Source organism: Neolamprologus multifasciatus, chromosome 4, assembly GCF_963576455.1.
Source record: "Neolamprologus multifasciatus chromosome 4, fNeoMul1.2, whole genome shotgun sequence".
Classification (NCBI taxonomy): Eukaryota; Metazoa; Chordata; class Actinopteri; order Cichliformes; family Cichlidae; genus Neolamprologus; species Neolamprologus multifasciatus.
This window is the reverse complement of record NC_140442.1, coordinates 23,255,697-23,378,571: the sequence shown is the minus strand read 5'-3', so window position 1 is coordinate 23,378,571 and position 122,875 is coordinate 23,255,697. Positions and strand designations below refer to the sequence as shown.

General features: G+C 42.2%; 7 protein-coding genes across 12 annotated transcripts; 3 read left to right on the top strand and 4 right to left on the bottom strand.

Annotated features, from left to right (window-relative positions):
* Positions 1–9,261: 9,261 nt before the first annotated feature.
* pmm1 (phosphomannomutase 1) lies at positions 9,262–21,291 on the top strand. The gene is made up of 8 exons (XM_085156097.1): positions 9,262–9,689; positions 10,645–10,762; positions 11,602–11,678; positions 11,880–11,971; positions 12,213–12,312; positions 13,834–13,909; positions 15,757–15,872; positions 17,113–21,291. Exons 1-8 carry the CDS (start codon positions 9,606–9,608, stop codon positions 17,233–17,235), a joined length of 786 nt encoding a protein of 261 aa, XP_085012223.1. The 5' UTR covers positions 9,262–9,605; the 3' UTR covers positions 17,236–21,291.
* Positions 21,156–29,231, bottom strand: csdc2b (cold shock domain containing C2, RNA binding b). Its single transcript, XM_085156101.1, has 4 exons — positions 28,632–29,231; positions 26,803–27,155; positions 25,818–25,940; positions 21,156–23,506 (listed from the first exon to the last, which is right to left on the bottom strand). Exons 2-4 carry the CDS (start codon positions 26,982–26,984, stop codon positions 23,344–23,346), a joined length of 468 nt encoding a protein of 155 aa, XP_085012227.1. The 5' UTR covers positions 26,985–27,155; positions 28,632–29,231; the 3' UTR covers positions 21,156–23,343.
* A 102-nt stretch (positions 29,232–29,333) lies between these two features.
* Positions 29,334–36,340, bottom strand: polr3h (polymerase (RNA) III (DNA directed) polypeptide H). Its single transcript, XM_085156098.1, has 6 exons — positions 36,102–36,340; positions 34,941–35,037; positions 34,668–34,754; positions 33,640–33,703; positions 33,277–33,511; positions 29,334–29,888 (listed from the first exon to the last, which is right to left on the bottom strand). The coding sequence occupies exons 1-6, from the start codon at positions 36,210–36,212 to the stop codon at positions 29,838–29,840; spliced, it is 645 nt and encodes a 214-aa protein (XP_085012224.1). The 5' UTR covers positions 36,213–36,340; the 3' UTR covers positions 29,334–29,837.
* An 8,683-nt stretch (positions 36,341–45,023) lies between these two features.
* Positions 45,024–54,333, bottom strand: smcr8a (Smith-Magenis syndrome chromosome region, candidate 8a). The gene is made up of 3 exons (XM_085156080.1): positions 53,732–54,333; positions 50,722–52,479; positions 45,024–48,148 (listed from the first exon to the last, which is right to left on the bottom strand). Exons 1-3 carry the CDS (start codon positions 54,331–54,333, stop codon positions 47,692–47,694), a joined length of 2,817 nt encoding a protein of 938 aa, XP_085012206.1. The 3' UTR covers positions 45,024–47,691.
* Positions 54,334–54,825: 492 nt separating this feature from the next.
* Positions 54,826–74,777, top strand: top3a (DNA topoisomerase III alpha). 2 transcript variants are annotated; one of them, XM_085156079.1, is made up of 19 exons: positions 54,826–54,940; positions 57,250–57,309; positions 57,399–57,472; positions 57,564–57,639; positions 57,792–57,900; positions 58,017–58,160; positions 58,262–58,432; positions 58,531–58,631; positions 60,179–60,253; positions 60,379–60,461; positions 60,731–60,941; positions 61,084–61,269; positions 61,434–61,563; positions 62,333–62,446; positions 62,586–62,751; positions 62,875–63,021; positions 63,662–63,784; positions 70,632–71,380; positions 73,821–74,777. In XM_085156079.1, the coding sequence occupies exons 2-19, from the start codon at positions 57,259–57,261 to the stop codon at positions 73,982–73,984; spliced, it is 2,874 nt and encodes a 957-aa protein (XP_085012205.1). In that variant the 5' UTR covers positions 54,826–54,940; positions 57,250–57,258; the 3' UTR covers positions 73,985–74,777. The 2 variants fall into 2 exon arrangements, with proteins under 2 accessions (XP_085012205.1, XP_085012204.1); XM_085156078.1 differs by lacking the exon at positions 54,826–54,940 and adding an exon at positions 55,447–56,004.
* Positions 74,778–79,325: 4,548 nt separating this feature from the next.
* Positions 79,326–91,051, top strand: cbx7a (chromobox homolog 7a). 2 transcript variants are annotated; one of them, XM_085156095.1, is made up of 6 exons: positions 79,326–79,684; positions 80,782–80,825; positions 80,957–81,022; positions 81,131–81,197; positions 82,895–83,195; positions 83,289–91,051. In XM_085156095.1, the coding sequence occupies exons 1-6, from the start codon at positions 79,616–79,618 to the stop codon at positions 83,813–83,815; spliced, it is 1,074 nt and encodes a 357-aa protein (XP_085012221.1). In that variant the 5' UTR covers positions 79,326–79,615; the 3' UTR covers positions 83,816–91,051. The 2 variants fall into 2 exon arrangements, with proteins under 2 accessions (XP_085012221.1, XP_085012222.1); XM_085156096.1 differs by having other exon boundaries at positions 79,666–79,684; positions 80,922–81,022.
* On the bottom strand, positions 90,146–122,532 carry ep300b (EP300 lysine acetyltransferase b). 4 transcript variants are annotated; one of them, XM_085156071.1, is made up of 30 exons: positions 120,349–122,532; positions 118,171–118,760; positions 116,963–117,142; positions 114,664–114,973; positions 114,112–114,225; positions 113,720–113,962; positions 112,764–112,869; positions 112,539–112,667; positions 112,286–112,403; positions 111,986–112,169; positions 111,695–111,772; positions 110,992–111,071; positions 110,703–110,855; positions 110,097–110,597; positions 109,625–109,864; positions 109,351–109,531; positions 108,655–108,806; positions 106,557–106,796; positions 105,652–105,740; positions 104,461–104,571; positions 103,104–103,160; positions 102,876–102,953; positions 102,319–102,386; positions 99,137–99,287; positions 97,546–97,806; positions 97,272–97,437; positions 96,875–97,042; positions 96,630–96,791; positions 94,751–95,032; positions 90,146–94,618 (listed from the first exon to the last, which is right to left on the bottom strand). In XM_085156071.1, exons 1-30 carry the CDS (start codon positions 120,440–120,442, stop codon positions 91,547–91,549), a joined length of 8,358 nt encoding a protein of 2,785 aa, XP_085012197.1. In that variant the 5' UTR covers positions 120,443–122,532; the 3' UTR covers positions 90,146–91,546. The 4 variants fall into 4 exon arrangements, with proteins under 4 accessions (XP_085012197.1, XP_085012198.1, XP_085012199.1 ...); XM_085156072.1 differs by having other exon boundaries at positions 104,461–104,541; positions 120,349–122,531; XM_085156073.1 differs by having other exon boundaries at positions 108,688–108,806; positions 120,349–122,531.
* Positions 122,533–122,875: the final 343 nt, after the last annotated feature.

Below are 122,875 nucleotides of genomic sequence, written 5' to 3'. Positions count from 1 at the left end.
GATAAATTCCAATCCAAGTTTTATTGAAGACTTCTAATGATATTCTAATGCACTCAGATAAAGGTGAACATTACATTTTAGTCCTGCTCGACTTATCGGCATCCGTTGATACCATTAATCATGCTCTCTTATTAACAGACTACAAAACTGTGTTGGCATCACTGTACTGCTTTCAGGTGGGGGGTTTTCATACTTATCGAACAGACACTTTAGAACTCATATTAATCAATGTATGCCCTCATCTGCACTGCTCGTATGTGGAGTCCCCCAGGGCTCAATCCTTGGACATGTTCTATTTTATATATATATATATATATATATATATATATTACCCCTGGGAAATCTAATTAATGTTTTTAACTGAATCTTCTACCACTGCTATGCAGATAGCACACAGTTATACTTTTCTGTCAAGCCCAACAACCTCAACAGCTTATCCTGCCTAATGAATGTTTCTCTACCATTACTATTTGGATGTATTCTAATTTCCTCCTTCTCCATTCAGGTAAAACTGAGGCTCTAGTGCTCAGCCCAGACAGTTTCGCTAAGAAGGGGAGTCGCTACATCAGTCACCTCACCAATAACATCAAATCATCTGCTAAAACCCTGGGTATCATTTTTGACTAGCACCTAACTTTGAAACTCATATCTCAAAGGTTAGCCACTCTTGTTTCCTTCATCTCAGAATTATTGCAAAAGTTAAACCTTTACAGTCAGTCACTCATATTGAACACTTCAGTTTTTTCCCACTTGTCACTTTACACATGTGTCTCTCAGTTCTCTATAGTTCATCTTCAATCAATTCAGAACGAGCAAGCAGGGGTTTACATATTACACCTATCCTTGCTTCTCTTCACTGACTTCCAGTGAAATTCAGGATTCACTTTAAAATTCTGTTATTGACATATAAGGCTCTCTATGGACAGGCCCCTGCTTATTTTGCAAAGCTTCTAACACCTTATCAAAGCAGCCACCCTCTCTGATCATCTACTCAGGGTCTTTTAACTGACGCTTGCTCTGATTTTATAACCAGAGTTGACGTCAGCTGACTCTTTTATTTGTTTTTGCAACGGCTGAAAACTCATTTTTATATGTTAGCATTTCATATTGTGAAAAATGCTGCAAATCAAACTGAGGCAGCCCAACTGTGTTATTTAAAGGTTAGTGCAGGATAAACAGGTTAGTTTGCTGTACTGTGATAGATTTAAAGTAAGGAACAGTGTGTGACTGGTGCACAGTGGCTGTGGTGTCATGGTCAGAGTTAGGTTATATCAAGTGTAGCAGAGATTCATATGAATTTTAGCTGATGATGCAGAGATTCATTCACTGAATTCCACCTTCATACCATGTTTATAACATCTAGAAAAAAGACAGCACAAACAGTGTACTGTCAGTGTAGAGGATGGAAATCAGCCAGGATAATTCATGAAACATCTGCTGACATCTTGTTGAATTAAGTTGTGTACATCCACAAAGAGCTGCTCATAGCCTGTACACTAAAAAAATCTACCAGAGCTCCCAATAGGAATTATTGTGAGTTATGATTTTTTTCCTCAGAACGAGCAACTACAAGGTCCAATTAGCTTTGCACAAAAATAGAAACATCCCCCAAAGAGCTACTTTTCACTTTCTTGCTTTGAGTACATTTCAGAGTCTGAACTTTTTTAACTTTTACTTGAGTAAAGAAGTTGAATCAATACCTCAACTTTTACTGGATTATTCTCATAAGCACAGAACATCCATACTTTTCCCAACTCTGATGTTTTGCAACCATGCGTACATGAATGTGTGTATGTTGGAATGAATGTCTGTCAGTATGGCTGATTATGTTTCTGTTTATGTGTCGGTACATTTTAACATGTGCACTTATCTTCATTGTGTGGTTTTTATTTGAACTGTAAAGCATTTCATTTTTTTTCTCTGTGTTTTAAAAAGTCCTATATAAATAAAGTTCTTCTTATTATTATTACTTATTGAACATCCCCTCGATGTCCTTGTTAGACTTTCTAGCAAGAAAGAAACTTGCAGTGTTGACTTAAACTCATAATCTTGCACTCTGAGACCCATTCAAAGTGCAACAAATGAGACAGAATTTAGATGTGAAAAAGTGTTGTTTAGGGTTTTTTTGTTTGTTTGTTTGTTTTAAAGCTGTTTTCAGTACAACTAGTGTGTATATGACAAGATGTTTTTTGACTGTCTGATCACAGGTTAGGGGTCATTGTTTAAAAAGAACAAAACAAAGAGATGCGTTAAAATATTGCATTAAAAGAGGCAGATGCAGTGTTGCAGTGAGTTTACCTGATGACTAGGGATGCAACGATACCAATTTTTTCAAACCGATACGATACCGATACTTGATCTGAGTACTTGCCGATACAGAGTACAAAAACCGATACTTCTACCACACACACACAAATACAATTAATTGGAAGACAGGTTTTATTATATTCCCTGCCGATAAAAAAATAAAATCTAAAAATGACCACAAAAAAATTTCAAGTGAAAAATAAGCACTTCTGTTAAATTATTGCAGAGTCTCCACATTGTAATTTTACAAAATATCACTGAACTATTGGCACTGTCTCGAGCTTTCAGAATAATAAATAAACACTTCTGTTTGGAATAAAATAAATACAAATTAGGTTTGCAAATAAAATAAACTTTTAAATTATTGCAGAGTGTCCATATTGTAAACAAACAAACAAAATAACAAAAGTATTTGGCATTGATGAACAAACTCCTCATCAGCCCGTGGATCATCAGTCCACTGACATCGCACACACACTGCTTGTCTTTACCTCTTCAGAAAGTTTTGGCACCATTATCTCCCTGATGTATGGGTGGCTGGGAATTTCATATCACAGCTCGAGTATGCTTAGAAGACGGTGCAATCCTATGTTTTCCATGACCTGCATTGGCTGGTCATCCAGAGTGATAAAATGAGTCAGAGCCTCTGTTATTTTAACTGCCCGTGGATTTTCTCTTGACATTTTTCATCGCTTTTCCAAAACCTGAGTTAAAGTTGGCTGTTCCGGTCCACACTGCTGACATTTTGTTTAGCCTAGCTACAGCAACCTCCAGTTTCTCTTTTTTATCTGGAGTCGCCAGTCTCACTCGTCTAACCCTGTGCCTGTTTAGCGCGGGATGTCCCCCTAGTGGCCAATCTAAAAAACTACAAAAGAAATGACAAGCCACCCTCTGATTAATAAAATAAGTTGGTATCGGTTCATGGTATCCGTTAACTTTTACGAGTATGAGTACACACACATTTTACAGTATCGGCCCCGATACCAGTATCGGTATCGGTGCATCCCTACTGATGACTTTCAGCTGGAAGACTGGTTTGGATCTTTGTGTATCCAAAAGTGAGCACTGACCTTTCTTTACTGTATAAAACTCATCTGGTGTGTGGGGATTATACCTTAAATTTAATATTGCGAAGTCTTTTGATTTATTGACATTAACCAGATGTGAATCTGAACATTTCATCATGCAAATCTTACATTTTTGACGGATGCATTTGTTTTTTCATAGTTGGTTTCATAGTATTCCAAAGTATTTCATGTGTCGCTTCATTATCTTTCCATCCTCTGTACGCATTTACCAAATAAGCAACCCCCAAAGACGCCCACCGCTGCAGTCCCAAATCTATTCCTAAATCTTCCTTGAGGCAGACTCATTCTCTTTGCTTCAAGACAGATTTACTTGTTTCTGTGCACGTGAATATAAATGGCATCCTGTAAAAATAAAGTCTTTCACACAGCTGTGTGCTGTGTTTACATACCATTAACATTAGGCATTAATAATGCCTAACCCTGTTTACACACAACCAACAAACATATAATTTCTTCCTGTACATCACGCAGCCTCCTGTCCGGCTGCCACCTTGCAGGGTTGTAAACATCTTAAGCAAACACACACATATGACGGCGTAATTGCACAGTCGGCACAGGGCCACACAGTCATTAGTCCCATTGCGGTTCCATTTGAAGAGGCTTTCTATATGTTTTTACTCAGAGTTTTATCAACCACAGGAAATTATAACATGTTAGAAGGAACACGTCTCTTTGTTTTATTATCTCACCTTGGCTGTTTAATGGTGGTCAGAAAGCATTAAAAGTGTATATTATTGTTAGTCAGAGAAAGATTTAAATCTTCAGCATGGGCTTAGTGCAACAAGACAACTCTGGATTTAGGATTGGGTTTCCTCTTCTCGTGGTATCTGATGGTAACAATTAATCTTAGTTTACAAAAGTACCAACCTTTAAACAAAGGTAAAGGCTATAAAACGCCTGTCAGCTCGGGCTGGAGATTACAGAAATTTGTGTCAGAGTAAGATAAACAAGTATCTTAAAATTTCAGTAGCTAATTATTAGTCTGTTTATGATTAGTCAATAATTGCCCAATGCCCCCCTTCTCATACACCATATTAACCATATCGACTGGCAGCATACTAATAAATCTGGAGCCTATAACTAGCAAGTTCAATTTGGTGGCACAGTGTTTTTTTCCACAGAATTTTATCGCTCATATTGAAATTCAGGTTCATGTGCAGTTATGGTTATGGTTATTGTGAAAGATAAAACAGGCAAGTAGTTTATGGTTCCACTATTAAACCTGGGACTTGTTGCAAAACTGGACATTTCATCACATGCTATTAAGAAAAACTAGGATAGTTCAGTTCAGTTTAGGCACTGCAAAAGCATTACAATATTGATAATTGATGACAACAAATCTCACACAGCTTCATTTTGGTCTGTGTTATATAGTAAAAGAAATAAACCAATACACCGATACGGGAGATAGTGGTGAGTGGGGTTAAATGAGGGTAATTTTGTTCTACATTTGGGTAACCATGTAAATTTTGTATATAGATCTACTGTATTTGTGGAACTGCCCTGAACTGGTTCAAGACTTATCTGACTATTATCTCTTTTTCCAATACCACTGCCAACTACTATTCTCACTGCCTTCCTTATCAGTGGTGTGCCTCAAGGTTTTAGTTTGGGTCCATTTCTGTTTTCAGTGTTTAAAACTTGTGTCTCACAAAGTTTCTTCAAACCTAATGAAAATAAAACTGAGCACAACTTAGACACTCACATTATTTACACTCTTATGACACATACATATAGGGCCTCTGGGTGGGCACACAGAACTGTCTGTGCACCCGTTTTGACTCCATGTTGGGCAAGTGTGCGTGTATTTGTATATGTGTACATGAGGGTGGAAATGCATGCTTGTGTCTGTGTGCCTGTTTTTCTATGTTTATGTGTCAGCTCAGGTCTTAGACTCCAACTCTCAAGGAACATCTCAGGCTCCCATAGGTGCGGGGGCCTATTTTCCCCCACCACACTCCCTGATGCCCTCACCTGTGAGTGAATTGGTGCGTTCTCTGTGTCCGGTACTGGGAGCTCAGGTGTGTAGTGACTCACTCCCCGGGGCTGCTTGGCAGGGCCTGGCCCACCGGGCCCAACAGAGCCTGCAGGCTCGTGCCTTATGGGTGCCTTATGAACACAAGCGCACTCACACACAGGTGTACAAACAGGTGCTCACAAATAGTTCATCTTGTTTGAAAAGAGCAGCATGACGGCTGCTGGATGTGACAGTCATGCTGGACACTCTGTGCATTTGGTGAATGTATTTGCATTTGTGCTTGTGTTTAGTTTAGAATATGACTGCATTAAAGCTTTGTAAATATACTGCATTTTAACACAGGTAATCTGTGATATTCTGTTCTGACTGCTACTATCGCTCTGTCTTTCTGCCCTCTTGTGGCTGCTGTGCTTCAATGACGACGATAAGTTGTGGAGAAGATGTAAATATTCTGGAGTTTGCATGTCAAAATACACTTTAAAAGACGACCCACGAATAAGGTTGCAAATACCCTGTATTTACATGCAATTTGCAGGCAACAAGTCAGGTTTTTGCAGGAAACAATGAAACAAGTACACTGTAAGCAGAAATGGGCAGTAACGCGTTACAAGTAACAAGTTACTATAATCTGATTCAATTTTTTTCAAGTAACGAGTAAAGTAAGGGATCATTCACACAAAAAAAGAGGTGGAGAGACTGACAATTCTGGTGAAATGACATGAAAAAGCTGAAAATTGTCCTGAAAAGAGCAGAAGAGGCTGAAAATTGTGCTAAAAAGAGGTGAAAACGCTGAAAATTGTACTGAAAAGAGGTGAATCAGCAGAATGTTTTTGCTGAAAAGAGGTTAAGAAGCAGAACTTTGCGCTGAAAACAGGTGAATTAGTAGACGTTCTGCTAAAAAAGAGGTAAAGAAGCTGAAGTTTGTGCTGAAAACATCTGAAGAAGCTTGAATTTGTGCTGAAAGGTAGTGAAAAAGTTAAAATTATGCTGAAAAGAGCTGAAGAAACTGAAAAGAGGTAAAGAAGCTTAAATTTGTGCTGAAATTAGCTGAAGAATCTGGAATTTGTGTTGAAAAGAGTTGAAAAGATTGAACTGTTAACTGAAAAAAATGTTGCCATGAGCGGGACTCGAACCCCACCCTCCTGCCCTGAGAACGGCTGCTCATCTCACTCAGCTAAAACATGGCTCAGCCCAGCAAGCAGGCATTAGCAGAAAGAGCAGAACAGTTTAAAGTTTGAAAATTGGCTGAAAACTGAGAGAGTAGTTAAGCGGCAAAGAAAGCAGCAACTTGAAGAATAATAAAGAATAAAGAGAAACATTAACTCTTTGCAGCATCCACACAATACTGGATTATGCAGAAAATTGGACTGAAAGGTCTATTGCTTTATTACGTATGTTTTTAAAAGTAACTAAGTAATAAAGTAACTAATTGCGGCCAGGGGTTATAGTCAGGGGGCTTTTTCCAGTAAGTCAGGCAGGAGATCATTTCTGGTCACTCGGGGTCGCAGGTTTTGAGCGAGGGTGGTGGTCATAACCCCCAAACAGCTGTTTCACAAACATCAGGTTAAACTGGACCTCCTCCACTCTCTCACTGGTCAAAGCAAGAGCCTGCCTTTCTGAAATTGCTTTACTAATCAGTGTTTTTTCCAAAAAGCTAGGACCACCTCTATTTTAAATTGCTTTATTGGTGGATCGGGGAGGACCCCCAGTTTGGGGGTCACACTGTTGAGTCAGAGAGATTGCCATTTTATCCACACTGGCTGGTGTGTGAAGATGCATTTTACTTTTCTCTGGGATGCTTGTTCCTATATGACCGTCTCCCGCTGAGGGGGTGTGTTTGTAAGTCTTTGATTCTGATTTTCCTTGTTTGGATTACACAAACGCAAATAAAATGTAATAAAGCTTTCCATCAGGCACGCAGCCTCTTACTTCTCCATCTTCACTATTACAAAAACACCGGTTTAACTAAGAATAACTTAAATTCAACTATCCAACCGATATATAAATAGTGGAGCCAATTTGCCAATATATCAGTACTCCCACTTACAACAGCAGAAAAATGAATATTTATAAAGTAAAGAGAAGGTCAGAGAAATGCCCTACAACACGGGTGTCAAACATAAGGCCAGATTTCAGTCTGGCAAAGACTTCAATCCTGCTCGTTAGCGCTCCATAGCGCTGGAAAATTTTTGGACTTCTAACTGTATTTTCATAGGTTTTACAGCTTTTGCTACATTTATCTTACATCAAAGTAATTAAGTAATAGAAAACAATCAAATGACAGAAAATTTATTATTTTTCTGTGAATTAATAAAAATCTTCTTATTTATACTTACAGCCCAGTCTGGGCAATGAGCTCCCAGAATCTTATTCTGCATTTTTACACATGTAGAGAACAGCTTAATCCCCCAGAGTCATGCTGACTGATTTCTTTCTTTGCTGGAGCAGCATTTCTTCATCATATAGAAAGACGGAGATGTGCAGTTCAAATTAGGCTTCTTTTTCTATTATGAAGATATCTCAGGGATTAAATGTGTACATTAACAGAAATTTTACTAGTGGTGCTTTGTGTGTGTTTGGCACGATATAAATGATCTGAACTGAACTGATTTGGTCTGGCTTGCTTAAGATCAAAGTGGACCACAATGTAAAATGAGACTAATGTCCCTGTCCTGCAACTATGCTATGACGGATGTTGCATAGTTTGCCCACCAGAGGGCACTCTGCAACTTCCCATTTGGAAAAGGGTATTTGGAAGACCACAAACAACCAGCTGTCCAGAGCATGAATTAATTTAACATTTTAGACACATCCCCCAATACATCATTTTAAATATAAGAACTGGCTTTATAGTAGGATGAAAATACTGAACTCACAGTGACCAATTTGTCTTTTACAGAGGAAAAACTGCAAAATGAGGCTATTATGAAAATATTTAAAGACATAACTGCAACAAATGCAACAAACCTGCCCATAATCAGGAGACCAGGACCAAATCAAAACCAGGGTTTAAGGGTTTAAGCCTGAGGACATGAATATAAAGAAAATGCTATTTGCTATTATAGGGTTATAAGAACAGAATTAACACATTTTTAATACAATATTAATTATTGTATTACTACATGGTCACAGTCTGGCTTCAGTCTCTATATAGAACACTGAAAATGTTTTAGAAAATTTTACAAAAGTACAGCTTACTTAACTTTGAAAATCTTGTTACATACATTCTTCACTGATTAGGTGCTTTAAATATGTAGCCATGAACTACAGATGAAATTTCGTTTAAACTAACCTATGCCTAATTTTCAGAAATGTTTATTAATGTACATTATTCCTGGTAAAAATAAATAAATAAATAATAATAATTAGAAAATAGAATGCAAAGATCTAATATGGAAAGCCTTAAATTTCTATTCCAAAGATAAATTTTAAATGCATGTTAATACAGGATGAGACGAAACAGGAAGAGCTATAGCTCCATTGTGAAAAAGTCCCTGGATCATAATTCTGACTCACTGCAAAAACACAAAACTCTGGAGGAATTTGAGAATTAATTCATCTGGATCTATTTTAGAAATACTGTGGCTTACTTTTCTAGAAAAACCTGCATCATATGATATCCTGCTGAGTCTTGCCATTAGCAGACACGCTGGGCTTCCGCAGTTGCAGTCAGCCCTGTTATTCAGACTCTTCTCATTCATAAACAAAGCTTTACTCAGTGTCAAACATACAACACCCTCCTTATTCCAACCACTCCTAGCTCCTGCTCATCGCTTGTAGGTGAAAGGCCATCGGCCGTTGACTGGCGAGTAAATTAACCTTCCCCGCCTCCTGACGTCACGCATGCCCCCTGGCTGTGATTGGCTGGTGATTTAATGAGCGCTGCAGAACAGAAACATCAAAATCCAACACGTACGACACGCAGCGTGTGCTGAAGTGCGAGCAGAGCTGCTTCACTGAGCCGAGCGGACCCAAAACAAACCAGCAGGACTGCGGCTCAGAAGAAAGATACGGGAGAGAAGAGCCTCGCACTGAGAGAGATAATCATCCTTATTTATAAAGCTGGAAGCTCATTTTATATTTTATTTTGTTGGTTTTTGCACTGCAGCTGATAGCGGATGCATTTTTTCTCCATTATGTAAATTTTTATGCGCCTCTTTACACGAGAGTGGACCTTGCAGTAGCATTTCTGCTGAAAATTTCTAGATAAGAACAGTGAGGGAGCAGAAGACATGGAGAAAGCACGGGGCTTCTCTCCGGACAGAAACGTCCTCTGCCTGTTTGATGTGGACGGCACTCTGACGCCACCGAGAGAGGTGAGCTCGCTTCCCATCGATAATCTTATTATTATTGTTATTAGTTATGATCAGATTTCATGACAGCTCTCTCCTCTTCTGCCCTCATCATTGACCTCTGATGAGAGGTACCATACTGTAGAGAGAACATCAGAGAACATACGGGTCTGCGGGGATGCACATGGGTGTATATCTTCAATGTTATATTAATGGTGCCCCATGGCGATCACAGGGCTGTGATGTGAATAGTTGCATCTCGGAGAAAAAGACCCCCCCCCCCCCCCCCCCCCCCAAAAAAAAAAAAAAAGAAAAAAAGTGCAGGGCGACACTGTGCACTTTAAGATGCAATAAACTCATGACTGTCAACCAGAAGGTTTCACTCCAATGTGTTTTTTACAATTTAATTACAAAGTTTTTAACCTTTCACAAAATCAACTGTGCATCATAAAGTCCTTCTATCATAAGGTACTGAAGGCAGGCTTCGCCATGCAGCTGCAAGGCCTCTCAGTAAGGTACACATGTTGCTGTGCAGAATATCTGGTAATGCATTGCTCAGCTGGCTTATTGCAGGAAATTTAAAAGAACCATTTTTGTTACCAGTTATGTAAGGTTTAATAGGGCCTTTGATTTTTGTATCTGGAGCGTTTGATTTATGCACACTCTCTTGTTCTTTTGTCTTTGACTTTCTATGCTCAGTTTCATGCAGGATCACTGGTGTGTGTGTGTGTGTGTGTGTGCGTGTGTGCAGGACGCATCCGGATATTGCATAATGTGGTTCCTTGGAGTGCAGTTCGGGGAGTTATCCTCCTTACATTGGGAAACTTTAAATCTGCTCCAAATAAATGACACTACACCTCTTTGCAAGATAGAGAGCTTGTTGTTGATGACGATATGTGTGTGTGTGTGTGTGTGTTTAGGTGTGTTTGTGTCATTAAAACATAAAGTGATAATTAAAGTGTGTTTTTCCTGTTTGTAGAAAATCGACCCGGAGCTGGATGAGTTCTTCCAGACTCTGCGTAAGAAGGTGAAGATCGGCATCGTGGGAGGGTCGGACTACTCGAAGATTGCAGAGCAGCTTGGGGAGAGTGATGATGGTGAGTAGATCTCTTCCTGTCTCAGCCACAGACGCTTGTGATTCAGCAAGCTCCATCACCCAACATGCCCTGACACAGGCTGCAGGGAGTAGAGCTGAGGTTATGATAAATTCTGGAAATAATTTTGTATTTAAGCTGCAAATTAAACTAAAGCAAGCATCCTTCTAAAAGCGAGACCTGCTAACAGCGCAAGCTGGTTCGGCCAGTCATTAACTTCATGTGTGTTGCATGTTTGTTCACTTCACTTTATGATCTTGTGATTCCCCAAACCAGCAGCCAAAGCACACATTGTAACACGGGCATTGCACCAGCAGCCTCTCAGCTGAGTTCACGCCCAGCTGCAGCAGGCAGGCTGATAACCTGTCTGTCAGTCAATATGAGGTTACCGCTGGAATGCAGCTGCATTGTGCCTAAAAAGAGCTCGGCAGTTTCATTTACCCTGCCAAGTGTGCCAAAGGTGAACCTTCACTTACTTTGTGTTACAATGTCACAGGTAATATTAACGTTGCGTATTTGAAATTTGATACAGCTAACATGTTTTTATGCAGTTCTGCATGCTTTTGTTTTACTGGCTTTTGCCTCTGTTAAAGTTATAAAAACAGCTTTAACACAGGCTCAGCTACAGAGCTTCCTCATCATTGTCTTAGCGCAGAGTGAGTGTGAAAGTCAGGAGGATTAAACTCGTCTAGCCAGCGTTACATACGCTTTAATCTGCTGTTGGGTAAATATAGCAGGTATGTCTTCAGATTAGCGAAGGAGCTGCTCCAAATTTAGTATGTAGGTTAAAGAGAAATAGATGAGCACATTTAGGTACGTTTGACCCGTCTCTTTTCTTGCAGTGATACACAAGTTTGATTATGTGTTTGCTGAAAATGGGACAGTGCAGTACAAAGATGGGAAACTCCTCTCAAAACATGTAAGTGCTCCTATACTCAGATACACGTTTTTATGTCCTGATTCAAAAAATAACAATAACAAGAATACAAGTAGAATTGTAATGAAAGGAAGATTGCACAAAAGCATAAAGAAAGTAATTTGCTGTCATAAACCATGTTGTAAAACTTAGTTTTACTCCATTTGTTTACCCTGGTCTTTTCGTGTATTTTACTCCCTGCAGGCCATTCAAAACCAGATCGGGGAGGAGCTGCTGCAGGACCTGATCAACTTCTGCCTCAGTTACATGGGACTCATCAAACTGCCAAAGAAAAGGTGAGATGGTAAAAAGAGCTCACAAGAATTAGGCTTCAAGCTATTTTAACCTAAGGCAGAAAGACAAACCTGAATTCCAGCTTTGCAGGAATGTGAGGTATTTTAGCAAAGACCTGAGGCACTGAAGCAAGAGAACACAATTGTGTTGTGATTTCTCATCAAATATGAAGCTATAGCAATATGTTTAAAGTTTTTTTTCACAAGTCAAGAATTATGTCCTGACAATGCCTTTCTGCCGCAGGGGTACATTTATTGAGTTCAGGAACGGAATGATCAACATCTCCCCCATCGGTCGGAGCTGCACGCCAGAGGAGCGAATTGAATTTTCTGAAATCGACAAGGTAAACTGCATTGGCAGAAGTACTTTATTCAGAAGCAAACACCAGTGTATTTATTTATTGTCCCTGCAGGCATTTTAGAAGCAGCAAAACTTCTGCAGTGCAGTTAAGCTGCCATTTCTTTGCTACACAAAAAGGGGAAAAAAGCAATAAAACATTGTAAAAAAAACCATCTGAATAACATCTGACTTCCGGGACAAAGTCCTTTTGACAGACGAGACCAAGATTAAGATGTTTGGCCAAAACCAAACACAGCATATCAGCACGAACACCTTAGACCAACCATTAAACACTAGCGGCGGTGGAAAAAATCGATAAAGCATAGCATTATGATAATTTGTGTGGCAATATTGTACTGATAAAGATACAAGGACAGGTAAATATTTATATTTTATAAATGAAATGAAGCCATTCTGGGAATACCTGTGAACAAGACTGAATACTGTGAACATGCACTGCTTTCTAGAGATAACATTAACCGAGCAAACTCGCATTAAATCGGCTGAACTGAAAACTCATCCAACACTGAACATGCTTACCTTGACAAAGCTCTCTGCTAATTCAGATCAACATAAGGGATCAGTATTTCTGCATGAGTAAAAATAGGACAGCAACCTCCTTAAGTCTAAAAAACAATCTCTGGCTGTCTGCTGATCCTTCTACCAAGCACAGTGATAATTAAGCTTTGATTTACACTCACAGGACTTAGACTCAGATATTGAGTTCACCATTAACTCCTCTGTATACCAAAGTATTCTAGACTCAAATGCGAAGCCATCTGTTTAAAAGCTAAAGCTTGGTCCAAATTGGGTCATGCAACAGAGCAACGATCCCAAGCACATCAGCAAATCTACAACAGAACGTCTGAAAAAGAAAAGAATGAAGGTGTTGCAATCAAAGGCCAGACTTCAATTTGATTAAAATGCTGTGGTGGGACTCTAAGAGAGCTGTGCATAAACAAATATCCACAAATCGCAATGAACTGAATCAATGTTGCAAAAACGAGTCGGACTGAATTCCTCCACAGCTCTTCGAGTTATTGCTGCTAAAAGTGTTTCTACAATCTACTGACTCATGGGGTGCACTAAGTTTTTCACACACTGCATTTGATTTAGCTTTAGATTTAAATAATTTTAGAAGCTGGAGGACCAGATGATTGATTTTATTATGTCCTGACACATGAACCTTAAAATTAAACATCAAATATCAGTCACTGAGAGTTACAGCAAGTCGTGTTACTGTCTCGGTTACAAAGACAAAGGACGTTAAACAATGGCGAGCTTTCAGGACCGCTTAACAAGCTGCCCATTGATGGCTCACAGAGACAGGCGATGTGGAGGAAGTCGAAGGTTAACTCTTCAGTTACCTGCTAACATTTAAATTACTGTATTCTCTGCTGTATTCATAGAGAAAATGACATGGCTACTGCAGCGGTTTCTGTGAACTTGACAAACTTTTACATTGCAAAAGCACTTTTACTTTGTTTTTGCCATCGAGCTAACAGGGTTGTCATTCCCTCCACAGAGAGAGAAGATCAGAGAGAAATTTGTTGCTGCTCTGAAAAAGGAGTTTGCTGGAAAAGGACTACGGTTTACTAAAGGTGAGAAAGCATCTTCACACCCACTGATAAATATAATAAAGCTCTCTCTAAATCTTCATGCAAGAAAGCTGACATTACTGGGACACACCTCTTGAAGCAATGATTAAAATAGTATGCAACTGATACTTTATCACTCTGATTGTAATTTATTTGTCTTGGTAATCATTTCAGTTATCATCAAAACATCAGCTATTATTTCATACCTGAAGCAGCCAAATCAGTTCACCATCATCAGCCTAACACTGGTTCTTTCAGGCTTTGAACTATTTTAAGCGACTCACTCTTCTGGTTTGTCAGACCAGTAAGACCGCCTTTGTTTTTATGTTTTCATGTTCAGTTAAGTCAGTATTCAGCTCAATACCATGTAGTTTAATGACAAACCACATCTATCTGCCTGCTGTGTCTTATCTCAGTTTACAAAGAGGCCCCTCTGTCTCCCACCTGTATGCAGTGTCTTGGACCTTGTGCTATTGATCCGAGGCCTTGGTTAACTATTACACGCACTCGCTGTTGCTGTGAATCAAGTACTTGATGTTTGCTTACGTGCTCCGTGAGGTGTGAACTTCAGCTGGTGATGCATGAAGGCTGCCCACATGCGAGACAGCTGGCCTTGTTTACCCACGGCAAACCTGCTTGTGAACATCCTCGGCATGTAGCAGCAAAAGAAGGGATTAGATCTTACTTCTCCAGATAAATGAATAGCAAGATACTGAGCATATAGTTGTATTCTCTTTTGTTTAAAGCAGCTGTGTGTGTTTTATTAATGACACCTAAAGAAACAGGTCAGTCAATCCAGAGGATGTGCAGCGGTGGTGATTTATTATTGTTTTGCTCAGAGTTTATCTTCTTGCGAATGGCTGCTGATATTAGCTGATCTCTGCGATAGGAGTTATATAACTGAGTGACACTCTATCCATTCTGCATTGAGAGTACAGAATGTAAGGGACACTCTGCACACAAACCTTTGACACGAGGTAAACGACACCCTGTGTTTTCTTCAATTAAATCGTGCCTGTGGTTTAAAGAGGAAGGTGATTAAGAGGTGGATGTATAACTATTTAGCTGAAGCAGTTGAGTAAGTTTTGATAAAGGTCAGATGTGTACATCTGTGCAGTGTCAGCAGTCACCTGGGGGCAGTTGATGAGGGTGAAGCATGCATGTCGAGGGGGGTGGGTTGATTACAGATGTGACTGAAGAACTGCCGTGTTTAAAGTCTGAGGTTGAAGGTGTTTAGGACAGAGGGTGTGTGAGGGAAGTAGCGCTCTGATTGGTTGGAAGCTTCTCGGCTTTTGTTGTTGTTTTTGAGCTCTAAAGGCTTTAACTGAAAGACAAGACGGCACAAAAATGTAAGGTATGATGGGGGAAGGATGAGAGAAAGAGGTCCTGCTAAAGGCCTCCGAGCGAGATGTTTGACCCACATTTCACAGTTTAAATGTCACCGGGGTCATTCAAGTCAGCACAGAGCAACGACAGAGCTTCTTCTGTTACATTTAGAGTTAAAAAAAAAAAACTGCAACATAAATCACCTGCAGCCATGATAATATCTCTGCTCCCTTTTCTGTGACTCTTTAAACACAGAAAAGTGCTCAGCGCTGTTTCGACAAAGATTAACGTACACAAGTGTGTTTTGGGGACACATTCCTTTTCCCAGTATGGTGTTTCCTCTGCCAACAAAGTTCCTAGAAAAACACTGCTGTATGTTGTCAGTAAGAAGCTAAAAGTTAATTTTTTTTTACTTTATAATACAAGCTATTCTTTGAAGCTATCATTTGCGAAACACACAGTGTACATTTAAAGTCTGAGTCATTATAATGACAGCCATGTTTCTTGTCATTATCTCCTCTTAGGTGGCCTCATCAGCTTTGACATTTTCCCAGAGGGCTGGGACAAGAGACTCTGTTTAGAGGTGCTGGAGAGGGAAGGCTTGGATGCCATCTACTTTTTTGGGAATGAGACCTCAGATGTAAGTTCAGTCATAAACGGTTAAAAAGCTGGAATGTTCTGGAGACTACAACACCCCAACTGTATGTGATTGTGAAATAGCTCATTGATTGGCCAGTCAGGCTTTCATTTTTCACATTTTGTGCTTTGGCATGTTGAAGACAATTGTGAAAAACTCTTCACATGGTCACAACTCATCAGCCACAGTGTAACCACTCTCTAAGTAAGGCCCTGTTGTACCTCTTGTTTTCCTATGATGACCATAATTTATAAAATGAATGTTTATTCTATTAAAAGTAACTTGAAACTATCACTTGCTAGGGAAGTGTTTATGATTTCTATCCAGTCTGACTTTTTTTAGCTAACAGAGAAGTCCTCCCCCTTCTGGCCATTAGAAAGAATGCTGGTCTAAAGGTTTAAATCTGACTTGCTTTCACTTTTATATAAGATGTTTAATTGGCACCAAGCAGTTTTGCAGTTTCAGTAAGCCTGTTTATGTTTTTCCTAGATGTTTTCATTTATGAGCAATTGCATATCTAGAAGAAGTGCAGAAATTTGACAAAGTGACTTCCTGGATTAATAGCATTAGATTCTACATGTACTGGACACTTCATTAGGTACAGGTCAGAATGGGGAAGAAGTGACTTTGAACGTGCCGTCGTTGTTGATGTCAGATGGCCTAATGTGAGCGTTTACACAGAAAAATAGAAAATATCAAGCGGGCTACAGAAGCAGAAGATTTGTTATAAACAGCATGAAATCCATCCTGCCTTATGACAGTGGTTCAAGCTGCTGGTGATGTAATGGTGTGTGTACCAACTGAGCATCATTTAAACACATCAGCCTATCTGACTATGTTCATCCCTCGTACCATCTGACAAATTTTCAGCAACTGTTTGATGCTATCATGTTAATTTGGACCAAAATCTGTCTTTGAATCAGTTTGATAAGTTTTGATCAAAATTCATTTTTACCATATTTGACAGAAATAACGCAAGGCGTATAACTTAGTTTTCTCTATGAGAATGTAAAAGGGTTTAGATGTGAAGAGAAACAACTGCACTTCTGAGAAACCCTGGAAAGACTCCTGCTTGTTAAGTGTCCAGTCAGTTGTTTTGCAATCTCAGTCCAAAGGTCCCAGAATAATCAGGCCTCAGCCAAATGAAGATTTATCTGTTTTTTATGGTTTGTTTTGCTCAGAGAGAACAAAACAAGCCAAACCAGGCGGCACTAATCTAATGGTTTTTCTTTTCTCTCTGCAGGGAGGAAATGACTATGAAATTTTCAACGACCCACGGACCATCGGCTTCACAGTCTACTCTCCAGAGGACACAGCTCGGCTCTGTCGGGAGCTTTTTTTTGACGCTTTACCACATGAGTCCTGATGTCCCGAACTGCCCCCTTTCTCCTCGAGCCCCGTCTGAACACGAGTCTGTGGCCGTCTGCTGGCGAGCCCAGGCTGTTTTAAACTGATGAAAGGTACCAATACCGATCTCTCCATGTTTTTAATATTTCTACTAAATTTAAATGGACTGAAGCGGGGTGAATGAGTTACACCTGTTCGGAAAGTCGCAGTTTTTTTGTTTTGTTTTTTAAAAGAAGGGACGTTGACGAGGGAAGTGTTACATGTGCAGAGGACTGTGCCCGGAGATGTGCTCTGACCGGAGAGTCGCGTTACTGTGACGTGTTATCACGTTCACGTTGAGAGATTGTAACACTTGATGCAGTTTTTTAAAAATGTAAGACTCCAGATTGATGATTTGCACTAATGCTGACATAATTTTTGCCAATAATTGGTATTGTTTTTTAACTCTGCTGATGGAGGCGAGCAGTGTGAGATACTGACATTAAACGGGTGATTTTATGAGATTTTTTATGAAAACGAGATCGTAATTAAGGGCCTTTTTTAGATCTCAAGTCGAGGATACAGAGGAATCATTCCAGATGTTTTTAATGTCTGAACTGTACGTGTTTGACTGTTTTACCATGTGATCACAGGAACATTGGATTTTTGTTTTAACTTCTTTAACAGAAAGAAGCTTGCTGCCATTTCTCATTCTGCTTCTCAAAGCTTTATAAATCACATCCAAGGAAAGGCTCTAAAGATTCTGACTCTGTGAATTTACTGTAATCAGTGAATTAAGCTACTGTCACTCTATACTTATGTGGCTCAATATGGAAACTTTTTCTTACAAGCTGTGCTTTTGCCTGCATGTGATACGCGTGACTGCATCTGCTGATGGTTTTCCAGTTGTACGACATCATCAACAGCTGCTTAAAGTGGAACATTCAGGCTCATTTCCAGCTGCTTATATTTATTCTTTGACTCATGCTGATCAAACTAGTCTTTATTTATCCTACATTGAGCCTTTCTGCAGATCGTCCTCTGTCTGAAACAAGCCACTTTAGCTCCTCTCCTCTTATGCAAGCTTTCTTCTGATTGGCTGCTTGTCCTAAACCAAAGGTTTGAGAACAACAGAAGAGAGTTGGGTACTGAGGATATCAGTAGATGGAGCCGATATTGGAAAAAATTCAGTGAAACTAAGGTTTTAGAGCAGTTTGAAGCATGAGGTGTTCATTCATGTACAAGCATAATAGGTCCTCTTTAACCTCCTAGGACCTGGCGTCCACATATGTGGACTTCACATTTTGGGTTATTTAGACCAAAATACTAAATTTTGCTCTACAAGGGCCTGATATCCACTTAAGGTTCAAGGTTCAAGGTTCTTTATTTGTCACATGTTATACATACAAGTATAACACACAGTGAAATGTAGCTTGACACGCTCCTCAACATGTGCAAAAATGGTGGTGGTGGGGGGGGGGGGGGGGTAGAGGAAGAACATTATATATATATATATAGAGAGAGAGAGAGAGAGAGAGAGTATATACATTGGGTGAATGTGCAGTAGTAGCAGCAAGCAGGTGAATTCTGTACATTAATATGAATAGACATCTGACTATTTTACAGAATAGACAATATAAACATATTTAAAATTAAAGAAATTTGGAATGTACATTGTGCCTGGGTTTAGTGTTTGGAAGAGAGTCCTGTCTCAGTCAATTATAGATGATGTGAGAGGGCGGGTGTGTGTGTTTAGGGCCCGGATGGCTTGGGGATAGAAGCTCCTCTTGAGTCTCTCTGTCCTTGCCCGGATGATGCGGAACCTTCTGCCGGATTGCAGAAGTTGGAACAGTTTGTTGCCAGGATGGGACGGGTCCTTCAGTATCTGCTCTGCTCTAGTCCGGCATCTCCTGGTGTAGGTGTCATGGGAGAGCAATCCTGCAGCAGCATTCTGCTGTACGGATCACTCTCTGGAGAGCTTTTTGGTCCTTCACACAGCTGTTCCCAAACATCGATATCATGTTCTGTGTGAGGATGCTCTCCACAGCGCCTCTATAGAAAATCCTGAGGATCTTTGGAGAGACCCTGAACTTCCTGAGTTGTCGTAGGTGATACAGGCGCTGCCTAGCCTTTTTGGTCTGGACCTGAATGTGGGCAAACCATGTCAGGTCTGAGGAGATGTGGACACCAAGATACTTGAAGGACTGCACCCTCTCCACTGGAGCTCCATTGACGATAATGGGCTTGTAGTCTCTGTGCTGACTCCTTCTGAAGTCCACCACCAGCTCCTTGGTCTTGCCGACGTTCAGCTGGAGGTGGTTGTCCTTACTTACGAGGACATTATACTGCTACTGTTCTATCAAAATTTTAAACGAATATCCTCATATGTGGCTCTTATTTTTCTTAAAAACAAAAATAAGGTAAAACAAAAAAATCTGGTAATTCTTTGTTTTTACATTCATCGGGCCCCAATCTGCCCAAATATCAAAGAGAAATTAAAAATGCATACTGTGGAAGAGTTCGGGTCTTAGGAGGTTAAAGTGTTTCAAAAATGCCTTTTAATGATGTTTAAAATGTGTTGGCATCATTTTTCAGTCACATCTGTTATTGGTTTGAAAAAAATCATCGTACTTCATGGATCATTGATGCGAATATGTGGATTTTAGTAAGTCATATATGGAACATATCTGTTTCTGACTGTAAGCACTCCTTCAACCTGAAAGACTACAGGGGTTGTGTAGTCTGACATGCACATCTGGATATGAGCCTGTAAACTGACTGTAAGATTGGTAACATATGGATGAAAATGAACTGTATTAAATGTTTATTCATTTTCTGTTCAGTGTGATATGTTGTCTAAGGACCTGAATGTGTTTTCCAGTAAATCTTTATTGAAAATAAAAGTGTGCAGGAATCACTTGTCTACTTATTTCTCCAGTCAGAGCTCAGCTCTCTGTTGGTGTTGTTGTTTTTCTCAGCTATTTTACATGTGAAGCACTTCAGGCTGACAAAAACTTTCTCTGTAATCTTGTCACGATTCCTTTCCTGGGTGTGCTCACACTGCAGGGACAAAAAGTCCAGCTTCACCTCTCTGTGGTTGAATTTGAGACTGAATCCAGAAACAAAGCCAGATTGGGACAGTGGCTCTTCAGTAAACAGCCTTTTACCTGTCTTTCTCCACCCAGTCACTAGATGGCCTCTGACTTAGAGCTGCAAGATTGTCATTTTATTCATGCTTTTTGTTGCAGCTCTTTTTCTCGCTTCCTCCTTCTTTGTTGTCAACTTCTTTGACTGTTGTCAGCTGATTATGGTGTGATAAGCCCCTATTCCTGCACATGATCCACATCCTGCCTTCCACCCTGACCACCACGCTTTCCTCCCACTGACTGGACATGTTCAAGTTGTCCTATCCACCAATCAAGCTGCAAACATCATCACTGCACTGGCTGACCGTCCACTACGACCCTGAACTGAATGGTGGATGAATGGATGGATTATAATATCAGGCTGTACTTGTTAATACTTTGTTTTATATTGAATATATCTCAAACAAACCTTAATAATTTCTTTTCTAATTAAAAACCCATTAAACCATTGAATATTATATTTCATGTAACTAACTGTGCATGAAATAGTTACCATAGAGGCTTGTTACTCATACAGCACATACTCGTATTTAAAATGGTCTCAAAGAGAACTTCTATTGTTTTAGAAGCAAAATTAATCAGTCTCTAATAAACTGTTTAAGGAAAAAATCACCTTTTTCCTTGTTCACTTATGTAATTTTTTTATCAGTGCTTATTTCTTATACATATTAACAGCTTAACAGTTTAAAACGACTCTCCAGCAGCTACATCCACAGAAAACAGCCATTTCCTCTGCAAGCCGTCTACCACACAAGCTGCCTGAGTTGCAGTGGTCAAGCATTTTTCAAAACAGACACACCTTCCAAGAGTCAAGTGAATCATAACCTGCTTTAATGTTCTTTCAAGGCTCAGTAGAAGTGATGACTAGGATTACCACAACGGTGGCTCGTCTACAGAAAGACAAAAACACCAATTAATGAAGTAAAATTTCACAATGAAAAAACAAAAAATTCAGGCAGTGACACTGACAGAAAGACAGAGACTCAGTGGAACGCATAAAATGATTTACAGTACAGTTTTCAACCTGAAGAACAACAATATGACAATATGCACTATTGGCACCCAGCTCTGCAACTCTGCAGTCAAGTTGGTTGCAGCCCGTTCTCGTTCTCATGGCGTCTAATACTCCCGTTTTGGTAAAGCCACCGGTGTCTCCCAATTACACACACAGTGGCCTTTTAGGTTTAGACATTAGGTGTGTTACAAAAACCCTTTGGGATCACATTTTTCCCCATATTTCAGGATTTATTTTTCACATTTTTGCATTTGTTAGTTAGTACAGTGAAAGGAAAGTGGTGAAATAATTAGCCCTCGCAGCAAAAAAAAATTTCTGGCACAACTTCACCTGCTTCCAAGGTGCATGGAGAGGATAAAAGAATTCACAAAGCAGGAACTCCAGCAACACTTGAGGGAAGATGAACAACTTTAATAATAGACCGACGCGTTTCGGCTTGTGGCCTTCATCAGGCCCTTCATGATGAAGGCCACAAGCCGAAACGCGTCGGTCTATTATTAAAGTTGTTCATCTTCCCTCAAGTGTTGCTGGAGTTCCTGCTTTGTGAAATAATTAGGCCTGAAAACTAAAATCATCCAGCAAAAACCAAGTAAACCACATTTCAAAGTGTTAAGCTCTCAAACAGGAAGTAAACAAACGAATCCTGGCTAACTATCTTCTGAGTTGCAGCACCACCATCCCTGCAACCTCCTCATGTGGACTTTAAAAGAGGACCATTAACTTGCAGTGTGCACAGATGCCACAGGCAGTGTGTTGAGGTCCAGACATCAAAGGACATCTTATGCATAATTTGGCAACACAAGCCGCATCTGAGAGAACAGCAGGATTTGACGCTCTGGGATGAGAACGCATTGGCAGTTCACAATCACAATGACTCAGTAAATCACACACATATATATTTCTATGAATAGAAAACAAAATGTACACACAAGTAATCCATGGCTCCAGATCCTTTGACGAAAGGATTTTTTTTAAAAACAAACTAAGACAAATGTCTCGAGTACCGCTGCAGTTTTCGTATTGAAAGTTTCTTAAGTGCAACTTTTAACTGCATTATTGAAAAACAAAGCCTGCGGTCTGACATACAGACGCACAAACAAACCAACAAGCGAACGATAAAATGAAGTGACCACAAACGAGACAATACAGTAAAAGGTGGTTATTCTTAAAGGAAACGCTTGCAATAACCTGTATATATTTCATATTTTTGAAATGTTAATGTTTGATCTTGTCTGCCTCGGTCTCCCATCACAACAGACAACATTTAAAAGTTTACTCTAACATTGACAATAACACAGAAGAACATTTCCCTCTCAGTTGTGTGTCTTAAAATGGTGATCTGAAACAAAAAGGAGGTCCTGTCATGGGTGCAAATATGGAAGTAGCTACTGTAAGATTTGTAGGGCTTTTTTTTGTGGGTTTTTAATGCTAAACCAGTTTTAACTTCTTTAGATCTTTTCAGACTTAATACTCTTAATATTTTTTTTAATATTTTAACACATTGAATATGAAGTTCCTACTCATCTGTTCAAAGTTGGACATGTGAGTGTGTTGTGATAAGTGATCTGACCCAGACATGTGATCCCTGAAACTTTGGTGAGCTGCTATCAGGGGAAGTAAAACCAAATCTAGCCTGTTGTTCAACTTTCTCTCCTCAGTTTACTCCTCACTTATGTCCGTTTTCAGAATAATATAACAGCATGATGTCTTTTCTATTTTTTCATCCTTTACAGACCCATCCTTTCAAAGCTCTCACAGGTCAGTTTACAATCCCAAACAAAATTCATGACAGCAGTGGACACTTTTGAACAGGACATGTCAGCTCTGTAGGGTAGACACAACAACTTCATTATTGACTCTTATTAACACCGGGCATGTTTTCTGTGAAAGGAAAACTTTTAAAAAAAAAAGTGTCAGTCCCAGAGCACCTCTTTCAGCGCACACCAAATCCAGTCCAGTGCAGCCCAACAGGCCCACAGCTCTCTCCCTACGAGCTGATGATCTGCCCAGACCAGGTCTCATGTTTCGTTCCTGGCTTGAGGTGTGTGATCTTCACCTCCACCGCCTGCACCTTCAGGTTTTTGGGTGGGACCCGGCATACTTTGTATGTGACTTCATCTCCCTCGACTGGGACGTATTCCCCCTCGATGCTGAAACGTAGAAAATTCAAGACATTGAAACAGAATTAGAGCGTTTTGCTTTGCAATGAGGATAAAAGCTGACAGGAACACAGAGTGAGGGAAATAATTATTTGATCCACGCCGGAATTTGTACGTTTGCTTACTTACAAAAAACAAAGTCTCTAATTTATATGGTAGATTCAATGGAAAATTAAGCAACAAAATGAATCCAGAAAAAAAGAAGAGATTACATGAAAGTTATCAAATGATTTGCATGTCATTGAGTAATAATGAGTATTTGATCCTCAAGCAAAACATGACCTAACATGTGGTGGGGAAATCTTTGTTGGTTAGCACAGCGGTAGGACGTTTATTATAGTCGGTCACCAGGTTTGCACACATCTCATGAGGGATTTGCTACTTCTCTTTACAGAAACTCTAAATCTTTTAGTTTTCTTTGCTGCTGCTTGGCAACTTAAATCACCAGCTTCCTCCACAGATTTTCTATAAGACTGAAGTCTGGAGACTAGTTTGGCCACTCCACTGTTTCGTCTTTAGCCTCTCCTTTGTTGGTATGTTTTGGGTCAGTGTCATGTTAGAAGACCCACCCACGACCCATCAGTGTTCTGCCTGAGGGAGAGAGGATCTTGTCCAAGATTTTGCAGTACATTGCCACATCTATTAGTTCCTGAACGAACTGAACCTGTCCTGTACCCTTAGCAGAAAAATAGCCTCAAAGCATAATGTCTCCACCTTTGTGCTTGGCTTTGGGGATGGTGTTCTTTGACTTATACTCAGTATTTCTCTTTGTCCATGCGGGTCAAGTTCAAGACCCAACATGGGTCCAAAACTTGACCCACCATGGAGCTAGATTTTGGTTTCACCTAACCATAATCCTTTCTCCTAGTCCTTCTCTGAGTTATTTAGATGTTCACTGTAAAACTTAAGTACATGTGCCTTCTTGAGCAGAGGGACTTGCAAGATTTCAGTCCATTGCAGCGTGTTCTTGGTTACTGTGGTCCACGCTGCCATAAGGCAAGATCATGCATGAAGCTCCAGATCGAGGGCGACTGATATTATATTTCTTCCATTTCCCAATAATCATGTAGACAGGTGTCTCCTTCTGACCAAGGTCTTGTAGTCTATTCCATTCTTTTGCAGGTCTACTGTCTCGTCCCTGATGTCCCTTGGTGGGCCTTTGGTTTTGAGTATCATAGTGGAGAGGTTGGAATGGGAGAAACTGTCAACAGATGTGCTACATGTGCATAATGAGTTTGGATCATAAACATCTGTAACTGATTGATTGTAAGCTGTGTGCCACATAGGTACACAGCCAATCTGTGAGAGCCAGAATTCTTGCAGGTTTGTAGTGGATCAAAGACTTATTTCACACAATCACATGCAAATCATTTTTGTGTAAGTTAGGAAATTCAAAAATCAGCAGGGGGTCACATGATTATTTCCTAGCTGTACAGGAGGCGCCATCAACAATTAACAATCCGCCTATGTAAAAACTACAACAGAAAATCTGTTTTTAACTTTTTCGCGTTATTCACACAACATGTGAGAACCTGTTTGAAAATCACGACCATTTGAAGCCTCTTCTATTTTAACTATTCTGTCTAAATTTCCTCCACACTGCACAATGAACCAAAGAAGCAGCGACTTACAGGGATAGGCTGACATTTGGGAAAATACCAAAACCATTCACATGATTAAAGTGTGGAGCTAGAGCACGCAGAGGAGAAGAAAACAGCTTTTCTCCCTCCATTCAGAGCCTAACATCGATCTCTCGTCTCCTCTGAGCCCTACCAAGTAACTTAAAAAGATTTAAAACAGTGGCTGTTGTTTTTACATTTATGTGCACTGACAGAGAAAGCTACATGCCTCCTCCTTCCACTCTCACAAACAGACATGAGAGTAGTAAAACGCTTCATCTAAGCAACTCAATCCTCTCCAAAATGTAAGACTGCTCTCTTTAAAGGAATTGTTCCCTTTACACAATAAGGTCCCGACATCCGTTCATAGAAAGAAAATTGGAAGACAGCTCCAGGGTAACAGTATCATCCTGCATAATCAGTTTGAGTCTTTACTAACATTTGCCGCATTGCTTGTCAAAAAATAATTTTAAAAAATCACTACAGATGAGCTTTTCCTGGATTCAGAGTAAGAGAAGTAATAAAGTGAGAGAGAAAAATGCTTTCGATTTGAAAATAAGTACAGAGATGTTTGCTCAGTTCTTCCTGTCCTTCCTGTACAGTTGACACTGCAGATCCGCTATTTTTTATTCAGCTAGCACAACATATTAGTCTGCTGTGCGTTCAGCTTTGTTTCCACTCACTCTGAGATGTGAACAAAGATGTCTTCACCACTGTGGGAAGGTTGGATGAAACCGTGACCTTGTGACCTGGAGAAGTTCTTACATACTCCTTTAAAAACTGGACCTGAGTGAGCGCGCACAGTGCTGTGGACAGAAAGAGGAAGACAATGAAATCGCTTACATCAACAATAAAATAGGCTTTTTATAGTCCAAAAGCTGTTCTGTTCCTCCAGCGGAGATCAAACAAACAAGACAAAAAGCAGTTTGGAACAATGCTTATGCGATACATTTAATGGGTCACACTCTTTCAGCCTGACAAATGGAGGCGTGGGATAACAGAGAGAAGCATTTAACAAGGAGGTGAGAAAAGCAGATGAAGTGCTGATGAAATCTGCTCCCACACACACTGCCTCACAACGTCACGGCGCAACGACAGCAGAGACGAGAGCATCTGCTGAGGCATAATCGTCCCACGATGTGTGAGTCCTTGACACATTCTGAGTAACAATACTGCAATTTAAAATTACTCTGTAGTAGGTAAAAGTACTCAGCAACCTGGGGTAACCTGTCGGTCAGTGTTGGATCAGATAGTTTAATGTTGCTGCTGTATTGAGTCAAGGTGGAACTACATTAAACTATTTTATATACCTTTAATTAGCAGAGTGTTATGTTTTATCACTTTATCATGTGTTTTCTATCTAAAACCTCACCAACGAGCAGCTTAACCAGCAATTAACTTCTTTATGACCCTTCGAAAATCGATTACACTTAACACTAAACTTAATGCCTAACTTAAGCATACTTAAGTTAAAGCATACTTAAGTTTAAGCAGTATCTTAATTGCCTCTTGGGGATAAATAAAGTCACTCTGATTCTGATTATTCTCTTAAATGTAAGCCAAGCATTTTTATTTTTTAAAGTAAGAGATGGAAACATTGAAGTAAGATGCAAGTGCATGAGAACTTTTCATCTCTCACTGCTTTGTAAATAATCTAATGATACGTACGCAGAGTATGTGCGGGTGCGTTTGGTCGGCAGTGGGCTGGGCAGTTCTCGCGGCAGGGGCTGCTCCCTTCCTTCCTCCCACACCCTGCTCCTCTCGCTCAAGAAGGGAAAGGACAGGGTGACAGAGCTGCTGGGGGAACGCAGAGGGGTCCCAGAGGGCGATGTGAGACTGGGGTCCGCCATGTCAGATGTGATAAAGAAGAGGACGATTTAGGGGTGGGGGGATGTTGTAGATGTAGCTGCTGACACTGCTGTCTGTCTTCCTGTGTATCTGTTAGCCCGCCTCAGTTTGGGAAACAGGTCTGGGGGAAATTCAGGTCAGCGCTGTTGCCTCAGGTCTGTTAAGACGACTAGCTGTGAGGAAACAGAGAGCAAGAGAGACCAGGGAGATCAAGGAGCTGTCATATTTTGGCCTGATGGTTGAAGCCAAAAATCACAAACAATTCAAAGAACCAGATCCAAATGTATGTCTTCATAGATAGATCGCTGAAGGAGAAGAGTTATTGTGCAAGCAAGTAGTGTAAATTGCGTTACTTAATAATACATACACTATAAATCTGCAGCCCTCTATGCACATATTGATTCACAAAGCTGGGAGATTTGTCACTGATAGATTAATAAGATGAGCAATGCAACTGGATGCCAACATCTCACATTTTTAAATCCTTAGCAGAGGTCCTATAGTGCAGATGTATAAGACACATGATGACACAGTTAAAGCTCAGTTCTTCCTTTCAGGTTAAGAAGAGTCACTAAAAGCATTATTTAGCTGTTTCTGTGTTTGGATAAGTGCATAAACTCATTTTGGGATTGTCTCTTTGCAAATATCGATTACATTCAACTTACAGCTACCTGAATTCCACTTCCAATCAATGTATCAGTGTACCAGTATCAGCTGCAAAAGCAGCCTATCTATCTATCTATTTTACTCAACTAAAACTAACAACATGGTCCTGAAAACTAACATCATAGCCTATATTTCATATAAGCTGGGTAGAATATGTGTGTGTGTGTGTGTGTGTGTGTGTGTGTGTGTGTGTGTGTGTGTGTGTGTGTTTCTTTACGCCCACTCATCTGATGATGCAGGCACGCTACGTGACGTCAAAACAGCTGCAGAAGTCCGCGAAGTGCGCGTTCGTGACGTCAGTGTAATCCCAGAGGACTAACATAATAGAAGGCCCACTTATACTAGCACCTGATGTGGCAGTCTGCATGCAAATTAATTAATTAAATTCAATTTAAAGAAAAGCAGCCCTCTGCGTGAATGATCGGTGACTTTTAAGGTGTTTATCACAGAGGGGGGAAATAAATGAAGCGACAGTTTTCACTTTTACCCACATGCAACAGCTGGAGAACATCTGAATGACAAAATGAATCAAGCAAAAATAATTTAGATGGAAAGGCCTGACTGATTGCGGAGTCTGTCCTCAGAGAATCCACTATTATACACTTTACAACCGGATAAACTGTCGTTTCCTTTGTTTTCGTTTTTCATAGCATCAAGAAACATTTTCCTCTACTCACGCCTGCAAGTGTGCAATTTCTGCGAAAAAAATAAGCGGATAAAGCGCTGTGTGCTCTGTGTAAGTTGGAACAAAAGCAGGCTGAAAAGTGGCTTCGTCAACAGTCAGAGAGACGACGGAAGGCGACCGATCCTCCACACAATCAGGAAAACACACATCAAGCCTGTCTTTTTCTGATCCAGCTCTGACTGTCAATCAGGCGTGCAAAGAATACAGTACGTCCCGATCCGAGCACAAAGACACACTGACACACACACCCTCTCTGCTGGCACTTACACACGTATGCATTCCCAGAAATGATACTTACTGCATCTGTTCCGTAAGTAGGCTGAGGACGGTCAGGGAGTGAGTGCGTGTGTTTTAAGTCAGTGCGTATTATATAACGAGTAATTAAATAGATAAGCCAAATCCGCGCAGATCGACGGAAAACCCTGATGTGACGAAGAGAGAGGCGGGGGGAGTGGGGGCTGCTGGTGAGTCTGCGCAGCTGGCGGAGATTCCGATGCCGTGATGTGACTTGTGTGGGAGAGAAAATGACTTCCCTCATTCCTTGACTTCCATGCCAGCCTCGCGTGGTGAAGGCTGGTTTCACCGTGTATGTCGTTTATGCTCTGCTACTGACGGCTTTGCATTTATAGATTTATACTGATGACTGCTGACAGGGTCAGGATGCAAAAATGAGCTCGTGTTCACATTATTTAGTACCCTACATAACGCTACTTATTCACATGCTGACTTAGTTCATATGTAACATTTCTGCTGCTCCCTTTCCAGTGCAGACTGTCCTTGTTTCACAACATCAACCACGCAGTTGTCACATGAAACAGCCCACTGATTGCACAATAAACACGTCTGTGTGTGTAGACTGACATTAAGTGTGCAGAGGGCAGATCTGACTGTCCTTCACTGCCCATTACTGCCCATTACACTGAAGGATTTAAAGGCTGCTCACTAATCCTTTCTGATATACTTTCTATAATCACACAGAATGAAAAATCCACAGAGCAGCTAGCTCTCATTTTGACTTTTATTGTGGAAAAAAAAACAGGAAGGGGTGGGGGGTTAGCACACACTGTGGATGTGTGCAGCAGATCCTGCAGGTGGAGGTATGTCAAATAAAAATAACATCTTTTACAACATGCAATGTTGGTGACATATTCTGTTTGATTTTGCCGCTGGATGCAGTTTATACATACAGTAGGGTCACACTTATTTCTCCCGCCTGCCTGAAAGATGTTAACTTAATTACATTAAATGGTAAATAATATTCTTGCATAAAGTCAGTGCTTCCATACAAACTGTCTCGTCCCTTTTAAATTACCCCACGTTCTGCATGTGACACAGAAAGGACTGCTGCTCAAAAGGCACCGAGGAAGAACTGGTTCTCCATCACACGGACACCGCATGGGTGGAAACAGGCACCAAAACAGTGGGGTTCAGCGACCTTTGCCGAGGCTCCCTCGTGCCTCAGATCAGCTATGATGTTTGAACTGCTAGCGTTAAAGACTCAGTGCTAGCTGTTCCACCATGACAGCAGCCCGAGCCCTGGCTCACAGATGGTGCCCTGAAACAAGAAGTGGAAAAGGTCAGGATGGATGTGATCCTTGACTTTTAGAAGAGTTCAAGCCACTGCACATCCACAAGGCTGTGTAGGTCTCTTGTTTCAGGAAAACGTATACATACCGGTCACATCATACTCAAATTCTTGGTGTAGTAGACACAGAGAGAATCAATGCTGGCTACTATGCTTTCACATAAAGCTGAAGAGCTGAAAAGAGCAACTTGTCACTATGGAAGAATTCTGATTTTACAGATGCCACTCACATTATCTATTCTGCGTACAGGTCTTGTTCGTTATCAATTTTCTCCAGTTTTAAGCATCAATTAAATTTCTAAATGATCTCCGGGTCTGAACACAACACAGAAACAGCAGAAAAAAAGGCTTCCAAAAAATGACATTATTTTGCAATTCAGCATTTAAAAAGTTATCTATAAATAAGCTTGTACCTGATTTTGTATGCATGAGTAAAGAGAGACAAAACTAATTAGAGCTTGATAGATTTTTTTAACATGCACACACATAACATTTTAATAGTGACCCATTTTTAGATGGGAATGTAATGATATTTGTCTCGCATCAGTGCTGCACCTTCCTCTTACTTCTTTGTACACTAATGTAAATGTCCTGTATCAGTCAGGTTAGGTAAAGATAGCAAAGTCTATGGTCTTCTACTGCACTGCAAACAGCACGCCTGTCAGGAGTTCATAGGAAATATCTACTTTAATCAAGTGTTTTAGCTTGATATCTCTAGATGTCCAAGCCCCCAGCATCATTTTCATGAGACCGAACAGCACGACCATAAGAAACGAGGTCTAGCTCCAAAGGTGCTCCCCCCCAGAAAAGCTAGAGAACAAAACTGCTATTGCCTTCTTGTTTGTTTTTCTTAGCTTGTGACACTGACACAACACATCCCACCGCCTAACACAGAGGGATGCAAAAGTCTTGATCACTTTAGTTACACAGTGGTAATTACTTCTTTCACTAGAGCGATGAAAAGGATGGTTTTAAAAAAAACTTTCTTGTGTCCATTTAGAGACAGTTTGGTAAGAAAAACCTGGTTGACTCCATCAGCCATACAGATGAAGGCAACGCCTTAATTACCACACGGTTACTGTTAGCACCATAATTTGTTGGGCACTTTTTTGTCGTTTTTGCCTCTCAACATCCCTGCAGTGGATTTTATATCGATCAGTCATAATGCAAGCTTTAATTCAAGGGGTTAAAGGAAAGCATTGCATTAAGTGTTACCAGTGTCGGGAAGGTTACTATTAAAATGTACTCCACTACAGATTACAGAATACATGCCCCAAAATGTATTCTGTAACGTATTCCGTTACATTACTCAATGAGAGAAACGTATTCTGAATACTTTGGATTACTTAATATATTATCAAGCTTTTTACAACTAATGAATGTACTATTCCTGTTTCTCTGGTTTATTACTATTAATGAAGGCTACTCGCCAAACCAATAGCAACTAGATTTTAAAATCTTAATATAAATGAGTAACAGTAGGGTGGACATTAGGTAAGGCTGCACTTTCTGCAGCGATCTCGTATAAAAACTATTCCGCACATATATAAAACAGGATCAAACCGTAGTAAAGGGACCTCTGGCTAATACGTTGGGTTCTGTGTCGGGCTCGTAGCCAAAAACTAGCTTTACTTTGTTGTCTGGGTCAACTTTGCTAGCAAGAGACAGAGAGAGGCGTTGAAAGGCTGCTCCAACAGAACTTATTGTTTTTGGAGGAAAACAGGAACACAGTGTACAGTCGAGTCTTAATAGCTTACTTACAACTGGACTACACTGCCCATGAGGCTACATTCTTTAGGGCTATGCCTGTAACACTCTGCCTGTTGCCCTCATATTAAAAGATTTTTTGAACAATAATTTTAAAAAATATTTCTTCACGTCATAATGCAGGCTGCATGTAGAGGTGACCTGGGCCGCGAGATTGAGACACAGGCATTAGAGCCTCTTAATGTGTGTTTTTTTGGGTTTCCACCAGCGTGGAATTACCAAAAATAGAGAGCGCACAGCCTAACATATGAAACAGGAAAAGACCGCCGTGTAATCCACTGATTTCAACAAAGTAACTTAATTCTAAATACCACCTTTTAAAATGGTAACTGTAACAAAATACAGTTACTCATATTTTGTATTTTCAATACGTAACGCCGGTACATGTATTCCGATACTCCAGACATTTCCGGAGACATTTCCGATACTCCGTCATGTACAAAGGCTCGGAATTAACTGATCAATAACAACTGGTTAATTGTCATTTAAAGATAGAGATAGTTTTTAATAAGTGGATGAAAACACTTTGTAGTCAGTGACTGTGAAGTCTTGAAAGACCCGTGGTCATCGCCAAATGCTCCGTCTCCTCCTTTGAGATGCTCTACCTCATTCGGTAGCTGCTTGTTTGTGTTGTATTTGTGGGTGTCGGGTGACTGACTCAGCCACCGAAGAACCTCCCGTTTCTTGAGTTAAATTTACAGTTTAATTCGGGTCAGTTTTGCGGCATTTGTCTGAATATCAACAGGGCCCTGTCTGAATATCAACATATCAAAAATGGGTAACGTCATCAATAAACACTAGTAAACCAGTTTCACAGGTATGTCTATATGTATATATGCTATAACATTTCCACTGCAACACTTCCATGTTTGACAGGCAATGCGGTATTATGTGGCTTATCACTCCTTCATACTTTCCTCTATCTGTCAGTCAAGTTCGTCTTGTTTTCTCTTTGTTGCTCTTTTAGATGTTTTCAGGTGAGATCTAATCTTACCTTCTTATCCTTGAGTGTAACCAGCAGTTTGCACTTTGCTATAAACTCGCTGTATTTCCATTAATGAAAGGGTCTCTAGCTTGTACACTTTGGCACTCCTCAAAAGTGTTTCCGACTCGGTTAGATGTTGTGAAGTTGTTTTTCTTAATTCCATCGTCACACACTTTAGTTGTCTTCTGTGGTCTTTTCAGGCCTTTTAAGGTTGCTACGCTGGTCAGTTCTTCACCAGCTTGCTGATTTGCCTCCTACTGAGGTTTCTGCTGTGCTTCTCTGACATGTTTTTATGTGGGATTTTCAGCTTAATGACTGCTTCTTTCACTGCTGCTGACATCTCTTTTGGCCTCATATACAAATTACAGTAAAAAGCAACACAAATGTGAGGCCACAAAACCGGTTTTCCAATTCCCGTCAGAAAATGTTGGCTGTGTATAAATTTCTTAAACAACCAATACAATTTTTTTTGTGAAACGCTTTGAATTAAAAGCTGAAAGTCTGCAATTTCAGTCACATCTTGACTTTTGATTTAAAACCAATTGCATTAGTGAAACACAGTTTTATGATGTTTATTGAAGACGATAAGAAAGTGTATTTTCTTACAATCAGCGTATATGGTGCCTCTTTCTTCTCCCCGCCGTCTTCTTTCGGTGGTGCCGTTGACTGTCCCGGTTGTGCCGCCGTGTCAGAGGCGGCAGTGGCCGGGCCTGTTGGTGACGTATCCACAAAGACTTCATCTGTCACCCTGAAACGGATCTCCTCTCCTTGGTCCATGTAGAGGTCATGGGCACCCTCATCTGTCTCATACTCCCAAAGCCAAACTTGCTCGGCTTCATCACTGAAGTGGCAACTAAGGAAGGCTTCACCTAAGCTAAGAAAATAACCTAAACATCATTTTGATTATAATAACAGGGATTTGTGAACAAAACTGCACTTTATGTAATTCACAGAAACATGTCAGGATACAATTTTGCAGGCTGCTGAAGTGACTCTGGTGGGATGAGAATGTCATCAAAGAAGCCCATCGTCACTGTGAAGCAGAGAAGTGCTTTAGAAAGGTAGTTTTATATTGTCTGCCGCAGATGAAAGTAGGGACACAGGAAGTTTTTTAAGCAGACTTTAAAGAAAAGCTTCACGATCTACGATCAGCTTTAAATACCTTGTAGAAAATATTTTAATCAAAATTCATATATAATGATGATTTTTTATATACAGTATTTACAAAGACTGCGCAATGAGAAGACTGCACATAAGATGAAGTGAGAACTAAAGTGCGACCGACCCGCTTGCATATGAACTTCTTTCTAAAGGCACAAAAATAGGGAGGAGAATATTTAAATCAAGCGTCCAAACTGATTTACTAAAATTCACAACACACGGTGCTAATTGTTCCAATATTTAAAGCCAAAAGAAATCCTGGGATCGTTGTGGTAACACTCCAGTAACTGCAACTGAAAGCTGTTTGGTATGTAGACTTGAAACAGGGTCTTGTGCGGTAAGTTTGACAACACTGTAGATGAGCTCATCCATGATTTTGAACGATGCGGTGGGACTGATTTTGTATTCTCCTGTTTCTATGATTTTTTTTGATACAGTGTTTGACATTTTGTAGGTTCCTGCTGTGCCTTCCATACTGTCTTAACCATAATGGAAAGTTATTTGGAGGGTACCAATAAAGCATACATGAGGGTGGCACCTTCTGGCACTGGAGACACTGACAAGTTATTTATATTTTTTAAGCAAAAGTTTCCAAAATGTTGATTTGTAGACAGTCTCTGCATTACTGCACAGTTAATAGCTTAAATACTGGTTAAAAAAAACTTCTAAAGATGTCACCCTGAACTCTGGGAAATTTTGATGGTTGGTTTCGAGGCTAATATCAGTCAGCAAGGAGAACGCTTGTTTGTTGCCGCCCTAACCTTCCTCTGAGGGTGTGGAGAATAAACGTGCAGACACATGTGTTAAAATGGCGCCATGCAGATGTCAAAAATTACCGTAAACTCCCTCCTGACTGCAGTACTTGATCTTGCCGATGAGGATCTCATCAAGGAAGGGGTGAAAAACAACATACCTGAAATGAACTGACACAAAGACCAGAGAAGGTAAGGAGGAGTTATCACTCACCACCATCTACCTTGTTTGTGCACTAACAGTAGAAAAAGGTGAGTTTTGCTTTAATGTCTAAGGTATTACAAGCAGTATATGACTGACTCAGTATACAGTATATGACTGACTCAACTACAGCTATTTGATGATGATTGTCATACCTTTGGTGTGAGAGGCTCCATCTCCTGGGAATATATAGGAGTCCTCGAGTTTTGTGATGTCGTACAAGCAGATGCAGAGTCCCACGTTATAGACCACCTAATGGAAGCACAGCACTACACAATTTAACACACAAACTTCTGCTAAAAGGACAATATATGTTCAGTATTTTAGCTGCCAAATACTGGTATTATGTGCTTGCTAATAAATGCTTTCTTGTCCATAAATCAGGACTCTGCTATATGCCTAATATAAATACAGTAGCAACATATTTTTAAGGAAGAATATTAAATGTCTTTTTTTTAGCCAAAAAGACAAAGTAAAGAATATTTTTCAGAGGTGTTTTTAAACTTTTTAAAGACATGTAAATATTTACATTTCTCACTGAATCATTTCCATTCCTCATTATGGGTTAGAGTATAAACTGATGGTGGCAGGTTTATTTACAGCACTGAGGTTCAGTTTCCGGAAGAAAGACCAGTCTTATCCTAAAAATGTTTGTAAATGGAATTCCCTATTAAAATTGTTGTATCTCAAGTCTAGGTGGCAATACCATCTTCTTCTCTTCTCTTACTGAAGATGCCTCAATACATTGCATCTCTTCTCAAAGCACTACTCGTGAGTTGAACTATCAAGAACTTCAGTGTTTAAAGGCTTGTACCGTTGAAGGAGACTAGTAATAGGTATCGAAAGGCTTTTTTGATCAGGCTCTGACCACAGGAGTAGTTCAGATAACCTGGATGGGTCTCAGCAAGGTTTAGGGTCACCAGATGCCATGGAAACATTAACCTTTCTTGAACTCTATTAGAGGGATGATCACTTTCCACAACATACGCCCTCATTTTATGTTTTAGTGATAACGATGATAATGGTGAGTGCTTTCCAAGATCTCACACAGGTGTTCAAGTTATCTAAGCCCTTTGTTTAGTGACCTACACTAGTTTTATCTGCTAAAGGGCAAGGTGAAACCAAATCGTACTGAATAACAGAGCCACTGAATCCACTCAGTGCAGAGGTCGGGTTTTTCCTTGCATTTGCCACCCACGCGTATAGCTTAAAAATAAGAGGATGCATTTATAAAGGACCCTGGATGAACTGTTAGTACAGTTTATGTTTTGTGTGGTGAAAATTGATCCTAAGTCTGCTAGAATTGTCTCCATCACCTTGTTGGCCAGTTTCTTGTTCAGTTCCTCCGCGACAGCCTCGTTGAGTTGCCGGTGAAAATTCCACGGCGGAATCCGCACAGTGTCTACCATTTCCACCAGCACGAACATGATTACCGGACACTAATTAACATACATTGAAATAATAATAAAAGCAATAAAAAAACATTAATTAATGATTCGAAAGTAGTATCCACGTTTCTTGTTTGTTTGTTTTTGCGACAGCTGATTTACGGCATGTCGCAATTCTAAACGACTACGGCAGGTTTTTGGTGCCACCTAGTGGATGTAACACTGCAACTGCTAACAAATATCGCAAACCATGGACTCGTTAGTGTAACATACCACGACATGCCAGAAAGTGCCAATAGCTTGGAGGTCCTGGTACTTCATACCCCCGGCTGTGTAGTCCAGAAGGGTCAAGTCAAGTCAGAAAACCTGGTCTGTTGAGGGCAATTACCAAAGTCACCTTGAATTTGGGTGCTACTTTATTACCGAGATTACGGTAAGGGTGCTGAGTAGCTGAATAAGAAGTCTGCGCTGCAATTTTGAAATTGTTAATTTGTTTGCAAAAGTTACATTCTGCTACTTAATCCAATACAGGTTTTTATAATAAATTATTATACATGCATCATAAATCATAACCAAAAATGTGATGAGTCATAAATCATGTAATAATTAAATCCTTAAGAGCTGACGACAAATCTGTAAAGAATTTCCATTTTGACTTTCGTTCTATCGACAATTATTCTTGATTGATTGATTTTCATTACAAACAAAGATTTAATAGGTTCCTGTAAATTATTGTTATTAATAATAACAATAATAATTCATGTTTAAGTTTAACTCATGTCAGTCCATGGTAACTGTCTTATCATACTAGTGTACATTAAAAAAAATAGTGTTACATCTTGATGCATTCTCAATCATCCAGGAAGTAAATCTCCAAAAGTTGGTCCTGCTCATCTGGACGTAGCGTTTTGTGGGAGAAATGTTTAGTCACTCATCCAAGTGACTTCTTCAGTCTCAGCTGACTGCAGGTTGACATTTGCATAATGACTGAAACCAGCCCACTGAAGGAACAATGGGCTGGGAGGTCAGTTCCTTAATCATAATTATGCAAATTCTCATGACCATTGATCAACAACCACTGATCAAAGCCCACTGATCAATGGCCGTGAGTACCATTCACAGAGAGCTGGGGAAATGGCTGCAATCACAGCATTGTAAGATGGCGAAAGATGTACCCTTAGGTCCCCTCCTTGATTCAGAGATGGTCTTTCCCTTCTCACGTAAATGGCCTCCTTGACTCCGCGCTCAAACCAGCGTTCCTCCCTGTCCTGTCCTGTTCCATCCTGGACAGGGAGGAACGCTGGTTTGAGCGCGGAGTCAAGGAGGCCATGGTTGTTGATCAGTGGTCCTAACCCTAACCTTAAGAGAGCTGTGCATAAACAAATACTCCCAAACTTCAATAAACTGAGGCAACATTGTAAAGAAGAGTCAGTCAAAATTCCTCCTCTACAGTGATGCGAGACAGCAATAAAATCAAACAGAAAACCATTGCTTCAAGTTATTGCTGCTAAAGGTACTGAAAGTTTCTCTGTGCTGCTGTTTTTCAGGAGTCACTTGGGGAACATCTTCAGGACCAAACATGACTTTCAGCCCTTATTGGCCATGCTGATAGAGATGCAAAATCTATAGATTTCCCTTTTAACAGGAAGAAATCTGTGGCAGAAGCAGGATAAGGGAGGGGTAACTTAAAAATAAATAAATAATAAAAATAGAAAATTCAGTGAAATTATCAACAGAAAGGATGTTTGAACAAAAAAGTTCCAAACTGCTTTTAAAATAATTCACAGACTCCACTAAATCTTAGTGGTGTGCCATACTGCAAATTTTGGTATCCATCCAATACCAAGTATATACATTTACTGCCAGTTGGTACTACCAATACTGATACATTCACATTACAAAGGCAGTGAAAATCAATGTGTCATGATTTAGGAGATGCATCATTATCAGTTTGCAAAACTCTGAACATATTTTAATGATGGCTGATGTTTACTCTCCACTTGAGTTAACCCAGCAAAACACACTTTTCAGCTTTTTGTGTATTTTTAAACTGAGTTGGGGGGGGGGGGGGTTGTTTCGTGTGAACAGTGTGATTTATAGTCGCCTGCACCAACATCGTGCCAAATGCATTTGCCTTCTGTCTGTTAGATTTTAACTCACAAAAATGTACTTGTGGGAAACCGGCACAAGTACAGGGGAGAAATTAGAGCACTGTGTGTGCTGCCCCCATCCGTGCACCCAGCAACTGAATCAGGAGGAGTCACAGTCAGCTGATCTGGAGTCAGTTTCAAAGTAGCAGAGGGCCCAAAAAATGCACCAGTGGCTGAGCTCACCAAGGAACAGATGCTCTTTAAAGAGCTCATAAATGCCGTAATTACAAGCACCTCAAGAAAGGCAAAGGTGTCGCCATCTGATGAGTTTCAGCGTCTCTGTGGGCGGAAGTTAAAGAAAAACCACTAAAAAGCCATTTTTAAAGCCATTTCAAAGGTGCTGGATATTCCACCTAATCTTGTCATCACTGCACTGGCTGTAGCTCAGCCGCACCAGGAAGTGGTCATTTCTATATTCAAAGATCACCTCTTCCGAAAGAAGCGAAAACTACCAACAAGGTTATTCTCATGGTGTGGAAAAACAGAGGACGATGGAGACCAACTACCAGAAACTAAAAAGATCTCCAAAACACTTTTACAAGAGTTTGAAGATAATATGTTTCCAATCAGCATCTGGTGTTAGTGGCAGATCTTATGATGCTGACGAAAAAGAGCGTGTGAGCGCACTTATTCATGCTGTACATGCTGCAAAAACTTCCCACTAAAAACCTTCGGTTAAGCAATGAATCCAAAGAGATGCAAAGGAAGAGGTGGAGGAGGAGGTGGTGGTCTAGGACACCAGGGAGGAAGTGGGGGAACATAATTGGCCATCGGGCTCTTGTAAATGTCCCTGGTCAGCGTGGAGGGAATGTCACTATGTGCACAGCCATCAGAACAACGAGGAATACTCCACTGCCATGCAATTCTAGGAACCTATAACACTATGCTTCTCCTTGCTTTTCTTGATGGTCTAAGACAACATATGTTCCAGTTGGACTACAGGGAACCAGCACAGCCAGAGCAGCCTCACTAAGTTGTTGTTTGGGATAATGTCAGCTTCCATCGTGCTGCTCTGGTTCATTACTGGTTTACCAAAAACACTAACGTCTTTCTGCCTGCATACTCTCCCTTTCTAAACCCAATAGAGGAGTGATTTTCAGCATGGTGGTGGAAAGTGTACGACAGAGAACCTTATGTCCGTGTTCACCTCCTACAGGCCATGGAAGAAGCCTGCCTAGATATATCAGTAGATGCGTGCCAGGGGTGGATCAGGCATGGATGAGGATTTTACCCCCACTGCATGGCCAGGGCCAATATAGCCTGTGATGTGTGATAGGTTCGTAGCATAAACCTATTCGCTGGAACGTTAAGGACAATTTGCTACACAGCAAAAAGCAAGACACAAGGCACCAAAGTTCTTCGTGTTACTCATGCATGAGGGAGACCTGCCTGGAGCCAAGTGTCGTTCCACCACTTGACCTCCGTCAGACTCTCAGCCAGGTTCCCCATAGCACTCCTTTTATTAAGGTTACATGAATATGCATAGGGTCATTAACATATAACATCTTACATAGGTATACATGTGAACAAAGGATACTGTGTGTGTGTGTGTGTGTGTGTGTGTGTGTGTGTGTGTGTGTGTGTGTGTGTGTGTGTGTGTGTGTGTGTGGGGTCAGAGTATGACCCCATAAATGACTTCCCTAAACCTACTGGTCTGGAAAGTCCAGCAGTTCATGTAAACAAAAGGCACTCAGACTAAAACAGATATAACTACGTTAATCCTACCATAAAACAATAAAACAAGGTACGACCTCTTCCCATGCTCCCAGGATGTAGGTGTGGATTCCAGAACACTCTGGAATGCACACCAAGCCTTTGCAGCCTGCTAAAGATCACACATCCTATCACTAAACAATTGATTATACACCTCTAAGCATATATGGTTAAATATTTCCTAATACAAATGACAATAATAAAATCTAAACCCATCAATGTGGATGAGATTTTCTGGCCTGACTCAGACCAAAGACAGGATGCTGAGGTGGAATAATGTTTTTGGTGTGTGTTGTACTGTATGGTACATGAATAAAAATGTGCCACTGTATATTCATTGGTTGCGTCTTTTGTGTTCATTATGTGAAAAGGTTTAGAGGGGAAGAACCACAAGCAACGTAACTTGCCAGTTTTGGAAATATTGTTTTTAATTTATTGCACCAATGTGTAAGACTATAGTGTGTGTGTTTTTGAGGCCTTGTGTGTGATGTCTGTGGGCAAAGTTTGGTTTTTCAGCAAGAGTGAATGGTTTTGAGTTTAGAGCTTCATTTTGACCCGACAATACAATGTTTGGGAAATTGGGTGAGACGTTATGGATTTGTGTTTACTGTTTGATCCTTTTGATTTGTGATCCTCTGGCGCTTCTTCTGAACTGAGAGAGCAATGACTCCAGCTGATGGTGAGTGTGTTGAGTATTTACCTAAACAGACCACTACTCCCCAAAACCCAGACTCTGTGTTTCCCTTCCTGTTGATAGACTCTTCTACCACACCAAACATCCAGCTTGTACTGTCTCCAACCTCGACATCCCAGCTGTGAGTCCCTGAGTTAAAGCCCTCAGAGCTCATGACAGAATAGAACCAATCAAACCTCTCTGCATTATCAGGAAGCCGCTGCCTCTCTCCTTCTCTCACTGTTCAGATCTTCAGACAGGATAAGGTCTGGATGAGCAGTGTTTGGGTCCAGAATGAGAGGAGTGTAGGAGACCATGTCCTTCATGTTGTTCCAGATGTTGAAGGTCAGGTTGCCGAGGTGTTTGGCTCAGTCTATCAGAGCTCCTGAGGGCAGCTGTGGATCATCCAGCAGGGGGCAGCGTTGGACTTTTTCAAACGAAAACAGCTTGTAGAACTGAGGGATGGTATAATAACCGGAAAGGGCATGTTTGGAGGCGTGCACCCGCTTCTAAAATTAAGATATTTTATCTCCAAAAATGTGTGAGTGTGACAGCAGAGTGCAGGTGTTTATTGCAGGTCAAAAAACATTTTCTGAAGCTCAGAAAATAAATTGTGACTCAGTGTTGTCATCATTTGTTTCAGGCTTTGTTCTGGTTATTTGTCAGTTTCCCCAACAGTGGGAGTGTTGTCCAGTCACACAAAAACAGGTGGTGTTTAGAGGGATTCACTTTACACGTTACAGACCTATAAAAGTGAAATGGATTGTAAACGTGTGTTTTTGGCTCCTCTCACTGAACAACCAGCAGTTACTGCAGGGGTGGGCAACTCCAGGCCATCACCCAGAGATGGGCCTGAGATGGCCCTAGACCTCTCAGGACACGTACACAGTGTGTGTGTGTGTAAAAAAATCATATATATATATATATATATATATATATATATATATATATATATATATATATATATATATATATATATATATATATACACACACACACACACACACAGTGGGGCAAAAAAGTATTTAGTCAGCCACCGATTGTGCAAGTTCCCCCACTTAAAATGATGACAGAGGTCAGTAATTTGCACCAGAGGTACACTTCAACTGTGAGAGACAGAATGTGAAAAAAAAAAATCCATGAATTCACATGGTAGGATTTGTAAAGAATTTATTCGTAAATCAGGGTGGAAAATAAGTATTTGGTCAATAACAAAAATACAACTCAATACTTTGTAACATAACCTTTGTTGGCAATAACAGAGGTCAAACGTTTACTATAGGTCTTTACCAGGTTTGCACACACAGTAGCTGGTATTTTGGCCCATTCCTCCATGCAGATCTTCTCAAGAGCAGTGATGTTTTGGGGCTGTCGCCGAGCAACACGGACTTTCAACTCCCGCCACAGATTTTCTATGGGGTTGAGGTCTGGAGACTGGCTAGGCCACTCCAGGACTTTCAAATGCTTCTTACGGAGCCACTCCTTTGTTGCCCGGGCGGTGTGTTTTGGATCATTGTCATGTTGGAAGACCCAGCCTCGTTTCATCTTCAAAGTTCTCACTGATGGAAGGAGGTTTTGGCTCAAAATCTCACGATACTTGGCCCCATTCATTCTGTCCTTAACACGGATCAGTCGTCCTGTCCCCTTGGCAGAAAAACAGCCCCATAGCATGATGTTTCCACCCCCATGCTTCACAGTAGGTATGGTGTTCTTGGGATGCAACTCAGTATTCTTCTTCCTCCAAACACGACGAGTTGAGTTTATACCAAAAAGTTCTACTTTGGGTTCATCTGACCACATGACATTCTCCCAATCCTCTGCTGTATCATCCATGTGCTCTCTGGCAAACTTCAGACGGGCCTGGACATGCACTGGCTTCAGCAGCGGAACACGTCTGGCACTGCGGGATTTGATTCCCTGCCGTTGTAGTGTGTTACTGATGGTGACCTTTGTTACTTTGGTCCCAGCTCTCTGCAGGTCATTCACCAGGTCCCCCCGTGTGGTTCTGGGATCTTTGCTCACCGTTCTCATGATCATTTTGACCCCACGGGATGAGATCTTGCGTGGAGCCCCAGATCGAGGGAGATTATCAGTGGTCTTGTATGTCTTCCATTTTCTGATGATTGCTCCCACAGTTGATTTTTTCACACCAAGCTGCTTGCCTATTGTAGATTCACTCTTCCCAGTCTGGTGCAGGTCTACAATTCTTTTCCTGGTGTCCTTCGAAAGCTCTTTGGTCTTGGCCATGGCGGCGTTTGGAGTCTGACTGGTTGAGGCTGTGGACAGGTGTCTTTTATACAGATGATGAGGTCAAACAGGTGCCATTCATACAGGTAACGAGTGGGGGACAGAAAAGCTTCTTACAGAAGACGTTACAGGTCTGTGAGAGCCAGGGATTTTCCTTGTTTGAGGTGACCAAATACTTATTTTCCACCCTGATTTACGAATAAATTCTTTACAAATCCTACCATGTGAATTCATGGATTTTTTTTCACATTCTGTCTCTCACAGTTGAAGTGTACCTCTGGTGCAAATTACTGACCTTTGTCATCATTTTAAGTGGGGGAACTTGCACAATCGGTGGCTGACTAAATACTTTTTTGCCCCACTGTATATATATATATATCCTAGAAAAAACATACAATATCAATCAATACACTGGGATCATTAAGTCTGAGAGCTGCTTTGGACTAAAACAGTTTTTCCACCACTTTTTTCATCAACCACAAAACCACTGCGGTGTCGCTTTATTCATGGACACGTGTCAAAGATGTTTTAATTTTATTATACTAAAAGTCATGTCATTATGAACATGTAATAAAACCTCGAACACTTGCTTGGACACCTTTCCTTGAACCGTCCGCATGTGGTTTTGCAGGGCTCCTCAGACATATGATTTGATTTGGGTTTGATGTTTTGGGAGTCTAAACTTGTAAATCTGTGGCAAGTAAAATCATTGGATGTGGTGTGAGAACGGGCTCGTTCAGTGAAACTTGTACATTTTTGCACTAATTTACAACATAATTTACTCTTTAGTAAAATCTTCAAAAAAACACCAAATATAACAGTTTGACATGTTTAAAATTGTATTTTTGCACCAACAAAGGTTTGTTGTTTTTTTTTTTAAACTATTAGCCAAAAACTTGGCATAACTCAGCATGATGTGCTGTGTGTCCTTACAATACAGCTGAGGAAACATCTGGACTTCCCTGAGCCTAGTTCTGTCTAAGGATGACTATTGTTGTGATTTGGCACTATAAAAATAAAATGAGTTGAGTGATGAATCAAATTTTTCAGCATGACAATGATCCCAAACACACTGCCAATGTAAAAGCAAACCTGGATAGGAAGAAAAATAAACCACACACACTGTGGAAAACTATCAGTCATGGATTGGCCTCCCCAGAGCACAGACCTCAACATTATTGAAGCAGGATGGGATCATCCTGACAGAGAACAGAACAAAGCCAACATTGAAAAGAAGAGCTTTGAATGTCCTTCAAGAAGCCTGGAGAACTATTCCTGAAGACGACTTAAAGAAATGTCAAAAAACAGCCTAAGAGAGAATAAGTGTGTTGAAGAATAAAGGTGATCGTACCAAATTTTGACTTTCAAGCTTGTTAGAATTGCACACTGGGTTTTTTTTTATATATGCACCTATATTTCCATTTCCTAGCTAAATATAGAGAAATGAGGAGTGACTTGATACTTTTGCACAGTACTACACATTTATATTTCTTCCAAAAAACATATTCTCAAAAGCAAGATATATTGAAGACAGTTTATCGTCTTTGAATTTTACCAAGATGCTAAACAACAAACACCAGAGACATCAAGGCATGTTCCCTACAAAATCATTTGATCATTAAAGACTGAACCAAATATCACAAGTTAGACACTGACCTGCCCACACGTTCAGTTCCTGCAGAGCATGAAAATAAAATCAAGAGGAATCATTTCTGTATTGGTGCAGACTTTTTTCTCCCCACATTATTCATTTACTGGCACTTTCTCCACCCTCAGCCACTTTTCCTTCTGCTGCTCCAGCATTGCAATTAGATGTATTCACAGCTGAACATTTATTATTCATGACACCTCAAACACTGACACCTCTGCCATCACTAAAGCCACTCACGCAGACACAAATCTGCTGGTCTCTGTCCTGCTTAAGGGTGATTTGTACTGCGGGTTGTGCTGGTCTGTCTTTGCAGTTTCTCACAGTAAGGTTCAGCATTATCAACGTGATTACAAGTGCTTAATCAGGCAAAAAAATTATTTAAATGAATATCATCAACATGGCATTAAAAACATCAAGACATTCACAACGTGCTTTATTCAGGTCACTGGCAAACACACCGCCGTACGGAGCGGAAGACAGCTCAGCGACCCCTCATGATGAGATACAAAAGGTAGACATGATATGGCAACGTAAGGACACTGAGTGACAACATGTTAAGCACACTGTGGTATGGCTTATTCAGATTACATTCAGCTTTTTGCATTAGGGAGACATTAGCTACTAAAAAACAAAAAACAACATTTGAGCAGAAACAAAAAGTAGCTTTCAAGCGCTTTAAACAGACATCACATGCAGCAAAAGAATGATAATCACTAAGCCCGAACTGCACTAAACTGAAACAATACACTGAATGGAATTTTAAAAATTTCAGATTGCTGTCAATTGTTTTAAAAGCCTTGATTGTAGTTAGAAGACAGCAGACTTGATTCTATGCTGTTTGACCTTTCACATTAAAACCATGCATTCACAAGTACGGTTACCATGACAGCTCCAATCACTGACGCCACAGAACTAGGAACAATAAAATTTAAAGACACTGTCGAGGATGCTTCTTCATTACTGGCCAATATAACTTCAATAATTAAAGTGGACCTATTATGCTTAAAGGTTGAGGAGTCCGAACCACAGGCTATAAGTGACCTGTAAGTTAGTAATTACAATGAAGGGCACATTTACATTTAGCTAAGCTGCTCTTGCAGTTATGCTAAAGCTTGCGAGCTTTGATTAGAAGTAATAGCAGTTATACTGTACTGTCAGAACATTTTACTGGCCACATACCTTTGGTATTTCTTTACAGTTTTCCACTTTACTGTCAATTTCAGACACTTTCCTCATCTATACAACTATTAAAGAGGATATACTTTATGCAAACGCTAAAATAAATATCCAGTGTTCTGTCCCACAATAAGCAGCGTAAACTTGTCTGTAAAACCTTAAACTCACTATCTTCTTCTTCTGGATCAAATTGGGAAGTCGTGAAACTGTGCATTTTAATAGGTTTACAGTTCGTTTTCAGAACTTTATAAACGGGTACATGGAGATGGCGCCAGTCACCTGCACCTGACTCTGTAGTAAAAGTCAGGTGAAGAGCAAAATCAGCAGGAACGTGGCTAAAAGGGACAGCTTGTTTCACACACTGGATGAACCAATATAAAGTAAGATAAATACCGACTACTGTGTGAATCATGGGCAGTTACACTACTGGAGCCCAGCAATGAAAGCATGGCTCTGTAAATTAGAATAATAATACAGCCACTTTAAAATGTCTTACTTCTTCAATTGTCCAAACACAAATGTGCACAAATCACAGACAAATGGTCAGAATCAAAAATAACAATAAATACACAACAGAGATTTGTTCAGAACACATCCCCAGCAAAGGTTTGTTAAATAAAGGACAGGCAACTGTCTGAACTCAAACCCCGGATGGCATGAGAAAGAATTTCCTCTCATAATAAAAACTATACAAAACAAAAAGCGTCCTCAAAACTGTTCAGCGTCTGGTCAAAGTCACTTCATCTAAACACAACAAAACCGAAAAGATTATCAGTACAGCGATAACCCCAACACCACGACAGCCTCACACAAGTTTAAGACAACAGTGAAGTCTAATACATTTAGGTTAAGAGGCTATAAAATCTTCCTGACTGTGTGAGTAATAATAATAGTGAAAATGCTCAGCAGGAGTGAATACCAACAGGTTTCGGCAGCTGTTGGCTCTATACATGGTTAAATTCGTGTGCAATTACAGTACATGCAACTTATCACATGGAGCTGAATGAATCCAAGTTCTTCTAACTTCTTCATGCATGAGCAACCCAGCAGCCCTTAGTGCTCTCACGGGTTAAGTTTAACTCGGTCAAATTCAGACGGTAGCAGGACATTCATCTGTGCAGGAATGTGCTTTAAAATGAATTCATAACAAAGAGAGGATGTTAAATAAGTGTGGCTGTGCAAAACGAAGAAAATTAAAATGTTTTGAACTTTGAAAGTTGTGCGGTGATTTTCAAATAGATAGGAATGTCACGAAAACCTGCTGTAATAAGCCTCCGCGGTGCTAATTAGGTGTTGTAAGCAGACGTCTGTCCTCGATGGGCACAAAGTGTCAGCATATGCGAGTTTGTTCCCATAAGCCTGAAAAACATGTTTACATATAGCGCGAATGAAGTCAAAGCTGACAAACTGCTCCGTGACTGGTAGGTGTTGACACTTAGCTGAGACCGAACCTGCTTGCAAGCTGCCGGCTGAGCACACACGAGCAGTGGCGTCAGATTGAGTTCTGTAACATTTAACAGGTAGGTGTGTGTGTGTGTGTGTGTGTGTGTGTGTGTGTGTGTGTGTGTGTGTGTGTGTGTGTGTGTGTGTGTGCGCGCCAGCCTTCATCCACTCTGTTGCTCTGCTCGGTGGCTGCGTCAATATGCTCCAGATCGAATACACTCAAGTGATCCGCTCACACACAGTCACAACTCACTCTGTATCCTTCTCCCTGCTCCGCAGGAAAGAGACAGCAAGGCAGAGAGAGACGGAGAGATGGAGCACAGATAAAACAATAACCAGTGCAGTGAGTTTTGTCCTGAAACTAAACTGACCTTAGACCTTATTAAGATCACATTTGGTCCATTAAAAAGTGAAATATCACAGATGAATTCTGCAAAATGTAACAATCCTCCTCCCTGTGTAGTATTAGATCTTATATAAAATGCTGGTGGTGTAGTTAAAACTAAAAGACGGTGCTGCTGCACTACTGCCATTGGGCTGTAGGTACTGCTGAGTGATGAGCTGACTGAGGTAGAGCAGTATCTGGCTGTCCTCCTCGCCAAGCCCCAGCTGCTCCTGCAGGAAGCACCGGCGGCGGCTCTCCACTACCTCGGGCCCCTCGGTGGCGCTGACTGGCAGGTGGAGGTGATGGGTGAAAGTGAACAAGAAGGTCTTGGCCGCTAGGTGACAGAGTGTACTCTGTAAGTGGAGGAAGTAGGTGGAGCCCCTGCGGATGTAGGTGCGGTGGTCAGCGATGTTAGCGAGCAGCTGGCCACGATACGGCGGGCAGCGCAAGGTCTTCTGGTCAGCGTCCAGGATGGAGATGTAGCGGCTGTAGCGGGAAAGCGAGTAAAGCATGCTAGAGCCCAGTGGGGATGCGACCCTGTGGGGAAGAGAGAGCGAGACAGCGATCCTTGTTAGTTCTCCCTCTCTCCTGTTACTCAAAAACAACTACGGCCATTCTGAATGCTACTCATGAGTCTCATGATAAAAGGAACTATCAGGAGTTCAGCAACCACACTTGGAACATTTCAGGCTCCTGAAAATTCATCTCATTGCATCCGCCCTTATTTTTGGCATCATCACATTGCCTAGCAACTGGCAAAAATTACCTGTGTAGGGTTTATGCACCTATAACACCTGGTAAAAGACAAGGTCATTTTTAATTTTATGCCAATAACACCTAATCTCTAAAAAAACCAACTTATGCATGATGCATTATGATGGCCAAACTATACTGTAGCATGTGCATGTAATAGTTAAACCTAGTGTGCAAAGGGCTGTTTGGAAAAACAATTAGACTAATGAGAACAATCTGATGGGACACAAAAATCACATCTGATGTACAGTGCAGCAGATAACTGAAACAATACTTTAAAAGTGGGTAAAAGCACCAAATTAAGGGCTCTGTGGAGCCATTAATTAAAAAACAATCCCATTAGCCACTTGAATTTTCAGTTACACAATTTTCCAATTTGTCCTGTATTACAATTTTATAAAACTGCTGTTTTATGTCAGAATTTCAATCACTAGATACATTTTGAAGGTTTTACTTTTGTTTTTTTATATACTTCTGGCTATAGGCAAGACTTCAAACTGTCTTCAGAGTTTCTCCATTGCAAGAAAAACTAAATGTTACTTTAACAGTCCAAGGACAGCTACAGCTGCACAGAGCTGGGGAGATCCAGGAATTCATTTTTTATCCCTTTGATAGCACCATCAACTGGGTAGCAACTGGGTTTGGATATTTAACTTTCATCCACTTACAATTTATTTGCACGTGACTCATTTAATTTCATGCATTCAAGGCAACATCTGTTCAGCTGTTTACCTACGTTTTTGATTTGGCTTTTTTAAATATATATATTTAAGGCTAACACAGGAAGATGGATAGCCGTTTACGGTCATATAAACAGCCACTTCATATTGGTCTTTGGACAGGTTCAAGCTGACTGATACACCACCTGCACTTCCCAGCTGTTTGTTATATACAGTAACTTGTGTAACTAATCTAACTATGCTACCAGGTGTTTGAGATTAGTTAATGTTCTCCCCTTTTCTTGTTTACTTCATTGTAAAGTAACACATTGAGGAATCTTTGAGTCTTTTTCTGACCAGAATCTATATCCTCCAATCTGCATATTAAAAAAAACAAAAAGAAAAGTAGGATATTTAAAAGTAGAATGGTAGGCAGAGCCTTCAGCTCCCAGGCCCCTCTTCTGTGGAACCAGCTCCCACTTTGGATTCAAGAGACAGACACCTTTTCTACTTTAAAGATTAGGTTTAAAACTGTCCTTTTTGATTAAGCACATAGTTAGGGCTGGATCGGGTCACCCCAATCCTCCCTTATTTTTGTCACATTGCAACAGCCTCAAGTTGCTGGTGGATTCCCATGGTGCACTGGGCGTTTCTTCTTCACTCAATATGTGTTTACACAACACTCTGCATTGTCAGGGATTGTAACATATAGTCCTTTTACTGAAAAAAATAATCTCTGGCTTTCTTCAACAATGTGTTTTTGTCCTGTCTCCCTCCCCTTACTCATAACTACTCTTGGCAGATAGCTCCCCCTCCCTGAGCTTGGTTCTGTTGGAAGTGTCTTCCTGGTAAAAGGCAGTTTTTCCTTCCCACTGTTGCCATGTGCTTTCTCACAGAGGATTTCCTAATGTTGGAGTTTTCTTTATATCATTGTAGGATCTTTACCTTACAATATAAAGCACCTTGAAGTGACTGTTGTGATTTGGTGATATATATAGAGAGAGTTGAATTAAATAGACTAATTTTTCTGAGTCATTTTAGACTTTTAAAGTTGACTTCTAAATGGAAAATTAATGATTTGTGATTTCACACTAAGATCACTCAAAAAGGCAAGTCTTTTAATAATAAAAGAGTTTATGTACCAATTCTGATACTTTATCTACTTATGAATGATTTCACTGTAGTGTTACATTACCTGCTGCACAGCTTTGCACAATTCAGCAGAATCTGAATGTTATACTTGTTGTGTATGTATCAACTGAACGAGTGTAACAAATACACTCAGTCGCCTTGGATCCCCATCTTGTGTGAATGACTTTGGGGGATTCGCAGCCCACGCTGTCACCAGAAAGATGAGTAGAAATGAAAAAGAGGTTCAGGGACAGATGTGCTCAAGGTTGTATTGCGTGTATGCTTGGCTGTGTGAGTCATCAAAGTGTGAGTCACGGGGGATGAGTAAGAGTAGCGTACGGCGCAATACAAACAAGAAAATGTAGAACAATACTTCACATGGATGGAGACTTGCTAAGGTTCTGTGAAAAGCAAACTTTATGCTTTATTAAATCTTTGTTAAAAGCATCATCACTCTTTAGTTTGATTTTCCTAGTACTACCCTACCTGAGCTTAGAAAGTATGAATGTCTGTGATTAACTACCTATAATACCGAAGTGAATCAGAGTTTCTTGACTCCATTCATACCTCTGCAATCCAATGAGTTTCCACCTCTGCAGGTCGGTCAGGGTGAAGGGGCAGGACAACCAAGCTTGAACCCTCTCTCCACACTTCCCTGGAGCCGGTACGAAGAGAGCCAGAGCCGCCACCAACCGGCGGACTCTCCCCTCGTCTGCCCCGAGCACCACCAGGGTTCTGCCACTCAGCAGGCACCACAGGGCTTGGATGGCAAAGGGGTACTGACGCACAAACCTCAAGGCTCCTTGGCCAGCCTTCTTCCTCTGACGCAAGGTCACCACCGCCCCATAGCCGAGAGGTGACGCGGTCTGATCGGACCCCGTGGAAGCACTCATGGTGCAGTCTGACCCATCCTCCGCCGAAGTACGGGAAACTGCATCTCCAAGGAGGCCGCTAGGCAGCTCCAACCCAGTCACAGGGCTCTCCGAGCACGGAGAGCCGACAGTGTACTCATCCTGGAGTGGAAGGAGGGCCTGGGGTTCCTGGTTGACCACAAGGGTTTGAGAGGGCTGCAGATGGGAGTTTTGGCAGAGACGAGGCACCGCCTCTGGGGCAGAAGCCTCATAGAGGAAACCCTCCTGGGCCATACAGCATGCTGTGTCTATCGGAACCAGCAACTCAGACGCACTTACTCCTTCGCACTCCTCCTCCCGGTTGGCCTCAAGCTCAGACACCACTTCCAACAAAGACACGGGTGTCTGGTGTCCACCATTCTCACCTTCATCCTCCCCTGCAGTTGTCTCCATCTCTTCACTGCTGCTCTCTCTCTCCAGGTTATGGTTTGGGTCAGGGGTCAAGTCAGAGTCAGGATCAGGCGCTTCTGACTTCATACTAACCAGACTCTGCTGCATCTCTGCTAGACCCACTCCACTCTTATCACTGCTGAAGCTTCCTTTGGTCTCCTCTGAGCTCTCCTGGGTTTCAAGAGTCTGGTCTGAAGGGGAGGACTCCAGATGACTCTCCCCAAGTCCGAGCTCACTCTCCTGAGTAACACTGGTCTCAGAAGCTGGGTCTAGATGCTCCGGACGTTCCAGCGCATCCAGCTCATGAGGTTCTGGTGTCAGAACAATAGGAGGTGGATTTAAGAGTACATAATTATCTACAGCATGGTTCACAGCACAGAATGGTCTTAGTGTTCCCAGTTCATCCTCGTCATCATCACTGAGGTCCTCCTCAAACAAAAAGGCAGTGACTCTCTGTTTTCTCTGCAGTGCCTTGTCCAGGCGGCGTGTGTAGAGGTAACACAGGTCACCCCGGAAACTTCTTTCTGTCTCCTTCAGGAGCTCCACAGTGGCCTCATAGAAAGTCTTGTCACACAGCTCCTGCAGGGTCTTCAGGCGCTTGTCAAAACATTTGGCAGATTTAGCTTTGATCAGCTGTGGCGTGTAGGAGAGCTTGCGTTTAACACCCTCCTCCTCCTCATCATCATCTTCACCTTGTCCACGAGGATGACCCTGTCTGTCCTCTACTTTCCCCGCTTTCTCACTGTAACCACAAGGGTAGGCAATCTTGGCGTATTTGTTCAGCAGCTCTTCGCACTCACTCAAGCACTCGTCCACACACTTTTGGCAGGTGGCAGCGTGAGGATCCCGTCGTGGACGGTGGTGGTAGGAGCTGATCTGCTTCAGCAAGTCCCTGTGTTCAAAAATGCTCTTTTCCACGTTGGCCAGTTCGTTGGCCTTTTCCACGGCATGAGCAGAGTACATGCTCTGAGGCCCCGCCTCTCTCTGCAGGCCCTCCTCCCGCTGCAGCACAGAGTGAGTGTACCTGAGGAGAGCACAATAGAGATAGTGATCAACCTGCTTTTCACACAGGGATATAAATAATACCTGACACAACAGGATAAGACTAACCAAGCACAGGAAACACTGGATACCTGCAGCTGAGACCCACATCTTGGAGCAGAGTGGGGATCATTTTATTTTTAGCAATGCTATTATTGTGGCTCCAATGATATCTGTATTGATCTGCTAACTGATTTTACCAATACATTGATCAATGGTCAAATGGATTTTTTGACAGCTACAAAATGGATTAAAGTCTGTACAGAAATACAATCACAGGCCACTTTACGAGATATAGCTGTTCAAATATCTAATCAGTCAATCACGCGGCAGCAACTCAAAGCATTTAAGGAATGTTTGAAATATTTCAGAAGCGACTGCTATTACTACTGACTGTGCCACACAAATATCTCTTGGGTTTACAGAGACTGGTTTGAAAAACAGAAAATGCCCAGTGAGCGACAGTTCTCTGGGAGAAAATGTCTTCTTGACACCAAAGGGGAATTTCCAGATGGCAGGAAGGCTACAGCTACTCAAATAACTGCTTGTTACAGCCAAGTTATGCAGAGGAAAGTCACTGAACACACAACATGTACAGCAGCTGAAGACCACACTGGGTCCTGTCAGCTAAAAAACTGAGGCTACAGTTTCTTGTTACGTCACAGTCCAATGAGTATTGTTGCTTACCATGTCCATCCCTTTATGACTACAGTGATCATCTGATGGCTGCTTTCAACAGAATAACATCATTCCAAAAAACATTAATCATCTCAAACTGGTTTCTTGAACATGACAATTCGTTCACTGTACTCATACGGCTGCCCAGCCACAGTTAACATTTGATTTAAATAACAGCTGTGCCAAAGCTCAGCTTCACAGTTCAAATCAAACTAGTTAATCAAATTATATCAAATCAAACTAATCTCTCATCACTTATTTTCTGCTGGCTAAATGTCCAAACACACATGGTTTTTCCTTTAAGGGTTGAGAATCCCCTACCTTCCATTTAGAGCACCTGTTTGTGTTATAGAGTGTCAGTACTCAACAATGACACCCATCCCCGATCCTTCTAGCCCACAGAAACATCATTCTAGCACACATCAGTAGATCAAGCTGCCAAGAAATCCTGCTCACTGAAAATCTGAATACAACTATCTGATGTAAACTTCTTATTTGGATGAAGTCTTTTTAAACTGTATATAGGAGAATAGTTAAGGTTGTGCTGGCATTCTTACTCAAGATCTCGGAGCTTCCTCTGGAGTTCCTTGGCAAATGCTCTCCTGTTCCCGGCCTTCAGGCACTCTGAAGCCTGCGAGAAGCGAAGAGAAAGCTCCTGAAACTGCAGCATGATCTTCTTTTCATCTGCTGCAACGTAGGCCATGCAGAAGGGCCGCACGAAGCCTCTCGCCTCAAGGTCATAAAGGGTAAGGTGATGCACATAGGCAAATGCCCCCTCTTTCGAGTCGCCCAACACCACCCTGGAGTCCTCCACAAAGCTGAGCCTTGGGTAGCCAGTGCCAGGCGGATGCCCCACGAAGGAGGCCTGGTAGTCCACTGACATGATGCGCAGGGAGAAGTAGTTAAGGTCGAAAGTGCCACAGACTTTGGGATCATCTGGGATAGTAAGGAGAGGCTGTGGGCCCACCTGTTCAGAGAACTCTGAGATGAGGATGAAGTCTTTGGTGAACTTGGCATAGGAGGTTTTGGCCCAGGGGTTGGAGTCAGCCAGAGGATAGAGGGGGACAGAGAACTCCTCTGGGAGAGGCCAGGGATCAGGACTGGTCTGCCCATACTCGTCCTCTTTAGCGAAAGCCACCACATCCGGGGAGCCTATCATAGTGGTGTTTCTAAGCAAGACATGAGAAACACGAGACACGAGTGCAGTTCCACTAATAGCCTTAAAAAACAGTTAAATTGGTCATCCTGTACTCACACAGTGCATAAAGCACCTCGCCAGGTGATGCTGATTAAGCGACTTGAAAAGGGTCCAAGAAAATCAATCTGTTTTATGTAACTCATAAAGCGGGGGGACACACAGGTGTCCCTAAAGGCATCTGCGCCCCTGCATAGTTTAGTCCACAGAAGAGGATCGCTTATTTAAAAAAAGAAAGAAAGAAAGCAGCTGACTCACAGAAACACAAATGAGCGTCTGTGTTAACAAAAGCAATTATCTAGCGCCAATCACAGCGTGCTAGGAGGCATCAGGCCATCCCTGCTGTGCAAGAAGGAGAAAAAAGGATAAAGCTGCTCTAGCGGAGAGCTTGTTCTTTCCTCCTCTTCAAGTCTTCACGTCTCCCCTGTATCACGGTAATTTCTGAGTCCGTGGCTCAAACACCGGGGCCGCAGAAACGCCGCTTACAGCTTGAAGCGCTGCACTGAATTCCCACAGTCAGACACGGACGCCATGTTTACTCAGCTGCTTGCCGCCCGGTCACGTGATCAACGTAAGTCCCGTGTGAAGGAAATCCACCCTGAAACCGAAATTCAATTCAGTTTATTTTATTTTATTTGAATTCGTCAATATAGAGGTTTAAAGCACTCCACGGGTATAAATACATATTAGGAAATAAGATCTGTTTTTTTTTCAAAATTATTATAGAGCCTTGAAAGCGACTAATTAATTATCAATTTTACATTTTAGAGATTTTTTTTTTTAAAAAAACAAACAATGTAATATATTCTAAAAATTAAAACCCAATTATCAAACTCCAAATTACCAATAGTAAGTTATTCTGGCATGTAAAAAATGGGTGTATTTAGAGTGTATTTTATTTTTTTAACAACCGAGTAACATTGCGTTAGCGTTATTCTATAAAAAAAATAATTATAAAACATAATTACAACACATCTAGACAAAAGTAAAAGTGAATGGACGTATTGTAATATTCTTTCTAAGCCTGTTTTAAGGTTTTCATTTGAGGTTTTGCGTCAGGACTTTTGCGACAGTGTTACGACCTTGATGACGGCAGTTTTGACAGGCAGGCGCGGATTTTGTAAACAGAAGTAAGAGTGTTCCTGTGTCTAAGGTCCCCTTCATTTTGTTTTATTGCTAATTGTTGGTAATTGTTCGTGTGGCAGGCATACATTTCCTCTTTGTTCGCTGTTTTATTTGTGGGAAGTGAAGTTAGTCAAGCTTTGGTTACCTTTTTTGCTCTTTGTTGAAGTTCCTGGGAGCTGATAATATGTAGCTCCCCGCATCAGCTAGCATGCTAACAAAATGGGACGAGAACAGCGCTGAAGCTGTCCGTTGAACCGGCTGCTTCACGTGAGAGCGGGTATGCTAGTAGCGTGTCTCCTCAGGAGATCTGTGCTTTTATCGGGACTACGGCGGCCAGGAGTCCAGCGGAGGTATTTCTGTGTGGCGCAGAGTGTCCTCCAGGACACATTGCAGCAGGAGGCAGACATGATCCGAAGCCGGGGGCAGATCCGTCGGGTCCTCTGCGTGGCCGAGAAAAATGATGCTGCCAAGGGGATCTCTGAAATTATGTCCAGCGGCAGGGCCAGGAGGGTCAGTCACATCCCCTCACACACACTCACCTCAGACAGACAAATCTGCCAGGCTAATGTGTCAACTCTCTATCAGTTCCAAAATGTGTAGCACTGGTAAAAAGTCTTGAGCCACCTATCATTTCTTTATATTTTGCTAAGTAAACATACACAAACATACATGGAAATACAGTATATAAGGCAAAACAGAGTTTCTATAATTCTAACCAGCTTGAAAGTTGATATTTGGTATGATCACCTTTATTCTTCAACACAGTCTGATCTCTCTTAGGCAGCTTTCTTGACATTTATTTAAGTTTTCTTTATGAATAGTTCTCCTGGCTTCTTGAAGGACACAAAGCTCTTCTTTGGATGTTTGCTGCCTTTTATTATGTTCTCTCTCAGGATGATCCCACACTGCTTCAATAATGTTGAGGTCTGGGCTCTTGGGAGGCCAATCCATGACTGATGTTCCATTGTGTGTGTGTGTTTTTTCTATCCAGGAACGCTTTTACTGCATTAGCAGTGTGTTTGGGAATATTGTCATGCTGAAAATGAAGCTGTTGCCAATTGGACATTTTCAGAGATCGTACTGTTAGAGTGGATCAAATCTAATCCATCCAATTCTGTATTTATCATTTCCCTAACATTACTGACTGAAATGAAATCCCAAACCATGGCAGAGCCTCCACCGTGTCTTACAGATAGCTGTAGACAGTCTGATTTCCTCTGTACATGCTGAAGAGATTTGAGTAAAAAATTTCAAGTTTGGGTTTGTTTACTTCCTTAAGAATGGCTTTATGACAGGCACCCTTCTACAACCCTGGGATATGTTATTGTTGTGAGTAACAACTGTGATATAGCAGGGTTTCTCCTGGCTAAAAACAGGCCTTTGGGAGGATGAACACTTACAGAAGCACAACTGGTCCCACATATAGCTGGACCAGCAATGAGATTGTGTTACTTGTTTCTGTGAATTTGTCTGTTATTTTTGGTCCTTTGATAAACAAAGATGTATTTTAAACTCGAGTAAATTAAACCCCATTTAAATAATATGTGCAGGGAAAAAGTACATATATACACAATAACAAGATCTCTGACAGACACATTTGTATTGTGTAGCTTACATAATTATGGTGAGCAAAATAAGAAACGCCTGTACAGTTTGACTTGTCAACCATACCGATTTCTCCATCTATACACTTGACAATACAACAACAAATCTTTGGTCGCTCCAGCACTCATTGTCTTGTTTTTTTTATTTTAGAGGGAAGGAATGTCGAAGTTTAATAAAATCTATGAGTATGAATATCATCTCTTTGGGCAAGTAAGGAAAATTTCATACATTTACCTAAATGTCTGTTCTTTGGCGTTTCACTTTGTGTCTGATTTTTGTCCCTGTGCTTCCTTCACCAGAATGTGACTGTCTCAATGACATCAGTATCAGGGCATTTACTGGGTTTGGAGTTTAAAGCTCCATTTCAGAAATGGTAAGTTTAAAAATTTTGTTTTTTGGGGGTATAAAGCATCAAACACACTAACAGAAAAAGCTTATTGTTTTTTATCCTTTTCTCTCCAAAGGCACAGCTGCAATCCGGTGCTGCTGTTTGATGCAGTAATAGAGAAATATTGTCCGGATAATATGTTACAGATTAAGGTAGGCTCGTTAACTGTCCTCCCAATAATAGGAAACATCTACTGAAATAAATGATTATTTTGTATTTCAGTTCATATGTGTGATGCTCAAAGTTTACTGCTATAACATTCTTCCTCTCCTCACTTTCCTCTGTCCTTTTTTTTCTTACATAGCGAACGCTAGAGAAGGAGGTGAGGCTGTGCCAGGCCTTGGTCATCTGGACTGATTGTGATAGAGAGGGAGAAAACATTGGCTTCGAAATCATAGATGTTTGCAAAGCAGGTATAGCAGAATTCTGGATGTTTTTGTTGACTGTGTAAGGCCTCAGAAGTTCAGGCTTCATGTGAAAAACATGCTGCTAAAAACATCTCCTCTGTCTGCATTTTATTTTCTTTCAGTGAAGCCAAATTTACAAGTCTTTCGGGCAAAGTTTTCTGAGATCACGCCCAACTCAATCCGAAGAGCCTGTGAGACTCTAACAGAGCCTGATGCTAACGTCAGCGATGCAGTTGATGTCCGCCAGGAGCTGGACTTGCGTATAGGTAAGACAGCACTCGCTCTTAAGCACATGGAAGGCTTTGTGGGGATAATGGATTGGGTCAAAGGTCAGTGATTCAACAAATGTCTGATGCATCCTTCATAGGTGCATCTTTTACTCGATTCCAGACACTTCGCCTGCAGAAGATCTTCCCAGAGTCCCTGGCCAATCAGCTGATCTCATACGGCAGCTGTCAGTTTCCCACTCTGGGCTTTGTGGTGGAGCGCTTCAAAGCCATCCAGGCATTCATACCCGAGACTTTCTATAAGATCAAAGGTCTGTCCGTGCATACACCCCAATACTCAGCAGAAATTCAGTGATTTGGGTTTTGAAAGGATATTCACCTCTCTCCTTCGTGTCTCTCTCTGCCTCAGTGATCCACGAGGTGGAGGAGGATTGTGTGGAGTTTAACTGGAAACGAAACCGCCTCTTCAATCACACAGCTTGTCTAGTGCTCTACCAGATCTGCATGGAGGTATGTGCCTGCATGTTTTATGTTGAATATCCTGATGAATTTTTGTATACTTTTTCTAAAATGCTGAATTGAGGTAGATGAGTCTGGGTGACATATAATCTAAGTGCTCCACTTAATTAGATTTTCACATGAGCACGTGAAAGACCTGTGGCAGTACACTTTGTTCCTTCAGTGATTAAAAACTCATGAGCTGTTCATGAAATAGTCACGACCTCTGATCTGTTGGTTTCATGGGTTTGTTTTAGTTGTTATTCTATGTGAGACTGTAGCTGCTGTGATTTTTCTGTTTGTTTATACAGCCATGAGTGTTTTGTTATATTTTGGTTTGGGGTTTTTTTTGCTTATTGATGAGAGAACAAAGTTGTCATCTGGCTCTATGACTCTCATCGAGACACGTGTATTGTTTACTGTCGAGCCCAGTAATTAACACTTCATTCTCACTATTGCCCACAGAGAGAAATGTGAGAATCGGAAGAAAAACTTAAGTCAGAGAGACTCAGCAATGTTTGTCTCTGTGCGCCGGGTTTAGTCTGCAGTTCTTTAAAGTATTGGAGGATAACAAGTCAAACTGTAGGTGTGATGAACTTATTCTAGTGGGGCAATGAGAGCCTGATTCTGGTTAGAGAATGCCAGCAAGGAAGTCCCTGCATTATACCTTAAAAGTGCACACTATCTTTTTATAGTAACACGGTGAGACGGCTCACATGTAGTTCCAAAACCAAAGAGTTCAGCATTCAGTTGTGTGGTCCATTTATGGCTCCACTAAGCTTTCTTTTATTTTCCTTTTTAAATTTGTTCCCCCGTGTTGGCAGAGAAAAACTGTTAATGGACTTTAAAACGTGTCCTGAGGAGACAAACAGAAGTTCACATTTCCTGTTTGCATTCACAGCTTTTCACCAAAACACAGGTGCTGAAACAATTTCCTTCCTAACTTAATATTTGTGTTCCTTTTTCTGCTTTCAATTTGAAAATCTGTATTATTTACACCTCACACTCAAGATTGAGATGGTCTTTGATTAGGTAGGCATCTCACATTATCAAGCACTACACGTCCTGTTACTACTAAATTAAACTATCCGTTGTGTGTGTGTGTGGGGGGGGGGGGGGGGGGGGGGGGGAAGGGTCATTGTGGCCATTCAAGAAGCTTTTCAATGCACAAAAAACCCCACACCACTTGGGCCACAGCTGCTGGTGTTTATTTCAGCTGTTGCAAACAGATAAGTAGCATCAATAATATTTTTGGAGATGCTAAACCTAACCAACAGCAGAAAGTAAAAGAGTGAATTTTACATGATAACATACCAATGGGGACATTTTGGTCATAGAAATGGAGGTATTTCTTGAATATAAAAAGTACAATCCAAGGTTAGTATCCACCTTGAAAGGCACCATGGACATGTACCAACTGTGTGTGAGGTTAGCGCATCTCTATGCTTCTCCTGCTGCTGTTAGGACACCACAGTAAGTTTCAAGTGTTTTCACCCTGCACAAATAAAATGATTTAAAAGCCGCGTGTGAAAAGAGAATATCACTTCATTCATTTCCAGGATCCCATAGCAACAGTCACCTCAGTAACCAGCAAACCTAAGAGTAAATGGAGGCCACTGCCTTTGGACACTGTGGTAAGAATAAAAAGCCAAACAGCTGCACATAAATGTAAAACACACAGCAACTTAAAAAAAAAAAAGATTTTGTCCTGCTGCTTTGGCCCACTGCAAACAGTCTTCTTCATTTGTCTGGCCTACAGGAACTGGAGAAACTGGCTTCACGGAAGCTCGGAATAAGTGCCAAAGAGACCATGAAAATTGCAGAAAAGCTCTATACTCAGGGGTGAGTGTGTGAATCTTTTAGTCGAAAGCATTTTATGTGATGTAAAAACTGCTTTCCAGAAAATAAACTAATGTCTCGATGTCTGAACTTATTTCACTCTTAAGCCTGATGTGTGAGAGTCTCTGTGGGTTCAATGAAACATACAAGTGCATTTAGATGTATTCTTAGTTTTATACACAAAGAACACCCACTCTGGAGGTTCGGCAATCAGTGATTTTACATTTTACATGTGTCCTTTTCTTTGTTCTTTTTCTTCTTCTTCTGCTCAGGTTCATCAGCTATCCCCGCACAGAGACCAACATTTTTCCAGCAAACTTGTCTCTTACCCCACTGGTGGAGCAGCAGGCTCACAGCCCGGTGTGGGGGGTGTTCGCCCAGCGAGTGCTTGACCAGCCGGGGGGACCCAACCCAAGACAGGGCAAGAACTCTGACCAAGCCCACCCTCCCATACATCCCACCAAGTTCACTAACGCACTGCAGGTAGCTTGGTGTGATCAATAACAGGGATTTTTTTTTTCTTTTTAAATTTCAATTGTTTCAATTTTATGAACAGAAAACAACCGCAGAATTTGAGAAGATAATTACAATAAACACTGCTTGTTGTCTCTTTGTGTTCTTCCAGGGCAATGAAGGACGTGTGTATGAGTTCATTGTTCGCCATTTCTTAGCTTGTGTATCCCAGGATGCTTTGGGACAGGAGACTGTGGTTGATATAGATATCGCTCAGGAGAAGTTCTCCATCTCGGGACTCATGATCATTGCAAGGAACTACCTGGATGTTTACCCCTATGACAGGTGGAGCACAAAGGTACAGTGTGGGTGTTTAGACTGACCCAACTTTACCAGTTTTGCTCTAAACCCACTTAACCAGCTCAAATAGTGACTATGAGCTGAAACATTCTTGGCATTCATTACACATCTCTACGTTATTGCTTTTTGTGGACAACATATTCTGGTAAATGTGCTTTACAGGTGATTCCAGTGTATGAACAAGGCTCTCAGTTCCAGCCCTCTGCTATTGAGATGGTGGACGGACAGACGAGTCCTCCGCAGCTGCTCACTGAAGCCGACCTCATATCGCTGATGGAGAAACACGGCATTGGTACATAATTGACGCACAAAGTCAGAAATTCTGTTTTTTTGTGGGTTGTTTTGTTTGTTTGTTAGTTAGTTTTGTGTATTTGTCGACTTGTCACTAGTCCATAAATACTTTAAATGAAGAATATATGTAATGTGTGATCTTTCACAGGATGAGAGATTTAAAGACCCAGTACATAAAGTGTCAGTTTAAAATATTTTCCTTACAAGAACAGCTCACTGTCATGTGATTTAATGGAAGAAATGTTTCATTATAAAATATGTTGTTAGTTTTTGATCATTTAGTGAATTAAATATCATCTTTTAAATTAAATATTACCTTTAAAGTGTGATCGCTATAAAGAGATTCATGATTATGTAAGACTTGTAGTCAAAGGACGAAAGCTTTGGTACTGTGAGATTTCTGGTTTCCTTTTTAGTTTCTTTGTAGTCAGAGGTGCCATTGCCCATTCACATTTATGCAGGATTTGGCGGTACACAGGTCAATAGTATTCGGCAAATGAGGGAATATTACATTTTACCCCCACTTTGTTGAATTGGGGCCTCGGACAATTAAGGCAAAAGAAAATCCAACTTGGTCCAACACAACTAACAAGTTGTACCTAATAAATTGTCTAGTGAGTGTATGTGGATATTTTTTGTGTGTTGATCTGATTTAATAAAAGCAGCTCCACCTACTAACACGTGCTTCTCTCAGTATAGACCTTCTTTGCTCCGTGCTCACGGTTTGGCGTCTAATGTGAGTGTTACTATGCTAACTGTCCACATTACAGGTACAGATGCAACCCACGCTGAGCACATTGAGACTATAAAGAGTCGCATGTATGTGGGCTTGACAGCTGACCAGAGGTTTACACCTGGAGAGCTGGGCATGGGGCTGGTGGAGGGTATGTGCATGCACGCTCGCGCTCAATGTAAAGCTCGATCACTCAGTTATGCTGCGTACATATCAATGTGTGCGTGTTTATGTGTGTGTGTGTGTGTGTGTGTGTGTGTGTGTGTGTGTGTGTGTGTGTGTGTGTGCAGGTTATAACTCCATGGGCTATGAGATGTCAAAACCGAACCTGCGTGCTGAATTGGAAGCAGACCTCAAGCTGGTGTCAGAAGGCCGAAAGGACAAACGGAGCGTGCTGCAGCATCACATCCAGAAATACAAGACCGTCTTCATTGAGTCTGTCAGGAAAGCAAAGAAGTTAGTTGCATTTACCTTGTAGTTTAGACGTGTGTATGTCCTCAATATTAAAACTAGTGCGTAACCTTTCCTGCTATCGCTGCATCCTGCTGGTAAGAAGTCGTATGTCTGCTGCTCCCTCAGGTTAGATGAAGCGCTGTCTCCCTATCTCGGTGCAGCTCACGAGATCCCTGAAGCAGAGCAGCAGGACATGGAGATCCCGCTGCCGGTGAGGAAGTGCCCTAACTGTGGTCGGGACATGGTGCTAAAGAAGAAGAGAGAGGGAAACAGGTGAGACGATGGAAACAACGGAAGCTGTAATAAAGAATGATGCGTTCTTCCAACCTTCCTCAGCAGGCAGTACAGATGTATTTGTTAAAAATACACCGATTGGGCAGAAAAAAGAAAAAAATTCACACCTTCTAATATTTTAGCCCTTACCTTTGGTAAAAGCACACATGCGCTGTGGCATCTCCCAGTGTGGGAAAGTTGGACCGTTACATAAAGTCTTCTCAACACATCCCAAAGATTCTCACTGGGGTTAAAGTCTGGACTCCGTGGTGTGTGAAAATGGTGTGTCATTCCTCCTGAGCTGAACTATCACAGTCTGAGCCTGATTAGTCCTGGCATTACCATCTTTAATGTGCCACCAGGGGGCATATTAATGGAAAAAGATTGAACTTGACCAGCTGAAGGAACCTCAGATCCTAACACTGCCACCTGTGTGGTAGGAACTTCATGTGATTCTCTTTTTACCTGACGCACCCATCACATCTTACTTTTATTTTTTTTGTTACATTTATTCATTTTGATTTTATTTTTTTTTGGGGGGGGGGGGGGGGGGGGGATTCTACCATCGTAGCGGACATAAACGCTTTTTGCACCCTCGCTGCACTCTGACCTCTCAGCTGCTCTCTGTCTCCTCCTGCAGTAAATACCTGTCGTGTGTGGGCTTCCCAGCCTGTAAAACAGCAGTGTGGTTTCCCGACGTGGTGCTCGAGGTCAGCAGAGATGAAAGCACATGTCCCACCTGTCAGCCACACCCCATTCATATGTGAGTATTGATTTGTATTAATCTGGACAGTATTAAAGCCATTCCTAATAGGAGTGCTTGATAAGTTACCAAACTGTGAAATGTCCTAAATAAAGTAAGGCTAGCTTACTGGGATCAAGGGTTGAGTAATGCTGTGACAATGCTGATCAGTCTCTTCCACAAAGACTCAAGTTTGTAATTTGCTTTGTAGTACAAAAAGATTATTTGTATTTTCCCTTTAAAAAAAAAAAATTGAATGTCCAAAAGTTGATTCTTGGGCGATCGTGGCTCAAGAGTTGGGAGTTCGCCTTGTAATCGGAAGGTTGCTGGTTCGAGCCCCGGCTTGGACAGTCTCGTCGTTGTGTTCTTGGGCAAGACACTTCACCCGTTGCCTACTAGTGGTGGTCAGAGGGCCCGGTGGCGCCAGTGTCCGGCAGCCTCGCCTCTGTCAGTGTGCTCCAGGGTGGCTGTGGCTACAATGTAGCTGCCATCACCAGTGTGTGTGAATGTGTGTGTGGATGGGTGGATGACTGAAAATGTAAAGCACTTTGGGGTCCTTAGGCACTAGTAAAGCGCTATACAAATACAGGCCATTTACCATTCTGTTCATCTGGACGTAGCGTTTTCAGTGGGAGAAACGTTTCGTCACTCATCCAAGTGACTTCTTCAGTCTCAGCTGACTGCAGGTTTCCCTGATCTTATCAACAGTACATTTGCATAATGACTGAAGCTAGCACCACTGAAGGAAGAATAGGCCGGGAGGTCAGTTCCTTCATCATAATTATGCAAATTCTCATGACCATTGATCAACAACCACTGATCAAAGCTCACTGATCAATGGCCGTGAGTACCATTCACAGAGAGTTGGGGAATGGCTGCAATCACAGCATTGTAAGATGGTGATAGATGTACCCTTAGGCCCCCTCCTCGATTCAGAGATGGTCTTTCCCTTTTCACGTAAATGGCCTCCATGACTCCGCGCTCAAACCAGCGTTCCTCCCTGTCCAGGATGTGTACATCCTCATCACTGAAAGAGTGTCCACTGGACTGTAGGTGTAAATAGACTGCAGAGTCCTGGCCTGACGAGGTGGCTCTTCTGCGTTGTGCCATCCGCTTTGCCAGAGGTTGTTTGGTTTCCCCGATGTATAAATCCTGGCAATCCTCCTGGTACTTAACAGCGTACACTATGCGTTTTGGAGGGTTTAAAAGCCACAGAGATACAGTTTAGAATGGATTCTGAATAAATGAATACATTTTTAAACATCCATTATCTATTTTCCTGTATTTATTTGGATATTTTCATCACTTTTTTTCATATGGTTTTTATTGAGCCATATTATTTGACTGTGTCATTAACACTCCAGCTGAAGAACAATTACACCTTAAATACAGACTCACAGAGCTGTAAGCGTGGCTGAAGAGTCTTCACACACATGTGGTCCTCGTTGTTCACTGTGTCCTTCTGGCTCTGTGTGTGTTTCATTAGGCTCATTTAAACTGTGCACAGTAGATTTGTAGTGCTACTCAGTTTTTATGCAAATGTCCTCTGATGCAATGTGAGTGACAAATAGATAAGAAGCATTCGTATTTACGGCTGTCCTGCACTAAAGGAGTTGGGATTGTTTTTCTGTGCGATCCACTGCTGTCCAGCCAGAGCAGTGATCACACATTATGTGGTCAGTGCTGTAGATAAACGGCCTTCTTGATGTGTGCACATGTGAACTGTGTGTGTGTGTGTGTGTGTGTGTGTATCTAATGCTTGTAGTTTTTAAGGTCTTTCAGGAAGTGTAACACTAACTCTCTGCTCTAACCAGAAGAGCGGAAGGTATCCTAAGCAGTAATAAGTACGTTGGAAAAACAGCTGACAGACTGGTTTTTGTGTTGTTTTTTTTCTTCTCTTGTTTTTTTTTTTGAAAGCCTACTAATGTTGACAGTCACAGCTTTAACATGAAGTGCTCTTTTTGTTTCACTTCCTGCTTGTCACATGAACCCAGGAGAAAAATATTAATTTACTAATTATATTTCCTCAGCACTGAAGACACATCCCCAAAAATAAATAAATGGTACTGTTAGAATAAGAGTGGACTTTCACCGCAGCAGTCTTGTCCTGCATGATTACTGATTACTTATTGTACAGAGATACATCTATCTCAGCTTAATTGACCACTGTTATGTATCAAAGTTCAAATGCTGATTTAAAGAGCAGCGACCTTCCCTGCAAAGGTCACACAATACAGTACAACGCAGAACAAATCTGAATATGTACAGAACAAAAACATGTAGACTCTTAATAACATGTAACATGTAAAGTATGTACTCTGGCCTCAGATGTCCAAAAGTGTCTTACAGTTACAAAACTGTTTTAGGATTCGGTAAACGTCCCCTAGCGTCACGCAGAAAAGAGTCTCAACTTAAATCATCTCCCTAAATCATGCCTGCTGATTTAGACTTTTGTCAGGTCTGTGCTACAGGGGGCCACATAACCTATTCACACTTGCACTTATGCTGGTGCATTATGTGTTAATTACCCTGTGTTAATGACCTGCTGTTTTATAGTCGATAGAAATGCAGGGGCTTTTTTCTTTCCTGTCCTCCCCACCCCTCTTTGTTTTGGTCAGTTTTGGGGGTTTTTCAGGGACAAAATGTTTCACTTCTGTTTTTCCACTTCTTTGTACATTTCCTCACGTCCATTCTCTTTTAGGAATTTACTGACATGTGTGAGTCATTATATATCTATTATTGGCATTATTAGCATCAATATGAGGACAATGGTTGTTATTCTCTCACTGATAAATTCAAAAACTGCTGCAACAAAGGGTAGCTGGAAATGTACAGGAGGAACCGTTACTGAACAGACCAGTCAGTGCAGATGCACGCTGTGTCACCACGACGTGTTGTTGCATTTCTAGGGAGGTACACATCAGCGTATGGCATACGGTTAAAGCGAAGGTTTTCAGAGAGGTTTGCGATATGACGTAGCTATGGTGTAGATTTCCAAGTAACTTGCTATCTTCCAGCTTAACAGTGGAAATACCAAAGAACCATATGCTTTAAAGTATTTGCACTGATGTTCTGTTGTTTTCTCTTTGCTGCACTACACAGATCCTCCTGAGCTGCTCTCGAGCTATATAAAAATGTTTTACAATTCCAGCCTCATGACTTAGACTTACAAGCTAACTGGACACCAGAGGCCCAGTGTGAGAAACTCTCCGCTATTTAATAAAAATCAAGTTTGAAGAGGAACTAAATCAGTTAACCAGACTTTAAGCAGGTTGTTGCTCAGGAGAGTCTGTAGAGTTTGCTAATCAGCGGGTCGGTGCTCAACCCCCGGCTCCTCCAGTCTACATGCGGAAGTGTGCTTGGACAAGATGGTGAACTCCAAAGTGTTTAAGTGTATTGAACAAACCTTGTGTGACTAGGTGAATGAGGCTTCTAGGAAAAAGTGCTTTGAGTGCTCAGATAATATAGAAAAGCACCGTATAAGTACCAGTCTGTAAGCAGACTGTACTACAGGTAGATGGATGTATCTCAGCTCAGTTTGTGACATGTGGCCTTTGCAGACTTTGACAGTTAGATCAGTGGTTCCCAAACTTTTTTTGCTGGGCCCCCCTTATTTTACAAGAAAAATGTTCGCGCCCCCCCCCCCCCCCCCCCCTTCTCGCGCGTGCACGCGCTGACGCACACGCACAAACACATCCTCCAACCACACACACCCATATTTTGCTCCATTGCGGTTTATTTCACACCTCAAACATTTAGTAAACAATTAAGCAAATACAAGTAATCTGCAATAAATGACAGGTAGTAATAAAATAAACTACTAACTCTTTTACGCTGCGTCCACACCTACACGGGTATTTTTGAAAACGCAGTTGTTTCGTCCACACGTAAACGGCGTTTCGAATCACCGAGAACGGAGATTTTTTAAAACTCCTTTTTTGCGTATGTGCAAAAGGTATGTGCCTTTTTTCACGTCACGCTGTGCACCACGTTATTGTTTACATGAGATGAATTGCAGAATGGCAGATAGAGACAAAATGCTGTTAATCTTCAGGTTTTACACGCTTACACGTACACACGCAATTACTGTCCCTCCATTTAGAAAGGCAGAGGCCTCACGTGTAGTTTTTTTTTTTCATGTGTAATAATGTTCAACATTGCATCAATACATTTTTCAAAAAATGCCTCTCTGTGCAAAATGGGTTTAAAAACATAAACAACTGTGGGATCCTGTTTGTCCGTGATTTAAACAGCCCAGCGCTGCTCCCTACGAAGGTAAAACCAATTCTGCAGGGAGACCTACCTCGGCACTTGTGCAGGTGAAGCCAAAGGGAAGATATGCTTCACCATATTTTCTAGTCTTTGGCTTAGAATGAAGTTGGTTTGGAAACATATTCAGCGATGCTTCATCTCCTGCTTTGTGTTTCTGTGGGCGCCCCGTGCTACCAGTGTCCAAGTGTTTTGTGTTTTTTTTTCCCCCCCCTTTTCATTCCGCGCCCCCCCCCTGCAATGGCTCTGCACCCCCCCTAGGGGGCGGGCCCCACACTTTGGGAAGGTCTGAGTTAGATGAATTGTTCTGCTTGTGCTGACTTACACAATGAAATAGTTTGAACATATTTTAGAAGTCAAAACTACTCAACTGATAGAAAGGTGATCAGTTTTAATCACAAAGACGTATTCAACCAGTAACTGGTCAAACTCTGGACACTCAGTCACTTGCAGAAACGTGCAAAAACATTTGCAAATGCTTCGCGTCTCTCTGTTAAGAGTGCTCACACGCTGTGCTCAGTGATGCTTTTTATTCAGCTTCTTGGCTTTCCTGTTGTCTTTAACTCATTTAAATTGCTCCATATAATCCAGCTCCATCAGACCTGGACGATCATTTCGGTTATCATGAGATCTCACTGAAATTAACACGTTCTCGAATCATGCAGGAGCAGTCCAGCTTTCTGCATGTGTTTAAGTGTTGTGTTTTTGGTAACTGGCACCTGTAGCTGGTGTTGAATGTCCTTTCATCACAGGCATAAGGCACAGTAACAAGATTAAGCCAGAGCCCTTATGTTGTGAGGGGTTTCACGAGTTGTTTTGCTAACTATATTTCAGAACGCATGATTTTTGAAGGTGCTTTGTACTTGACTGATTTAGGGAGGGATGTCTAAGTTATGAATGCTTTTGTAAAAGATTCGTCCTCTCAGCACAACAGAGATTTAACTCACACATTAACTGAAAAAAAAACATGTATTTATTTATTTATTTAAGTGGTCACATCAGTGCTAAACTCCCTCCGTGCCTTATGCTACCCTCTCAGGCAAACAAACAGCGACGGCCCTGACGCTCTCGAGAAATTTCTCCAAATCTTGTTTACACAAGTAGGCGTTAACCCTACAAGCACGTGGCTCAGCTCAGTCCAAATATAGGGCATGCTCACTCGCAGTGAGCCAAAGTGCTCCACACCAGCATCTGTTACCATGGCAACCAATCTGGTGGCGAGCTCAAAGTTGAGCTCCAGCCCTCTCTCCAGAACAATGTCAGCGCTGTAGTTTTTTTTTTTTTTAAATCAGATATCACTGTGCAGCTTGTTGGATAACTTCATATGCTGATAAATGCAGATGTGCGCAGGAGTAGACTGTTGCTTGGTGCTACCGCCTCACTTGTTGCCACGGCAACTTGCCCTGTTTTACCAACTTTTGTTATGTACAGGTTTTTGAAAAAGCCACTTTGTGGTGGTCTGTTTGTCCTCAGTGCTTCACACAGTTTTCTATGAGAATATATATTTTATTACATTTCAGTCATAAGTCATGGTGTATACTCCTGACTTGCATGTAATTTCAGTTACCTACAGCCACTAAAATTGACAGAGGGTGACAGAAAATGTCACTGGAATTAAACTTCTATATGATATGCCTTTGGTTCACTGATAACTTATAAATCGTCTCTGTGGATCAAATTCAATTATGCCAGTGAAGCAAACCAAACCAAATGTCCATGCAGAAGCGCAAAAGTGACTCACACATCGTTACCACTGAGCCAATTATATCATATTGGAAACCCTGTACCTTAAGACATCCAGATGTGTGGGGGTTTTAAGCGTTTCCTTCTAATGTCTTTTAGTCACAGTTGAGCACAGAACAACAGAATGAACCTCATTGTCAGGGGAAATATTTAAGTAATTAGGATTCATCTTCTAGAGTTTATTCATATCTCTACATAGTTTTATGCCAAACAATGATAATCGTCATTCTGCATCAAAGGGGTGGATTAGCAAGCTGATAGATCCATTCATGAGGCCATGCTGGAGTGTCAAATACATGTTGTTATTGGCACAAATATTGACCAATAATAATTAATAGAAAACTTTTTTTTAGAAAAAAGTGCAGAAAGCAAAGCTTGGGTTTTTTTTTTTTTTTTTTTAGAAATTTGGCATCATTGATGTCTTAGCTTCATGGTCTTTCTGCAGCACCGTAATCTAACTATTTATGTCAAGAATGTGTTTAAGAATCTTTGCTGCAATAACGTTATGCAGGAGGATTTTTTTAACAGTGAACTGTGAAATCTTAATACTCCACACCACAGCCAGCACATACCCACTTGACTTTTGTGGGTGGACACAGTCGGCCTGCTGAACAAATAGTATAATAATTGAAATTACCTGAGGTATTTGATTCTGATTGTGTTGATTGTACTAAAATTACTCACTCTGAATGAGTCAAGCAAGCTAAGAGGACTGAGCTTACCCGTAGCTTACTTGACTAATTTAGAGTGGCTTACTCTCTTTGGATGTTAAATAAGTGATGGATTGCCACACAGCACAGTTCATTTATTAGATGTGCATACTGAGGTTGCCTCCTGTGTGTCCTCCCTTCTTCAGGTTGAAGTTCAAGTTCCGCAGGGGTAGCCTTCCTCCCATGATGCCTCTGGAGTTTGTCGGCTGCATCGGTGGCTGTGACGAGACCCTCCGAGAAGTGCTGGACCTGAAATATCTCAGACCAGGGGGAGGTGGTGGTGGTGCAGGAGTTGGAGGAGGGGGTGGAAGAGGAGATGACCCTCATCCTCCACCTCCAAGGCCACCCAGACCTGATCCGTCCAGAACCCGAGTCTCCAATCCTCGCCCTTCTCTCCCACCTGTGCCCTCCTGGACCCCACAGCCGACGTCTCCACCAGGTGGCCGCAGTATGAGTATAAACGCCAGCAGTGACGCGATTGTGTGCAACTGTGGTCAGGATGCACTCCTCCTGACTGTGCGCAAAGACGGCCCTAATCAAGGCCGGCAGTTTTATAAGTGCAACGCCGGGAGCTGCAACTTCTTTCTTTGGGCAGATCAACCAAGTCAGCAGGGGGCGCCACAGAATCGAGGGCCGCCACCGCCAGCACCGAAGACTTCCCAGCCTCCTAGGCCATCTCTGGGATTCAGAAACACATCTGAAGGAAGCAGAGGGCAGGAAGCGGGTGCACCAGGACATTTGGGACAGGTGATGTGCAACTGCAACGAGGCAGCCGTGACGCGAACGGTGCAGAAGGACGGTCCAAACAAGGGTCGCATGTTCCACACCTGTGGGAAGCCAAGAGAGCAGCAGTGTGGCTTCTTTCAGTGGGCTGATGAGAACGCACCTCCACCAGGTGGGGCTCTCACACACAAATCCTCTGAGCTCCTAATCATAATCCAATGTAAGACCACATACCTCCAACAGGGCTGAAAATTCCCTCCACACCACGCACGAACTGTGTCACTGTTATCTCTTACTTCAATTCAATATGCAATTGTGAAGATATGATGCACATTACACACAAAACAGTGAAGAATGCTTCCTAAAATTCCTGGATCCATACACAGTGACTCTTAATAGTCATCAGTCACTTACACATGAGTTAGGCCCCGCCTCTGATAAAAATGCAAATCTTTCCACAACCTTTTGAGTCATTCGTTTAACAAACAGTCGGACAGAAAAAACAAACAGTCTGAACCAATCACATAACTTCTTTGGCTCAGGTAGTGAAAAGGAAAAGTATGTGACCTTGCAGTAATTAGCTAGATTCCTTTGTTAAATGGGCATAAAATTAATTCTCATCTTTGTTTCCTTTAACAAGTATGGACAAACACATTGCTGGCAGGACAAATAGTTGAACAAGTGTTTCTAGCAGCTGCATAATTTTCAGGGAAATCTCGTCACAAACTTCCTAACAGAACTGCTTTATTGTTACAATGTATGGAGTCACCAGCTCTATTGAGGTCATTGCTATTGAGCCTGGGCTTTGACGTGGATGCGCTGCGGATATACTGCCTTTGTATTGGCTTCACCTGAAACACATATTATGCGTAGGAACGAGTGAGTCACAAGGAAAACATGAGGATGAGCTCATTTTCAGATTGTGTTTTGCCTTCACTGTGAACCTTTATCAACAAGTCGGTCTCATATGGATAGCATCTACAAACTACACGTATCTTTTTTCCAAAACATAAATACAGCCTAAAAATAGAAAACTAGTTTGACTTATGTTTTGGAAGCTGATCTTTGCAGCGCATAGACACTGATCTTAACCCCACATGGTTGGCATTGGCAGATGTTTGTAAATATGACCATATTTTGAGACAAATGTTAGAGCCTGACTGAGTCATCTGCAGGCTGATGTTAACTATGCACTATTATGTCGTTCTTGACAATTATAACAGTCAATAAATGAAAATTAAAGAAACAAAGACAAGGCAGGAGAAGCACCCTTCAGCCATGTTATTAGTGTTGACGTTACACAGTTTGTCGACCACGTGCACTTTGCAAATCCACTTGCAGTTTCTTAAACTGCTTGTTATCTTAAGTGCCTTAACAGTGCATTGAATAACTACACATAACAAATGTCAGGGATCTCTCTTTGTGTTTGGTGTGGCTAAAAAGTAATATCAGATTCGGATTATTAAGTAACCAAAATATCGGTATCAATATCGGTCTTAAAAATCCTATATTGATCGGGCTCTAATACTTGTAAATAAATACAGAAGTGTTTTTTTTAATAACCTTGGCTCTGCAGATGCCCACATGAACCAATTAAAGCTTTATCTGTAATAACTGAAGCGGTGTGGTTTGATTAAACCTTCAAAACACAGTTATTATCAGGTCCAAATTTCTTTATTCATACTGCAGCGAGAGTTCACATGTGATAAGAAAGTAACACACAGCGAAACATTACCAACAACAAATCATAAAACTGATGCAAGAAGTGATAATGTATACTAATAAAGTACGGACCAATAAAGTATTGACAGGATTCTTAAGGAAATCCAGTCGGTGTTATTTACTGTTACACGCCATCAAAACTTGGCATGAAGACTTTTAGTTTACCACCTGAAATTTTTTAATCTTCATCTTAATCTTAATTATCCGGTCTTATCTGCCTTATCTTTCTAGGATAAAAAGGATGGGCATAGTTTTCAGGTCTCAGATTGAACCCAGAGTCAAAGTGCTTTCATTAAACCTGTAGTGCTTGTTCTGGCCAGCAGGGACTGACTCATTCGGTGGCAGAAGGAAGTCTGAGTACAGAAGTAGATGGAAAAACTGCCAAACTGCTAACTTGATCTACGAAATTTCCCGGATGCGCTCTGTCACATTCCAGTGACTACGTCCACCTTTTATATTCTTCGTGGACATATTCAGATTTTCAGACCAAGCAATACAACAAGACTTTCTAATAGATTCTCTGTAAAGATGAGTCATCTCAGTAAAAGCAAGCGTACTTGACATTATAAATGCATTATAGACAGGCGTTTGCCGTTTATGCTATTGATTTTTAGTGGACCTTGACTGCAGTGATTTGGCTGTAAAATTCTACAAAAGTTCTACAAAACACACTATGTTTGTTTAAGGAAAAAAGGATATTACACTCACCTACACCCCATTTGATGGTAAAAAAGAAAGTACTGTCACGACTCATGAACATAGAGACCTTGAGGCATCAACATGACATGTACCTGCAGTCCCAACATGCTGAAAAAAATTCTTTGGCACTTTCTATGCAATAGCTGGTAACTTTGACTCTTTTAACTCTGATCTCCGTTTCCCCGTGTCAGGTGGTTTTGGTGGTGGATTTTATAGTGATGGAGAAGGCGGGAGGAAGGGAAGGAAGATGATGGGAGATCCGAGTGCTAACAGACCCCCTGCTGCTAAGAAACCTCGTACCTGTGGCATCTGCCACATGCCAGGACACACCCGAGTCACCTGTCCTCAGCGATGACTGCTGTCTGTGACTGAAGCCACCCCATAATTGGGCAGAGTTAATAAAGTCTGTGACTTCAGTTTTAAATTTTAACAACTTGGACTATACATAGAGTGGGGCATCTGCAAAGCAACTGGGTCAACAGGATAAGTGTGTGCAAAACAGAAAGTGTTCCACCCACATGTGTTGGCCAAACCAATACCAAAAGTGCCCAACAGCAGCATAAACTGCAGCTTTTCTTTTTGTTTTCACTCAGCACCTCAGCTGTACTCAGATCAGCTCTAGATGAGCGACTCTTCTGTGGGGCTTGGGAGGACAAATAAGGTCAAGCTAATATTGAAGTGTAAAACAAACCAATCTGAACTGTACACGGACCATTTATGCTGGAGAGCACACATAAAATAAACTCTGAGACAAACGCTGAAGTGCTGAACTAGTTTTATTACTCGCGTTTGTAACCACAGCAACCTGACAGCACACCTGGCCTTGGATCAACCGATCCTCCACTCTACTGTCTTTCTCTGCTTTTTACAATCTCGAAGTCCTAACTAAAATCCTGTATATTTCTGACTCAGGAGCAACGCCATCTCTGACAAATAAACATCATTTTAAAAGACGGCGTATGTGCATGCCGGTCAAGACTAATCGGCCAAATGTATTGATATCTGAATATTTTCATGTATCAATTTATGGAGGTGGAAGAAAAAGGCGGGGGGAAAATTGTTTTTACACTGCAAACGGACAGAAACCAGGTTGGACTGGTCATCTGATGTTCACACTGATAAAAGTTAATAAACTCATTTTAACATTTTATAGTACATTAAATCTCTGCAGTCATGACAGAGGGAACTTTTGGTTTCGCTTGGAGTGTTTGGGGTTTTCCATTAGCTTCAGCTTTTGCTTTTATTTTGAGTCTGTTGTCTGCTTCTCTTTGTTCATTTACTTTTGGTTTTGAGTCTTAAACTTTCAGTCGGCCCTACTTTGAAAACGAAACAAAATTTATGACTAAGCAGAGGATGCACGAATGAAAACAGACTTTCTCTGGCCTGAAATACTCCGATGCATAAGTAAAGTAGGAATAGAGTCAACCAAATCTAAAAAAGTTCCCCACAACATCTCTCAGTATGTAACTTTCATATCCAATAACAGTTATGAAGCCATGCAAAATCTTTCCTTCATGAAGACTTTTACAGGTACATTAAAGGATGTCATAATTGTAATTAAGGTGCTTTTGTTTTTTGTTTTTTTTAACCCCCAATCATTTTGAGCCCTCGGAAGTGCACCTTTAATTTAATGCAGTCTCATTCAGTTTGTACCGAGCACATTTTTCATTAATGATTATATAAATGTCTTTGATTTTATATATTTCTGTTGCACTTGCTTCATGTTTGAGTTTTTTGTGTATTAATAAAATAAAATATAGTCTTTCTGTGTTAAAAAATAATTGTAACACAGAGGGAGCGCGTGCATATTTTATACAGTTATTTTTGATAATATAGCCATACTAAGGCCCGTAGCTCAGACTCTATGGTACGTAATAGTCTGAAGGTAAGATTTGCATGACTTCTTTCAAATCACTCCGTAATTTTTCACGGGATGAACCGTAGTGTGCAAAAACACTCGAGTACACAGACGTAGTCAAAATTTCTCTGCAACTTGGCAATCTTTCCACCACAAGGCCCGACTACAGAAACGCACCCATAGGCCTACTTAGTACCAAATGCTGAGCGTAAACAAGTTCTTTCTCCTAAAGTTGTGCAGTTTTGTGTTCCAGGGAAAAGTCTGACCGGTTCCGTTTTCCCATAAACGCCTCTTGCCTTTGTTCCCTTAAAATGCACCCACTGCCGGTGTAGGGCAGGGGAAATAAACCCGTGGATTCCCGGTACTGGGCTGTAAGTTACACAAATGTTTTTCGCTGGTCGTATTCCAGTGAAGTAGCCCTGATTTTACTGGCACGTTTGGTGACTCATATGTGAGTCATAACATGTGGGTGGGAGCGAGCGCTGTGATCCGTCCTGCCGTGTTGTGTTTGCCGCTCCATCCCGACTCCCAAATCCGCTACAGTAGTATCCGGGCAGATAACGAGTCATGTGACCGCCGTATCTCTTCTCTGAATTGCAGGAATTACCTCCTACTTACGGGAAAAGAGGCGCATTTATCCCGTATTTCAGACTGATAGGTGTACTCTTCCCTATAGGACCATAAAGAACAGGCGGTCAGATCACCAGAGCTTTATGGACTTTACCGGAACTAAAACACCACAGCGCTCTGTGCAAACTCACTGCTGGATATTAAAGCGCCTGTGTGGAAATACTCACTGCACAAAATCAGATTAAAAGGGCACTCTGCCACTTTTACAAGTTCTTCTGCTCAAAAAAATCTGACAGAATCGTCCCAGTGAAGTCATCATTATATCATCGGGGGCATCTTGGCGTAGATTTAGATTTTTTAATTGTGTGTGCAGCTAAAAATTAAAAGTTTTTAAGGCACTGACCAGGGAAGGAAGTAATAATTAAAACACTGAGTTATGGTAAAGATGATAATCTAATCACAATCTAGTTTTCATGCTCCCAGTCAATATAAACTGGGGTGACTGACTTTGGTTCTTATAATGATGGTGATCATGCAGTAGTTCTTAAATCAAAGGATGAGGATGTATATTCTCTGCTGTTTGGACCAGTAAATGATCTTTGTTTTAAGTAAACAGTGAGTACGGAATTAATTCTAAATGTTAAAACGTGTTAATATTTCTGTCACTCTTCATGTAACCATATAATCTGATAACCTTTCAGTTCTTAACAGTTTATTAATGCTTAATAAGGTCACTGTAAACTACTGCATTTCATACTCCTGCAAACTTCTCATAACCACTGTTCACAATCTCATCAGGTTGTTACAATATGTTACTGCTACTTTTTAAAATGCTTTCCATTGATGGTGTGTTAAATAAGTAAAGTGTGGCCAATTTCAGACGATTTTTTTTATTATCTTTCAGGCACTCAAAACCTAAACACATTCCCCAAACATTTAAGTGCTGTTATTTGTGAGTCTTCACTAAAATAACATGACAACACAACTTGTGTTGTGAGATTATCGTGTTATTGTAAAATAATCGTCTTTTATCATCACAACAAGTCAGGGATTACTTGTTTAGTCTGCCTGACTCTGCTCAGATCAGCGGGTTGTTCTTTGTAGCTTTAGGTCCAAACACGTGGTGAACACAATCCAACACTCATAAAACGGTGAAAGGTGTGTCTCTCATCTCGCCGTTATGTTTTCATTCTGCATTTTTAGCCGTTACAAATGCCGATACTGACATATCAGCAAATATCGTCTATAACTCAGCCCCGCCCAAACGCTGGATTAGCCCCGCCCTAAATGAGCAATAGAAACAAGCTGCAATAGGATGATTTCACATGTTTACAAGTTCTGGATCAATTCAAGCTTCTCTTGACTGAAAAATACACTTGACATTTTTAAATTGTCTGTTGTTAGTATGTTGTGCTTGTAAAGTAACAACATTCACAGCTGTCCTGTGTTTTCACTGCAGTTTGTTGCTTCATATCTCGGAGGCTACATTTAAACATGCACACAACAGTGTCATTGGATTAACATGTTTATATAATCTCAAAATTGGGAGGTCAAAGGTCGACAAGTTCAGCTCATTCTTCATCCTTGAACTGTTTGTCAACTCCTCCTGCTGTGTCATCATCATCATCATCATCCAGCTTTTCAGTTGTTGCTGTGGAAACAGTTGCCATGGCACCCAATGTGCGTAAGTGATGCAAGTGCTCCAGGTGCAGAGAGAGCGTGGACCACAGGCCGTGTGGATGAATTGTGTTTGTGTGGAGTTACAAAGAGTTTTTTTTTTCTTTTCTGTAAACTGATCCACACCATCCTCAATGAAAGATAGTAGGAATTTGGCTCTGGGCCCTTTTTCCACAATACTCCTGCCACCTTTATGAGCTGTTCTCACCTGGGGGCTGGGTGAATAGATGCTCAGGTATAAAGTTTGAAAAGTGCGTGAGATCACACTGTTAAACAACATCTTTTTTTTAATTTTTCCTTGATCGCATGAGCAGTTATTATTTAATCGCTGAGACCTTCATCTTAGTTATAGTCAGCTGTATTTCCAGCTCTCCTCTCCGCAGAGAGGTTGCTTAGCATTCAGAATGTAAAATTAAGACTTTCTGTCAGTGTTTAGCTCTTTCGTTCCATATTTGGATCAAACGTGGTTGAAGGGGTGGACGTTTCCACAGGAGAGAGAGAGAGAGAGAAGGCAAAGCTTTCATTTCCATTGCAGATTCTGATCTTTCCTGAGCTTTACTTCTGTTACATAAAAATACATAGAGCTCATATTGTTTCATGCTCAGGCTGGAGTCCAGTGGTGCAACTAAAGACTTGTGAAAGTGGAAAAATTGAAAAACAATAAATTCCTAAAAGTCATATATTATGATCTTAGACCAGACTGACATAGTGTCTTTGTAGTTTTCAGTGAGTGAACTTTTTAGCTTTTTGGTGCAGAGCTTGATGGAAAGATTGATAGCATCTACACACTAAATGTGTACATTGACCTTTGCTACTGGGGGGGTGGAGGTGGTTGACAATATTTTGTTAGCCTTGTTCAGAAGAATCCTACCTTCTTCCTCCTTGTTCTGCATTAATGCGAAATTAAGTTGTTGAACCAAACAAAACTGAGAATCTGGCTTTAACATTTTCAGAAAACTGGATGCTATGGAAGCTCTGTTTCTACAATGGGGGGGGGGGGGCATGGAGGGTGGAATCAATCACAACAATTGGGTTATAAATTAATGTAATCCTTAAGTGTTTTTAAACACCTTTTAAATAGCGGAAATACAAAAAATGCTTATTTATATAATAAATTCGCGATTTAATTAAGTTTCTACAGAAAGCTACACATTTTAAGCTTAACATAGTCAGCTATGTTAAAAAAAATCATGTTTAATTTAGAAAAAAAAAAATTCAGACAGAGGTAAGTTCAGATTTGGTGTTAGCTATTCTAACACTTGAATAAGTCGAAAGTTCGAGATTTGACCCAATTTGAAATTTCGCGCTATTGAGTAAAAATTATGGGTTTAGGTAACTCCAGATATGGAGTTATTTAGTAGAAATTTCCAGACAGTCACCCGAAATTTTGACTTACGAACGACAAAAACAATAATAATTTTTAAAAAATTCATGAGCAAAAAAGCAGCAGCTCCCCTTGCTGTAACCCTTAACAATCCTGTCCTCGTGATCTCTTTCCCTCTGCCCCTTTCCTGCACTCTAGTCTAACTTGCGTGCGCGGCCTCGCGGGTGCGGGCACGTATCTTGGGGGCTCGGCCCCTACGCAACAGTGTGAGAGCGCGCAGGACTTAAAGCTGCTGTTGATGTGTCGCAGATTTTAAAAACTGAGAGAGGCAGGCAGCAGGAGCAGGCGTGAGGGGGAAGAAGCGAAGGCAGAAAAACAAGCGAGCGGCCGCTGTGACCCTGCGAGGGTTTTCCCCACACACACTCGTCTTTAAACAGTATCTGTTATTTTAATTTTTGCATTGCGACAAAAAACAACAACAAAAAAGCCAACAACAACAACAACCGAAAAAGCATAGATACCCAGTTCGCGTCCTGCTTAGGAGTCAGCGATCAGCGATGGAGCTGTCTTCAATTGGAGACCAAGTGTTTGCAGTGGAGTCGATAACAAATAAGAGGGTGAGAAAGGTAAGAATGAGCACGTAACTCACAGAAAAACTTAATCGCCTGTGTTTGTTTTCCCTCTTGAAGGAGCGCTCGGCTCCGGTTGCCATGCACAAACAAAACCAGGCTACGCACTTTTGTCGCTCCCAAATGCCTTCTCCAGCTTTTACGCTAAGACACAACACCGATCTGTTTTCATGCAACTGCGCCAAACTTTAACACTGTTTTAGCGCACGAGTCGCATCCTGTAACCTTCCTGTGCAACGGCTGGCGCTGCTGCTGCAGCAGCGTGTTCGTGTTTTGGAGGAGCCTACGCAGTTGTAGTGAAATGTGTGGAGGAAGAAGGGGGGTGTGTGACCTGAAAACAGGTCTGACGGCCAGTAGCTATGCGGGCAGCTGCGCACTTTATTTTCGGTTAGATGGTGAGCGCTGCGTAAATCCGTCGCTGACTCCTCCGTGGTGGTGGCCCATTGATTTTTTGCAGTTGGGGGTGGTGGGGGGATTTGGGGGTGATAATTTGAGCAGCACGAGCGTACTATAATGTAGAAACGCGCTCTCGCGTAAGTTTAATAGAGCATGTAAACAAACACGTTCTTCTCCTGAAAGCGCGCACTGTGCGCAAGTCGGAGCTGCTCTTGTTTTGTTTTGTTTTGTTTTTATCTCGTCTTTACTGGAACAAACTGCGAGCATTGATTTTCGAGCTGATAATTTAAAAAGTTTTAAAAGATTTTCATTTTTTTGAAGATAAATTGCGCAGCACCGCGTTGTTTACATGCCCCCTCATCTTCACATGTGGCCCCACCTATACGAGCGGAGGGCTGTTCTAGAATGTGCACGAGAATCGTAGAAACCGGCACCTGCTGTAGCCACGTTCGGTCACGTCATCGCCAGCGAGAGACTAGCTGCAGCCACTCAGCCTCGCTGTCATTGACGTCACCCCTCACAAAAACACCCCTTTAAAAAAAAAAGAAGTAAAAATCCTCGTGACCCTCCCTCTGTCCCTCCCATCCACACTTTAAAGCGACAGCAGCTTGGTTCTGTATGCGCTGGAGCACGTGTTTTGTGTGTGTGCTGCATCATCTCTAAGTGTACACCACCCCCACCCCTCTGTCTCTCCTCAGGGTGCTGTGGAGTATCTATTGAAATGGCAGGGATGGCCCCAAAAGTGAGTAAGCCTTGAGTCATCATCTAGTGACCTCATCCCCCTCATCCGGTGTATATTTATGAGCGTTTATAGAATGTGCTTCTTCATACTAGATAGACTGACCGCTTGGGTGTGTGTGTGTGCGCTGGCAGGTACAGTACCTGGGAACCAGAGGACAATATTTTGGACCCTCTCCTTGTTCTGGCCTACGAGGAAAAGTGAGTAATTACAGAAACTGTTGTGGTTTTCCTTTCATTCTGTTAGTCACACTTTAATATTCTCGCTTTTGTTTCTGACCTCTCTCTCTCTGTCTGCTTCTTTTCCAGCCGGGAGAAGATAAGAACTCTGACCTATCGCAGGAAAGGTCTTAGACCGAGGAGGCCCGTCCTGCGGGTAGCGACACTTACCTTTCCTCTTGTCTCACAAACCTTTGTTGTATCTTCCTTCATTAACCCTAACTCCTGGCCAGGCTTGTTTGTTTAAAGGCAGTTGCACATTTATCCAGGTGATGACTTTTGGTATTTGTGCACACACACAACAAACAAATAAAAAAGATATTAAAGGGGTATTCCATCAATTTAACATTAAGCTTACAAATTTTTGGGATGTAGGAATCCTGGGACTTTTTTCTTCTTAGTTACTTATTGGCCTAAAGTTCTTCTGATGGGAGCGCCTCAGGTTCAGTGTCAAATCACAGACCTTACCATTAGCACCCAACAAATTCTGCCTTCTGCCGCCTGAACCGCCTGACCTGTAACCCTGCTGCTAATGCAACTTGATCTCAAGCTCCAGCCCAATAACCCCAATTACATCACCATGACATCAGTAGGATTATTTTTCAAGCTCGTTTTACTAGCTGAATGGTACTCAAATGTAAGTTTCATGTATAACATTGCCAGAATGCCCCTTTGATTGAAACATTTACATAAACAGATGGAAATATGAGGAAAACAAAAAAAAACAAAAAACAAAACAATGCTGCATCATTGTGAACAATTCTTTTGTTGTTTTTTCTTCACAGTGCATTATTGTCCTGATGTTTTAACAGTTTAAAACATCAGTTTCGTTACAGAGTGACCCATTAGCGCTGATAATCAATCACTAAGATACAAAACCCCAGCAGAGATCAAGGCGCAATGACCTTTGTAGTTTTTAAAAGACATGTTTCTAAAGCAAGGGGCGTGACCCCCGAATGGTCGTTGCTCTCACTGTGTCATTATCACTTCGGTCGTTAAAGGTGCAATTTGTAAGAGTTGCTGTCGAGCTTTGTCCCACACGTGGATATCAGAGCATCACAAATTAGCCAAGTCAAGCTCTTGATATCACCATGACGATGAGGACCAGAGAGGGTCCTTAAAAGAAAATCATGCATTAACACTTGGACAGAGTCACAGCCTGTGCGCACTGTGCAGTGCTCCTTCTTTGGACCGACACAGTATGTATGCAACACTAACTCACTGCTGCCTCTTGTGGTAAATAGGTGGTATTTAAAAAAAAAGGCAAGCCGGGCATAGCTGGTTTGGAACTTGCATTTTGCACCTTTAAGCTCCATTTACTTGTTTTTGAAGCGAGTTTAGAACAGTTCTGGTGTTTCATGAGATGATGACTGTTGTCCATTACTTGTATCAAACTGCAGTAAATCTGTAAATATACATCTTTTAATCTGATTTTAATGGCAGATATTGGCACATTTTCTGTACTTATAAATATTCACAGCAGCAGGATTGTTTTATTTATTTATGTATTTATTTTTTGGTTAGTATTCCACCATCCTAGCTAATCCTAGCTAAAACCATCCTATCAACCAATTTCTGCAGAATTAAGACATTTCTAAAAAACCAAAATAAAACAAAGGTGTTAAACATGCTAAACAGTTTGCAGCTTGGATAGTGGTGTTGGCTGCAGAAGTAAACTGAATATCACAGCATTTTCTTCAGGACTACATTTCCCATACACGTGCTGTCTGTCAAAAATGAAATGCATCCTATGTTTCCACTGTAAGTAACTCAAAAGGCAGAACTGTATTTGCTTCCTGCTTGTGTGCACAGTCATGCAGCTTCTGACCTGCCACCATCTCTGCTCTGCCCCAGAATGTCTTTGCCATGGACCTCCGCAGCGCTCACAAGATGACGGAGAAGCCTCCGCCCCGCATTCGCCTCTCCCTCACCCGCTCCATGAGCACAGACGTGGACCACGTTGAGCGCGGCAGCATGTACCAGCGCCAGGTGAGGAGGAATGGCCGGCAGAGGGTGGCCAAAGGAGGGCGAGATGGCAAACGCATACATCTGCAGAAGAAGAAGATAGAGCCCATGGAGGAGGACTGGGGCGGCACCAGTGAAGAAGAGAAGTCTGAGAGCACCATGGGGGAGAGATGTGAAGGCAGTTTATATGGTTGGTTTGTCAAGCTGATAACAAAACGCAGTAGCCCCACTATGACCTTTTGACCCTTAAAAATGAACAAGATGTGTCACCATCTCTTTTCAGGCCTGTCAGAGTGCAGCTCACCTGCTCTGCTTGAGCAACATGACCTGGAGCTGGAGGTGGGGGAGAAGGTGGGTGGTGACCTGATGCCGGTAAGCTCGCACACGTGGATCAACATCATGGGCGAGTGCGATTCGACACCGAAGCCGATGCTTGTGCGCAGCCAATCAAAGGACAGCGCCTCTGCATCTGAGGCCAGACTGGGCGATGCGGTTTCTGTGAGTGACAGGTCAGATTCGGACAGAGGAGAGGAGGGCTGGGAGTCGGGCCCGGAGAGAAGCAATGCAACCTCAGTGATAGTGAGCATTCGGGGGAGCAGAGGGACGGCAGGTGACGCCGCTACCGTCTGCTCCCTGGCTGAGGTGAGGAAGGAGGAAGCGAGAGGCGACGATTCGATCGTCGCCCCAGAGACTGCTTCCCCAACAGCAGACCAGCCGGAGACCGTCATCTTGACAAAAGTGACTATAAACTCTGTGACGGTGACGTTTAAAGAAGCGAGGGTGGCCGAAGGCTTCTTTAAGGGCTACTGAACAAGGGTGACGAGTGGCACCGAGAGCTCAGAATAACCATAATTAGACTTGCCACTCATTTTGTACATGTAAAATGGTCACGTATGTAAGATAACTCTACATGTTTACAAAGCTACATTCATTTCCCGCTGAGTTCGGTGAAGAAATTCTTGCCTTTGCATAAAAAGTGAGTGGTAATTTTATTATTGTGGCTCATTTATTAGATGTGATAGGAAGCCTGAAGCCCTTAAAGAAAAGTGCTCCAATTATCCATAAGAATCCAGCGGACTAAATAGGTCTCTGGCTGGTTTCTTCCCTGGGGCCGCTGGGTTTACCGAGAGTGAGACACACGTGAGACAGCAGCCTGAAACGATGCAGTTCAGATAACTACTCAGATGCAGCTACTTTTCTCAGTGCTTTCCAGCAAGACATCGGTCTCACACTCAGATCGGTTCTCGGGGCCCGTTTTCAGTCGCTCCTCTTTCTTACAAATGATTTTGTAAAGATGTTTCTTTTGTCATTTAATTTTTTTAGTATTTGCACAGAGCTAACCGCATGCCCTGTCAGTCTGTGCCACACATGCTCAAAGCCCTGTCCTGTGCTTTGTTGAAGAGGTTTATTTCTGTCACAAAAGCAAGAAAAAAAAAAAAAAACAAAGACAGAGAATTAATGCCTGTCGCTTAGATGAAGTTCTGCGCTTCAAGGAGGATGGATGCACAAAAACAAGTACTCAGCCGTGTTCGCCGTTTGTCCCTTTATTTTTCAAGTATGAAATGCTACCTGGTTCTATTTTTGTATTACCATTTGATAGTCCACTCTCTTCACTAGCCTTTGTGCATATCAAAACAGGAGGTGTCGTTTTACTCAGCTGCTGTGTAGGTAATGTGCAAATGAAAGCAAGTGTACATTAAGCCGGACCGTAGTGCGCTTTTATTTATTGCATGTCACACGTATAAGCTAAACTAACTTATGTCACTCGGTGTGTCCAAACAAGTCTCTTTCTCTCTGACAAACATGAAATGTCAAAGATGTCTTCTCTCTTAAAAAAGACATTTTTACTTTGACTCTATTTCCAATAAATGTGTACAACAGTAGCTGCCGCCTGGAGTGTGCTTAGAGGGGGTGGGTGTAAAGACATGTTTCTGTGTTACCTTTCTGAAAGAGATGACGAAGCTAGTCATGAAACACAGATGTATCCAAATTTATTTTATTCATTTCTTGGGAAGGTTTTTTTTTTTTTTTTTTTGACAACGAACCTTCTTAGTTGTAGTTTTGCTTTAGTGCCTCGTGATGAGAGTTTTGTTTCAAACCCACTATCAAAACCTAACAACCAACTGACGAGCAGTTTCACGCCCTTGTCGTGTCATGATAAATAAAGCAGAGAAAACTTGCATTTGGTAACTGTTCACTGAAATTTGGAGAACAAAACACAAAAACATGTAAGTGAACCATTTATTTGGGGTTTTTTTGGCCTTACACAGAGAGCAAAAACCAACTGGTACAGTCTTTAAAAAGAGAATGAATGCAGCTCAAAGCAGCGTGAAAGACCAGACCTTGGTTAGATGTTAGACCACATCCAACCAATTCAAGGACACTCGAGGAGGTGAGGTAGGTGTATCGTCAAAGTCTGAAATCAAAAGACGCCTTCATGAAAGTTCACAACAAGGTACAAACCACTGGTTAAACTCAATAACAAGAAGGTTAGATGAGACTGTGTCAGAGCCTTCACAGTTCTGGAAATTTCTTTTAAAAGATGAAACCTAGATTAACTTGTAGCAGAATGATGCGAAGAGAAACCGCTCTGAGCTGACCCGTTTTCACAGAAATGATCCCCACTCCAGACACCTTATCAAATGGTGATTAACCCTCATGTTCAATTCTCAGGTACAGCAATGCTGTTCCTGGGTCAGTTTGACCTGGGGCCTATTTAGTTATCTAAAAGTGTCAGAAACTTTTAGAAAATTACGATACACATTATTTAGCATTATTAACTCCGTTACTATTTCATTCAATAATTAGTGCAGTGGCATTTCTTACATCTCACACATGGGGGTTTCAGTGAGGATATATCACTAGTTTTTCATTATATACACTGGAAGGACTTACATATAAAATACAATCATTTTTCATGACATTGGTTTTTTTTTTGTTAATCTAGTCTAACAATAGGTGTCAAAACATAGTCTCCAGGGCCATCGTGGCATAAAATATATGTCTCTGCATCCCACAGACTGGCTGTTGATTGAACCTATGACCATACATGGGACCCTCAAACATCCATACAAATGCATTTTATCCAGCTTCCAGTTCTCCCCCCAAAATGCACAGTCACTTTAGTCATTTTGAGCATGTCTGTCTGTCTGTATTGATTTGGGCTCAAAAGCTGACTTGATGTCAATCACGTGCCATCCTAGTGGGCTCTGGTGCTGTCTTCATTATGTTTCATGCCAACAGTTTTACCTGATGTGCATTTGAGGATGAAGATCACTATATTTTACCATTTTTTGATGTGATTGTCGTGCTTGCAGGGATATGATTGGCATTTTCCTCATTTGGAAATCATCAGAATCAGAAATGACCTCAAGATGGTCTTCATCTTCAGACACATCCATCGTCCTCTGTGATCAAAGTTGAGTTCTTAGAGCCTCCAGGGCTGTCAGAACTTTACCTCCGTAAATCACATGTGGCTGCAGAGTGTCATGTTGTTAGGACTCCTTTACAGAGAACCTTTATATGCTTTGCTTCTGTATTGCTGCACATGGCCTGATAAAGGAGACGACCGGCATGGTCAGAGTGAAGTTAATGTGACTGATTGAACAGATATTCTTGGTATTTGTCCTCTGTGCTAGTAGCTGTACTTAGAGTAAAAGAGAGTCAGTGAAAATGTAAAAGGAAAAAGCCAATTTTACACCAAAGAATAACCCACTCCATTTACTTGTTGTTTAAGGGTGTGAGAGTAACGTTTAAATATAAAGACAGAAGTCCTGCTTTATTCCACATATTTCAGTTTCTAATGATCAAAGAGGAGACAGTAACCTGAACACGTATTGCCAAACTTCTCTTCATTTCTCTTCAGTCACTCACACACTTCTATCAATGCCTCTTTAAAGACAAACAACACTGTATTCTTCATCCAGTGGTTTGAAATTTGGTTGTTTTTGGGGGTTTTTTAAACCCTCCACTAGAGGGCATAATGCTCTCATGCAAAACATTCCTGTAAGTGACACCATGAGATTCTAGTGAACAGTGTGATTCATGGGTCAGCGTGTCAGAGGTGTGCAGCACGGGAAATGGTGGCGCTGCTGAAATAACAGTGTTTAACTGGAAGAGGGGAAAATCAGTGTCAATTCCCACAATCATGGGGAGAGAAAAACTAGCACAGGGCTTTCAATAACAACAAGTAGAAATGGATGTGCACAGGGCATGCACCTTTATGGAGCATGGCTTTTACCTAATGTATGTGAAGGGAATCCTTTCTGTTGTAATCAGAGGAAGGTTAGGCTGTCTATTATCCAACAGGGAGAATTACCCAAGACACCAAGAAGTCTGAAGCTTTGCAGATTTTGCTGAATGTGAGGGAAACTACAAAAAGGAAATGAAGCAGGAGCACACAATAAAACACTACTTTCTCTCTTTTTTGCTTGAGTTACTGTTTCAGTTTCTCACAGGGGCTGTCTCATAAAGGGGTAAAATTGCTTTGATTGTCATATGTTGTTCAAAGAAGGTATGCCGACCTACGGCTACATCCAAACTGAAACACCAAAGCTGTTGCCAGACAGCTCCATTCATGGCATCTGTCAGTTTCTTGATCTGCTGATGATCAACCTTTCCTGCAGCATCCGCGGCCTCCCAGACACTGTTCAGAGAGGTGTGCTGTTTTCCTTCACAGTGACTCTCCTACAGGCTCTCGGTGGGATTTAGGTGTGGTTTGGGACTGAATCCGTGAGTCATTATTCTTTCATCTTTAAGGCCTGCGATGGAGCATTAGCCAGTATAAAATTCACAGTCTTCTTGATGCAGACCTTCTCATCTTTAATAACACCAGCACACACCAGTACCTCACCTCCACCTTGGAGTCTGATTTGAAGTGGAAGAGCCACCATCCATATCCTCTGTCAAGAGTTACTCTCATCTCATTGGTCCATAAGTTTGTCCTTGGATATTTCTTGGCCCAGTCTTGACTTTTCAGTCGGATACGCAGCTTCCGTGTCTCTGAGCACTGAACGCCTTTCACCATCTGGGCACTGCAGGTAGGCTGCAGTACTGGATTATGACAGCGCTGGAGGATAACGGCTTCCTGGCACCTTCACATTTGATTCTTCTCCAATTTCTGGCAATTCATTTGCATCTTTTCTTTTCACAGCATGTTTTTTGTGAACTTTTTGACTACTGCCAACAAAATGTTTGATGGTTCTGTGATCATGGCACATGCTGCACTCCTCTCACTCCTCTGAAAAACTTTTTACTTTTTTTATTTTGCTTGTCAGAGTCAGTCAAATCTCTTTTTTTGTCCCATTTCGCCCAAGGAAAAGACACTGCCAATTATTTATCTTCTATCTTGAAATGGGCTGTTGAGCTCCTTAGGCCGCATTCTCCCTCATTACACAAAGACACATCTCCTGACATCCCTGAATCCAATATCCATTCAAGCGTACACAGCCTGGAGTTGGAAATTATGCATAAGATAGACGATATAGTCAAAATACTCAGAGGTGACTGTACTGTACTGGAGGATTTAGAAGTTATCATTTCTAAATTGGACTTACTGAAGAGTAAGTGCTGCAGATTTCTACTGTCTCCCCTCACAAACCTTAAGTACAACTTAATTAATAGGGAATTTGTGTGAAACACGGAGGAATCAGCAATGCACGGATGCAGAAATAATAAAGGAGTAATGGAGAAGTTGGTGGATTAGGTCTACTTACTGATAACCATTAAGTAACTGTTCATGTTTAATTAATGATACACTCATATAAGCTTTTCGGGCTGGTTGTTACTTAGTTATGATGTACCGCTCTGTAACCATCAGGGTGTTCCAAGCTTGTTCTTTGAATTTTGTGTCCTTTATTGTAAGCTATCTTCGGTGCATCGCGGCCGTGAGTCTTCAGCATGAAGCAGGTTCAGGGTTTAGCAAGCACACATTTCTTGACCTTTCTTGGCAATGGCAAAGTGTTCAGGGTTAGATGTTACAAACAAAGAACTGAACTGTGATGCCATAAATGGGTGCTTTTTGTAACTCCACACACTCACAGAAATATCCAGAGAGATGTGGACATAGACAAATGCTGTTGTTTCTGTGATGTAGCAAAGAACAAAGTAAGCATTACGATAAGTTTAAGTAAGACTTCACTGGCAAATAAATCAAATCTATACAAAGTGCTCTGTGTTTGCAGCCTCTGCCCTTCTTCTTCATCATTTCTGTCGCTGGATATCAGCTTCTTGGCCAAATCCTGATTGATGGCGATCACAGTTTGCTGGCTTCTCCTTGTCCACCTGCTTTTAAAGGATTGACCACTAATCCTCAGTTGGATTAAGATCTGGGGAGTTTCCTGGCCATGGATCTAAAATGTGAATTTGATGATCTCCAGGCCATTTAGTTATCATTTTTATCTCGTGATATCACGCTGGAAAATGTGCAAATTGCCCCCCAGATTGAGGATCAAGGGCAAGCAGAAGCTTGTAAACTGTGATCATCTTCGTCATTGATCATGTATTTAACGTCATAAGACTGGATTAATGGGAAGTCTGGGACAGCTAAGTGATTCTTCTAAGCTTTCAAAACTGTATCCCTGGGAGATCACTTTGGAATGGTTGTGGTTTGGATGTGAGCGCCTGATGTGGAGCTCGTCTGTAGCACATTTCATCCGTCAACACCAACGCTGGTATTGGCATCAGATCGATACTTTGTTTCTATCCTCTAATATGTATTTTTCCTTATTTGGAAATGAAAAATGTACCTCAAACATGCACTGTGAAAAATGTCTGAATCTTTTTGTCAACTGTCATGTCAATTTTCTTTAGTCTTTTAACACATTTAAACTACAGAAGTTGACCCAAAGTGCTTTAGAGACGGGGAACATTTCCAGGTCTCTGAAAGCCTAGTTTCAAAATGCATGAAATGCTGAAAGATGTTCTTTATTATCAAGTAATTATTGTGAAAAGTAAAAATGATTTAGTAATCCTCAATCCAGTGCTTAGAATGTGCAATTTATAATCTGATAAATCATGGCACACTGACTCTTGCTTATACAGGCTGCCTTTATAGGTTATTAGTATCTTATTGGCTGGCCCTGTGTTTATTGGATCGATATTGCACAGCACTAACAAAGAGCCACACACAGGACGCACCGCTATTGGTAATTTTCATTTTATTATAAAAACAGTATTTGAGTCCACAGTTTGTTTCCTTTGTACAGTAAAAAATATTAAATTAACCTCCCAAAGGTCTTAGCAGAAAGATAAAGAGGATGGAGTTCATGGGGAGGAAGCTCACCCCAACTCCCTCTCGAAGAGTAGGCAGGGGGGATTTAAAGTCCAAGGGAAGCAGCAAAGGGGACGAGGCAGAAAGAGACGGAAACCAGCTGCTCACATCACCTTCTTTTGCCTCAGTTCTGTGCAACACAGTTCATTTGGATCGTTATCCTCTGTTTACTTGAAAACAGCAGAATCCTAAAAACACTAAAACCCCACGCCACTCTTTTTGTTTTTCATATCCCAGCCAATGTACTCAAAATGTTACAGGCACACAGGTATGCACCCCCCTCCCCAAGCCTCCACTGCTCCGTTTTAAGCGTCTTTAAAAAGGAAGGAGTGCACACACATTCGAGGGAGAGGGCTTTGCATGTATGTGAGGCGGGGGGAGAAGAGTGTCTTCCAGCATGACTGATGTCCCAGAAAAACAAAAAGCTGTCCGGGAACGTCGGAAACACATCCGTTCAACACGTCAGACTCGGAGCAGACCCTCAACCTCTGCGAGAAAACACCAACATTTTCCCCAGCTGGAGAGAGTCGACTACAGACATCTAAATCTTAACAGTCAATAACAAAAATATATTTCTATAGGAATCGTAGCAGTCTCAAGGTACATAACCCCGCCCCCTCCCAAAATAAAAGAAATAAATAAAGCAAACCCAAACATTAAAAAATAAAAAAGGGAAGATATGCATCGTGTTTGGATCTACATTAACAATTATCCACATCACTCTAAAACAAAAAGAGTTTGACATAAGCAAAACAAAATGGATATATATTTATTTTTTTTTTAAAAATTGTATGCATGAAATCATTTCCTCTTTAATTCTTGATCACTTTTAAAATCTTAAAAACCATTTCTGAAAAAACAACAACAACAAAAAAGGCAAGTACTTGTATTTATCCCCCAAAAATATCACCTTTTGTGTACTCTGTAACAGGTGGCAGGATGGGGGTGGGTGGGGGTGCTAGAGAAGCCAACTCCCTCTTTGTCCACAATTGGCAAAAAATATATATATATTAACAGCAATAACTTACAATTTATTTATTCTAATTCATTTAACAACTGCTTGATTTATTGTTCATCTCCCATAGGAAGTTCAGTTCAATGCATCTTTATTGAAAACATTTTAAATAACATTTAATAATAGTATTAAAAAAAGGAAGAAAAAAAAAGAAAGGGAAGGCTGAATAATAACAGTAATACTGTCCTGGGCGAGTGCAGTCTGTGCGAAGGATCACGGAGAACTTCAGCTCAGCTTGACACTTTGAGGAGAAGTCCTACATGATGTTTAAAGGGTTGTGATTCATGTTCTGGCTCAGCGGGTCCTGGCTGTTGCCCCCTGGCCCGTGCAGACCGGCCATGCCACTCAGCTGGGACAGCATGGCACTCTGGTCTGACCCAAATTGCTCCATAGTGTTCTGCTGCTGCTGAGTCGTTGGCTGCTGCTGTTGCTGTGAAGGAACTACCATTCCCGGGTGGTGCTGGTTTAGATGGCTTGAGTGTGGCGAACCTGTCTGCAACTGGGGGGAGATGTGGTGCGGAGAAGGCTGAGGCTGCATGCGTGGGGACGGGCTGGAGTGCGGCGGCTGGGACTGGGGTCTGGGTGACGGCTGTGGGGACCGCACCTGGTTAGCCAAGGATGTGGGCAGAGGCTGGCCCTGCAGGTGTGGATGTGGAGACTGGGCGATCTGCTGCGGCTGCTGAGGGCTCATGGGGTTACTGTGCTGGGCTGGTGACCCACCGGGGCCCATATGTCGCTGCTGGAGCAACCTCTGGTGGAGCACTTGTAGGGCCTGAGAAGGTTGGGGTCCACTTTGTGCAGATTGAGGGACCTGGGGTGGCTGCTGAGGGCCTCCTACACCCTCTCCACCTGGACCTGCATCACCCCCTGGCAGGCCAGCCATGGTATGTTGCTGCTGCTGCTGCTGCATCTGGAGGTGATGCTGTTGTTGAAGCCTCTGTTGGAGTGCCTGCTGCTGGGCCACAGAGCCTGGGTAGCCTTGCCCCTGCTGGCCCGGTGGACCACCAGGCTGCTGGGGACCAAGAGGCGGACCTCCAGGAGGACCCTGTCCCACAGTGGGAGGCTGCATCCCCGGCTGTCCCATGAATCCCTGGCCCTGTGGTGGCTGTGGTTGCTGAAACTGACCATGATTAATACCCATCTGCTGCTGCTGCTGCTGCTGCTGCTGCTGAAGATGCCGTCTCATGAACAAGTCTCTAAGCTGAGGATTGCTGATGTTTCCCATCTGTGGCCCCTGGCCCTGGATTCCTCTCCCCACTCCCTGCTGCTGCTGCTGCAGAGCTGCAACCTGCTGCTGCTGTAAACCGCTGAGCATTGGCCTCTGCTGCTGCTGCTGCAGCTGCTGTACTTGCTGCAGCTGAGCCATAGTGGCGATGTTCACATTGGCCCCTCCCTGACCCCCCATGTGCATGCCTGGCTGACTAACACCAGCAGCATTCAAGTTCACCTGTGGTGCCCCACCTCCAATGACATTTCCAACAGGCCCCCCTGTGGGACCTGGTCCTCCCGGCACACCCCCTGGTCCGCCAGGGCCCCCCTGCCCCCCCTTATACTTTGATGCCCTCTGTTTGATAAAAGCAGCCATCAGCTGTGGGTTTGACCGCAAGATGTTGAGGACTTGCTGTTGCTGAGGTGGAGAGCTAGGTGACCGGAGCATCCGTAACAGCTCCTGGAGGGCTGCTTGGGGGAAGTTTCCACCAGCAGCGCCAACCCCCTGGATACCAGTCGCTCCAGGTACACCTCCCCCTGTGACCCCGCCTCCAGCGCCTTGCTGCTGCTGCACCATATTCATCAAGGCAGCATGGCCCTGAGCCTGTTGGTGCTGCTGCTGCTGAGCGGCCATCATGCCAGTGTGGCCCACTTGGTTCATCATAGCTTGCCTCTGGTGGGGCGGCATCCCCTGGGCTGTCCACTGTGTTTGCTGCTGTTGTGGGTTCTGAAGTGGAGCTCCCATCCTCTGCTGCTGGAGCTGTACCTGAGGGGGCAGCTGGCCCTGTGGGATGTTACCTTGCTGAGGAGGCTGCTGCATGGGCCCGCTGGTGCCAACCATCATCCCTGTAGGAGCACCTTGCTGCTGATCCATGTGGACCCGAGCAGCTGTCACTGCCACTTGGGTCTGCGGTGGCATGCCCTGGGGTCCTACCATGCCTACAGACCCTGGGTGTCCCATGCCCATCTGCTGACCTTGACCTTGTTGATGTTGAGAGTGAGAAGGCATCAACTTTCCAGCTGCCTGGGCTGCCTGTCTCTGTAGTGCCATCTTCCTTTGAGCGTCAGCCACCTGCTGAATCTTCATAGCGATTTCTACAGCTGCCGGTGGAGGGCCAGAAGGTTGCTGCTGTGGAAGGGAGGGCTGGCTCGGCGGCTGGTTAGGAGGTTGCTGGCTCCCAATGTTTCCAGTCATGACAGCGCCACCAGGCTGCTGCTGTTGTTGGGGAGGCGTGGCAGAGCCAAGGACTGGTTTACCTTGGGACTGGTGGACCGGTGAGGAGCCTGGAGGTCTGCTGGAAAATTGAGGCAAACTGTTGTGGTGCTGCTGGAGCTGCTGAGGGTTGGTCACTGCTCCACTGGGCTGCTGCTGCTGCTGCTGATGTTGTGGAGAGTTCATTATCCCACCACCACCTCCCCCTCCTGGAATTTGCTGGAACTGATGATGAAGGGCAAGCTGGGGAGGCATCCCTCCTGGCTGCTGCTGCACTCCTGGACCAGGACCCATTCCCTGCTGCGAGACTGGAGGCATTGACTGAGTCGGGGTTTGAGGAGTTGGGGGTTGCGTTCCACCAGATGTTGGAGTACTAGGCGCCGTGGTAACATTGTTTCCTGGTGATGGAAGTCCAACTGCAGATCCGCCCGGTGGCCCTCCAGCTGGCTGGGTCACCCGCTGCATGGTGGCCATCCTCCTTCTCAGCATCTGGGCCTGCTGCAGTCTGTGCTGCAGCTGCTGCTGCCGGAGTTTCTGCTTAATGTTCAGACAGAACGGGACAGGACATTTGTTCTCCTGGCAGTGTTTGGCGTGATAGCAGCACAGAGCAATGAGCTGCTTGCAGATAGGACAGCCGCCATTGGTCTTGCGCTTGCAGCCCTTTGTGTGCTGCACAACGCGCTTCATCTTCTGACAGGACGGCAGCGAGCAGTTGGCATTGCGACACTGGCAAGCGTGGACCAGCGACTGGATGCAGCGCTGGATGCTGAGGCGGCGAGAGTCACCGGGGCTTTGAGTAGCTGCCGCTGCCTGGTTGCTGCTGTCGTCATCCAGGCCAAGCCCCAGCTTTTCCATCTTGTGCTCATGACCCTTAGTGTTGTAGCAGGTGATGCACAAGTCATAGTCCTGGAAAATTAGGCAAAATTAATAGTTTAATAACACAAAACTGATAGATTAACATATGCTACTGTGAAATGAAAAATTGTGCTTTAAAAAAAGATTTGCATATTCATAAAATACAGTTTAAATGTTTCTAACCTCGCAGACAGTGCAGTGGAAGCGAGTCTCCACGTGGTGTTTACACTCGTTGCAGGTATAGACGAAGCGGTCCTGGCTCTGGTTGTGGAGCTCCACCAACATACACATGGAGCTCCACTTGGACCTCCTGAGAGAGCTGAACTCCAAGTGCTTGTCTCTGGCCAGAGTTAGAAAGGCATCACGGCCGTCCATCAGATCGCAGGCCATTAGAGGATCTGGGTCGGTGATGGGGGGCAGTGAGTTGGCGGTGGGACCAGCAATGAGGCGGATGACGAAGAAGACCTGCCAGTTAAAAGCGAGGAAAATATTTAACCTAATATTTAACCAACCTTTAACCCTTTAAGACCTACCATAGAACCAAGTTGCTATACATCAATACAACCATTATAGCCCAAATTTTAATAATATGTCTGCATTAAGTGCATAGTAATTACATAAATTGCAAAAAAGTGCAATAAACTACAAAAAAAATTTTAAATTGTTTTTGTTTTTTTACACACACACACATATATATATATATATATATATATATATATATATATATATATATATATTTCTAGTTAGAGAAATTTAAGAGGTTTATCTCTCAAAACTGTAAATACAAAAAAGTTGCACAAAATAGTTTCCCAGCACAGGAAATTTATTTTGAGTGTCTTCATAGTTTTATTTTTGAAATACACCAATTTTTATAAACTGCGGGAAAAATGAAAATAAATATTATAATGCAAATTTGCAAAAAAGCAGTATATGCATCAAAATAAACCATTTCCAGCAGTGCAATACGAGTCCTAAGCATCCCAGAAACAACACAGAAAGTCATAAAGTCAAAGATAACTTTTAAAAACACCAGTATAGGCTCATGAGGCCCTGATGGTAAAAAACCAAGCCTGTTTCTGGAATATTATGTATTTGTTGCTGCAAGTGCTTTTTATGCAGTTTTTGCAAAGCTATATGTGGAAGGAAACCGTGACCTAGGACAAACTGATGGCATAAGATGCAAGTACAACTCCTCCGGTTTCATATGCAAAAAAAATTATTTCGCTAGCTTACGTGGTTGCAGAGCTACCGGGATTTTAAAATAGTTACGCAAAACAGAGCGTGCCCGCTCTGACCGGCTTTAAAGGGTTAACAAGATCTGATTTGGTATTTTTATGCGGGAAGATAAAACTGAGGGAAAATGTGTCTTTTTTTCTCCTGCAGATCAGTGAGTCAGTGTTTTTTTGTTTGTTTTTTGTTTTTTTAAAATAAAATGTTACCATCATTGCACTAAACAATTTTGGTCTCTTTTTTTTTTTTAAGCCTTAAAGTTGAGGATCATTAAAAGCATGGCTGCTTTGAAGGACAAGTAGGTGCCACTCAGACCACTAGCTTCCTGCTAGGTGTCACAGAACTGGACCTCTGAACTGGGGCAGACTTAAATGCAGCTCCTTGCTTTGTGGCCTCTTCAAAATAATTTATTTCAGTGCGTGAAATTAAAGGATTTTATTAGTCTGTTGCATACAATGTATGTGTGCAACTTGCTTTTTGGTGTCAGCTGATAACTTCACTTCCCCCTTTTGTCCAGCTGTAGTCACTTCTGGTGCCAAAAACACCGCTGACGACAGGTCCCGTTCAAAAACGGGAGCTCACAAACCAGCAGTGGCATAACAGTGGCTGTTTCCATCTTTTATATACAGGCCATGAAACAAGGTGACTTTCTTGTTAATGGTTGTGTTGCCAAAAGGCATCTTTGAGCTTTGTGTTTTAATGCAGCCGTATTAAGTAAGTAATATCAGAACTGCTCCACAAATCAGTCTGATGGCTGATAGTGGGATAAATATGCTGCAGTGTCGAGTAAGAGAGTAAGCAGCGGCACTACGACTATATTAGACTTGCATACCTCTTTGTGTTTCTCCATTGTGGCGTAAAGTTTCTGGGAAAGGTCGTTGGAAACGTTGGGCATCCCTGGTTTTTTCTTATTGGCTCGGCTCAAGCTGCTCTTGTTCTTGCTCGTCTTTTTATTGTTCTTCTTTTTGGCATTCTTGCTGTCTCCTTTTATGGCCTGTGAATGTTTAAATGTCAATTAAGCAAGAGCACACCACCAATATATATTGTGACAAAAATTGAGGACATTGTTCCACTCACATCTGTGCTCTCATTAGAGGTGCTGTTCTCCTCCCTCTTCCTCTCCTCCTCCTCCTGTTCCAGTTCCTTGATGCTCTCCTCCAGGACGTTAGGCCAGAAGTCGCCCTCAAAGTATGGCAGCTCCTTGGCACTGGTCAGCCGGTCTTCTGTTGCCTGCTTGAAAATGTCCTAAAGGGATGACGAGGACGAAACAAGGTAATGCTGTTAATGAGGTTTCAGAGGGTCACACAAAGCATGCAAGAAAACTATTTTAAAGACAGTCCAGGGCGATGGAAACCGTAAGAAGCCACATGAAACTACCAGAGTACCTACAAGAACAGCTTGTAAATGGACTCATTTGCTCAAAGAATCGGGGACAACCAGACAGAGCATGAGAATTAGGGCTAAACTGTCTCACCTTGTAATCATGGACTACGCGCTCAGACACTGCCTTGTCCAGCATCTTCTTGTACCATTCCTGCAAGCGTTTAGGCTTGGGGATCTTCTGGTCCAGTGGGTGACAGTGGAAGATGTAGTCATCCCCTTCACTAGGAGGACAGGCCCAGATATGCCCTGTTGTAAACCTGAGACAGGGAGACAAGGAGCCTTTTATATAAAACTGAGCTTTTCATGCAACTAAAAGCATTCAGAAACAGCAAATGTAACACAAAGAAACTAAGCTCCTGTCTTACCCCAGCCTTTTGACATACTCCAGGTAGCCCAGCAGGATCTCGTGATAGACTGCAGTCCTGAGGTGTCGAGGTTTGAAGAAGTGCACGCTGTCCAGGTAGGAAATGTACACTCGCCTCTGATTGGGAGGAGGGCAATCTGAGCCGTACTCTTGAACGTGCATGCCGAAAAAGCAAACGTCTGCTCCGTCAATGTCCTCGAATGCAAACAGGGCTTTCATCCTGTACGGGAAAGACTCGGCCATCTCTCCGTTGTCCACAAACCTGACAGGGAACAAAAATAGGTGAAGAAAACTAGCGTCAAACATTATCAGCAAATGAAGAAACTTGACTGTGGGACGTGTGAACACAGACTACAGCCATGCAGCGCTTTTAGTGAGCTAAAATCTGGTTAGGACAAAACTGTCAAAGCCAAAGGGGTTGGATGTTAAATGAGACGCAAGTAATCACTGAAATAAATTCAGATTGCAGCTTTCCTCCTTCTCGAATTGCTGGACACTTGTTTTAATCTTTAATCTCCTCACTCACTGCTGAGTCACCTCTCATCTTCCCTTTTGATAATCTCATAATGATTTGCCTCTTAGCTGTGAAACGTAGGGAAGTATTCTTCTCACTGATTCCCTCAAGGATTCATACATGCATGCATGCAGAGCCCGACAGAATATTTGGTCATTTAAAACTCGGATATATTAGCTGATGGTTTTCTTATTCATTTCAGACACACAAAGCAGACACAGATTTACCCAACATTTGTTATCTGTAGTTTTTCTTAATGAGTTTCTACTAAGATAGTAGGACAATGCAGTTTAAAATATTGTTTTGAGCGTTTATCGGGTTTCAAACAAATGATATTAACAGGGAAGGTGCAGAGTGCCCCCTAGAGGACAATATACACAACACTACATCTCATAACCTTGTTTAGGATATTTCTCTCCTATGTTTTTTACTTTAATTTTCATTTATTGACCATTACAAACACTGATATAAAGAATGATACCGATAACATATCAGTATCAATATCCACCGATATATCTGCCACGCTGATATATCTGCTCTAACTCTATGTAGAACAGGGATCAGTGTTTTCTCACACTCACAGATGCTCCTGAGCAAGACTCCTTCCAGCTGTTAAATTTGCAGTGATTTAGAGGCGATTAGCGCTGAGACAAAATATCAGCCCCAACAACTCCTGAATGAAGAAATGATGATCCATTCTCCACTTCTATTAGTCTCTATACCACTCCACCGACTATTATGCACTATATTATTTTTTCCTTCCATAGTCATTTATTTTTACATTTTTGGGCTTTATTTAACTAAACTGATTTAGAGTTGTTAAATAATTTTTCATTGTTCCTGCAAAACTGACAAACATGATCTTAACTTTTTACCCTTCACTTACATTTTTTTATGCACAAACTGATATTATTGTTAATACATGTAATAATATGTAGCACCTCAAAACTTTCACCTACCAAAATCACAGCTTAATAACTCCTCCCATAGCAATTAGGAGTTTCCATGGGATTCCCACCTCTAATCAGTAATTATGTTCCCCAAAAACCTGCAGCAGCAGTGAAATTTAACTGTTTACCTGGACTTCATTCCCGGCTTGACTTCAACCACCTTGTCTGAGACATGGACCACACGAATGGTGACCTCTCCAGACTCGGGATGGTTTTGCCGCTTGATGTAGTCGTTCACGCGTGTTTCTAAAAAGTTCCCCAACTTGGTTTGAGGAAGCCCTGCGGAAACAGAGAAACAGGTGTGACCAAATAACAGAGCTGAGAGGTACCACTATTCTCACACTGTAGTTTTTGGTGAACAAGTATTTTAACTTCGTTATTTGTGAAAAACTGGCAGCAGCTGTAGGACAGAGCCTTTTTCTGACTTCATTCATTGAAAACCTCCACCAACAAATATCTACTACCTTGTATCCAGGAAACAGACCTCCATACAACACATCATTTCATCAGTCTCACTCCAGTATAATCAATCTAATCTTTTGTCCTCCATTTGTTCAGTTTCCTCAGGTTTTTAAAGCACACACTGCACACCCCACAGAGATATGGGAGATGTCTCAATGAATCAACTCATTGGTGCAAAAACACCATTTTATGTCTACCAAACTGTGTTACCAATGGCATTTTCATATATTAAACTAAAGAAAAGGGAACAAACAATGTGTTTTTGTGACAGGCTGCTAGTAACAAAGTGTTTAAAGTAGGGGTGGAAATTTAACGCATTAATTGCAATGAATTTGAAAATATAATGCATTAAAAAATAACGCTTTTAATCGCACTTTGAATTCCAAGCTAAGGGGAACTTTTGTTGATGCATGATTTCCTGGTATACCGATTACACTGATGCACATATCAGAGCTATAAAGCATCAGAAGAAAGCGCATTGCTAGGACTGATGGGAGGCAAATTTCATTTCAAAAGACTACCTGATCAAACTGGACCTGAAAAAGGTCAGATGCAAGGACTGGACTGAAAAAGCAGCCAATGTCCAAAAACTTTGGAAGATGAAGAAACTGCTGCTCAAGACCACGAAAACATAAAAAACTAAAGTCAGGACGGTCTGGATCATTGGAAAGCAAAGTGTAAAGAAATGAAGGGAAACTCAAGTTTATGTATAGGATGGCATTTCTAAGTTAAATGTACTTATAAAAACACTGAGAAATCCCTTCTTTCAGCATGGATGACTAATGCTAACCAGGCATAGTTTTCTGAGTAAAATCCAAATCTATGTCAAAAAACAAAAAAGAGCCACGTGTCACAATATCCTTAAGCTATGTTCAGCATAAACATCCCTACACAGCAAGATACTCTCTACTTTCTGATACACAGACTAATGATCCAGTGTGTTATTACTCCTAACCTTGTTGGCAGCTTTCTTTACTGTTTTTCTGAGTCTGCTGGTGACAAAAACAACACCATTCTAGTAACTTTGCATGATTTACAGTTCAAAATAATCCTCATTTATCCTGCAGTGTATAGCAGGGGGGTAATACTGAACAGAATTGCAGAAACTGGTATTTAAAAGTGTAAATAAATGAATTGCACTATCATACTGTCTGCGATAATACTGGTATAAAGACATAAGGTCATATTATTGCTATGACAATGCCATAGATTTACACTCCCTAGTGCCTGCAACAATTAGATGATCCTGAGCATTCCTAAAAACTGTGTCAGATGATGACTAAGTACATATAAAGGACACTGCCTCAAAAACATCTGAAGTGCAGTGCTTTTCAAAATATACAAGAAACGTGTTCCTGCTGAAGGTGAAAACAAACTTGTTTAACCACTTGAGGCAAAAACCACACCGTCGAGTATAACCAGGCTACGAAGGAGGAGATACTAACAGCTGCTGATGTGCAACCCAGATGTAAACAAAAGAGCCTGCCGAGCACCGCTGGTGGTGCACTCCACATGACAGGAAGAGCATACAGTGGACAGAAATCACTGATGCGGTTACATGCTTCGAAGTGAGGGCTTTAAGCAGCTAAAAAGATCAAAGATACAACAACCCAGACAGATTTTCAAGGTTAGGTTACTTTAGTTACTGTTGCCTCAGTGTCCAGGGAAAATACTACTTTGGCTACTTTTGTGCTTTTAATCTCAGCCTGATCTTTTTGTTAACACTATTATCGTTTTTCTTTTAAAGGAAAAAATAATGAAATTGTGGACACAAGCGGTGGAAATAAGCTTTCTCCAAAGGGTGGATGGGCTCTTCCCGAGCATAGGGTGAGGAGTTCAGTCATTCAGGAGGGGCTCAAAGTAGAGCCGCTGTTCCTCTACATCGAAAGGAGCCAGCTAACGCAGGTGCCTCTTAGGTAAGGTGTTCGGGTTAGGGATGTCCTACTGAGAGCAGGCCCCCCGGGGGAGACCCAGGACACAATCTCCCTCTTGGCTGGCCTGGGAATGCCTTGGTGATTCCCCAGATAAGCAGGAGGTGGCGGCTGGCAAAAAGGAGGTCTGGCCTTGCCCCCGAGACTCGACTTCACATAATTGGGATAAAATGGCTCGATGATTTATTGTTTTGTTATTTTAGATTTTAACTGTGTTTCCTAGTTTTAGACTCGTCGGTCAGTCTAATTTTTTGCCCCTCATCTCTAGGTCACACTTTAAATGAGGAAGTAGAGGGTGGCTGATATTGCCTTCAAATTATATCACAATATTTCACAACAATAAAGATGAAAAAAATATATATATATACTGAAGGTTTTATTCATGCTTGCGCTTGAAACATATATTAGTGGAAGTAAATCCATACTTACTGCCGGTGACACAAACCTTATTTGTCTAGATTAATTTATCAAGATTGTTTAACAGTGATGTAGCATAATGTAAACATAAAGACAGTCAACACTGATTTTATTCTGTGGCAAGTTTTGGTACATTTTTTAAATTATATACATTTTTCATTTATCTTCTAAGAGAGGCATTGAATTCATGTGAAGAGAAGATTTGTACATTAGCAGGAATGTAGCACACCAGTGTTATAACAGTGTGAACGCAGTGTTATGTTTATGTGACAGTGCAATAAAAACATTTGTCACTACAATAAATATATAAAAATCAATGACCAATCCTGACACATAATCACAATCTCAGCACTGATCAAAATAATTGTCCAAGCCAATTTTCTTCTGATTAGTTGCCTCTCTCAAACAGGTGCTTTATTAAAAATATGTGGGTAGGGCGAAGAAGAGAAGCAGAGCTATAAGGACTAAGCATTAGACGAGCCCAGCTTTATTCCACTTACTTTTGGCGGCGTATTTGTTTTCTTTCCGTGTCTTATTGGCCTTTTTCAGACAGCTGTCACAAACAAATCTGGAAGTGAAAAGTCAACGGTTAGATTTGGAGGTTACCATCAGCTCTGTCACAATAATCAGCAGTGACAGTGACAAAGCGGCTCTAATCAAGACATGACTCGGCCTTTCATGCTAGTCCTCCTTTCTTTAAACAACTCTAATGAGTGGGAAATCACTCACATCTCTCAATTAAAAACAGACCGCACATGTAGGGAGGTCAATCTTGGAGGAATGAGTCTCTTTGCTACGGGACTGCCACCACGCTGTCAGGCATTTTTGACACCCCCACCCCGATGTAGCGTTTGAGATTTAAAACCTATTTTAAATCAGCAGCAGCTGGAAAAGTGAATGTCAGACCCAACATTTGTAGTTGGGCATATTAAGTGATTTTAGTTTAAAAAAAAAAGAAAGAAAAAAAAGAATAGAGATTATATTCCAGACCCAGTCACGCAATGCACTGTGCAGAGAGCGTGTGTGTTCGCGTGTGTGTCTGTGATAGCTGGCTCACCCTGACGGCCATATGGTTTCATTATGGAGGACGCAGATCTGGTGCATTTTACGGCCGCAGTCGATACATTCCACAAGTCTGAGCGGGGAGAGAGCGCGAGGAGACAAAAGACAGACGTTCAAAAGTTAGTACAGTGAAAACATCACACCCGAGGAAATAACCCGCTCGATTCCTCGAGAACATTTAACACAATAATGGCTCTCAAATGAGTGAAGAAGGGCTACATACAGCTCGGGGTCAAGCGTGTCGTTCTTCTTCCGCTGGAACTGGTCTTTGTTGATGGAGCTGTGGGAAAAATCAGAAAGAACCAGCTGTAATCAACTCAGCCTTCTGCAGACTGCAGGCTGCGTTTCCTTCATTCGGAAACGTTTACAACAAATTCAAAATGTGCCCACTGCCTCAACACTTCCCCTCTACATGCTCTCATCCTGATCATCTGTCGTGGAAGACAAAGCAATAATAGGAAGCTCTTCTAACCCACAGAGCCGCCACAAACTAATCCTGTGCAGCTCAACACTGTTTAATCCTACAGGACTCACTGTTAATTATCTGGACCATTTTCTCGCTCATTCAACAACTGGGTCAATAAATATCAGGACTAGAACTTTGTGACTGATTATTTCATTATTCATTTGATCAGTAAAATCTGCAGCCTGTTTCCTAAGCTGCAAGATGACACTTAGCGAATGTTTTACCCAGGCTGAGCTCAGTTTACTACCATGTGTGATAAGTGTGTGGCATTGGTTCTCATTTTGGCTAACAGAAAGCTCCAGGACAATTATGTTACAGTGAAATCAAATACAGACAAGCAACAAATCCACACCTTAGAGAAACACAGACTTAGATTATAAAAAGGAAAGAAGTGAAGCTTCTTTCAGCAGATTTTACACCAGAAGTCCTCCCGATCTTGAACTGGAATCTTATGTGTGTTAAGCAAATGAGTGAATCACTACAGTGTGGTGCCACTAATAAAAATACAATGCTTTTACAACAGTAACATTAATTAAGAAAAAGCGGCTTGAGGAACTAAAAACAAAACAAACAAACAAAACAAAAAACTGCAGCTCAGCTATAGGTGTACACAACAGGAGACATTTGAGTGCCTTTTAAAGGTAACAACTTAATATTTAGTTTTGTTAACACTTTTTTTGTGCAGTTTTATTTCCAAAGATGTTCCTCTGTGGAGGCATCGCTGCAGAAAAACTACTCTGCAGTGTTGGGAGACACTGATGATACCATTTAGAGGACACAAACTAACTTTTAAACTGTATTTTTGATCACTAAATGATATTTTCGTGACGTAATTTAGTGCTGGTCACTTGCACAATAGTCTTTCACTGCATTCACAACAACCCTATCCAAATCAGTGTGTTAAACTGTGTTTCACTCAGGAGGACAGAAGCATTTCTTCTTAAAAAAAACAAAAACAAAATAATGTTTCTAATTAGTTTTTAATAAATTCACAAATATATTTGATAGCCTAAAGGAAAGGAGTGGTTTTCAAGCATTACACAAGGACCTCTGAGATGAAGCAAGCTGTCTTGTGTTGTGCGTTGCATGAAGGAGACAATGTGATGGTACTCACGTCTGAGGCTGGGAGGGGTCATCCCCCAGGGAGACACTCTCGCCTTGGATTTCGTTGAAACACTTCTCACAGAAGTGATACCTGTCAGCAAGAAGCCCATATTTTGGTGAACTACACCGTTCGTCATCAGCACAGCCAATCACAGAGAGGGCACGAAGAAGCAGCCGCCAATCAGGGCAGGACAGGCCAGGGGGTGGACACACAGGAGGAGGCAGAGGGCAAGGTAGGTCGTCGCCGGCAGCCAATCGTGATGCAGGGTTTTTGTGTGGGCGGGTGTTTTGATTTTGCGCGTAAATTTCGGAGTGGATGATTGGTCACACCAAAGCAGGCCAATGCAGACATCACAAGCGTTAAAAAACACAAGGAGGGAGAGAGGGGGAGGAGAAGGGAAGGGAAAAGGGAGGAGGGAGGGGAGGGAGACGGGGAAAGGGAGGTCAAAATGAATATAAAAAAAGAAAAAGAAAAAAAGCGTGAAATAAAACGTTACAGATCAGACGGAGACGATGAAGAGGGAGGGACAGAGGGAGGAGGGGTCGAGGAGCATGGAAGGAGAAGGATGTGAACAACAACCAACAGAGGACAGAGAGCCAAGGCAAAGCAAAGATTAGCATCAGACGTTCAGTGATAAACAACAACAACAACATTACAGCAACATGAGAGACCACTAGGAGCTGTGGAGGAGGAAGGGAGTGAGGAGTCTCCATACATGAAAAGGTGGATGAGGAAAAAAATAAATTATTAAATGGTAAAGCAACAGAGACCCATCATCCTTTCTGGTCATTTATAAAGTGGGAACCTTTCTTCTGGTGACGAGCATGACACCACCACCACCTCCTCCCACTCTGCTCATGACGGTACATTTTAGAAAATGTGAAATCAACTTGGTTGTGAGAACAGTGGTGCAACAAATGTTTTTAAATAAAGAGGAACTGTGCAGGACGACGGGAGCCCACTTTATGAATGATGACAACAAGGAAATTAAAGTGGTGAAGTATGGAGATGGTGCCAGGGTAACCATTTGAAGCCAAATTAAAACTCATCTGTGATTGAACTGACTGATTGATGCTATGCTGTAGGAAATATCAGTGTGAGGAATACAACACGACACATACGAGGTGATCTCACTGTCTGCATTGTCACAGCAAAAAACAAAAAAATTAATGAGAACTAAGTTCTGCCGACAGCCCTTACCTGTTCTGGTAGCTAAAATAAGCAGCGTCACGTTGGATGGTGCATAACTGTTTTCCATAGCAGCATAGCGTTTGGGGGGAAAACTCAAACTGCAATGAGGAGACAAAAAGAACTCTCATATGAATAAATGTTTTAAAACACACTAACACTAGATGTACCAGGTTTACATAAAGTCACAGACTAAAAAAGAAAAAGGAAAAAGATGGACTTCGGGGTCTTTGTCTCCAATGGCAACCAGGGGGACAACTTATCTGAATTCAAAACTAACTAACACATTACATTTCTTTGCTCCCTTTTCAGCTTCTTGTAATCCTATATCCTAATCCACGCAGTGATGTGGAGGATTTGTCTGAGTGGAGACAACTGAGGTTATTACAATTAACTAAAACTAAAGTAAAACTAATATTAAGATGTGAAAAAAACATTTTAGTTAACCAAAATAACTATAAAAACTACACTTTAAATAAAATAAAATTGAAACGATTTTGTGAACTTCAAAGACTAAAATTAAAATGCAGGAAAAATCTTTAGTTTTAGTATCTGATAGTTTGGTTACATTTGGTTTGGTATGTGTTTACTGAGACTGGGAGTCAACTGCTTTCAAAAAGTTGTGTGTTTTTATTGCAATACCTGCCTCTGACATATGCCCTCCATATAGTAACCATTAAAAACACCAAGGTTAACACTGAACCTGATAAAAACTAAAATGCAACATTTTCAAACAACAAAAACCAAACTGAAATAAGAAAACCCACTCTGGAAACTACCTGAAGTTCAACTAGATTCAAAACAAAAAAGGTTCTATTCAGCAGGTTTGATTTGCAGAAAAAGTAGATAAAGTTTTTCACTTATTAGTCTACACCTGCAGACACACAGGAACGATAAAAAACATGGTTCTGCCTCACCTTCCTCCCACAGCAGTACCCTAGGCCCTGCATGACGGGATCAATCTCCGACTCGAACACCTCAGCCAGCTTGGAGCAGTACTTGTAGACGCGGGAGGTTTTGCGGTTGTACAGCCAGGCGTTGTTGAACATCAACCAGATGTCCTCTATATACTGCCACGGCTCCTGGTATTGCCCCGTGTCCAGCTTCCGTTTGATGGTCGACAGGTCCATGGGGTTCTTCACGATGTCAAAGTAGTCCTGGTTTGGAAGGGACGCCGTCCAGGTAAGAATGGCAGGTCAATGTAAAGTTCAGGTAGTTGAGAAAGATTTAGAAGCAGGGAGAGAGGAAAGAGCAGCAAGATGTGGGAGCATTTGATCACCCAAGGGAAGAGTTTGAGAGATGGGGAAGAAGAGTATGATCAAGGTCATCGTCGTCGTGGTCATCAGGTGAAGGTGCGATGACGGCGTCGCAGTCAACCAGGCGGGACCAGAGTAGGGAGAGAAGAGGGTGCAGGGGGACAATGTTGTTGAGCGCTGTAGAGAAGAAGGTTCGCGTGCAAACAGAGAGACATGACAACTTCTGCCCTCCAGCTCTCTGCTTTGCACCCTACTTTAAAAGTCAAGTCCCTGTCTGTGCTGTCAGCTCATACACCCATTTAAACACTACCAAAAGATGACATGTAAACATAATGCAAATGACACCCAGTAATGTGACTGCGAAATTATTATTTATCAATTTGCTTTGGGAAGTATGTCGGCTCATTTTGCCACACAGCCGGGGGGAAAATGAGTCTCTGGGTTGTGATCAGGGTGCAAAACCAAGAAGAACAGAGCAGCGGCAAAAGCAACAAGGCAGACAGAGATAAACTGTTTCTAGCAGCCGAGTGGTCGGCGTCAGCTACGCTAGCAGCACGAGCGGCAATATGTTGGCTGAGTTAAAATCAACAGGGCTGAGGTGAAGCAAGTGAGTGTGAGAGGAGGGACGACTCTCTGGGTTGTTTTTCTTTTCCTGTCTCAGGCATTCTGCTTCTCCTCAAACTAAAGCACAGTTTGAAAAAGAGGCAGAGAGGAGTGTCAGAAGAAAGGAACCAACAAGAAAGGAGGTCCATCGGTTCTGAGTGAAAACACTCACAAGAGGAAAAAAAACCCTGATAAAAACAAACAAGCAGTGCCTAATTTCTATTACAGGGCCGAATATATATCACAGCAATGTGCTTCATTTTGTTTTTTATTAATCCAACCTGTTGTAAGTTACATTCCACCCAAAAAGAGCTGAATGGTTATTCAGCAGCAGAAAGTTACATCCCTTGAATGTGGGTGCTCCAGAACGAGATGTGAGCCAAAAGCCTGAGGCTTGCTAATCACTGCTGTTTATTAATGTTCATATTTGCAGTGGGAGGACAGACACAGTTGCTCTGATTCAGAGTAAAAGCATCCTGAATCTTATCAAGTAGTCTTCCCTCCAAATTGGACCCACTGAAGGTCTCCCACCTCTACACACTACCCACCTGAACACCGTTACACTACTACTGGTGAGGAACTGAACTAGAAAGCTAGCAATGGGACACTACCACGATGATGATGATGATAATGATATATTTTAAAAAAACATTTTTTGAAGCAATGCAACTTTAAAACTTGATGTCAAATGGCAACAAATTAAAATACATAAATGAAAGCGACTGGCTCGTGAACTGCAAATCATCCAGAGTGTATCCCGTGCATAGTCTTTATTTTTAGGTATGTGTAATATTCTTTCAACCGTTTTTTTTCCTTATATTATGAAGTTTTTAAATATGGAGTTAAAATACATTTCAGCTGTTAATACCTTTTGATGTTGTTTCATATTAAATTTGCATTCATAAGAGCCACTGCTTTCATTTACAAATGGCAAAAAGTAGCATACAAATACAAACACTTAAACATATGACATGCAGTGGGGGGAAAAAACAACAACAAAAACATTGAGGTAGGAGTACAAAGTAAAATAAAAGTGTGAAAAAAAAATACGAAAAGTATGAGAAAGAAAAATATTTAAGATGGAAGAAACGAAAACAAAAATAAGCTAAATTTTGAGAGGAGTTGAAGCAAAATGGCAGCCAGTGCAGTCCCTTACCAGGTTAGTTTTGTTACTAGTTCGAATACGTACGGGTATTCCCAGTAACTGGGGGTCCACCGGCTGACGGAAGGGAAGGGACTCCGGGTCCTGCCGGTACAGAGATTCCAGGGTGGGCATCAGAGCCTGACGCAGCTCCTCGGGCTTAAAAACTGGAAAAGGAGAATCAGTCAGGGAGTGGATCAGGGAGCGGTCAGTAACCCCCCCGCCCCCCAACTGCATTATTAAAAGAGGACGTCTTGTGCTCATTTCCAGCTCTGTGTGTTTATTCTTTAATTTATTCATTGTTCATTTTCTTTCTGTCTGATTTGGGGGAGGGGGGCAACATTTCCTAAAAAGGGGGAAAAGAACAGAACCACTATAATTCAGGAATAATGGGTGCAGGCATAAGCAACAGCTTGTGTGAGCCTACCACTCATACATAATGCAATGTTTTGCATATTATTCTGTGGTATGATGAACAACACTGTTAATAAGCTACGACAGCTTTCGCTACTTCACATTCACAGGCCAGTACTGTCAGAAACAATGATAAAGTTTACGGAAGTTCATCTTTCTCCTCGAGTAGATTCATGTGATTTCGACTTATTTCTCTATGACAGTGCTTCACATGAGTCACAGTTTGTGGTTACACAGCTGTCACTGTGGAGATGCTACAGCTGTTAATCACTAACAAAGACAACAGTGGACGCTTACTTTTCTTCTTGGTCTGAGTGTTAGCTGGGGAGCTGTTGGTGGCTGCTGACCCTGACCCTTCCTCTTTCTTCACTTCTGGCTTCTTGTCTTCACTTGTCGCTACTGACGATGACACACAAGATGAAGACATGTCCATGGGCTCTCCTTTACACCCGTCTCCTGATGGCTTCTCTTTCTTTATCTGGGAGAAAGGTTTGTGTGTCAGTTAACAAATTTCTTTATCAGAATGAAGACTAAAATAAAACATCAGGAAGTTCATTTTGAAGAGCCTCACCTCTGGTTTCTCCTCCATCTTCACATCAGCTTGACCCTTTCCCATCTTCCCCTTGCCGTCTCCTTGAGCATCGGCTCCTTCGTCGTCCTCTTCTTGTTTCTTCACCTCCATTTTCACATCTTCCTGGCTGGGAGCAGGGCCGTTGGCTGAAGCGAGCTGAGAGGTGGGATCAGTGCTGCTGGTGACTGATGCTGGAGAGCAAACCTGACCATCTGCTGTCAGAGAAGGCTTCGCAGATAGCTGAGGCAGAGCAGGCAGAGATGGAGTGAGGTTTAGAAAAGGCAAACGGGACACGTGCCGTGTTATGTTGGGTTTACACAGTCATCTGCTAAAACTAAACATGATGATTTTTTTCCCATATTTCCTGTGAGTACAAAAAAATAAGAGAGTCAGACAGGGAACCAATTCAAAATGAAAGCCTCACAAAACAATCTTAGGGGAAGAAAATAAAGAAAGACTCTAATCTGCTCACCGGGGTCTGCGGCTGCTGTGATGGCACGTGAGCATTCTGATTCAGCACTGAAGAAGTCTGATTTGTTTGAGGGCCCGAGGAGGCCGTGTCCCCAAGTGTCTGCTGTTGAAGGTGATTTGCTTTCTCAGAGTTCATCGTGTGCACTGATGGCTGCGGCTGCGAGGCTTGCTGTTGCTGCTGCTGAGGGTGCTGGGGATGGGGCAGCTGGGGTGTGCTGGGGGTCTGCGGCTGCGGGGTCTGACAACCAGGTAACCTCGGGGGCGTCTGATGGGGTTGAGGTGTTAAGCTGCGTGCTGGTGACGGGGAGTTTGTTCGCATAGGCGGACAATGAGGGAAAGCGTTGGACTGGTTGGAGGATGGAGGCAGGTTAGGCAGAGACCCAGTGCCACCAGCATTCACAGACCCCATAGAGCCTACGGGGGCTCCGGAGCCTGGAACAGAAGGGGCGGACTGGGGAGCGGGGCTGCTGGCTGGGTGGGATGGCGGTGTTGACATCTGGTTCTGATGCAGAGAGTAGGACACAGGATAATGTTTAGTCATCCTCTTTGAAACTTTATCATTCCAAACTTGTGACAAAGTAATGTCACTCTTCAACTCAATCCTTACCGCATGCACAGCATTCTGTGTTCCTGACTGATTCATACCAACGGCACCAGGACCAAGTCCTGGACTGGACCCAGGAAACTGGCCTGGAGGGAGGTACTGGTTCTGTAACGGTGTGGTGTTAGGCTGACTCATCCTCGTTGTTCCCATACCCATCTGGAAACAAAACAAATCACGTAAAGTCTCATGTAACCTCTTCTACTGCAGTTAGAGCTTTTCACAGCACATGAGTCAATAAATGATATTCATATGAACCCAAAGCAATGACAGAGAATGCAACAGTGATGCCAACCTGGTTCAGCGGAGCAAGAGGAGGCGTCGACCTCTGACCCATCGACTGCATCCCACCAATCTGACCAAACTGGTTCATTCCTAAAAAAAAAAAAGGACAAAATCGAGGCATGTGAAAACACTTTTCACTGGGCATTGCTGTAACTGTTTGGATTATGCAGACATATTAAAGAAAGTGATATAAAGAGTAAGTATTTCCTGGTCATGGCAGCGTGTAATCTCATTTAAATTTGGCTCAAACGTTTTCTGAAGATGTTTAAGCCTCGGTTCACAAAGATTAGAGTGATAACCATATTAGTAATATAGATTATCAGCAGTTTATATAAGGACATTTTTTTGGTAGAAAGTTTGAATTAACAAAAAATGTTAAGCAAAGTCTGTAGCTTTTTAAGATTTAACATAAACTGCAGACAAAAAAAATGGCAAAAATGAAAACCACAAACAAAATTCGGCTCACCTCTGATGATTTGGGATGGCAGCAGAGAGAAAGAAATAAATATCTGCACATAATTTGGGTGAACCAACCCTCTAATGTAGCTCTCTGCTAAACATTTCCACAATGGGGAAAAGCCATATCTACTTCCTGATTTATAAATTTTTTTTAAAAATACTGGTCTAGAACTCCTGTCTAAAATAAATACAGTATATGACATTTACTCAAGAATCCATTGATTTTAAGTCATTTATACTTGTTTGAGGTGTACCTGCTGGATTCTGCATCCTGTTGACCATCTGATTGGGGCCGGCTGGTCTGACCATGGATGGATCAACGTGAGGCCCATCTGACAGGGCAATAACGAGGAATCAAAGTGAGCTCCTTTTCTACTTCAAAATTACACCTTTGCCTCTGGACTACATTTCATTTTTGAGAAGGCAATTTTGTGTTTTGTATCTTGTACCAGGCAAAGATGTGACGGGTGGCAATCAGTTTGATTATTTGTATGCCAGCAGTATTTGTAGACGAGTGTCTGACTGAGGTAATAATGTTTACTCACTAGGTGGTTGCCCCGGCGGCATGGGAGGTTGTCCCATGCCAGGAGGCCCCTGTGGGAGGCCCGCAGAGGGTATGCCAGGCTGGCCAGGCATGATGCCCTGCTTCTGGAGCCGCGTCCTTCTCTTCTCTTCCAGCTCTTTTTGGATTTTGTAGATCTTCTCTGCCAGCAGGTGGTAGTACTCCGCCTAGAAGAGTCGCAGCAAGCGGATTTTACAGGATAAATCCCAACAGCACATAACACTAATGTATGTAAAGTTATTTTTTCTATATCTGCCAACTAATAGTCACACTACATTCTTACCCTGCTGTTGGCTGACTCATACATATCCCCCTCTACTTTTCGAGCGTAAGCCACCAGGTTATCCATCCGCCGGTCCTTCAGTGCAGCTGGGTCAGGAGTGGGGAAGATGGCCTGCACACTGCTCAGATACACACGCACGAATAGGAAAAATGTGCATCTACAATTACGTTTACACCGACTGTTGGAAATAACTTGTTTATTCATTTCATTGCCTCTGTTCTGTTGGAACGTTTGCAGGACACAACAGACTCACAGCTTGTGGACAAGGTGGTTGCGGAGGTCCTGTGTGATGTCTTCATGCCAAGACTTCCTCATGCCTCCAGCAGAAGGTGAAGTAGCTGTGGGCAAGGAACCAAGGCTCCCCACACCATCATTCATCAGACTGAGAGAAATGACAGATGAGTTAGTTAAGGTCTCAGCCAGCGCAACCCGAATGAAAAAGTAGTAAATAGATGTGGCCAATGAAAGGCAGTCTGACCTCTGTGCGTTCATACAGTTGTGCAACATGGCATCTGGCAGTAGCGAGGAATGCTGGTTGGAGGTCTGCACCCCAACTCCACCGTTCACTCCCATAGAGTTTCCCCCTGGAAAGAGAGGGTTTTGGAGTTAGAATAGAAAATAGGAAGTAGACTAGTGTTTACCTTAGATTTTAGAGTGTACTCACACTACATTGTCTATATCGTGCCCTATCACATTTGTCTGATAAAGCCAGGTTGGTCTGACTAGTGCGATCACTGCGCACCGATCCCAGTACACGGTTCAGTTGGACCCATATATGGTACGCATCTGGTGTGATCGCTAACCACGCCGAAACATAAAAATGTCACGCTTTTACAATGACAGCTGGCACCATGGAAATCACTGTTAAATAATTAGCAAACCTTTAAGGCATGTGAAAAGACCGTTTCTCACCGTTTATAAAAACGTCTCAGCTTGAGCCACAAAAATCACATTGTGCTCTAAAAAAAACACTCCTTGAAAGTATGTATGTGAGTGAGTGAGTGAGTGAGTGAGTGAGTGAGTGAGTGAGTGAGTGAGTGAGTGGAGCCGAGATGCCCAGACAAACTGAAGTGTACTTGGGTCTGGATTGTTAAGTACAGTGTGAATATAGGCGGGGAAGAAATACAAACAATGTTAGCATAGACTGTTGCATTCAGCGTCACTGAAATGTAAATTAAACTTCAGTGGAGAGCTGTAAAAGATTAAGGAGGAACTAAAGAACACTCAGCATTCACCAAAGACTTGTAAAGTTACATGTTTAGGCCTCTTTCATAACACCTGAGGCAGCGCCAGCAACTGATGACAAGCTCTGAACAACTTTAAACAGCTCATTCCAAGTTTCCGAAAAGCTCTGCTTTAAACATTACAGGGCTGCTTAAGTTGTTCCCCAAAGGTCAAGGACATCATATTCCTAGCAGGTTTCTATATACTAACCCATGCTGTTTACAGTCCTAATCCCGGGCTGTCCCTGCAGCCCCTGGTTTGGCACGCTGGCCTGCGACGGCTGCTGTGGCATCTGGTTGCCCTGGTAAGTGAGGCCCAGTGCAGCATAGGCTCTCTCTATGGAGCTGGGGTCAATCTGGTTGGGAGGGTTCAGGTTCGGTGCGTTGGACTGTCCTCCTGGCACACCTGAACCTAAGGAGTTCACTAAACCCACCCCAGCACTGTTGCCCAGAGCTGTGGCAACAGGAGAAAGAAACAGAGGTAACGAGAGATGAGTATCGTGAATTCTAGCCCACTGTGATGCACTTTATTGTTTAAATTAGAAATAATAATTAATTAAGGAATTAATGTGCAGATACAGCCAAAGACTGAAAAGGACTCACGCTGCTGATTCCTCTTGTCCCCAGCATTTTTCAGTGGCAGACAGACAGGACAGTCGTGTCGTGTGCAGTTCTTCCAATGAGAAATGATCTGTCTGGATGAGGCACAGTGCGCCACTGGAGGAGAAGACAAGGGTGAGGAAATGTTTTAGAAAAGGAAATAAAAATGAAGAGTAAAAAAGATGGGAGAGCAAGTGGAGGGAAACGGTGACAGAGTGAAGGCAAGAGATGATTAACATGACAAGGATGAACAAAAAAGCAAAATAAGAGCCAAAAGGTAATAACTTATTATATGAGTCACTCAGTAAAACAAAACTACGTCCAGATGGAGACTCGGTGAGACAAGGAGAGGAATTACAGTAAAACAGCCAGCTGAAGAGAAAATAACTCATCCTGATAGAGAAAAACTGGGAGGCAAACCAACAGGGATTAAAAGAAAATATGTAAAAGAACAAGAGAAGGGGAAAAAGTGTTGCAGATGCATGACACCATCGTGTTTATGAGATATACCACACACCCTATAAACTAGCTATCGGTGTAATTCAGCAGACTCACCCTGGCAGGACTTGCCAAGCTGGCAATGAGTCATGTGGTTCAGCACGTTCTTCATGGTGCGACAGTGAGGCAGGTTGCACTGTCGTACCTCTCCGTTGGCCTGCTCCCTCCGCTGGCATTTGTGCGCGTGCAGCAAGAGGACCAACTGCTGTTGAATCAGCTTCCGCTTCTCCGGGTCTGCAGTAGGAGGTGTGGCGCCGGGTCCCGCCCCCACAGCATTGAGTCCAACCTGCACCCCTCCCACTGCTGCTGCTGCCCCGCTGACCGACACACCGCCAACTGGTCCAGGCTGCTGCTGCTGAGGAGTCGTCTTAGGATGGAGAGTAGAAAAGAGGCACAGGCCACATTAGAAAGAATTATCCACCACAAAATGATTACTTTCAGTAACCAATCTTATAACTGCTGAGCAACTAGCAGCTAAAGATCCATGCTGCAAGAAGTCTTGGAGCATGGATCTTTGAAACTGCAGTTTTTGCCATAAGTTTCAGAAGTTTAATACACTCGGTAAGATCAGGTACTTGATTCAACAATCAGTAAACTAATATGGGAAGAAATGAGGAAAAAGTGTACTTCTGAATAATGCTTTCAGCTATTTAATAATTAAATACAGCAGAAAAATCTAAAGCACGAACGAGCCTGCTGAAAAGCACAAAAAAGACCAGTTTTTAATTAGAGCCAAATGGTATACAGCATAATAAGTAACTCTGTAAACAGAGCAGATGACAGTGCCCAGCTGACTTCTGATCATCTCTCTTGGCTAATGATGATCAGTGCAGAACATCCACCTGCTCATTTAATTGGAAATGTGAATGAACTCAAAAATTGGGGGCAGCTCTTACACTCAAACACACAGACTAAGTTAACAACCTGCAGTGAGTCACTGCAATCTGACACTACACTCCTGAGGCTTTTGGTTGATCTTTATGATGATTCATCTCTGTGAGATAGGTGGATTATTATAAAGGTGATCCGAGCTACTTATTTACCAAAAACTCCCTCCACCACAACTGTGTTCATTAAGATAACACGGACACAGTTATTTAGCAGAGGCAGCCCATCTTTTCTGAAGAGGTAATGACAAACCAAAAACAAACTGGAAGTCATCAATGAGACCTACAAGCTGACTGAAGCCAAGTGTGGAGACTGGGTGCTGAGATCGAGTCGGAAATATGACCCCATCCCAGTCTGACAACGCACCAACAAAAATGGGAAAAAATGACATTCAAAACATTTAAACCCCATCTCCCCAGTGACGTGTCAGTTTTCTTTGGAAGAGCCCAGCACATAAAAATCACAGCTTAGCTGCACTAACTTGCAGTATATTTCTTGTACTGACTTAATAAATGCAACTCTGTCAGGGAGTATGACAGATGGTGTTAATTATTTGTTCAGCGTGGTTTGTAGACAACTTAAAACAAACAAACAAAAAAATTAACAGAGAGGACTTTCACACAAACCCTGGAAATGTGCAGCCAGAAATCAGCAGGCTTGAGCAAATTTGTCATTTTTGGCAGACGTTTTAAAAGGTACCTGAAAACTGTGACGGAAACCCCGAGCTGTACAACAATGGGGATAAGGGAAAGTTTTGGGGGAAATAAATAAATAAAATCATTTCAGGTTGAGTCATGCAAGTTTTTAAAAATTATTATTATTATTATTATTATGTGTCAGCAAGGCTCTGTGTCAATGTCCTCTCAGCTGCTACACTGTCTGGAAGGGAGTAAAAGACTTCTTGTACGACTGCCAGTGAAAGGCCAATATTTGAAGCAAAAAAAAAAAAATGCTCATCTGGACACTGCCTTTCTGAGTAATTAAAGGCACAAAATAAAACAAATTCCCGTCTGTCTCTGGCTCTCAAACTGTGATCTAGTTTATAAGACACCTCATCTAATCGCCTCTGATAGGATGTGTTGCAAATGGCAAATCTCAAAAGCTGTGCAATCATATATAGCAATGTAAAGTTACTGAAGCAGTTCTGTAAAGAATAAGGTAAAAAGTTTAGGCTCTCTGGCGTCTACTTTTCCACCTCCATACATTTGCCAGTTGTCAATATTGAAGGGAAAAAAGCACCAGAGGCAACGATAGTTGGTTTTCAGGGCTTTCAAATGATATATTTAATACAGTAAGCATGACTGTAAAATACCCTCAACACTTTTTCTTCCAATCTGAATCTCATTCAATATTTGGTTTTACTTTGAATCATTCAGAGTTAAAATGTGTGTTTAATTTGCAGTAAGGGCCAAAAGACTCCTATATGGGCTACAGAGTTTTAAACAGAAGAAAAACCAACAAATCCTACCATCCCAGACATGCCTTGACCCGCTGGTGTCTTCTTCTCCATGCTAAACTGGGCAGCCATATTGCTGGGGAGGCCTGCTTTATTCTGGAGCTGTGGGCCCAGCCCTGCTCCAGGCATCCCCTGGCCAGCGGTCTGGCCGTACGGACCGCCATAGGGGCCCGCGTTGGCCATCATATTCATCTGGAGAGCGGTGGAGAAAAGGGTGAGGGGGTTAAAATGAAAAGAGGGGGAGGAGGAGACAAGACAATGTAAGAATGAAGTGTGATAATAAACAGTTTAAAAGGTTACTTTACTTTTCACAACATGTACTATAACCAGACAATCAACACATTCAGTCACCTTTTAAATAACATGACTGTCTGGTTACTGTACTTCACCTCCCTCTCCACAATAAACTAACGACACAGACATGATTTATTGCCTTCTTTTCGACTTGGAAAACAATTTCAGTAACAGCGATGGTCACAGCAGCAAATCATGGCCTAAACTTCAGTGAGAGTGAGCCTTTAGTACCAGCACTGTGAGGTGGGTGGTAACCTGCTGCCATGTGTAAGTGTCTAATTGAACTGCTGATCCCTACTTACAAGCTCAGAGAGAAAATAAAGCAATTTATTGGGTTTAACAGTGCGATTTCCTTTGCGCACATAAGAGACAGTCAAAGCTGCAGGCCTGTTACTCTTGAGAAAAAGTCCCAGAGACGCAAACTAACGCAAAGAAGTAATCCTTGTTTAAAACCATTTAACCGTCTTTTCCGATAACGTCTTCACACCTCTAGAATAAAAATCACAATCATCATGTGGCTAACAAGTCACCAGCAAGTGGGTTAACCATCGATACCACAGAGTAAACTGTGATGCAGCTGTACATCCAACATGTAACCGCATTTCTATCTGCACCTGTGCTGGAGATGAGTAGTTTTATCCGAGTGGCAAGTGCACAGCTTCGTCTGCCTACAGCTTTCCATGCTTTAATCAGTCATATACCTCCAGGCTTCAGCAGTAACTTTCATATTTTATATCCATGTGAGGAATTGAACTCTGACAGGTACATCCCAAATACTTTAAGATAACTTATTTTAAAGCTGTTACTTTACAAAAAATAAGACTAAAAGCATGCCATAAACGGTTTAACCTGCCATTTTGACCAGTTCAATCTCTTTGAAAAATAGTATTTTAAACACAAATGAGACCTGCTTTGAGTCTACCTACCTTGTTCAGTGCTCCAGGCTGCTGTGCTCTCATCCCTGCCTGACTCCCGGCTCCCATTTGCTGACCGCCTTGCTGCTGATGTTGTAGGCCATCTGGCAAAAGATTACTGTTGTTTCCCATGCCAGCACTGCTGGGGTAGCCCATTCTAGGTGAGCCATTAACAACCTGGCCCCCCATCAGCCCCTGCTGAGGCTGCTGTCCACCGTTGCCCTTCTGGGCTCCCACCATAGCTGCTGCCCGATTGTGCGCTCCAACCATTCCGACCTGCTGCATTAATCCAGCTTGCTGCGGCTGGCTCTGGGGAGGCATGCCTTGAGGTCCTCCAGGGGCAACGCTGACACCCCCCATCATCCCCATGGATGCCCCAGATGGCGTGCTATTAGAAGTGGGGCCACCCTGCTGTGGTGCTGCTACTGCGCGCAGGAGCTCAGACAGCTGCTGGTGTTTTGCAGCTGCATCCTGACCACCTCCTCCTCCTCCGAGGCTGCTGTGGAGTTGACTGGCATCCCCTCCGTTAGTCAATCCCAATTCCGAAGAACTGATGAGCTCGTCTGGGAGGTCATGCTCCAGTTCAAAGAGTGAACCGAAATCTAGGCATACAGGAGGAAAACAGAATTATTACCAGCCAGAAAACTAGAGATTTCGTTAACAGGGTTTTTGTGTTTTGTTTTTAATAATCAACTATTAGAGTGTATAGGCAGGAAACAAGACCAGCACTAGCTGCCTCTCACAGCCTGGACCTCTCCCCAGAGCCCCAGTTTGTGGTTTGTGGGATGCCACACATGGAGTCGGGACAAGGCGAGAAGCCGCAGAGGTAAACAGTGCAGCACCTTGGAAGGTGTGTGAATTTGAACTGCAGTTCTATGGTTCAGGGGAACAAACTGCAGAGACGTGCAGGAAGTCATATCTACTGCAACAGGAGGCACATTAAAATCATAACCTGTCATAACCTTTCATTTAAAAGTGACAAGAGCATTACCTACATTTTTATGGTAGTTTATGAGATGTTGGCACCTCACTAAACCTGAAATTCCCATAATGACTTCTCACTTTTTGGATCAAATACTTCCAAAGATTGCACTGCGCCTCGCATGAATGTCTTGCACTAACAGATCCAACTTCACATACGAGGTGATACACATCCAGCTGCTCTGCCTGCGACACGCTTTGTTGTTATTAGATTTAAAAAGTGAGCTGCACCAAGTGCGGCCCAGCGTCGCCGTGTAGCCAAACAATGGGGATAGAGAACCAGAATGGGCTCTGATAGTACGACCAAAAAGCTAAAAGGAAAAGGCCTCTGAACAAAGGGCACCAAAGAAGACATGTCAAAGTCTGTGGCTTGCTTACTGTTTCGTTTAAACCCGGCAGCAGTGAGAAAATTAACAAAGCTGTAACTTCTGCGGGACAAGGACGCTCTGCCTAACTTATTCAAGTCGAACAATAGCTAGCTTGTATATAACAATAGTTTATTAAAAACCCAGTATGCTTAGCGCTAAAGACACAATAATCATACCGCAAACGGTATTTCTCTCTCCAGAGTCACTGGTTATCGACTGATACTCAAAAAGACTTGTTCCGTTGAGGTTTTTGTCTTTGCTAACCAGATGCAGGGCTCAGTTGAGCCGGTCTGGTGGGTTTATCTGCCTAGCTAGCTGCTCGGCTACCCTCACTTTCTCTTAAAGCTGCCTCGGAAAAACCCTATCTTTCTCTAGTTTTTATCGGGATATCCAAGAAGCCTGGTGCTTAATGTGTCGGCACTTTAATTCTTCAAATTACTCAATTCAAAACTACCTCTACAACTTGAAGCAAACCGGGCTCACTCGCCTCTTCCATTGTTTGGAGGTGGACCCTAATAGTTGCTGCTAGCTAGCTTGTTGAGGCTAACGCATCAAAACACAAGTGCTGGAAAAGTTGTTCCTGACGCCACAACTATTACCATGTTCCCCGATTAGCGGCCAAAAACTCTCGGATTAAGACTTTAAAAAATAAACAAGCAAACAAACTCCCCAAGACAACAACATGTTGCTGTTCGCGAGCAGCAACTTTTTTACCATGTCAGTCAAAGCAACTAATGCAACTCTGCAGGGACTCCGAAAACTGACCGGCAATTTACACACACCTCACAGTGAAGCTGGTTTATATTTTATCCAGCCTTAATAACGCATGCCAAATATTTACCATTTCCATCACTGGCAGACACCGAGAGAGCAGGAGAGGACAGCTTGGGCCTCTTGGCTGAAGGCGGGCCGGACTCCAGAACATTATCGGCCATATTTTTTTGGAAGAATTAAAAATAAAACGCTTTAGATCCACGGAGGGCAAATGCAATCCCCCACCCCCTTTATTTGCGTCTCCCAGTCCTTTTAAGAAACCTTTCTGATCGTTCCCCCACCGCTCGGGGGGGACGGTAGGGGAGAGAGGCACAGCAGTGTTGAGGTCTTTCAGTTCTCCCCTCTCGTTTTTATTCCTCTCTGCAGATATCAGTCCCCCTCCCCAGTCGGAGATTTTGTTTCTTCACAGATTTGAGCAGCAGCAGCAGGAGGAGGAGGAGGCGGCGGCGGAGGTGGGAAGGTGGAGTCGGCAAAAAAGGCAAGCGTGCGGCCCTCTGACAACCTCATGTAGCCTCTTCTGCGACACAAAACCCGTCCCAAGATCTGTCCTCCGGGCTGTACTCAGTCCTGCCCGGCATAGTCGGCGGAGAAAATCTCCGTTTCAAATCCGAATCGCTCCAAGCCGGGTGAGGGGGGTGGAGAGCAATTTGTCAGGGCACAAAAAAGACAACTGCGATCCAGCAAACAGAAGCCAGGAGTTGTTTTTTTCCTCCTTTCTTTCAGTCTCCTGTGTTAACTCCAGGAGCCAAGCTCTCTCATGCAACAGATTTCTCTCCTCCTCTCTGATCGGACCTCTCTCAGTGCCACTGATTTCCCCCAGAAGTAAAACAAGGCAGTGGACACGGTTAAAGTTGCACTACAAACAGCCTGCACCAGCTTTAAAGTAGCTGAAGAAATTAGTCAGCTGCACAGAGAGGACGACACGCCGGGCTTACGGTTTCTCGGGTAAAAAAAGTCTATCGCGGCTGTATATGTCTCACTACATATAACCCAATGATAGAATTCGTTGTGTTCTGCATGTACATGCCGACTTGTTTGTGCACTTAAGTGTTTGACCATGCAAAAGGCACTGTAGTCAGAAAGAACAGGACTCGTATTGCACGTAGTGGTTGTTGCAACCCGCTTGCGCGAGATGTCTTGCAGTCAGCACGGCTGCAAACAGAAGATCTTCAAAACCAAAAAAAGAAGAAAAAAAAAATCACAGTTCTTGTGCAATCTCCCCACATGCACACTTTATCTCTCCGTACACTTCCCGAGGACGATCACAGCGCAAATTGCCAATCAGCGGGCAGTCAGATTGATCCAAGCAGTATTTTTCCTCTCTTGCAGAGGACGGTCTGTTGGGTTACTTATCTTGTGCACAAGAGGTTCCTCTCCTGGTATTTTAAAAAACACTTGAGAGGAAAAAAACCTCAGATTAAATCACAAATATCGACGCTTTTAAGGATGTCTTGGCCACGCGTGGAGGAGGAAAAAAGAAAGAAAAGCTCTGAAGCAAAAGCAGAGGATCAACGGCGACTGGAGAAAAATTGATCAAAATCTGACGGCTATTTCGGAAGCGGAAAGCTTCAGATCGGCACAATAATGTTGACACCCCCTCCTCCTTGAAATATTTTTGGCTGACAAAATCCTCTCATTGACTCTTTGTGATGGTGAATGCTCCCCCTCCGCGTTGATCCTGGCAATTTTCCCCCCCTTCTCTTTAAACCCGTCTTTCTTTCCACCTCTCTCTTCTGCCCGGCAGCAATTTATTTATATAATTGTCTATGCGGGCTCTCTCCTTCCTCCGCGACGGACACATTATGATTTTTCATGTTGATGTTTTCCCTCCTCTCTTTTTTTTGGCAGGTTTTTCCCCCCTCGTTATGAGACACAGTCCTCTTCCGCCTCTCCTCCCCGTCTCCGCTCCGCAAACACCCCCTTCCTTGGATTTTTTCGGAGTATTTCCTTCTCATGCATACATATACACATATATATGTCACCGACTCGGTTTTCCCTCCACTGACGTCTTATCGGTTTTCGTGACGCTTTCTCTCCCCGGATAGCACGGACAGGATTCGGGCACTCTTTCGTCCCCCGGCGGTTCCCGGAGCGGCTGTCGTGGGTCGCGGAGTCGCTCCTTCTCTCGGTTATCTCCTCCTGTTTCTGACGGTCTGTCCGCACAAACAAAATGGCGGCTTGTTGTTTCTACTCCTCTGATACGGGGGGAGGGTTTGAGGTACAGCAACATTAGGCGTGAAAGGGGGGAGGAGGGAGCGCGCGACGACGGGAAGAAGAGGTTGTCTTCGTAAATGTTCGGGAGTGTCCGGAAACCGGTTCTGGCCTCTTTTCTCTCATTTTCTTTCCTTTTTTCTGAGGATTTCTGCCGATTTCAATCTGCAGGGGACAGTGGCGCTCCACTTTTATGTCAGTCAAATACAGCGGCTTTCACTACAGAGAAAGTGGAGAGCGACTTACTTGACAATAATATTGAAAAGTACAGTTTTTAAACAGGGGTGCGTCCAGAATTTTTTGGTGGCCATATAGGGGCCGCTAAAAATATTGGGGTGGCACACCAAAAACAGAATTTCCAGTTTTGCTGTTGTCAAATATAG

Coding starts and splice junctions, on each gene's coding strand:
- pmm1 (XM_085156097.1), top strand. CDS start 9,606: ATGGAGAAAGCACGGGGCTTCTCTCCGGACAGAAACGTCCTCTGCCTG. Junction 9,690..10,644: donor CTCTGACGCCACCGAGAGAG/GTGAGCTCGCTT, acceptor TCCTGTTTGTAG/AAAATCGACCCGGAGCTGGA. Junction 11,972..12,212: donor ATCAAACTGCCAAAGAAAAG/GTGAGATGGTAA, acceptor TTTCTGCCGCAG/GGGTACATTTATTGAGTTCA.
- csdc2b (XM_085156101.1), bottom strand. CDS start 26,984: ATGGCGGACCCCAGTCTCACATCGCCCTCTGGGACCCCTCTGCGTTCC. Junction 25,941..26,802: donor CGCACCCGCACATACTCTGC/GTACGTATCATT, acceptor TTCTGTCCACAG/CACTGTGCGCGCTCACTCAG. Junction 23,507..25,817: donor ATCTTTGTTCACATCTCAGA/GTGAGTGGAAAC, acceptor TCTACGTTTCAG/CATCGAGGGGGAATACGTCC.
- polr3h (XM_085156098.1), bottom strand. CDS start 36,212: ATGTTCGTGCTGGTGGAAATGGTAGACACTGTGCGGATTCCGCCGTGG. Junction 33,512..33,639: donor CTTCAGCAGCCTGCAAAATT/GTATCCTGACAT, acceptor TTGCCACTTCAG/TGATGAAGCCGAGCAAGTTT. Junction 29,889..33,276: donor AGGCACCATATACGCTGATT/GTAAGAAAATAC, acceptor TTCTTGTTTCAG/GGCACCATCTGTGAGCCAGG.
- smcr8a (XM_085156080.1), bottom strand. CDS start 54,333: ATGATAGGCTCCCCGGATGTGGTGGCTTTCGCTAAAGAGGACGAGTAT. Junction 52,480..53,731: donor AGGAAGCTCCGAGATCTTGA/GTAAGAATGCCA, acceptor TGCTCTCCTCAG/GTACACTCACTCTGTGCTGC. Junction 48,149..50,721: donor AAACTCATTGGATTGCAGAG/GTATGAATGGAG, acceptor TCTTCCCCACAG/GGTCGCATCCCCACTGGGCT.
- top3a (XM_085156078.1), top strand. CDS start 55,774: ATGCTAGTAGCGTGTCTCCTCAGGAGATCTGTGCTTTTATCGGGACTA. Junction 57,473..57,563: donor AAAGCTCCATTTCAGAAATG/GTAAGTTTAAAA, acceptor TTCTCTCCAAAG/GCACAGCTGCAATCCGGTGC. Junction 62,447..62,585: donor GGGCATGGGGCTGGTGGAGG/GTATGTGCATGC, acceptor GTGTGTGTGCAG/GTTATAACTCCATGGGCTAT.
- cbx7a (XM_085156095.1), top strand. CDS start 79,616: ATGGAGCTGTCTTCAATTGGAGACCAAGTGTTTGCAGTGGAGTCGATA. Junction 80,826..80,956: donor TGGCAGGGATGGCCCCAAAA/GTGAGTAAGCCT, acceptor GTGCGCTGGCAG/GTACAGTACCTGGGAACCAG. Junction 81,023..81,130: donor GTTCTGGCCTACGAGGAAAA/GTGAGTAATTAC, acceptor CTTCTTTTCCAG/CCGGGAGAAGATAAGAACTC.
- ep300b (XM_085156071.1), bottom strand. CDS start 120,442: ATGGCCGATAATGTTCTGGAGTCCGGCCCGCCTTCAGCCAAGAGGCCC. Junction 112,668..112,763: donor AACTGTATGAACGCACAGAG/GTCAGACTGCCT, acceptor CATTTCTCTCAG/TCTGATGAATGATGGTGTGG. Junction 105,741..106,556: donor GGTACTGCTGTGGGAGGAAG/GTGAGGCAGAAC, acceptor TCCTCATTGCAG/TTTGAGTTTTCCCCCCAAAC.